General features: G+C 40.3%; 2 protein-coding genes across 2 annotated transcripts; one reads left to right on the top strand and one right to left on the bottom strand.

The window, feature by feature from the left end:
• Positions 1–60861: 60861 nt before the first annotated feature.
• Positions 60862–62824, bottom strand: LOC124171590. Its single transcript, XM_046550767.1, has 2 exons — positions 62354–62824; positions 60862–61842 (listed from the first exon to the last, which is right to left on the bottom strand). The coding sequence occupies exons 1-2, from the start codon at positions 62579–62581 to the stop codon at positions 61321–61323; spliced, it is 750 nt and encodes a 249-aa protein (XP_046406723.1). The 5' UTR covers positions 62582–62824; the 3' UTR covers positions 60862–61320.
• A 3076-nt stretch (positions 62825–65900) lies between these two features.
• Positions 65901–115468, top strand: LOC124171360 (proteasome assembly chaperone 2). Its single transcript, XM_046550524.1, has 8 exons — positions 65901–66024; positions 66134–66269; positions 66369–66531; positions 67224–67282; positions 73660–73838; positions 90000–90119; positions 110215–110323; positions 115341–115468. Exons 2-8 carry the CDS (start codon positions 66210–66212, stop codon positions 115413–115415), a joined length of 765 nt encoding a protein of 254 aa, XP_046406480.1. The 5' UTR covers positions 65901–66024; positions 66134–66209; the 3' UTR covers positions 115416–115468.
• The last annotated feature ends 28711 nt before the right edge of the window (positions 115469–144179 follow it).

The raw sequence follows: 144179 nt of genomic DNA on the forward strand, positions 1-144179 counted from the left end.
TTAACCTAACCCTGATGGCACAAAATAAGAAATTGATCTGTTTCCTAAGGTTTAATAAGGATTAATTTGCTCAGAATAACAGCACTTCCACGATAACACAATACTCAAACCAAAGAAAAGCCTCGCGGTTCATTCAAATGAAAACCCACTTTTAATGCGTTTTATTTAATAACATAGAACAACAAAACGAGTGAAACAACACTCAGGTTGTGTGCCAAGCATCTTAATAACAATTAAACTCATTGGGATCAAATATACAACATAATAATGATCTAAAGCGGTAGTAAAATCACGAGTCTGTCTCTCGTCATTTCTTTCGCTAAGCCGCTAGAGCGATTACATTGTCGTCACAAGCGATATTCGCAATTCGCGAATGTTTTCGTTTACTATATGCTCGCCAGTCAGAACGTGAATAACATTTTCGTCGCCAGGAACACGAAACGAAGCATTTCTGGCGAAATAGGTAGCGAATGAAAATGAGAATACGAATGCATACAGCGTTCGCCAATCTTTTCGACTAATCGCGTTGGCTATAGACAGAAAGAACCAGAATCAGGCCCCTGGACTGTGGGAATGACCGTGTGATTTGGAAAATAGTGGGTCAATGAGCGATCACTGCTTTAGTCCCTGTAAAGCTATCGCTGGAGCAATCACTCCGCGGGACGAAAATATTGAAAATTAGAATATGAATGCAGTTCACCATCTTTTTGACAAATCGCGCTAGCTAAAGCCAGAAAGAACCGAATCAGGCCCCTGGAAGAGCAAGGGAGCACGAGGTTGAGTCCAGTTTTATGCGGACACATATTAGGCGTGGTGGAGGGCGGCAAAACAGTTCCCTGAATATTTGACAACGCCTCTCTTTTGAACAAAGAAGGCCGCTACTACCCGAGAATAATCAGTGAGGCAATTGAAATCGCCAAAACAACAAAGAACTTCAACCGTGAAGACAGCTACAATCTCGCCAGCGCGTGGAAAAGGGTCTTCAAAGATCCTGACCAATCAGGGCACACCTCCACAAAAAAGGCGGCAAACGGGTATATAAGATGAATAACTTTCTGCATCAACACTTCAGTGGAGCTGAGGAAGCCAACTGGAACGTTGGCGAAATATTGTCCTACAAAATGGATAAACGCGGAAGAATACCCGGAAAAATCACTAAATATCAGTTCCCTGAAGAGCTGGGAAGCTGAATTTGTCCCGGAATACTGTTTATTACTGGGTAAGGCGTTTCAAGGAAGGCAACGAGCCGCTAATACACAGGCGGAGGAGCGGCAGAGCCACCCTCGAGTCACCCACAATTTCGAGAACATCAAGATTCACCATTTGATCAAGGATAATCCTCTGTGTCAGGAAAGTAGTTGCCTTATCCGGGGAGGCGCAATTTGGATGCAATTACGCAACAGTTATAAGGGGCATGATGGAACATATTATTCAAATCCACCAACCTGCCCTCATTCCATTCTTGACAGACCGATAAAAATATTCGAGGCTGTTATTCAGCGGGAACAATTTAGTTAGCGAATAGGCTTTTTGAGACTACAACATTTTCGCTGATGAGAAAACTTTTCGCGGCATATAACAAGGAAGAAAAGAACTGTGGAGGACGAGGAATACACTGTGTGAAACAAATTCATTCAAGTCAAGAATAATATTTTATATTTTTGAGTATCAAATTAGGTTATTATATTTCCTGTTAAGCTATTACTCGTTGGACTTCATTTACAAGTCACAGCTAAATAAAAAATAGTATAAGCTTTATTTTTAAGTTACACAGAACATAGTGTGGTTGATAATGAAAGGAAAAGAGTTGCTCTTTCACGCCGGACTTTCACGAATACATTAAAGCCGAAGCCAAGTTATCATCCTATCATTACCACCGGCTAGCCCTCTGTGCTCATTACAAAAAATCTTAAAAACCAACAGCGATCGAAACCAATTGATAAATTTGCAATCATCAACTGATATTCATGACCCTCTGCAGCCAGTCTTAAACAATTATGTTAAAACCGACGCTGGGTTTTTATGCGCCCTTCACCGCTGGGTTACGGTTACCCTCTTTTGAAAATGCACAACCGTCAAAATATACCAGCCATTCATAGAAATTATACGTATAATCCTACCCAATTCCTAATTTCTATAATACATATTATCGTTAATAAAGTATATAAAGCTGTTGCAGCGATTTTAAAATGTATAAAGAAATACAACAACAGTGAACGCCTTCAAAAATAATATAACTAATTTTTTCCACGCCGAGGACTCGATCTCACAGTCACCATCACTTCAGTCAGCAAACGAAATATTGTCCGCGAGTGTCCAAGGAAAACAAAAAGAGTAAGGGAAACTTAAATTTCTTGAGAAGCAGAAGTGGCGCCAACTTTGTTCTAAAACTTTTGAAAGTGACTGTAGATCTTCAAACTAGGTACCAAAAATTTTTTGGATAGGGAAACCCTACAAAATGACTATGAATGCGATCCCAAATGTCGTCAGGAAAAGTAAGAGATAGCGGAAGCCTCATGGAAATCTTGATAAGAAGACAAAATAACCTTGTAGGCCAAATCCTGAGGCATGATTGCCATGAAGACAATCGTCGATGGACAAGTAGATGGCAAGAAAGGAAAAAGAAAAACTATAAATTTATAAATTCACCTTTGATCGGCTACATCATGGGATACGATGGTTTGATGAAAACTGACGTTGTAGGAGCAACGGCAGAGGAAAAACTCAGATGATACGCATAGAGCAGGTGCATAGGATCTAAAGCAGAAGAATTATGTGGGTGTCTCAAGATTAGTTGAGAGTAGAATTTATTGGAGAGCTGTGTCGGTATTAAACCTAAAGGATCAAAATGCATTCAACAAGTTGTGGTTATATCTATCTATATATGTTTACATAAAAGAGGATATCTGTCTGTCCGTCCGCTATGTGGTTCCATACGGCTGCACGGATTAGGACCAAAGTTTGAATGTAGGTGCATCTCATGCTGCAAAACCCAGTAGTGCTACTTTCAGTTGCGTATGACGAGTCCTTTGCGTCATTTTTTCATTACAGTTTATTACGTCACGCCATACAACTTCTGCGAACATCCTGAAGGGTAGGCACAACTCTTGACGCGATCAAAGAGAAAACAAAAATCCTATATGATCATGATATGTGATTTTCCCACTTCCCTGGCTACTATCCTTTCCGAGAAACGCCGGGAGGCCCGCTAGTTCATAATATTTTTGAAAAGTATGCATAAATTCGTGTTGCATTGAGTGAAGCTTTTCAGCTATCTTTTCTTTTCCATTACCATAACTTGATATGAAGAATTCTAGAAAACTTCTTAGAATTCTGCTTTCATAAAATTTAAGATTCGTGTCACCTCTAGTATTTACTTCATGAAGATGTGGTCGACTCACTAAGAAGGTTTCGTCCAAACTGTGCGATTCAAAATTCATTTTTCTAACTCTAGTAGTTTTTAGTAAACTGGAATTAACATAGTAAAAATGGAAAAGAATAATTTCTTTTTCTAACAGAAAAACGAACATTAAACATACCAAGAAAAAATAACGCAACATTAAAAAAGGACATTTAGCTTAACAAATGAAACAAGAACTAAATTTCTACTTCTCTGACTGACACTTTCAATAATACGTGGACCCCCTCGTGCACCGTCTTACTAATGGTGCCGTGTCGGTGAAAACTTGGAAGATTGGCACATGAGTCAAGCTGGTTCCCTCGCCCTTACGCCACCAAGAGCCGACGAGGACGGACGTGAATGCAACCGAGCCAGCGAAGCGAGAGTCAGGCTCCAGAGACAAAAGCCCTAGCGATGGAATGCACTGAGGAAACTCACGCCCAAGCGCACGTTGGGCCGTCGGAGTGTATTCTTTCGGGCTCCCTGGTGAGGTCTCTTCTCTCTTTATATTCATATTTGAACTCATCGTTTACGTCTCACGAAGACGTCGGTTGTGGGTTGATTCCATGCGGTGAAGTATTAGGAGAGTTCGAATGCGAAACAGTTATTTTTTATTTTGTGAAAGATGCATTCTTAACATCACGCAATCGATACAGCTGACTCAAAAAAATTTAATATTGAAATTTATTTAAGGAACTAAGTTTATTAAAATGATGGCTATATCCACGTTAGCATATTTATTTCCAAGCAGATTCATTCACTGAGAGGAAATAAAGTGGTAGTGGCTTTACCTTTGTGTCCTTACGGCTAATTAATGTAAATTCACCGTCGAGTAAAATTCTTATTCATAGTAAGTTTTCACCGACCTGGCACCATCAATAAATTGGAGCACGTGGATGTCTGCATACAATTGAAAACGATGGAACATTTGAAGATTGCAGCTTCAAATGCATATTTTCATTGCATTTACCGGGAAGAGAGGTAAACAGCAGCTCGGGGGAAAATTCGTATGGCAGCGGCGACCCAGACGAAAACCCCGCTGACCTAGTCGCAGCAATTTGAGTGAGTCAATGATGCGAGGCGTCTCTGCAGGGTTCCATTGGCGAGAGCGCGGGAAAAGGCGAGCCACTGATCGGGGAGTTCACATCCGCGACACGGGATGGCTGACGATGGCGTAAGAAATCCTGGCGCGCGTGACTGCGCTGGGTTTCCTCTCCACGATGCAGCACACGAATTCCTACATCCGCTCCAGAAACTACCACCGATTATTTCTTTTCCGAATCGACTCTAGTAAGCTATCTGAACAAGTTCCGAGCCCTATTCAGTTAAAATTAATCTTCTATATTATTTCTACTGTATAGATACCTTTTTCTCAACGTATACGAAACCAAACTCTACCAATGAGGTGCAAAAATGCACAGAATTTATCAGAGAACATGCGACGACATATCTTACTTCCTAAATATTGCTATTGTTTCCTAAAATTGGTTTTTAAATAATAAAAAAAACAAAATAAAAAAACAAAGAAACGGTAAATGTTCCTGACGTTAACGGCGCACAAACTGATACATTTGTTCAATTGCAGCAATATCTCGCATTCTTTAAATAACTTTTATCAAAATGCGGCTGATTCCACATTCAAGTCTCCTGTTGATACGTAAGTATGAGTCATCATATGCGTTTAACAGAGGATAGTGTAATTACTTCCAATGCTGTGTTTAAAGAGGTACTCTGACCTCAATTTGTGTATGAACATTCCAATTAAATTTGTACATAAGACCCTGCCTTTTTTTCTACATCTTAAAATTAGAAACTTGCTTATCCCTCTATGGACCTGCATTGAAAAGAGCGGGGGAAGTCCGCTGGGAGCGGGCGCATCACGCTCGTCGCATTCATAATCCTCTGTGCTGTAGTTGGGAAAAAAATTTAGGCGGTACTCCTCAAAATTTGCCAACTGCTGAACATGTTTTATACATCCGGCCGCGATTGAAATCTCGAACAACAACTCTTTTATTAGTTCCGAGTCGTGCCACGAGATAACTTTGAACAATTAAATAATCATTTCCGATTTTTCTTTCTGAAATCCGTTGGACAATTTACAGTAGGGCTATTTTTTACAGATTTAAAAAGGTAGTTTAACCGGTACGCTTATAACGAGTTTGGATTTCCGGGCGGTACGCCGTACCGGCTCGTACCGGCCCAACAACAGCACTGATAATCCTGTAGGATAATCGGAATGGGAAAAATATGCTTATGGTATAATTTTCACCAACCTGACCAAAGTAGCGCTTGGGTAGCCTCAGATATATTGACCATGTAAGGCTTTCGGATTGACGCAGAGGGTTTCATTCACACCCACAACCTAAATCTAGGTATATGTAGATGGAAAAATGTCGGTAAAAATCGATTTTTCGAGCAATCGATTTTTAATTGAACCGAAAAGGTCAACTTTTCAACAAAAATCGAAATTTGAACCGAAAGATCGATTAATCGAAAAAATCGACTGTTCTTTGAAAAATACAAGTTTATTATACATTCGGAAAACACTCAAATATACATTTGAGATGCGGAAAAATCCCAAAATCTACTTGGGATACAGCGGTGAATTATTTGTAGAAAAAATATAAAAATGTACTAACTTTAAAGTTTTGGGATCACTGCTGGAAATCATTCGGCTTCACAAAATTTTTAAAAAAGATCAACTGATTGCGATGTTTTCTTGATGATGGATGGTGTGCTTTCAAATATTCCGGGCTTAGATAATAGCCTTTCACTCTAGACGGTTGATGTCATGATAGGCCGGTAGAAATGCTGCTGATATCAAACGAAATGCTCAAGATCGAAGTTGAATAATCGAGTTAGGATCGAAACTAAAAGTTCAAGGCTCAATTTCGATTTCCTCGATCTTCGGCATTTAAAACTCGATTTTCGATTATAATCGAAATCGATTTTTCCATCACTTAATCCATTTTTGATCGTAATAATTTCGATTTGTGGTCTTAACGAGTGAATTATCTCGTGCGAATGATATCGCGATCGGACATTGATGAATTAGAAAATTTTCATTTCGACATCGAGATGATCCCTCACTTGATTTTCCGTAGGGAATATTTTCATCGTTCATTTATACTCACCCTCTTTAAGGATGAATATCCAGGATATCGTTTTTCCATGTTTAAACCAAAATTCTCTGATTATATAATCACTATAACTGACTCTTCCCACCTCCTATGACCTATACCCCTGGCCAGCACTTATCTTAGTCCTTTTCTCATATCTACTTGTAATCTCTGGAATTCCCCCCCCCCCTCCCCCCGTCACCTATAAAAGATTCTTTTTCTCTATCCTTTTTTAAATAAAACCTTTAAAATTACTGCCTCAGCGAAAATTTACGTTGATAAATTATGTTTATTTTTTACGGCGTGCTATCATAAGTTATCTGGAATTATTTCTTCTAATATTACTTCTCTTCCTCTTCCTCGTTTCTGTATGCTCTCATTGTTTGCTAGGGGTAATTTTTGCTTCTGTGAATTCCTTTTTTGCTCTTTGTAGCAAAAAACAATTATTCCAGGTTTATTTTTATTTTTGTTATTTGAACCGAAGTTGTTGCATGTGTTTGAATTTTCTCTTACGGTGAAACCCAGAACATTAATCAACTTTCATTCCTCCATTCATATTTCGTCAAAGTCGACTAAATGAAAATTTTGAAAACTAACGTGATGCCGATAGAGTTCCCATCTGCTCCGAATAAACCACTAGTAGTGACAACCAGAAACCAATGGAAGAGAGAAACTGGATCAATTGAACGACTTCACCTATCTAGGGAGTAACATTACGCGAGATGGAAGGAATACGGTGAATGTGAGAAGCAGGATCGTGCAAGCAAAAGCGGCAAGCGATGAAATGAATCAAATTTTAACATCCAGGAGTAACAACCTTGAAATTCGGTAAGAATTCTAAAAAGCTTAGGTATGGAGTGTGGTATTAAATGGCGGTGAAGCGTGGATTCTAGGTCAAGATGATAAGAAGAGACTAAGTTCATTCGAACTAAGGAAAGACAAAAGCTACAAAATTAAGTGGACAGACGAAATCAAATGTAGAAATATTGAATACATTGAGATAGGAAAGAAGTTCATTCGAACTAAGGAACTAAGGAAAGACGAAAGCTAAAAGTTAAGTGGACAGACGAAATCAAATGAAGAAATATTGAATACATTGAGATAGAAAAGAAGTTCATTCGAACTAAGGAACTAAGGAAAGACGAAAGCTAAAAATTAAGTGGACAGACGAAATTAAATGAAGAAATATTGAATACATTGAGATAGAAAAGAAATGTATTGAAAATGGTCATAAAGAGAGGATTTCAACTTATTGAGCATATAATGTGGCATTGGACGTTCCAATTGACAATCCTAGAGGAATATGTTGATGGAAAAAGGCTCAGAGGAAAACCAATGCTCTAGTTTATTCACTAAATAATGAAGGATGTTGGATGCAAAAGCTACGAGGAAATAAGGAGGAAGATGAGTAGAATGAAGAGTGCCAACCATTCTAGCTCCAGCCAACTAACCTTAGGATTGAATACGAGAGGAGGAGGAATGACAACCAATCGAAATAATTCCAACAGTGCACAACTCCCAGGGGTCTCCAGGTGGGTGGCTGGTGCGCGGCACGCCATGGAACTATAGTGGGGATGTAAAACTTGAGTTTGGATGTTAAAAAGTAAGATATTGGGTGAAAAATAAGATTAATTACAAAAAATATCAATAAAATGAAAGGAGAGAGGCATCCGCTACCAGTAGCCAATGGAAATAAGCATAACATGTTTTGGGAGGGGGGTGAGTCACCTGTTTCTGCCGTCAGGTTTGGGATAGGGTCCGTCGAGCTATGGGTGTGGGCAGTGCTCAATGAGCACCCCTTGCTCGTTACAATTATGATCCATACACAGGGCGGAGAAAAATTATGTCACGAAATTTTAACCCAACAGGAACCAAATTTACCCATGATGTTCATGTCAAAAACGCACCATTTTCACCTACAGACAGTTTGAGCTAAGCCCTCCGATTGGCTGCCAGTTTACCCTGTTCCACCTTGGATACATCGCGATCTCCGGCAGCCAAAATATTCGAAGTCATGACTTTTCAGAGCTCGGTTTTCCGATAAATCGATTTTTAATCAAAATGAAAAGCTCGACTTTTCAGCAAAATTCGAAACTTGAACTGAAAGGTCGTTTAATCGAAATAATTGACGGTTCTTTTTTGATGTAATACAGTTTGTTCGGTAACATGTTTCTTAAGCATCCGAAAACACTCAAAATACACATTTTAAGCGGTTTAAAAATCCCACCAATTCTACGTAGAATACTTGCTTGAATTATCACTCTTAAAAATTTACAAATGCACCCACATTTAAGTTCTAGGATCACCGCTTGCAACGAGTCGAAAAATCGAGTTTTCATCGAAACTTGAAGATCAAGACTTGATCTTGATTTTCGCAATGATTGACATCTCGATTTTCGATTTTAATCTGAATCGATTTTTCCATCACTACTTCCGGAATATAATGTAGAAGATACCATTATTTTCGGAGGCAATTTTCCTGTATTATATATTCAGGGAAAGGAGAGAAAGACCTCCTTCGTTTCTTGAGTCCAAGCCTAGACGCACCCTGCTCACCTATTTATTCTAGGTATGAATCAAAACTTAAAACAGGGAGAGCATGGTAACCTATTTGGTAGAGCGGTTGGCTGACAATTGAAAGGCCCCAGATTAAAATTCCAGATGAAGCCTTCCGACAACTACAAATAAAATTATCGAATTGCAAGGAGTTCCAGGATAAGGAACTGGTCCCCCTACCCTTAATGTATCAGGATCTAACTAAAGGGCATAACACCAAGCTTCAACGCCTATTAAATGTATGCGTTAGGTTAATTTTAAACACATCGAGGAACAACATATCGAATAATAAAAAAAGATATCGTATTTCCCACCAATGTTTTTACAAGAGCTTACCACACGTGTTTCCATTGTTACACAATCATCTGTACTGCACCTGATGATGATTGTGTAAAAATAGGTAGTAAGCTGTTATGATCCAATATTTGGGCAATGCGATGTCTTTTTTTATCATTCAATAAATAAGGTTGATCATATTTCCCCTATTTTACTCGTCTTGCATGGTTTGAGGCAACAACCTAGAGAAAATACTTCCTTGGTACATAACTCTACTGTCTTCTCAAAAATGAACAAGCAGCAAGTTTGAAGCAAGTTTTTTCTTTCAGAAGTAATAAGCCCAATATTTGGATTGGAATGGCTCCTGATTTCCTCATGAGCCTCTGACATAGAACGACCGCATATGAAAAATCTTTCTCCGTTGTTGGAGCAGGGATATGGAACAGTGTTCCAAAAGATGTGAAGGATTCTGTTTGTTTGTCTGTTTTTAAGAAAAGATTTTTTTGCCATACACAAATCCTCGAAAGAGTATGACTTCTGTTGTTACCCTTAATGTGCGATATTTACATGCCATTGGCTAAACCTGAGGATAGCTCTGCCCTCACCTATCCAAACCAGCCTTCGGTTTGAATCACTGAGTGAGCGAGTAAAACGCTATTGCACATTTAGGAAATACTTCATACCTACCCACAAAATTTTAAATATCGATTTAAACGTTACGATATGCACGTAAGATAAAAATGCACGTAAAATAAATCTTCCCAATCAACTTGTTTAATGCGCTCAAAATTACTGAGTTGCCTTTTTTTTATGCAAAAATGTTGATGCAATGGAATAAAATGGGCAATATAGCATTGAAACGTCAAGAAGTTTTGTTAGCAATTCTCAGATGCGGAATCAGCGCCCCAAAAAACATTGAGAGAGAAAGAAGTTCAAAAATGCCCGATAAATTTCCCTGGCAAAGCTCCATTTTCACCGGACAATTATGCCAGTTTGAAAAATGGGGAAGGTATTTATAGAAAAAAGAGGTAGAAAGAGATGGAGCAGAGAAAACCGGGGGCGTTATAAGTAAAAATTAAATGACCTTAAGAAAAGCAAGTGAATTAGAGTTACGCATCAGGAAGTGGATTTCATTGGCCTGGTAATGCGATTTGTAACGGACGGAATCGGACTTCAAACGGTGTAAAAGACTATATCACTTATATTCTGACTTCCAATTTGTTATAACACTTACTGTTCTTCCCATTCATTTAGGTCTGCATAAAGAGCCTCCAGCAGGTAATTTCTGAATTTACCACGTAGATTTTGAGGAATAGTCGCCTGAGTTTCATTTAATGACCACTAATCAACTAGATGATAAGCTAATATTTTCCAACAAGGAATTTTGCAATTTATTAACTAAAACTGTCAAAAAAGCAAAATCGAAAGAAAAAATTATCCCGAGTAGCTGAGATGAGAATAAAAGTAATTCGCCTTTATGTGAACCGCTGCGGACAGAGGATAAGACGTACGAGGCATAGCCGTCAATCAGCTAAATTTCACTCGTGACAAAAGTGTTGCTGGAGAAATCAATAAATAACGCAAAAACCCTTACGAGGTATTCAAAAGAGTCTCACAACTTTCTTGGCTGCACAAACTGTAGAACAGAAATTCGATCTGGCCATACGTGTAATTTATTAGCGTAAACCATACAAATTCTTGCATTCATTTTCGTGGCCTGATAAAAGTACTTGTACCCACCTTCAAAAATATTCGGCTGGCCACGGTGAATAGGTTAGTGGCACACTGCTTTGATCTTTGGAATATCGGTGATTAGAGCTTTGCTTCAATCTTGAAATAGGACATCTCGGTATTCCTTGTCCATGGAATAAACGTCCGTAATTTCCACTAAAAATCAAAAATATTACCTTTGAATTATTCCTGATGTAACGTTCAAAAATTACAAAGTCCATCAGAAAATACTCGAAAATTGACAAAAAATATCATATGATTCAATTTATGTGTTTCACACGAGATGTAATCTTGAATAAATATGAATTTTTCAGATACTTATGAATGTAACAGTTCTTTCAAAGTTTTAAATTCCACATGCTAAGTACAGTGGATAACGTGATATTTCATTTTGTAAGTATTTATATAATTAATCAGAGCAATAAAGGGTAAAAATATGTATTTAATATGGACATATACAACCAATGACTCCAAGAACAGGTCAGAGTAAGTATTCCGCATCAGCCCTGTAACATTAATGCCAAATGTAGTTATGTAAACGGAATGAAAAAATTAATGAGTTTTTACCACGTAATATTACTTTGACACACGCAGATAAGTTATTTCATTCAGTTTAGAAAACGATAGTGTAGTTTTCACCTTTTCAAACAAAGTGTTCCTGTTGATAAAAATCAAATTAGAAGATTTTTCATTCAAATAATGATTATGTTTTCTGCTCATTATAATTATCATGACTGCTACATATTTGACCATTTAATTTTACAGCAGAAAATAACTCGGCATGGAGTCAATACGTCAGTTGGCCTGGTGGTAAAGAAGAAGACCAAGAATATATTTTTCAGTCACTTAGTATGGTAGTGGCATATTTTTCTCATCCACTTTAACGCATATTAACTAAATTAAACACAGCTGTCGTTATAGAATTTTGAATGGCGAAAATGTATTTTTTGTTTTCCGCGGCTATCATTATTTTGGCGTTTCATTACGAGCTTTCCTAAATCATGCAAGGGAACGAACCAGTCTTCTAGTGTCACTAAATCAAACTGAATTTTAACACGCAGTGGCATTATTTGCTTATTAGTAGGGCCTTCTTCGCATTATTTAAAGGGGCCCTCTTCGCTCCTATAGCGTTGAGGTGTTTTCCCCGTCCCGTTCCTTCCGCTCCTATCCCTTCCCAGAGGCGTCGGCGGGCTCCTATCGCGGCGGCGCCTCTATTCCTTTTCCTTCCTCTCCAGCCCCTCCCCGGGTGATCGGGCGTATAAGCCACGGGCTTGGTTCTCGGCCCCGGTGTGTTGTATCCTCGAAGGGCTCCCCTGAGCCCTCATTGGTTGGCATTATTTGCTGTGATATTGCGGCGGATAGCGGAAAAGCGTCAGCGTTAATTGTAGGAAAATATACTTCGACGGATCGGCCAATTTACGAGAGAAAGTAAATTGACGTTATGGAGGTGGATTTATTATCTAGCATGAACTGGATAATTTATGTGGCATTAAACATTTCACATGTCCCGCATACATTTCCCCTAACACTTTCCGCGCGGATGACTTCTTATACAGTCGTGCTGCCTCCCAGCCCATGGTGAATGACTGCTTATACCGTCATGGGGTATATGACGGTTCCTTCGATTCCCCACCCTGTCGCCACTGGTTACGGTTCTATTTTCGGTAGATCGTCACCAATTGAATCCCTAGCGTCGCTAAGGAAGCAGTCGTTCTTGTATCCATTGCTTTTTTTGTTACTTTTGTTGAAGGAGGAATTGGAAGTGTTCCTTGGTTCCTTGTTTGTAAGTATTTATATAATAAACCAGTGCAATAAAGGGTAAAAATATGTATTAAATATGGACATATAAAACCAATGACTCCAAGAACAGGTCAGAGTAAGTATTTCACATCAGCCCTGTTACATTAATGCCGAATGTAGTCATGTAAACTGAATGAAGAGACTGTACAAATGGACCATATGGAGACTGTACAAATCAGTCGTTTGAATGATTATTGGAGGATAGGCAATCTTTTTGACATAAAATTCATTCCTGCATCCATGACCCGTGATCATTTCCAGGGTATTTTGCAAGCAAGCCTGCTTTTGAAGACCTTATTCATAAAATAAGGCCACTTTTGATATTTTCCATTTAAAAAAATGGCCGACATCTACTCTCCCAACATAGATCTAAGCACGGATGGGCCAATGGTTTCAAGGAGGGGTCGCCCAGTCTTCCGCCAATATATGCCTGGAAAAGTATGGCATAAAATTTATATGCTAACAGAACCATCTGTGTTAGTGTTTAGGATGATTGGGAAATAAAGAGGTTGGTGGTATAGGGCACGTGAACTAAGTAGTTCACAAATTGCTAGAAAGCTTCAAGGGAACTGGATATTCCATGCATATTGATAACTTCTATGCAAATGTAAAACTCCTACATGATAAAGTATATTGTACCGGAACTCTAAGAGTCGACAGAAAAGGTAACCCTACAGTTGTTCCACCTAAAAAGTTGAGGATACACTCTCATGGAACGAGAATGGGGTTTGCATGCTGAAATGATTTTTACATGGTTAGCACCGAGTTCGGCAGCTGACTTCTTGACGTGCAGAACCGTCGCGGGGTAATGAGATCAAAACAGGAGGCAGTCGTAAAATATAACTGCTTCATGGGGAGTATTGATCATTTTGCTCAATGGATGACCTACTGATTTTGCAAAGGTATAACTATGAAATGGAAAAAAACTTTATATCCACATATTTCAGTTGCTGTTCATCAAAAAATTATATTTTTCACTTCAAATAATATCCCTTTATGAATACCCACCGGAAATAATCAAGTAATTCTTGCCAGAAACTCCTCTCCATGGTTCGCCACCCTCAACCCCTAGATATTAGAGTCCATAGTGATTAGAGTTGGCTTAAAAACTCTACAGGTCGCTCTCAAATACTTTTCTGTGATCAAAATCAGTATTATTTTGCGGAAAATAACTCTCTAGTTAGACAGTGGAAGGAAAAACCTATTTGTGTTGCGGGTTGCCTAAGTAGTCATACAATCTATACCGAATGACCGCTTAAGAAGTCGAGAAGTATTTTCGCAGTAATATGATTATATGATTAAAACAGATTTAAAACTTATTTACAATCTTCTAAATTCACACATTGATTATCCTGATTTGCTTTCATCTATTAATTTTTTGCCGATCCACTGGTACACATTCCTTACTCCATACGCCGATCCCTAGACTATCCCTCGTTAAGCGCTCACTCCAACACCGCCTTTGCTCCCTGCTCAATTCATTACCAGATAATATTGATTCGTTTTTTCTACCCTTAAACTCATTTGTCAAACTCGCCATGTCCCATTCCTCGGCTAATAAATAAACCTCCCTCTCCACCTCCCTTTCCTCGTGCCTTCTACTTGTTCTTTACTATCTTATGCCTGTACTCACTGTTCAGATTTTTTATGTTAAAATTTCATGTTTGTTACTGCGTCACTGTAAATTGGCAGAAATGCTGTATGTGAGCAACTCCTTAAATAAATAAATTGTACGTTAATCGGTCATTTAAACATGAAATTAGCGAAATAATAGATTCATCATTGAATATGAACTCAAAAATTTACACCCACACTGTAAAAGTTAAATGATATTGCAATAAAAATATTACGGGAGGTGGGAATCTTGTTCAAATTTCCATCCTACAGGCACAATATAACATACAGACTCTGAATTCCCAAACTGCGGCTTCAATCGTCGCTATACTATTGAATCCTACTGTACATGTGGGTCTGTGTATGTGAGTGAATGACATCTCAACTGAAGCAACCTTAGCTAGGCAACCCTTCAACCCTCGCAGTTTCCTTTGATTTGAGTGAGTGCTTGTAAAGGGTTTCCGGTTGAGAGGCTGGGGTTGGTTAATGATGCGTATCTTCCCGTTCCAGCAACCCAGCAAAGTATATTGTTTTGTTGTATTGTACATCCGACGTGATCCCAACGTTATGACCATTGGAGACGATCTGTGTCACGATGGAGATTGTAGAGCTCACCTTATCTGTTCTACTGTAATTTTGACATGTGTATAATTTCTGTTAGAGGAATAAAATTCCACGAGTAAATATAATATTTTTTTCTTTTTTCTCCTACATTTAATAAGAAAAATAATTACTAATACCACCTTTATTTACAATACTTAAAAAATATCTAAGAATTAGTTACTGCACACAGAATGCATCTTTTCTCAATGCGCAAAGGGAAAAATCTCGGCTTAAAAAACTAACATGTCAAAATTCTTTGAAGTAGCTCCCTTAGTAATTCGATTTGCAATCAAAACGTACAAAGAATGTATTTAAGATTAGCCAGACGAACAGAACCTTACGAAGCTCTAACTTTGAAACCGTCCATGCAATCCAAAGCAGACTAGAGAGAAATAAGTGCGTAAGTTTCCGCGGCGTCGTTCACGATGACTGCTAATTTCCGGGTTCTCCAGCCGCGTCTGTCGTTTATAGTTGACTACAGTTTCGGAAGCCATCCTGCTTCCGTCTTCAGGTCGAAGGTGAGAAGTGTTCATTTTTTGCCGTCTTATATAGCACTGGCCGATCTCCTCCTGTGCGCTGATTGGTCAGAACTCTCTTCCAAACGTTGCTGATTGGGTAGCCGTTGTCCCTGTTAATATTTTGCCTTTTGTGGATTTCAATCGCTTCCCTAATTTGCCTTGGGTAGTAGCGACTCTCTTTTGCCACTATCTTCGCTTTTTCAAATTCAATGTTATGGCCGGCCTCACTCCAAACATGCTCTGCAATGGCTGACAAGTGCAGTTGTTTTTTATTGGTAGCCCTTACATGCTCCTTCATCCTTGTCGCCATTCCTCGGCATGTTTCGCCAACATATGATTTTCCGCAGGAGCATGGCACTGTGTACACGCCTTCGCATAGTGCCTGCGGGATACGATCTTTTGGTCCAGGTACAATGTTTTGTATCTTGGTCACGCAATTGAACCTTGTGACCACGTCATGCTTCCTTAGTATCCTAGCAATACACTCTGACACTCCTGCTATGAATGGAATTGTAAGCCGTGCTGCAGGTTTGGTCAATTCCTCCTCCTCTGTGGCCTGGCGTTCCTCAGATGGTCGTGAGTGCATCTTTTTGACCTTAGCGGCCCTTTTGAGGACCATTTTCCGGTCGTAGCCATTCCTGATTAGTGCTTTGGTCAGGTGCTTCTTCTCTGATTCTAATGATTCGGCGTCGGAAATGGTGAAGGCTCGGTGGAGTAGAGATGTTACCACCGAGGCCTTCTGGGCGGGATGGTGGTGTGATGCTGCGTTCAGGTATCGGTCCGTGTGCGTTTCCTTTCTATACACCGCATGTCCAAGACTGCCATCGTCTTTCCTCTTAATCATTACGTCCAAGAAGGGCAACTTGCCCTCGCATTCCTTTTCCATTGTGAAGCGGATCCTTCGGTGTTGTTTGTTGAGATATATCAAAAATTTGTCCAATTCCTCTGCACCGTGTGGCCATACGATGAACGTGTCATCAACATACCGAAGCCAAAGCTTTGGTTGCTTGTGGTAGGTATTCACGGCCTCCTCCTCAAACTTTTCCATAAAGAGGTTGGCCAACACAGGGGAAAGGGGCGAACCCATCGCTGCTCCGTCTGATTGTTCATAATAATTGTCATTCCACAGGAAGAAGTTGTTCCTCAGGCAATGCTCCACAAGCTTGGGGAAGTCCTTGGGAATTCCTGAGCTTGTCAGGTTTTTCACAATTTCCACTGATTCTTCAATGGGCACGTTCGTAAACAGCGACACTACGTCGAAGCTCACCATGATGTCTTCTCTCTCGATGGTAATGCCTTTTATCATATTCACGAAATGGGCTGAGTTCTTCACATATGAAGAGGTGTTTCCCACGCAATCCTTTAGAGTTTGGGCTAGGTATTTGGCGAGTCGATAGGTTGGAGCGTCAATTTGGCTCACAATGGGCCTCAGTGGTACGCCCTCCTTGTGTAACTTCGGTAAGCCGTATAGCCTCGGTGGTTTAGGTGCGGACGTAATTAGCCATCTCTGTTCTTCAGTCGGAATAGAGGACCTCTTGATCATGGCTCTTGTCTCCCGCTCTGCTTTGGCCATGGGGTTCTTTTGCAGTTTGTTGTAAATGGTGTCGGACAGAAGTTCTTCTACCTTTGAGTTGTATTTCTCCTTCTCCAAGAGAACGGTGGCATTTCCTTTGTCCGCAGGCAGGATCACGATGTTTTTGTTTTCACGAAGGGCATTGAGAGCGGCCCTTTCTTTCAACGTAATATTCGGCTTCGGTGGTTTAGCTCTGCGCAAAACTCGCGCTACGTCCTCCCTGATTTCGTCGGCCACAGGTTTTGGTAGTTTCCGGATACCAGACTCCACTTCGGTGATGAATCTTTCCCTTGGTATGTCTCGTGGCGTTATGGCAAAGTTTAGTCCTTTGGCTAGCACTGCAGTAGTGGCGTCGTCGAATTTGATGTTGGTAAGGTTGACGATGCAACGGTCCTTTTCAGGGCCTTTGTCGAAAATTGGGTGCTGACGAGCGTGAAATTTCTCGTACTTCTTAATCTGCATTTCTCTGTGAGCCGTTTCCAAGGCACGTGATGACTCGTATGATAGTTTTTCAATTGTCTCCCAATCATTGGCAGTAAGAGTAGCTGCAAGTTCCAAGTGAATCCTGTAGAGTTCCTCGGATAATCGGTGAAGGTCCAGCCTCTTTTGGTGAATTCGTTCCCTCAAGAGTGCTTCGCTAGTGCGGCGAAGTATTTTCTTAGCTGCGTAGGTGTTCAGATGGTGTTTCACTTCCACACATGATGGTAATGTGTTGGTGTCACGGCAGCGTAGGAGGAAGGCGAGAGAGGAGAGTAACTTCCCCTTCTTCTTCCTTAACTTCTCAAATCTCTTGGACTTCCTGAGAATCTCCTCCCCGTAGAGGATAGTGAAATTAGTGCGTAAGTTTCCGCGGCGTCGTTCACGATGACTGCTAATTTCCGGGTTCTCCAGCCGCGTCTGTCGTTTATAGTTGACTACAGTTTCGGAAGCCATCCTGCTTCCGTCTTCAGGTCGAAGGTGAGAAGTGTTCATTTTTTGCCGTCTTATATAGCACTGGCCGATCTCCTCCTGTGCGCTGATTGGTCAGAACTCTCTTCCAAACGTTGCTGATTGGGTAGCCGTTGTCCCTGTTAATATTTTGCCTTTTGTGGATTTCAATCGCTTCCCTAATTTGCCTTGGGTAGTAGCGACTCTCTTTTGCCACTATCTTCGCTTTTTCAAATTCAATGTTATGGCCGGCCTCACTCCAAACATGCTCTGCAATGGCTGACAAGTGCAGTTGTTTTTTATTGGTAGCCCTTACATGCTCCTTCATCCTTGTCGCCATTCCTCGGCATGTTTCGCCAACATATGATTTTCCGCAGGAGCATGGCACTGTGTACACGCCTTCGCATAGTGCCTGCGGGATACGATCTTTTGGTCCAGGTACAATGTTTTGTATCTTGGTCACGCAATTGAACCTTGTGACCACGTCATGCTTCCTTAGTATCCTAGCAATACACTCTGACACTCCTGCTATGAATGGAATTGTAAGCCGTGCTGCAGGTTTGGTCAATTCCTCCTCCTCTGTGGCCTGGCGTTCCTCAGATGGTCGTGAGTGCATCTTTTTGACCTTAGCGGCCCTTTTGAGGACCATTTTCCGGTCGTAGCCATTCCTGATTAGTGCTTTGGTCAGGTGCTTCTTCTCTGATTCTAATGATTCGGCGTCGGAAATGGTGAAGGCTCGGTGGAGTAGAGATGTTACCACCGAGGCCTTCTGGGCGGGATGGTGGTGTGATGCTGCGTTCAGGTATCGGTCCGTGTGCGTTTCCTTTCTATACACCGCATGTCCAAGACTGCCATCGTCTTTCCTCTTAATCATTACGTCCAAGAAGGGCAACTTGCCCTCGCATTCCTTTTCCATTGTGAAGCGGATCCTTCGGTGTTGTTTGTTGAGATATATCAAAAATTTGTCCAATTCCTCTGCACCGTGTGGCCATACGATGAACGTGTCATCAACATACCGAAGCCAAAGCTTTGGTTGCTTGTGGTAGGTATTCACGGCCTCCTCCTCAAACTTTTCCATAAAGAGGTTGGCCAACACAGGGGAAAGGGGCGAACCCATCGCTGCTCCGTCTGATTGTTCATAATAATTGTCATTCCACAGGAAGAAGTTGTTCCTCAGGCAATGCTCCACAAGCTTGGGGAAGTCCTTGGGAATTCCTGAGCTTGTCAGGTTTTTCACAATTTCCACTGATTCTTCAATGGGCACGTTCGTAAACAGCGACACTACGTCGAAGCTCACCATGATGTCTTCTCTCTCGATGGTAATGCCTTTTATCATATTCACGAAATGGGCTGAGTTCTTCACATATGAAGAGGTGTTTCCCACGCAATCCTTTAGAGTTTGGGCTAGGTATTTGGCGAGTCGATAGGTTGGAGCGTCAATTTGGCTCACAATGGGCCTCAGTGGTACGCCCTCCTTGTGTAACTTCGGTAAGCCGTATAGCCTCGGTGGTTTAGGTGCGGACGTAATTAGCCATCTCTGTTCTTCAGTCGGAATAGAGGACCTCTTGATCATGGCTCTTGTCTCCCGCTCTGCTTTGGCCATGGGGTTCTTTTGCAGTTTGTTGTAAATGGTGTCGGACAGAAGTTCTTCTACCTTTGAGTTGTATTTCTCCTTCTCCAAGAGAACGGTGGCATTTCCTTTGTCCGCAGGCAGGATCACGATGTTTTTGTTTTCACGAAGGGCATTGAGAGCGGCCCTTTCTTTCAACGTAATATTCGGCTTCGGTGGTTTAGCTCTGCGCAAAACTCGCGCTACGTCCTCCCTGATTTCGTCGGCCACAGGTTTTGGTAGTTTCCGGATACCAGACTCCACTTCGGTGATGAATCTTTCCCTTGGTATGTCTCGTGGCGTTATGGCAAAGTTTAGTCCTTTGGCTAGCACTGCAGTAGTGGCGTCGTCGAATTTGATGTTGGTAAGGTTGACGATGCAACGGTCCTTTTCAGGGCCTTTGTCGAAAATTGGGTGCTGACGAGCGTGAAATTTCTCGTACTTCTTAATCTGCATTTCTCTGTGAGCCGTTTCCAAGGCACGTGATGACTCGTATGATAGTTTTTCAATTGTCTCCCAATCATTGGCAGTAAGAGTAGCTGCAAGTTCCAAGTGAATCCTGTAGAGTTCCTCGGATAATCGGTGAAGGTCCAGCCTCTTTTGGTGAATTCGTTCCCTCAAGAGTGCTTCGCTAGTGCGGCGAAGTATTTTCTTAGCTGCGTAGGTGTTCAGATGGTGTTTCACTTCCACACATGATGGTAATGTGTTGGTGTCACGGCAGCGTAGGAGGAAGGCGAGAGAGGAGAGTAACTTCCCCTTCTTCTTCCTTAACTTCTCAAATCTCTTGGACTTCCTGAGAATCTCCTCCCCGTAGAGGATAGTGAAATTAGTGCGTAAGTTTCCGCGGCGTCGTTCACGATGACTGCTAATTTCCGGGTTCTCCAGCCGCGTCTGTCGTTTATAGTTGACTACAGTTTCGGAAGCCATCCTGCTTCCGTCTTCAGGTCGAAGGTGAGAAGTGTTCATTTTTTGCCGTCTTATATAGCACTGGCCGATCTCCTCCTGTGCGCTGATTGGTCAGAACTCTCTTCCAAACGTTGCTGATTGGGTAGCCGTTGTCCCTGTTAATATTTTGCCTTTTGTGGATTTCAATCGCTTCCCTAATTTGCCTTGGGTAGTAGCGACTCTCTTTTGCCACTATCTTCGCTTTTTCAAATTCAATGTTATGGCCGGCCTCACTCCAAACATGCTCTGCAATGGCTGACAAGTGCAGTTGTTTTTTATTGGTAGCCCTTACATGCTCCTTCATCCTTGTCGCCATTCCTCGGCATGTTTCGCCAACATATGATTTTCCGCAGGAGCATGGCACTGTGTACACGCCTTCGCATAGTGCCTGCGGGATACGATCTTTTGGTCCAGGTACAATGTTTTGTATCTTGGTCACGCAATTGAACCTTGTGACCACGTCATGCTTCCTTAGTATCCTAGCAATACACTCTGACACTCCTGCTATGAATGGAATTGTAAGCCGTGCTGCAGGTTTGGTCAATTCCTCCTCCTCTGTGGCCTGGCGTTCCTCAGATGGTCGTGAGTGCATCTTTTTGACCTTAGCGGCCCTTTTGAGGACCATTTTCCGGTCGTAGCCATTCCTGATTAGTGCTTTGGTCAGGTGCTTCTTCTCTGATTCTAATGATTCGGCGTCGGAAATGGTGAAGGCTCGGTGGAGTAGAGATGTTACCACCGAGGCCTTCTGGGCGGGATGGTGGTGTGATGCTGCGTTCAGGTATCGGTCCGTGTGCGTTTCCTTTCTATACACCGCATGTCCAAGACTGCCATCGTCTTTCCTCTTAATCATTACGTCCAAGAAGGGCAACTTGCCCTCGCATTCCTTTTCCATTGTGAAGCGGATCCTTCGGTGTTGTTTGTTGAGATATATCAAAAATTTGTCCAATTCCTCTGCACCGTGTGGCCATACGATGAACGTGTCATCAACATACCGAAGCCAAAGCTTTGGTTGCTTGTGGTAGGTATTCACGGCCTCCTCCTCAAACTTTTCCATAAAGAGGTTGGCCAACACAGGGGAAAGGGGCGAACCCATCGCTGCTCCGTCTGATTGTTCATAATAATTGTCATTCCACAGGAAGAAGTTGTTCCTCAGGCAATGCTCCACAAGCTTGGGGAAGTCCTTGGGAATTCCTGAGCTTGTCAGGTTTTTCACAATTTCCACTGATTCTTCAATGGGCACGTTCGTAAACAGCGACACTACGTCGAAGCTCACCATGATGTCTTCTCTCTCGATGGTAATGCCTTTTATCATATTCACGAAATGGGCTGAGTTCTTCACATATGAAGAGGTGTTTCCCACGCAATCCTTTAGAGTTTGGGCTAGGTATTTGGCGAGTCGATAGGTTGGAGCGTCAATTTGGCTCACAATGGGCCTCAGTGGTACGCCCTCCTTGTGTAACTTCGGTAAGCCGTATAGCCTCGGTGGTTTAGGTGCGGACGTAATTAGCCATCTCTGTTCTTCAGTCGGAATAGAGGACCTCTTGATCATGGCTCTTGTCTCCCGCTCTGCTTTGGCCATGGGGTTCTTTTGCAGTTTGTTGTAAATGGTGTCGGACAGAAGTTCTTCTACCTTTGAGTTGTATTTCTCCTTCTCCAAGAGAACGGTGGCATTTCCTTTGTCCGCAGGCAGGATCACGATGTTTTTGTTTTCACGAAGGGCATTGAGAGCGGCCCTTTCTTTCAACGTAATATTCGGCTTCGGTGGTTTAGCTCTGCGCAAAACTCGCGCTACGTCCTCCCTGATTTCGTCGGCCACAGGTTTTGGTAGTTTCCGGATACCAGACTCCACTTCGGTGATGAATCTTTCCCTTGGTATGTCTCGTGGCGTTATGGCAAAGTTTAGTCCTTTGGCTAGCACTGCAGTAGTGGCGTCGTCGAATTTGATGTTGGTAAGGTTGACGATGCAACGGTCCTTTTCAGGGCCTTTGTCGAAAATTGGGTGCTGACGAGCGTGAAATTTCTCGTACTTCTTAATCTGCATTTCTCTGTGAGCCGTTTCCAAGGCACGTGATGACTCGTATGATAGTTTTTCAATTGTCTCCCAATCATTGGCAGTAAGAGTAGCTGCAAGTTCCAAGTGAATCCTGTAGAGTTCCTCGGATAATCGGTGAAGGTCCAGCCTCTTTTGGTGAATTCGTTCCCTCAAGAGTGCTTCGCTAGTGCGGCGAAGTATTTTCTTAGCTGCGTAGGTGTTCAGATGGTGTTTCACTTCCACACATGATGGTAATGTGTTGGTGTCACGGCAGCGTAGGAGGAAGGCGAGAGAGGAGAGTAACTTCCCCTTCTTCTTCCTTAACTTCTCAAATCTCTTGGACTTCCTGAGAATCTCCTCCCCGTAGAGGATAGTGAAATTAGTGCGTAAGTTTCCGCGGCGTCGTTCACGATGACTGCTAATTTCCGGGTTCTCCAGCCGCGTCTGTCGTTTATAGTTGACTACAGTTTCGGAAGCCATCCTGCTTCCGTCTTCAGGTCGAAGGTGAGAAGTGTTCATTTTTTGCCGTCTTATATAGCACTGGCCGATCTCCTCCTGTGCGCTGATTGGTCAGAACTCTCTTCCAAACGTTGCTGATTGGGTAGCCGTTGTCCCTGTTAATATTTTGCCTTTTGTGGATTTCAATCGCTTCCCTAATTTGCCTTGGGTAGTAGCGACTCTCTTTTGCCACTATCTTCGCTTTTTCAAATTCAATGTTATGGCCGGCCTCACTCCAAACATGCTCTGCAATGGCTGACAAGTGCAGTTGTTTTTTATTGGTAGCCCTTACATGCTCCTTCATCCTTGTCGCCATTCCTCGGCATGTTTCGCCAACATATGATTTTCCGCAGGAGCATGGCACTGTGTACACGCCTTCGCATAGTGCCTGCGGGATACGATCTTTTGGTCCAGGTACAATGTTTTGTATCTTGGTCACGCAATTGAACCTTGTGACCACGTCATGCTTCCTTAGTATCCTAGCAATACACTCTGACACTCCTGCTATGAATGGAATTGTAAGCCGTGCTGCAGGTTTGGTCAATTCCTCCTCCTCTGTGGCCTGGCGTTCCTCAGATGGTCGTGAGTGCATCTTTTTGACCTTAGCGGCCCTTTTGAGGACCATTTTCCGGTCGTAGCCATTCCTGATTAGTGCTTTGGTCAGGTGCTTCTTCTCTGATTCTAATGATTCGGCGTCGGAAATGGTGAAGGCTCGGTGGAGTAGAGATGTTACCACCGAGGCCTTCTGGGCGGGATGGTGGTGTGATGCTGCGTTCAGGTATCGGTCCGTGTGCGTTTCCTTTCTATACACCGCATGTCCAAGACTGCCATCGTCTTTCCTCTTAATCATTACGTCCAAGAAGGGCAACTTGCCCTCGCATTCCTTTTCCATTGTGAAGCGGATCCTTCGGTGTTGTTTGTTGAGATATATCAAAAATTTGTCCAATTCCTCTGCACCGTGTGGCCATACGATGAACGTGTCATCAACATACCGAAGCCAAAGCTTTGGTTGCTTGTGGTAGGTATTCACGGCCTCCTCCTCAAACTTTTCCATAAAGAGGTTGGCCAACACAGGGGAAAGGGGCGAACCCATCGCTGCTCCGTCTGATTGTTCATAATAATTGTCATTCCACAGGAAGAAGTTGTTCCTCAGGCAATGCTCCACAAGCTTGGGGAAGTCCTTGGGAATTCCTGAGCTTGTCAGGTTTTTCACAATTTCCACTGATTCTTCAATGGGCACGTTCGTAAACAGCGACACTACGTCGAAGCTCACCATGATGTCTTCTCTCTCGATGGTAATGCCTTTTATCATATTCACGAAATGGGCTGAGTTCTTCACATATGAAGAGGTGTTTCCCACGCAATCCTTTAGAGTTTGGGCTAGGTATTTGGCGAGTCGATAGGTTGGAGCGTCAATTTGGCTCACAATGGGCCTCAGTGGTACGCCCTCCTTGTGTAACTTCGGTAAGCCGTATAGCCTCGGTGGTTTAGGTGCGGACGTAATTAGCCATCTCTGTTCTTCAGTCGGAATAGAGGACCTCTTGATCATGGCTCTTGTCTCCCGCTCTGCTTTGGCCATGGGGTTCTTTTGCAGTTTGTTGTAAATGGTGTCGGACAGAAGTTCTTCTACCTTTGAGTTGTATTTCTCCTTCTCCAAGAGAACGGTGGCATTTCCTTTGTCCGCAGGCAGGATCACGATGTTTTTGTTTTCACGAAGGGCATTGAGAGCGGCCCTTTCTTTCAACGTAATATTCGGCTTCGGTGGTTTAGCTCTGCGCAAAACTCGCGCTACGTCCTCCCTGATTTCGTCGGCCACAGGTTTTGGTAGTTTCCGGATACCAGACTCCACTTCGGTGATGAATCTTTCCCTTGGTATGTCTCGTGGCGTTATGGCAAAGTTTAGTCCTTTGGCTAGCACTGCAGTAGTGGCGTCGTCGAATTTGATGTTGGTAAGGTTGACGATGCAACGGTCCTTTTCAGGGCCTTTGTCGAAAATTGGGTGCTGACGAGCGTGAAATTTCTCGTACTTCTTAATCTGCATTTCTCTGTGAGCCGTTTCCAAGGCACGTGATGACTCGTATGATAGTTTTTCAATTGTCTCCCAATCATTGGCAGTAAGAGTAGCTGCAAGTTCCAAGTGAATCCTGTAGAGTTCCTCGGATAATCGGTGAAGGTCCAGCCTCTTTTGGTGAATTCGTTCCCTCAAGAGTGCTTCGCTAGTGCGGCGAAGTATTTTCTTAGCTGCGTAGGTGTTCAGATGGTGTTTCACTTCCACACATGATGGTAATGTGTTGGTGTCACGGCAGCGTAGGAGGAAGGCGAGAGAGGAGAGTAACTTCCCCTTCTTCTTCCTTAACTTCTCAAATCTCTTGGACTTCCTGAGAATCTCCTCCCCGTAGAGGATAGTGAAATTAGTGCGTAAGTTTCCGCGGCGTCGTTCACGATGACTGTTAATTTCCGGGTTCTCCAGCCGCGTCTGTCGTTTATAGTTGACTACAGTTTCGGAAGCCATCCTGCTTCCGTCTTCAGGTCGAAGGTGAGAAGTGTTCATTTTTTGCCGTCTTATATAGCACTGGCCGATCTCCTCCTGTGCGCTGATTGGTCAGAACTCTCTTCCAAACGTTGCTGATTGGGTAGCCGTTGTCCCTGTTAATATTTTGCCTTTTGTGGATTTCAATCGCTTCCCTAATTTGCCTTGGGTAGTAGCGACTCTCTTTTGCCACTATCTTCGCTTTTTCAAATTCAATGTTATGGCCGGCCTCACTCCAAACATGCTCTGCAATGGCTGACAAGTGCAGTTGTTTTTTATTGGTAGCCCTTACATGCTCCTTCATCCTTGTCGCCATTCCTCGGCATGTTTCGCCAACATATGATTTTCCGCAGGAGCATGGCACTGTGTACACGCCTTCGCATAGTGCCTGCGGGATACGATCTTTTGGTCCAGGTACAATGTTTTGTATCTTGGTCACGCAATTGAACCACGCAAAAGATCGTATCCCGCAGGCACTATGCGAAGGCGTGTACACAGTGCCATGCTCCTGCGGAAAATCATATGTTGGCGAAACATGCCGAGGAATGGCGACAAGGATGAAGGAGCATGTAAGGGCTACCAATAAAAAACAACTGCACTTGTCAGCCATTGCAGAGCATGTTTGGAGTGAGGCCGGCCATAACATTGAATTTGAAAAAGCGAAGATAGTGGCAAAAGAGAGTCGCTACTACCCAAGGCAAATTAGGGAAGCGATTGAAATCCACAAAAGGCAAAATATTAACAGGGACAACGGCTACCCAATCAGCAACGTTTGGAAGAGAGTTCTGACCAATCAGCGCACAGGAGGAGATCGGCCAGTGCTATATAAGACGGCAAAAAATGAACACTTCTCACCTTCGACCTGAAGACGGAAGCAGGATGGCTTCCGAAACTGTAGTCAACTATAAACGACAGACGCGGCTGGAGAACCCGGAAATTAACAGTCATCGTGAACGACGCCGCGGAAACTTACGCACTAATTTCACTATCCTCTACGGGGAGGAGATTCTCAGGAAGTCCAAGAGATTTGAGAAGTTAAGGAAGAAGAAGGGGAAGTTACTCTCCTCTCTCGCCTTCCTCCTACGCTGCCGTGACACCAACACATTACCATCATGTGTGGAAGTGAAACACCATCTGAACACCTACGCAGCTAAGAAAATACTTCGCCGCACTAGCGAAGCACTCTTGAGGGAACGAATTCACCAAAAGAGGCTGGACCTTCACCGATTATCCGAGGAACTCTACAGGATTCACTTGGAACTTGCAGCTACTCTTACTGCCAATGATTGGGAGACAATTGAAAAACTATCATACGAGTCATCACGTGCCTTGGAAACGGCTCACAGAGAAATGCAGATTAAGAAGTACGAGAAATTTCACGCTCGTCAGCACCCAATTTTCGACAAAGGCCCTGAAAAGGACCGTTGCATCGTCAACCTTACCAACATCAAATTCGACGACGCCACTACTGCAGTGCTAGCCAAAGGACTAAACTTTGCCATAACGCCACGAGACATACCAAGGGAAAGATTCATCACCGAAGTGGAGTCTGGTATCCGGAAACTACCAAAACCTGTGGCCGACGAAATCAGGGAGGACGTAGCGCGAGTTTTGCGCAGAGCTAAACCACCGAAGCCGAATATTACGTTGAAAGAAAGGGCCGCTCTCAATGCCCTTCGTGAAAACAAAAACATCGTGATCCTGCCTGCGGACAAAGGAAATGCCACCGTTCTCTTGGAGAAGGAGAAATACAACTCAAAGGTAGAAGAACTTCTGTCCGACACCATTTACAACAAACTGCAAAAGAACCCCATGGCCAAAGCAGAGCGGGAGACAAGAGCCATGATCAAGAGGTCCTCTATTCCGACTGAAGAACAGAGATGGCTAATTACGTCCGCACCTAAACCACCGAGGCTATACGGCTTACCGAAGTTACACAAGGAGGGCGTACCACTGAGGCCCATTGTGAGCCAAATTGACGCTCCAACCTATCGACTCGCCAAATACCTAGCCCAAACTCTAAAGGATTGCGTGGGAAACACCTCTTCATATGTGAAGAACTCAGCCCATTTCGTGAATATGATAAAAGGCATTACCATCGAGAGAGAAGACATCATGGTGAGCTTCGACGTAGTGTCGCTGTTTACGAACGTGCCCATTGAAGAATCAGTGGAAATTGTGAAAAACCTGACAAGCTCAGGAATTCCCAAGGACTTCCCCAAGCTTGTGGAGCATTGCCTGAGGAACAACTTCTTCCTGTGGAATGACAATTATTATGAACAATCAGACGGAGCAGCGATGGGTTCGCCCCTTTCCCCTGTGTTGGCCAACCTCTTTATGGAAAAGTTTGAGGAGGAGGCCGTGAATACCTACCACAAGCAACCAAAGCTTTGGCTTCGGTATGTTGATGACACGTTCATCGTATGGCCACACGGTGCAGAGGAATTGGACAAATTTTTGATATATCTCAACAAACAACACCGAAGGATCCGCTTCACAATGGAAAAGGAATGCGAGGGCAAGTTGCCCTTCTTGGACGTAATGATTAAGAGGAAAGACGATGGCAGTCTTGGACATGCGGTGTATAGAAAGGAAACGCACACGGACCGATACCTGAACGCAGCATCACACCACCATCCCGCCCAGAAGGCCTCGGTGGTAACATCTCTACTCCACCGAGCCTTCACCATTTCCGACGCCGAATCATTAGAATCAGAGAAGAAGCACCTGACCAAAGCACTAATCAGGAATGGCTACGACCGGAAAATGGTCCTCAAAAGGGCCGCTAAGGTCAAAAAGATGCACTCACGACCATCTGAGGAACGCCAGGCCACAGAGGAGGAGGAATTGACCAAACCTGCAGCACGGCTTACAATTCCATTCATAGCAGGAGTGTCAGAGTGTATTGCTAGGATACTAAGGAAGCATGACGTGGTCACAAGGTTCAATTGCGTGACCAAGATACAAAACATTGTACCTGGACCAAAAGATCGTATCCCGCAGGCACTATGCGAAGGCGTGTACACAGTGCCATGCTCCTGCGGAAAATCATATGTTGGCGAAACATGCCGAGGAATGGCGACAAAGATGAAGGAGCATGTAAGGGCTACCAATAAAAAACAACTGCACTTGTCAGCCATTGCAGAGCATGTTTGGAGTGAGGCCGGCCATAACATTGAATTTGAAAAAGCGAAGATAGTGGCAAAAGAGAGTCGCTACTACCCAAGGCAAATTAGGGAAGCGATTGAAATCCACAAAAGGCAAAATATTAACAGGGACAACGGCTACCCAATCAGCAACGTTTGGAAGAGAGTTCTGACCAATCAGCGCACAGGAGGAGATCGGCCAGTGCTATATAAGACGGCAAAAAATGAACACTTCTCACCTTCGACCTGAAGACGGAAGCAGGATGGCTTCCGAAACTGTAGTCAACTATAAACGACAGACGCGGCTGGAGAACCCGGAAATTAGCAGTCATCGTGAACGACGCCGCGGAAACTTACGCACTAATTTCACTATCCTCTACGGGGAGGAGATTCTCAGGAAGTCCAAGAGATTTGAGAAGTTAAGGAAGAAGAAGGGGAAGTTACTCTCCTCTCTCGCCTTCCTCCTACGCTGCCGTGACACCAACACATTACCATCATGTGTGGAAGTGAAACACCATCTGAACACCTACGCAGCTAAGAAAATACTTCGCCGCACTAGCGAAGCACTCTTGAGGGAACGAATTCACCAAAAGAGGCTGGACCTTCACCGATTATCCGAGGAACTCTACAGGATTCACTTGGAACTTGCAGCTACTCTTACTGCCAATGATTGGGAGACAATTGAAAAACTATCATACGAGTCATCACGTGCCTTGGAAACGGCTCACAGAGAAATGCAGATTAAGAAGTACGAGAAATTTCACGCTCGTCAGCACCCAATTTTCGACAAAGGCCCTGAAAAGGACCGTTGCATCGTCAACCTTACCAACATCAAATTCGACGACGCCACTACTGCAGTGCTAGCCAAAGGACTAAACTTTGCCATAACGCCACGAGACATACCAAGGGAAAGATTCATCACCGAAGTGGAGTCTGGTATCCGGAAACTACCAAAACCTGTGGCCGACGAAATCAGGGAGGACGTAGCGCGAGTTTTGCGCAGAGCTAAACCACCGAAGCCGAATATTACGTTGAAAGAAAGGGCCGCTCTCAATGCCCTTCGTGAAAACAAAAACATCGTGATCCTGCCTGCGGACAAAGGAAATGCCACCGTTCTCTTGGAGAAGGAGAAATACAACTCAAAGGTAGAAGAACTTCTGTCCGACACCATTTACAACAAACTGCAAAAGAACCCCATGGCCAAAGCAGAGCGGGAGACAAGAGCCATGATCAAGAGGTCCTCTATTCCGACTGAAGAACAGAGATGGCTAATTACGTCCGCACCTAAACCACCGAGGCTATACGGCTTACCGAAGTTACACAAGGAGGGCGTACCACTGAGGCCCATTGTGAGCCAAATTGACGCTCCAACCTATCGACTCGCCAAATACCTAGCCCAAACTCTAAAGGATTGCGTGGGAAACACCTCTTCATATGTGAAGAACTCAGCCCATTTCGTGAATATGATAAAAGGCATTACCATCGAGAGAGAAGACATCATGGTGAGCTTCGACGTAGTGTCGCTGTTTACGAACGTGCCCATTGAAGAATCAGTGGAAATTGTGAAAAACCTGACAAGCTCAGGAATTCCCAAGGACTTCCCCAAGCTTGTGGAGCATTGCCTGAGGAACAACTTCTTCCTGTGGAATGACAATTATTATGAACAATCAGACGGAGCAGCGATGGGTTCGCCCCTTTCCCCTGTGTTGGCCAACCTCTTTATGGAAAAGTTTGAGGAGGAGGCCGTGAATACCTACCACAAGCAACCAAAGCTTTGGCTTCGGTATGTTGATGACACGTTCATCGTATGGCCACACGGTGCAGAGGAATTGGACAAATTTTTGATATATCTCAACAAACAACACCGAAGGATCCGCTTCACAATGGAAAAGGAATGCGAGGGCAAGTTGCCCTTCTTGGACGTAATGATTAAGAGGAAAGACGATGGCAGTCTTGGACATGCGGTGTATAGAAAGGAAACGCACACGGACCGATACCTGAACGCAGCATCACACCACCATCCCGCCCAGAAGGCCTCGGTGGTAACATCTCTACTCCACCGAGCCTTCACCATTTCCGACGCCGAATCATTAGAATCAGAGAAGAAGCACCTGACCAAAGCACTAATCAGGAATGGCTACGACCGGAAAATGGTCCTCAAAAGGGCCGCTAAGGTCAAAAAGATGCACTCACGACCATCTGAGGAACGCCAGGCCACAGAGGAGGAGGAATTGACCAAACCTGCAGCACGGCTTACAATTCCATTCATAGCAGGAGTGTCAGAGTGTATTGCTAGGATACTAAGGAAGCATGACGTGGTCACAAGGTTCAATTGCGTGACCAAGATACAAAACATTGTACCTGGACCAAAAGATCGTATCCCGCAGGCACTATGCGAAGGCGTGTACACAGTGCCATGCTCCTGCGGAAAATCATATGTTGGCGAAACATGCCGAGGAATGGCGACAAGGATGAAGGAGCATGTAAGGGCTACCAATAAAAAACAACTGCACTTGTCAGCCATTGCAGAGCATGTTTGGAGTGAGGCCGGCCATAACATTGAATTTGAAAAAGCGAAGATAGTGGCAAAAGAGAGTCGCTACTACCCAAGGCAAATTAGGGAAGCGATTGAAATCCACAAAAGGCAAAATATTAACAGGGACAACGGCTACCCAATCAGCAACGTTTGGAAGAGAGTTCTGACCAATCAGCGCACAGGAGGAGATCGGCCAGTGCTATATAAGACGGCAAAAAATGAACACTTCTCACCTTCGACCTGAAGACGGAAGCAGGATGGCTTCCGAAACTGTAGTCAACTATAAACGACAGACGCGGCTGGAGAACCCGGAAATTAGCAGTCATAGAGAGAAATAAATTTAACACGGTAATTCCGTCAAAGCATAATTCGATGCATTACGTATTTACAACGAAAAGTAATGTTTTAACTCGACTCTGCGTGGCATCAATTCGCAAGTACCCTTACGAATTGATTGAAAACTTTCATGTAGGGGCGGTCTGGGGTGCTGGGCGGCCCTCGGCTAGGGCTCACGATTGGGCCCTCCTTACTGGGGGATTCAGGGGTCCTCCCCAGGAAAATGTTAGGAAATTTCATGCTCCGAAATGGATTTTGACACTATTCTGGCTATTAAAAACTAGATTAAGGTTAATAAAAAAGAGCAATTTCATGAGCCAAAAAAGGACTATGAAAAGAGAGAATTTTATTGCTTAAAAAGCTAAATAATGTATAATGGTTTCTATTTTAAACTTAGTAATTTCATTTCTTGAAGCTACGCTGAAATCTAGAAAACCTATAAAATAACCTTTCCGAATAATCCTTTCAAAAACATTAGGTTCTCTTTTATCTTTTGAAACCTTCATTTCATTTATTTTTTATATAATCTTTTGACACTGAGTATGTTGTAAATTAAGCATACCTATAATGAAAACGTAGAATTTTTAAATTGCCAATAAAATTTGGTTCAAGTAATCTGAGTCTTTTTATTGCACTTTTCAAATACGCTTCACGATAGACAAGAGCGTTGCGGGAGCCCCTAAGATCGGGACCCTCAGCGATCGCCGACCAACCGACTTGGTCAAACCGTCCCTGCCTTCATGAATTAGTAAAAATTCTCCGACTATCTTAAGACCCGGTCTCACCGAGCTCACGATGGAATCAATTTGTCTTTTTCTCAGGTGGAAACAAAATATATGAAGTTGCGAGAGAACAACAGCTTACTCTAAAGAAAGATTAATGCTTTCCCGGCGAATAGGGTGGTTTCCTAATATTTTTTATTGCCTAAATCGAAAGATTTTTACTCCTGGAGTACGTGTTTCACGCTTTTAGATTTTTAAATGACGATATCTAATTTTCGCGATTAAATGAAAAGTGAACATTTTCAAGCGCGCGACAACGCGACGGCTAAGTATGAATGCTAGGAAAACACCGTGTGACGTCATTCTGGTTCCCGCTGTCGCCGTGTGAGGTGACCATGGGGCGAGGCTTTGAGCGCTGATATGATGCAGGCTGCAAGCAGGTAGCAGAGTACCCTGCTAGCAGGTAGCGCTTGGCTTAAATAAGGATTATTTATACCCTATCAAACGAAGAAAACTTGCCGAGCTTAGGTTGTTTTAATAGTTGATTATTAAGACATGTTTCCCTGAGCTCTGTGCCTCATGCATGCATTGGTAGTCTCAGATGATGTAAAACTCCTATCTACTCGTATAGAAACTAGGTCCCTGTGACGTCACGTGGAGTGGCATCACAAGGGCGCCAAACTGGACTTTTTCAAATGCGGTTAAAATTGACCATTGCCATTCGTCTAAACTGGGTTTTCTAAAACCAAATAATTTGTACATTATGAATACACTAATGGTGGGTAACGAATCGCAGTCAATGCCTTTCGTTTTCTTGGATGAAGGAAACTACCCTATTGGCACCGTGAAGAGTTTTCGGAATCGCCACCAGGTCAGGAACTGCATTACTGCCAACGTTTCGATACCCGGCTCGGCCATCATCCTCAGGACTATGAGTGTCGAGTGATAATTTTTCCTTGCTCCCACCTGACCACCGGAGTGACTGTGTTTGATCAAGGAAAAATTCTCACTCGACACTCAATAGCCCTGAAGACGATGGCCGAGTCGGACATCGAAGCGTCGGCAAAAATGCATTTCCTGACCCGGAGGAGATCTCGAGAACTCTTCTCGCAAAAGTTCACTCTGCTCGCGAGAGAATACTCGAAATGGTGGATGTTAGCTAGTAATGGGTAAAAATAATTGATTTTCGTGATTATCGATTATTGTGGTCCGATGGTTTAGATTATGTAATCAATTATGGGGTGTCGATGTAATCGTTGAATCGATTATTAAACCTCGATCTTCACTTGAAAAAATCGGCGGCACTAGTTGTTGTATTAATATATCTCTTATCGCGTGATAATCAAGTACCGGTGGCTACATTTTTATATAGCAATTTTATCGCAGTATATTTGAATTGCTAGTGATAGGGAAAATTCGTAGCGAAAAATTGTATGATATCCTCGCGATTATCCAACATAGAATCGGTATAATCGTATGATTTGTTGCCTGCACATAATCGATAGAATCATATGATTCGTTGCCTTCACATAAGCGGTCGAATTATATGATTCGTTGCCTTCTCATAAGCGGTCGAATTATATGATTCGATGCCTACTAAAAATCATTTGATTCTACCGATTTTCAAAATAATCGATTATGCCTTCCCGATTTTTACACCGAATCGCTGCGTGGGCACCGATGATCATTTGATACGATTAATCGATTATGGCGGAATTTCGCCCATCTCTAATGTTAGATCCTGCCTGCAACCCGCTCAGCGCACCTGTATAACCTGCCTGTGGAGGCAACCTCGCAGGAAATCATTGCTGACCTGTGCGCGCCGCCTCGCTACCCAAACAAGCCTACCGACTGATTCAGTATTTTCTCAAGAGAACATAATGAAACAGGTGATTCAAAATTCTAAAATTTACGCCAATTAAAACAAACCTGTAATTTAACCTTTGTATAATTCATGTAGAAGGTATAAAATTCCCCGATTGAATGTCGTAGTTTCTCTTTTTCCTCCAACATTTGAAAGAAAAAAAGTGCTAACGCCACCTATACTTAAAATATGCAAAAATTCAATAGAGAAAAAAATCGCCTTGACCGGGATTCGATTTCTGGTCAAGTGCTCGAGCCAGTTAAGCTAGGGAAAATGGTGGAAAATGCCAGACAAGATGGTCTGGAGTGCTGAGCATATTATCCGACTAGCAGTCTTAGTCGTGCGCACTGCTCCACAGCCGGAGAGCAAACTTTGAACACTTACAGGTGTTCACTATGGAGCCTATGAACCAACTTTCAGGTCTATTGCTGCAGTGGCGCAGCGAGGGGGGGGTTTTGGGGGTTAAACCCTCCCCCCCCTCCCAGAGCTCAGAGAAATTTTTAAATTTAATCCATTTTACTTAATGGATTAGTATTACTTATATAAAAGCCTTAGGATTAATCAAATATCCCTCAGAAAGCCGTAAAACTCGCCATTTGGAACCATTACTCTAAAAAGTTTTCTGGAGGGGGGCCCCCCAAACTCCCACTTACCCTGGCGGGTATGCAATACCCCATTACCCCAAAGTATTAGTTGCGCCTAATACCCCCCTAGCCTTAATTTTTGGCTGCGCCCATGCATTGTTGTGCTGCTATATGACTGGGCCAAGGGTATGAGGGGGTGAGAAGCCAAGGGGTACAAGTGATTTTTTTTATAAACAGAGTTAGGCACAGACATTTATAGAAGAAATGTACAATAACTTGATGGCCAAGGGATACGAGTGAAACTCTGTTCTGTGCTAACATCGATTGTAAAATGTACTTCTAAATATCTAGTATATCTAGTCCCGCTGTCGCCGTGTGACGTGACCTTGGGGCGAGGCTTTGAGCGCTGATACGATGCAGGATGCTCGCAGGTAGCCGAGTACCATGCTAGCTGGGAGCGCTTGGCTAAAATAAGGATTATTAATACCTTATCAAACGAAGGAAACTTTCCGACCAAAGGCAGTTTTAATAGGTTATTATTAAGAGATGTTTCCCTGAGCTCTGTGCCTCATGCATGCATTGGTAATCTCAGACGATGTATAACTCCTATCTACTCGTATAGACACTAGGTCCCTGTGACGTCACGTGGAGTGGCGTCACATGGGCGCCAATCTGGACTTTTTGTCTTTCGCCTAAAAAATGGAAGCATACAACCAAGCAGATAGACTCAGTAAAAATCAGAGGCCATGAATGCGAAATATTGAGTTATAACGGTGATTAAATATAGGTAAACTCCCAATTCTCCGTAGCAGATGTATCCTTCCTCTATGATAATCTTTTTCTCTGAATATAGCCGATACGGTATACCATTAACCAATGTTCCAGTATTGAGAGAGCAATCCCCGTTACTTTCTTATCCTCGGTATATTTACAGTTCCAGAATCATGCTAAAAGAATCCTTTACCGGAAGATTTTTCTGCCGTGATCCGCTCCTGTTATGCAAAGAGTCATCTCGTCTAGGCTGGAGGTTATGCCAAATATACCTCGTGTCTGATGGAGAAATTCAATTTAATGTACAGGAAATACATTTAACAAGAACCCTAGAGGATTATCAACACGTTCACATCTCCATTTTCACAGTGGATGGCCTACGATAAGATGTACCATCATTCTAAATATCCGACAGTAAACAGATTATGTTAGTTAAGGACACAGAAGAATATTATTACTATTCTTTCCATTTTAATACTTTTTTATAAATGTTCCCAAAGGCAAAGAAATTTAAAGTTAATTCTCATAAACTAAAAGTTTGAAAAAAAAAGGTAAGTTAAGAATTTTGAGACTTTAACAGAGACAACACGAAACAAGTAATTAATTTATTTTGAAATTGGTAAAAAATACAACATTTGGGACTGCTCAAATGTGATATTCAAAGTAAACGGATGAAAACTTTATAAAACTCTTTTTCCATCAATTTCACGAAGTGTTTCATTTCTACAGCTTTTTATCTGTCTGAGTGAAATACCAATTCCAAATTTTAAATTCGCACCTTTCCGGACGAAGGAGGCTCTTATGGTGATAACTTGCGACTCAGTTAAGACTTCTTGTTTTTAGGTCCACTTTATTTATCCTATTGGTAAATGTAACATACCCAAATCTTATTTTATATAATTTCAGTAGTATTCACATGAAGGACATTTGTCAACGAACTCCTTTGAACATTACTTCCAAATACCTTAAAATATTGTGTTCACGTTTACACTTTACATCCGTGATAATGTATTTCTGCGTGCCAGAGACATATAAACTTCGATGATATTATCTTATACATAAACTGCGATAAATGATATTCTTTCAAATTCTTCCTTCCAATTTTTCCCACGTTCCATCCTTTCTCCGTAACTGCTTCCAACGCCTTTAACTTCCGGAGCTCAATTAGCCCCCACCTTATTCAGGACAACAACTGCCGCTATCAATTTCCCTGCGATAGTCTCAATAATAATAGCGGTGCTTCCCACTTTTACACCGGAAATCTCTGGATCAGGGCCCCAGAATTTTAATAAGCTCCGATAAATTTGTCCATTGTTTATCAGAGGCTTTCGGTAATCCAATCCGGTAAATCAATGAAACACTAATTGGGATAAAAGAGTAAAGAGTATCTTGCCTGCTATCTCTCATGCAGATCTCCGAAGTTTTCTCTTTGATAAAGAAAATATTGATTTCAACATATGCTTCATTCTTTCATTGATTGTTCGCATCTCTATGCTACAATCCAACGCTACGTGTCTCTTTTGAACTCTAATAAATGACTCATTAAAAATGACAAGACCTAATAAAGCTTTTCTTCTTCGCATGAAGAATACCTTACATTTTGGAAAATATCAATATTAAAACAAGAACATAGCTTTTGGTATAGAAAATGAAAGAATAAACTTTGTAAGGTACACTAATATATTTGAAAAATCACGACCAGGGTTCCATAACATGGTTACATCGTCAGGTATGTACCAGCAACTATGTTCTGTATATCAGTAACTATGCAATGAAACCCGGGTCGTGCTTCTTCAAATATATCAGTGTACCTAACAAAGTTTATTCTTTCATTTTCTATAATGGAAAGGTTTCACAAGTTAAGCATGAAATAATCAGTTACAGAACTTTAAGTTTTACACCGATTTATATACGTAATAATTGACCAATTTTTCTTCGTTTATCGATCATTCTCATTGCAAAATCACATCTAGTACTCTCGTAGCGCCTTAAACATATAAGTTTCTGGAAATCCTCCATTCAAGTGTCTGCACTATTTTTCGCTCCCGATGAGGACCCTAGACTTTTGATTAGCTCCAATAAATTGTCTGCGATCAATCAATTGCCTGCCCTTGTTTTTATGAGGCTATCGGTAATCCAATTCAATCCCTTCCGGTAAATCAATAAAAGGGTAAGAATGTTTATTCCATTTCCGTCCACCGTAGCCATAATGCTAAATCCTACCATTCTGAGCATAGGAGACTCTTGAAGAAATCCCGCGCTCAATTTTGCCATAATATTATCACAAATATGTTGTTCAAGCGTCCAATAGCTTAATCCATTTAGTAATAGTTAATTTTTGAAGCCGGTTGAAATTAACCCTAAAAGTGGTCCACTTCTTCCCCACCAAACGCTGCTGTGAATGACCGAAACGACTCCTCAAAACATTATACCCCTAAAGCAAGGCCGTAGCCAGGGGGGATCAAGGGGGATTGATCCCCCCCCCCCCCCCCGAAATAAAAAAAATTAAATAGATACTTTATGCTCACTTGGGGCTCACACGACGATATTACATGGCGGCGCAGGGAGATCTAGTAGTCCAATGCGACTTAAGTCAATAATTATCTAAGCGAATTTGTAGGTGCAGTGTGTGTAGTTGTAGTGCAGTGTGTGAAATAATAGTGCTGTGGATTAGTAGAGAGGTGAGTGACTTATGAGCCTCCTGAGTGACCGCAGAATCGACATCGACACCGAGGAGTTAATTCATTTGGTCGCTTCAAAAAAAAGCTAAAGGCTAAATTCAGTTTTATAATAATATTTTTATATTTTCCTTTAAGGGTTTATAATAAATATGTATATTTAACGTATGCGCTATTTTATTTATCTTATTTAAATAAATTTATGTTTGTCTACTATTCCATAAACCCCCCCGAAAATATTCTGGCTACGGCCTTGCCCTTAAGTATATGTCATGACGAGAGCGGATAATTTATACCAAATTGAGAGAACATAAAAATTCTCGATCGGATCAAAAAAGAACGATTTAACGACGTTAAAGTGCATTTTTCTATTCTATTTCCCGGAGCTACATTTCCTTCTCGGCATATGCTTTATGGCCGATCGTGAAGTCAAGGCTTCAGTCTACCCACTAATACAGCAACAAATTTCGCGTGCAAGATAAACAAAGACTTCACTCGGAACATTTCTCACGCTACATGACAAAACCGAGAAATTCTGGCAATCCTTGGCACCAAAATTAACCCAAAAAGTAGCCCACTCCTTCCCCACCAAGCGCTGCTGTGAACGAGCGAGACGAGGGACCACTCAAAACATTAGACCCCTAAAGCATAAGTCATGACAAGAGCGGAGAATTTATGCCAAATTGAGAGAACATAAAAATTATGGACCGGATCAAAAAAAAACGATATCCGCATTTCCCATAAGCATACACGGCTCGCTCACGAAATAATTGATAAGAGAAACGGAAAGCGAGAACCGAGGACGAGCTGACTGGGACCCATCCCGCGCCTAACATGTTTGTTTTTTGTGCACCTTCAATCAATTTTTTTAGGTGGCCCTTTGCACCCCTCCTTCCGCCCGAGCTGCCACCCCGGCCACCACTTCATCCACTATCCCCACCACCCCCTACTCCTCCCCAGTCAGCGAGCAACAGGATACGACCATCAAGCGACATGATGTCATCGCGCGGCGCGGGGAAAATACGTCAGCGCATTGCCGGCCCAGAAAGCAGCGGAAAGCTGTCACTGCCGCCTTGCCCTCACCAATGGGAATGGAGGAAGACCCCCCCTGGGGGGGGGGGGCGTGCGAAACCTCCGAGCGGCCGCTCGCCACGGAAGGACGTGACCACGTGGTGAGGCGAGGAAGGGAGCCCCTCGCCCTTATGACGCGGCCACGCTATTCAAAATAAATACTTAACCCGTTAACGCCTAGCGGTACCAAATGGTACCAGCTGATAGTGCAATGTTAAACGTAACTTTTTATTATTTATCTTCATTTATTAGGGTTTTTGAGAGCTTTAAATTGCTGAGAATATTTTTAATGACATTTTCCGAAAAGTTTGGTATTTTAAAGCTGTATTTAACGCATTTAGAGCCGTTTGAAATTTGAGAATTATCAACTACCCCAAAAAAAACGGAATTTTTTGGAGCAAGAATTTCGATTTTCTTTACTTACGTCCCATGTATTGTTAATGTAAAGGTTTTATTATGAAATTATAGTTTTTGCAGCATGTATATCTTATATAAAGTATGGTTATTTGATGTGAGCGTAATATTTGGGATGTTAGGATGCAAAACATTTTGGTGGTACCATATGGTACCGCTATGGTACCGCTATACCATAGCGGTACCATATGGTACCGCTATGGTATAGCGGTACCATAAGGAGTAACTATTAGTGGTAAAAGAATAAATTTTGCACCTAATGACTTAGAATTTCATTGACATTTAGATACATGATTGCCACAAAAATCGTAGAAACTTTTTTGGCGTTACCGGGTTAACACTAGGAGCCCGGGATGGGACATTTTGACCCATATTCCATGTTCAAAATGATACTTAACACTTTTTCGCGCAATGGGTGTAATATTAAGGCCTGTTTACACGATTCATTAACACTTATAAGATTATGTCTTTTTGCATTAACGATTTTAATGGACCGGAACGGAGCATTTACGAATGAATGAACCGAATCAGAACAGGTTCTATTTTCTGTGCAAGCAATTGCACAGGTTGGATTGTTATATGGAGAATTTTCGTGTTCATTCACGCGTCCATACATTTATAAATTGACTCCTAATGTTTAATGTACAGTGTAAACAGGTTTTACGCCACGTGAAATCCTTCGATTTTTGCGACGGACGTAATATTATGCCATCCTTCTTTAAAAAATCCTAGTTTGACATTTCTAACAAAGTGATGCTATCCTCTAAATAAACAAATTAAAAAAAATAATTCATTTTTTATTATAAAAAGCACCTCTCGCATCAAAGTATCGTTGTTAAGAAATTACACTTAAGTATTGAAAATGGCCAGCAGCGGGGTACAGATCTCAGTGCGTCAGCACGGTAAGTGTTAACTCTCATTTCCACCCAATTTCACCTCTAAAATTGCAAAACTTTGAGCATAATTACGGACACTATGGTAATATAAATTAATATTTCGTAATTACTCGTAGGAGTTCTTATAATGGATGCTATACCTATAAGGATGCCTATGGGTCATCTTGACCCATAACTGGTCCTCCCCCATTTCCTCTCATTGAGACCCGGTTAGTCCTCTATTTCTATCTGCACATGCGGGGTATTTATTTAAGGATCAACTAAAACGTCATAATACATAAAAAAAACAATATTTAAAACCTTTTCATTCCATTCCAATGTTATTCTCCGATAACATGGATTATATTGCGATGCGGGTTGCCTCTGAATGACAAAAATTACCCCGTAACTCTGCTTCGAATAGAAATGTATTTCTGCAAGGAATTTTCTTGATAGCAACTTGTTTACCCTCCATCATATCCTAAATTCACTCTACATCACGAATACAGGGTGGATAAAAATTGGGTCTCGAAATTTTAACCTTGCATAGCTGATGCCAGAAGGAACCAAAATTGCTAACGATGTTTAGGTCGAAAAGGCACCATTTTTAAACTACAGAAATTTTGAGCCTTGGATGCATCTCGATCTCCGGCAGGAAAAGCATTCGAAGTCATGAGTTGTCAAGAGCATCCGGCAACAGAGCAAACTCGCGGCCAATTGGAGCGCTTGGCTCTAAGTTTCCGTAGTTTAAAAACTGTACGTTTTCGACCTAAACATCATTAGTAATTTGGTTCCTACTGACATACCAGGTTTAAAATTTCGTGACAAATTTTTTCTCCACTCTATATATGCCAATAATTTGAACACAATAACGACAGAAATGTGTGCGAAACTAGAAAACTTAACGGGTCAAATTAACCATTGACCATCTTAGCACAAGGAGGACGGTCAATGGTTAATTTGACCCGTTAAGTTTTCTAGTTTCGCACACATTTCTGTCGTTATTGTGTTCAAATTATTGCAGTCTGCAGTAGACCCTTCAAACTATGCCAAATGTAACTGGGTTAGGGTAACCTTACAAAACGACAATGAATGCGATCCCAAATGTCGTCAAGAAGATCGTGTTTGAGAGAACAATCCCTGCAATCACAAGCATCGCATTAAATGCAATGAGGCAAGTAGAGAGGCTGGATTCAGGGATCGATGTCGGAGGAAGGAAAAGCTATTTAAGCGGGAATCGAAACGACAACCTCCGCATTAACGGACGAGGGCGTTTACCCCAGGAACTCAGGCGAAAGGGAAACGGCGAGTAACTCAGCACGCACTTGAGTGGCAGTAATAGTGGTAAAAGATCAAATCATTATTTAACGATTCTAAATCTTCCATTATGCGATCCGTCATATCGACCGCTTCTAGCCGTAAAGTAGTATCTTTAAAAAAAAAGCATTCAATTCAGGCGTATCTTGAATTTCTAGACCACAAATTCGTACGTGTAAAATATGATTCATATAATCGAATCTGAAATTTCGTCCATAAAATTGTATGCCAAAATTCCAGTTCACAAATGCGTATCTCTTGTCCATCGGCTACGGCTGGCAATCTAAGAAATTGTAAAATAATTGTTTTCGTAAAAAAGAGAGAAATTGCAGAAACGGAAAAAATAATGCAATGTGAAAAAACAAATTAAAGTTCATTAAAAATTTAACGATTTTTATAAAAATAACGTATTAAAAATTTACAAGTAAGCAAAGAAAAAAAATCAAGTAAAAAAAGGAAAATTGTATTTTCTAATTGTAATTGTTCAGTCGGACTATTTCCCTGGTGTCAATTATCGGTTAGTATTAGTTCTTAGAAGATTTATTGTGCATTGCACGCGGTCAATAGCATGTCTTTCAACTTCTCCTTCACTTAAAATAGAAATTTAATATTGGTCCCTTAAACTTGTTGTGTCATTTTTCCCCTTTGTGAGCATTAAACGCACAATCAAAACCGCTGAAGAGGTGGCACTCATCGGCATCTGGACCATTACCCAGTATATATTGGGGCAATATTTGCGGACAAATGAGAAAACGAATTAAGGTGTATGTCGGAAAATCAGAATAGCCGTGCCTAGAGCAGTAATTTAGTTTTCGTTTAGGTATTTCTATTTCCATTATTTTTTTTAATTCATAAATATAAAAGAGGATGTCTGTTTGTCTGTCCGCAATACGTTTCCATACGGCTACCCGGATTGCGGCCACAGTTAGTACATAGATGCATCACATGCCCCTAAAGCCCGTAGTGCTACTTTCGGTTGCGTCTTTACATTGTTTTTTCATTACCGAAACCTGCAAGTGCGCTCAGAGTCACCTAGCAGCCATTCCCCACCATCTACTTCCTTTTTCGCCTTCCGATAACATTCACATCCACTCTGCTGTCTTTGTGCGCGCTGTGTGCGAGATTAAGGCCGATTAGGCGAACTCCAGTTCCAATATTGCTTTTTTCCCGCAACTTCACCGTTCACAGATAAATGGCCCACGAATAACCTTACGGTCCTTTTAACCGTGCATTCCGGCAAGTCATGTTTCTTCTAACCTTCTTTCATATTTTCCCTTTGAGAGGTCAACATGACAAGATACTCCAAGTTCTAAGTTTCACTTCTCTGGGTACCATCCTTCTTGAGTAACGCCAGGTGGCCGGCTAGTTACATGTATTTTATGAAAAAGCAACATTTTCGTGTCTTAACTCCAACAACCCATTTTCTCCGTTTTATAAGATATTTTCACAAAAAGGAGGAGAAAATTTCATTTGCGAAACTTATTTTCAGTAAATTGTTGGATTATTGAGATAAAACACGACAATATTTTTTCATAAAATATTTATCATTTTAAAAAATGAAGGAAAATCGAGTTGGCAAAACGAAAATTGAATTATTGGCCGAGATGTGGCTTTGTAGTCTGGTATTCTGGCATACGATTTTATGGTCGAAATTTCACATACGATTATACAACTCAAATTTTACACAGACGATTTTGTGGACGGAGAGATTAATATCTGAAAGTTGAATACCTGACAGACAATACTCTGTCTTCTAGAGCACTATCTATATGAACAAAATCAGCAATTGCTATTCTTTCCGTTTCGTTCCTTTAATTTACATCACTAAAAAACGAAGTGGATTTTCACTTTTTTCAATCAAAGTCCTGAATATTATCAACATGTCCGTAATAAACTAAAATCAAGTTATTCAATCGTCACGATCTACCTTTTTAAATTATATTTTTAGTACCATCAATAAAACCCAGGGAAACATAAATTTTGAAATCGCTATTACATGGATCAAACTTCAACCACCAAGATAATTTACGGGTTATTTTCAATAGAAATTTCAATACGGGGCCAATGAAGAATTAAAGCCAACGGTGAAATTATCACGCGGCTGTATTTAAAGCCACCGAGTCCGTCCACCGGGTTGCGGAGAGTGGGTCAACCTCTAACTATAGATCTGCGATATTAAGCGAGTTTATTCGTCAAATAAGCCGTAGCGGACAAAAAGTATCGGCATTCCGAAGTGGTGTGGATCTATCCCTGAGATAGATAGACCATATAAATGATACATTAAGCCAATGAAGATATCGCACAGTGGGCTGAAATCGAAGAAAGCTGGCCAAAAATGATTTTTTCACTTTTAACTAAGAAAAAACGATTATATTTTCTAATTATAGTATAATAAGTGAACGCATTGCTGGGATAATTTTTTCCAAGTCATTTTTTTTTAACATGAGACATCTGTTAAGTTCATATAAAAAGATTTTCTCAAATTTCTTTCTGTATTTTTGAGAAAATTGGCTGAAGTATTTTGCTACAGTTGCGTTTTTGTTAAATGCCTAATTTAAAAGCAAGCAATGATAAAAATGGACATTTTAAGAATCCGATGTAGTGAAATTTTTAATTGAATTCATATTTTTAACTACTCTTTATTAAACCACTAAAATATCCTAGTTTTCACGAGTTTTTAACATAGTGTAGAGGAAAACTCAGTGTTTTCCACTTTCCTGCGCACAGTATTTTCCTCCACATTATGAAGCAAACGGTCACTTTTATTATCATAAGAAAAATCCTGCAATCCCACCGCTCCTTTCAAATTATGTGCGTACCTGTCCAACCATCCGTCGCGAATTATTTGCGAAATATTTCAATTTTTGTTCCCCAAGCAATGGAATATAGTTCATCATTCGTAAATTTTAAGGAAACTTACTGATATTACTATAATTCTTTTTGTTAATTACTTTTCTTCAGTTATTTTAGTATAGCAAATTTTGTTATAGTCAATCAAACTTTATGATTTACTTAAAATATCACCGTTTTCACTACTTTTAACCTAATATTAGGATAAAAGTAGTTACCACCGCTTGCCGCTACTGAGATATTTACACCAGGAGCTAGAAAGAAGTCTAAATTTTAAGAGGGAAAAGAAAATTCTTGCTCCCACTCGCCTCACTCCGATTTTTTCGTGGTAAATCAAAATGCATCGGGCGCGCCCGGGCGGTTCTCCTGCCCCGTGACCCGCAATACACTGGGTAGGGACTCGGGAACTTAGCGTGATATGCGTAGCAGTCCGCTTAAGAGAGTGGCTTCTCCCCAAATCTTGATTGCATTGAACTCAATTACCTATTATTCGCGGTGCTTTCATGGCATGTGCAAATATTTCCATTCTAAAAATTCGGTTTTCCCAAAATATGCCGTCTACGTGATCGGCTCGCTCATTTCCAGCCGAATGCCCATCATCAGTCTCCCTTCAGTATTCCTTGTCGAAGTCGTGCCAAAGGACATTCACAGTGTAGGTACCAAGCGATGGATGCAACGAAAGTGACTCGCCAATATTTACATGGTATGGTGTAGGCAAATCTAGAGCGGGCTCCATGAAGCAGATAAAATAATTCGCATTAGAGTTTTTACACAAACACGTTTATTGGAAGGACGCGAGAAATTTAAAAAAAAAAATTGCTCGCGGCCTTGATTCGAAAAGTGTTTCAAAATCAATATTTTTGAAAGTGGGAAGAGTTCTCCTGAGTAATTAGTAGATTTATGAATTTGAATACAATTTGGTTAAAAAAAAGTCATTAACACTTCCTGCCACAGTGTTAAAATATCTCCCAAATATCTTCGGGTAAGTACAATTATTAATCGGCAAATCCTAATAGAGTGCGGTGATATATCCTTTTATAGGCATTTCGGACGACCTAATAATCCGCTTCTCGGTTATATCGGGAGGACTTCAAGTAAATGATACGGTTTTCTCAGCTTTTTGTCTTAAAACAGCTAAACTGTACGAAAAACTTTATCCATGGCATCTCATGCCACCAACTATTCGCTAAGTTTTAATGCATGGAAGGAGAATTGTGAAACATGCCATTCTTCCTCTTGGACAGCAGTCCGAAGAGGCGTCGGAAGCCCGGCTCAAGTATACAGGAAGATATCGTGAAAAACATACCAGAATAGTGTCTAGGATTGCTACAAATCATGACCTTTTCAATGGGCTTCTGCTTACATCAGATACGTTCATTTCTTATTCTGGGTGGGTTCCCTTTAAAATTTAAAAAAATAGCAGAGGAGGTGAAAAATCTTCTGGTGTAAGAAGAAAATATTTTAGAATATCAGAAGTCTTCACCTTCTGACTCAGATAGGAATATAAGTGGTAGGCCTCAGTTTTGGAGCAATAAGCAATAAAAATATTTGTAAATGGGAATTTATTTTATATTGTTACGCTTCAATGACCAAAATTTCAATTTTAAAGACCTAATACCAATTTCTAATCATGATTTACTTTACGTGCAGCTATTTAATGGCTTTATCGTCGTAAAAAAAATTGATGAAATTCTATCTTTCCCTAAATGTTCCCGCATCAAAATATCGACAGGCCCCTGGAAACTATGCCTCCCGCATCACTTTTCCATTCTGATCTCCGGGTATTACCTACCTGAGAGCCAGTGGCGCCGACTCCAAGGGGCCTGAGGGGGCCCGAGCCCCCTCGAAAATTCCTAATGTGTGTGAAGAAAAAATGTGTCAGGCTTGTCGATTTTCCCCGGAGTGTCCCGATATCGGGATTTGAGTTATCAGGGTTCTAATGTTGATCATATGACCCATCTAAAATGCTTAAAAAACTTAAAACTCACTAATTATAAAATTTACCGGGGCAAGGTCCCCGGTTTGGGCCCCCCAATATTTTTTGTAAGTCGGCACCCCTGCTGAGAGCGTACATTAGTACACTGTGATAAAGTTATGAGGATAGGAACTTGCGATCACTTAGAACCCACAGTAAGAAAAAAAACCTTAAGGTGGCAATGCAAATATTGAGTCTCAACGTGCTAGGAATCAGCAAAATGAAGTGGTCAGAATAAGGAGACTTTTGCATTAGAATGTATAGGATTATACTCACAGGATCTCTAAACGGCAATGCTGGTGTAGGGATAAAGCTCAGATAGAGCCCTGGAATGCATGTAAAAAGCTCCCTACACTACAATGAAAGGAAAGATATGGTAATGCCAGAGGCTAAGCTGGTAGAAACAGTTGTGGTACAGGTTTACATACATACAACGACTACGAGGATGAAGAAGCTGAAGACGTCTAAGAAGATATTATGGAGTTAATAAAACAGGTAAGGGGTGAAGGAAACCTAATTATTTCAGGTGATTGAAACGCTGTCATCAACAAAGGTTAAGATGGAAGAATAACTGGAAAATAAGAATTAGGATATCAAAAAGAAAGAGGAGAAAGGCTCCTGGAATTTTGCACAGAGCACAAATTTGTGGATACCAACACACTATTTAAGAATCACATGCAAAGAAGACATGCATAGAAAATGAAGGAGACAAAAGAAGATTTCAACTTGACTATATTTTAGTGAAGCAGAGGTTTAGGAACCAGAGAAAGGACTGCAAAAGCCACCCGGGGGCATATATAAACAGTGATCTACGGATAAAATGCCATCTGAAATTCCAGAAATTAAAGAAATCAGCGAAGAACTCATGGTAATTAAAGAAACTAAAGGAGCCAAAAAATCAACAGGCCTTTCAAGAAGAAGTGGCGAGCAAGATAGGATTAGATCAGACTGAAAAATTAGTAGGGAATAGCTTGAAAAATATCAAAAGTTGGCTTCAGAAGGCCACTGAAAAAGTTTTATGGGGAAGAAAAAGTGTTGAGTAAAAGCCATGGATCACAGGTGAAGTACTAGACTTCATTGAAGAACAGAGAAAGTACAAGAATATGAATACTGAGGGAGGACAGGCTTGCTACAGGAGAATAAGGTACGAGATTTTTCGCAATACAAGGAAAGCTAAGAAGCATGGATGATGAACATATGCGAGGATGTGCAAAATAACCTTGTAAAACTGAAAGTGGAAGCAGCCTGTAGAATAGTGAGGAACCATTTCAAGGACCAGAGTATAAGATGTAATACCATAAGGGACAGGTATAGAAATATTTTGCTGGACATACCACCACAAAAAAGCTTGACCTTTGAAATATAATTTTTATGAATAACCCTTTTTGAAAAGCAAAAACCAAGAATCCTACACAAAAGAACAGGCATTCTTTCTGGGGCACGGTGGGTTCAATTCAAGATTTTACTTCAAGCCAATTTATGAATACTGACATAAAAATAGTAAATGACTGCATTAATTTTATTAAAGAAACTATAAAAGTCTTGAGATGCAATGGTATCCCATACACTTTCTGTGAAGGTTTATGTAAAATTCATGAAAGAATCAAATAGTATGTATGTAGCAAGTTATAATGAGAACATTCAATAGTTTGGGTTTATCATAAATAGCTTCTTGCTTGACCAAAATTTTGGAGGCCATATCAGTACATTTCCATCTCAGCCACAAAAATTTAGTTCACTTAATCCTTTCATCATCTAACCCTCATAAATGATATTGGAAGCCATTATTGGTACCAGTTATCATCAAGGCTTGGCACCAATCCTGGAACTAGGGTGGGGCAGAGGGGGCATATGCCCAGGGAGGCGGATTTCAAGAGGCAGCAAAATTTGAAAAGTTTGCTAAAAAGTTATTTACTTTTTCTAATTGATTATTTAACATGGGGAGCAAGGGGTGATCAGGTTAGGGGAGCGTCAAACTGATCTTGGCCCCCACAGACAAAACTCTTAGTTCCAGCTGTAACGACCGCCCCGGTCTCTCTCGTGAGATGGGGGTCGAACTCGGCTCTGCCGTGTGAGTTCTTGCCTTTGGGTGCAGGAAGCAATGAAGTGGTTCAAACTCTTCTTTGTGAAGAAAGTGGAAAAGGCACTTTACCTTCGGATCCCCTCGAGAAGCGTTACGCAGGCGACAATCGTGGAGGCGGATTTGAAGACTGGCTTTCGGCAGGGCTGCGACTCTCAGACTGAGTGTGAGTTCTCGCCCTTCCTTAGGAGGATTGCCACTTGGGCAAAAGGTACTTCTGCCGACAGAGTTTCGAAATACGGCACGGAGATTACGGGAGATTTCTGCTTGTCCAACGGACCACCGCTCGCTGTACACACCCCGGCTGTCACTCCCCAACACCAACTGACTTCCTTCAGATTTTGAGGGTTTATACCCAAAATATTGGCCTCCCAGGTCTTATCCCCCCCCCCAAGTTGACCTATGGGAGTAACCTAGGAAGTGGAGTGTTTGTTGCAACAACTCCATGTTGTTGAGGTGTCCCTCTTCCCGTATCCTCTAAGTGTGTTTTTGTTGCCGTATTTCACTTTTGCTTTCTTCGCCTTAAGTCATCCTCCACCTCCGCCTCCCTCACGCGTTAGAGTGGGTGTAAATGCTTCCTAGTAATGAATCCTTACCCAAATGTAGAACTATTGAGAGTTGTCACTGGTTAATTGGGACAGAAAGCTTTTTGAATAAGCCAAATATTGATGTCATTTGCCTAATAGGTAGATATATGTGCACATCAAGATATGAAATATTCTGCACACTAGAATCTGATTTTGTGCCTCCTTCCTTCCAATGTGACCTTCTTTTAACACTTTTCTCACTGCATTTCTTAAGTCATAAAAACATATGCAAGAATGCTACAACCTCACCTTTTTCATCGTTCAGCCAACCAGAAGCCAACTTATATTTTGTGTCCATGAAAATTCACATAGCCTTCAATTAATTCTTTAACACATTGACTGCCATTGTATTTTAGTACATATTTCTTGTGATGTCATCGATTATGTTTTATCATCAGCATATAATTGGGTTATGACTTATGACACACAAAATTATCAAAGCAAATGAATTGAGCTCAGTTTTGAAATTCAAAGTGCACAATGAGCACTTTGGTCCCAAACCATGCCTAAACAATCCATCCTGGTCACCTTTTAGTGTCAAAAATCTGCTGGGATTCAGTCGCTACGTGGCCACTCACTGGCTTATTGCCACTGACTGGCTTTATGACTGGCTTGGCAGTCAACATGGAAATACATAACATCTACTGTGGAGGCAGAGGTTACACTTTTGCAACATTGAGAAAGAAGATAACTAGAAAAATATGATTTGCATTGTTATATATACCGCAAATATATTGGGAACTGACAAAAAGAAATCTAAGGTAAATGGCTGAAAAAGTTATTTTCCTGAATAGAGTAAGAGGAAAAAAAAATCAGCCTCTAGGGCTACCCATGCCAGATAAGTCGAAGGTTAGGAGCCAGATTCAAAGTCTACTTGATGGATTAACGTAAAAAACACTGTTGGAATGGAAGTGGGAAACCCTACAAACTATCTCTTCCCTGAAAATATGGAGTTTGAGCCAATGAGCCTTGGATGGAATCACGGAACCAGACCCGTAACCTATTACAACCCAATGTTGCTTCTAAGTAGCATCAAAAATGCATAATTTGCAGCTCTAGTCATGAGAGATTTAAACAACGTTTTTTTTGTGCTGTAAAGTTTAATGGTGAAATAGGTAGATGCCACAATAATTATGATTGAGTAGAAAATATTTGCTTTATTAAAGTGAGAAGTCTTGAAACTTAATTTTTCTCAGGAGCAGCTCTAGGTAAGAAAGGGTTAAGGGCAGGTACCGTAGGCGGCAGCTAGATAAGAAAGGTCCTCGAGGTCTTAATCATGTGAAGTCCTCGCAAAGAATTAACATCAGCAACATTTTCCGCAGCAGAGGCATCCAAGGATGAGAAAAAAGACCAAGAAAATGGAGAAGAAGAAGGCAACACCGAATGTACGGATGTGGAATGAGAGAACAATGATGAGGGAAGGTAAGCTAGAAAATATAAGAAGGGAAATGGAGAAAGGAAGGATAGATATCTTTGGTCTATCGGAAGTGAGGTGGAAGTATAATGGGGACTACTGGAGTATGGGTACAGGCATAGGCAGATGTAGGGGGGGGCACGTGCCCCCCAAGACCCTTGAAAAATATGCAAGATTTTTAATACAGTCCCATTATCATTGCGCTCATTTTGTATTACGAGGTATCCTTGTGCTCCCCCCCCCCCCCCCAGAACAAAATCCTAGATACGGCCTTGCTTGTCCCCCCCCCCCCCCCCCCCCCCCCAGAAGGAAATCCTGGATCCGCCCCTTGGTACAGGGTTATATGAATAAAGTGGTGGAGAGGACAACAAACAAGGGGTAGCTTCAGTATTAAATGGTAAATCCATAAGAGAGTGGTAGGTATAGATCAGGTAAGCGATAGGATTCTGGTGGCAGAAATTGAGCTGCAACCCACCAACCTTGCAGTGGTTCAAGTTTACATGCCCACTAGCAATCATAGGGAGGAATAAGTAGATGAGATGTATGATCAGCTCGAGGAAATAATTAGAGAAACACCAGGCAAGAAAAATCTAGTAGTGATGAGGGACTGGAACGCTCCAATCAGGAAAGGGGGGAATTGGAAACAAAGTAGGTGAATTTGGATTAGGAACGTAGAACGACAGGGGAAAGAAAGCCGCAAAATTTTGCAGGAGAAACAAGTTATTCATTACAAACACTTGGTTTAATCATCATAAAGGGCAAAGGTATGGAAAAGTCCGTGGGATTAGAGGAGACAGCAGATGAGACTACATCATGGTAAGACAGAGGTTTAGGAATAGTGTGAAAAACTTGCACTGCTTCCCTGCAGCAGATGCGGATTCAGTCCACAACCTAGTGCTTATGAAATGAAAAAAAAATTCAAAAGACTAATTAAAATTAGAAAGGCACGCAAGTAGAATGTAGAAACTCTGAAGAGGAGTAAAAGGAGAGAATACCAGGAACTAGTGGAAAATAGTATCTGGGAGATTGGAAATTCACAGAAAGTAAAGGCAGGATGGGATAAGATTGAAACAGGAATAATAAAAGCAGCCGAGAAGTCCATTGGCTACGTTGACAGTAGAAGGGTAAAAAAAAGCCCTGGACAATGGATGAAATGATAAAGGAAATGGAGGAGAGAAGGAAGTGGAAGAAGATGGCCACAGAGCTGAGCAAAAGGATATACAGGCATATGAATAATCAATTACAGCGTGAAACTAAGAGGGTGGAGAGGCATGGTGGAGAAGATAATGTGAGGAAATAGAAAAGTTTCATAATGAAGGAGAGGAAGGCACGTTGTACGTGTTGAAAATATAAAGTAATAACAAGTAATAACAATGAAGCAGTTTGATTCACAAATAATAAAGAAATGACACATAAACAAGGATTGAAATTTAAAAACACATGTATCATGTAGCCTGTATTTTATGTAGGAGTTTCTTTTTGCTCTCCATTGAGCAAAGCCATATATCATTAATATTTAAATGCATGGCTGGAGCCCTTCTGTTTTAGATCTTCAGGGAGAGAATCCCAAAATTTAGATGCCAATGCCGATGAAGGCTAGGAAAGTGTTAGGCATGGACAATATTCCGTGTGAGCTTCTGAAAAATGTAGGAAGGGACGGTAAGAAGTTTTTTGAACTAGTACACAGAATCTATGAGGAGGGATGTTGGCCAGAGGATTTTGTGAAAATGATTCTAAATCCATGGCCAAAAAAGAGGAAAGCTCTAAACATATTCCAAAGGGTATAAGCAAGAAATTGCAAGACAGGGGTCAAGAATGCATTTCTGATAGGTATGATGATGAACAAAATGGATTTCGGAAGATAGGGCATATTAGGTCACATCATCATCATCATTAGTCAACAATCCTAAGATTGGTTTGACGCAGCTCTCCATTTCTCTCTCCTTTTTAGGCCACACTAGGTGATAATAGAGGGAAATGCTGTCTTTGAGGAGAATATTTTTCCTGGCTTAGAACAAAAAGGAACTACGTACATATTTAATCAAATACTCAGTCACATACCTGATGTCACACAAATCCTGATTCAAACCCTGAAGTAGTCACAAATGGTGTGGGTAAGGAGAATGAGAGCACAAATGGTAATAATTTAGGACCATTAGAAGGTAGAGAGATCTTTCTTGATGCAGATGACACTGGGTTTAAGGGATTACAACAACGTAAATATCCTGTGAGAGAGTAAGCAATCCCAGAGAGTTTCCAGATATTGTCACCTGTAAAACATGAATTGAGAATGTAAATGAACCCAATACAACAAGTCAAGCATTAGTTAGGATTGGTGAGCAACTATGGGGAAAGACAATGGGAGACGAAATTTTCCCATTGAGAGTCCCCATGTGCTCAGCACTTTCAATACCAATATCATTCTGTGAGCGAGCTCTTTATTGACGAGGCCAACTTGCCAATGCCAGAAAACGCCATACACCTTCCAACCCACCACATTTGATCCAGTTGTGAAAAAGTGGGATGACACCTTGGTGCAGAGAAGATTACTACAGATGGCAAAGCCTCATTGTACCTTTTCCCCAATCACCATTTCCAAAACTTCCAGGAGTGTTAGGGAATACATGATTTGTCAGCTTGGACAAGGTTTTATAGGTGCCCTAAATTCTCTCTGAAAGAGGCAGCCAAGGCTTTGGAGTGTGTTCCAAAAGGTGCGACAATATGTTAGCTAGACTTGACAAATGCATTTTGGCAGATATCAATAAATATGTACTCGCGGCTAAGCTTAAAGCCACCAAGTGCATCCACCAGGTTTCAGATGGTGGGTCAACCTCTAGATAGAGAGGTTAGCTGTGACATAAGCGAGTTCTCTCATCGAATAAGCAGTCATAGACAAAAAGCGACGGTGTTCTGAGGGGTTATTGGTCTATCCTTGGGAAAGGTAGGCCATTTAAATGATACCAAAACTGGTGAAGATGCTGTGACTTGGCAACTGGGGGCCGCCAACAATTATGCCTCTCATCACTCGCAGGAGAGGGCAGCAGCTCTTCTTTGTGCCTACGAAGTTGGAGACCACATAAGTCAGTACAGCAACACACATTTCACAATGGGTGTAATAACATTTACTTTAACGGCAGCAGTACTGCGATGTGGAAGGCAAGGAGAAACCACCACATTATAATCCCGAAGAGTCACAGCTACAACACTCACTTTATATCATGACATGATGAAATTCTGTAAAGTAAAATATTCCAGAGGTAAACCAGCCCCCCATTCAGATCTCCTGGAAGGGACTATTTGAGAGTGAACATCGGTCACATCGGAACAAGTTGATAGAATGTTAAGGATAGGAACATAGGAACGTTAGATCGCTTTGTACCTGCAGTAGGATAGAGAACTTGAAAGTGCAAAGAATGGACCTCGATGTATTAGGCATCAGCGAAATGAAGTGGCCCCAAGGAGGAGACCGAAGTGGAAGCTTAAGAATTATACACACAGGATTGCTAAATGGAGATGCTGGAGTAGGGATAATGCATAGAAAGTGCCGGAATGTGTGCTAAAAGCTACCTGCAGTTTAATGAAAGGATAGTAATGGTAAGGATAGATACTAAACCCATAGCTACTGTAGTAGAGCAGGTTTATATGCCTGTATCAGATTATGAAGCTGAAGAAGTAGAAATGTCTACCAAGATATAAGGGAAGTTATCAATCTGGTAAGAAGGGAAGAAAATCTAATTATTTTAGGTGACTGGAATGCCGTCGGCGGCGAAGGTCAACAAGGAATGATAGCCAGGAAACATGGATTACAAAATCAAAGTGAAAGAGAAGGAAGACTACTTCAATTCTGCACTGAACAAAGGGTAGTGATTGCCAATACTTAATGCAAAAATCCTCTACAAAGAAGATACACATGGAAGATGCCAGGAGACCTTAGAAGATACCAAATCGGCTACATTCTCGTGAAACAAAGATTCAGGAACTAGGTGAAGGGCTGCAAAAGCTACCCAGGAGCAGATATCGACTGTGACCATACATTAGTTATGATGAAATGCCACCTAAAGTTCAAAAAACTGAAGAAATCCATGAAAAGCTTATGGCAGGTTGAGAAATTGAAGGAGGGTCAGCATCGATTGGTCTAAAGGCAGCAGCTGAGGAAGCTCGTGGTAAAAGAAAAGTCATCATGAAATAAACATGGATCACACAGGAAGTATTGGATCTCAATGAAGAAAGAAGAAAATACAAGGCTGTGAAAATAGAGAAAGGGAAGAATTGATACAAGAGAATAAGGAACGACATATGTCGTAAAGCGAGGAAGGCTAGAGAAGCCTGGATGAAAAATATTTCTGAAGACGTACAAAACAACCTTGCTCATGGAAAAGTAGAGACCGCCTATAGAATAGTGAAGAGCCACCTTAAGGAAAGGAGCGTAAAATATAATACCCTGAGGGACAAAAACGGAGACCTAATGATCGAAAATGAACATAACAGGAAGAGATGGAAGGAATATCTGGAAGATTGGTTTACAGGAAGTAGCCTAAGAATGAATGTTATTAAAAACGAGAAGAAAGTGGATAAGGATAATATGGGAGCCCCATTTTTAAGATCAGAATTTGATGCGGCTATAAGAGACCTTTGGATACATAAAGCATCAGGAATTGATCATATTCCTGCTGAGATTGTTAAAATACAGTGGAAAAGATGTTGAACCAGCTTTACTAGATCATTTGTGAAATGCATTCAACAGGTGAGATACCAAAGGAATTCGAAAGGAACATAATAATTCCAATTACTAAGAGGAAAAGAGTGGAAAACTGCGAAGACTTTAGGACCATAAGCCTGACTACCAACGCATCGCAGATACTGACAGGGATCACCTATAGAAGAATAGAACCAAGAGCAGAAGAGTATCTGGATTACGACCAATTTCGATTCAGAAAAATCAGATGAACAAGAGAAGCAATAATGGCTATTAGGCTGCTCATAGAGAATAGAATGGAAAAGAACAAACCAACATTCGTTGCGTTCGTGGACTTAAGGCATTTGACAATGAGGATTGGAACACAATGCTTGGAATCCTAAAAGAAATTGGAGTTCTCTACAATGACAGTAGAATGATCCATAGTTTATACAAAAACCAAGTAGTGACGATAAATTCAGGGCCCAGTTGTGAAGAAGCAAGAAGTAGGAAAGGAGTAAGACAAGGCTGTGCATTGTCACCCATAATTTTCTGAGTCTTCATCAAGCAAGCAAATAATGAAATCAAAAAAAAGGCTTCAGGAGTGAATATCCATGGAGAAAAAATTAGCATGCTAAGATTTGCCCATGACATAGCCATCATAGCAGAAATGGAGAAGGATCTGAAAAATATTCTGATTAATATGGGTAGGGTAATGGGTAAATATCAACTGAAAATAAACACAAAGAAAAAGATACTAGAATGCAGCAGAAGAGAAGAAGTCAACACTAACATTAAAATAGGGAATCAAACACTGGTGGAGGTGCAAGAATTCTGTTATTGGGAAGCAGGATCACTGGAGGCGAGAGAAGCAACAAAGAAATATCAGCAGAATAGCCCAAGCGATGAGAGCATTCCACCAGCCCTGCCCACTACTATCCCACCAGAGACGTGCTTACAGCGAGAAACTTAACTATGGAAGTAGGGAAACACTTTTTTAAAAACTACATCTTGAGTATGCTCCTAAATGGAAGTGAGGTATGGCCAATGACAGCAGCAGAGAAAGCAATGATAGAGGCCTTTGCATTGTGGTGCTACAGAAGAATGATGAGAATTACATGGATCGACCAAGTTAGTAATGAGGAAGTCTTAAGAAGAGTAGGAGAAAAGAAAAGCCTCATGAAAACCTTAATAAAAGACAGAACAACCTTATAGGCACATCATGAGACATGAAGGCCTGATTAAGACAATCGTTGAGGGACGAGTGGATGGCAAGAACGGAAAAGAAAGACCTCAAACAAAATATATGGAACAGTTAAAGAAAGGTGTGAAAGAGAAGAAATACGTCAGTGTGAAAAGATTAGCTGATAGAACTGAGTGGAGAGCTGCGTCTAACCAATCCTAGGATTGTCAAACAGTGATGATGATGAATAATGATAGTTCTAGCGATAGGTTTTCAAGGACCAAAAGAATAATCGCTCGTCTCATCATTTTCGGAACCACACGGTCATTCCCATTGTCCCTTTTTCCATCCCTTTTCCCGTCATTTTCCGTATTTACAACTGTCATTCAATAAAATGCCAAGCATGGCATTACAATCGCTGTTAGTGGCCGTGTGATATGATTGGGCGAAGGATAGTGCCAGCGATGATTTCAGCGACGGGAATAGGGGCGTGCCGAGTGATGAAAAAAGGAATGGCAATTCCATCCCTCGAACCATCGTGGAAAATAATCGCGTGAAATGGTCATTTTTTCCGCCATTATTGGAGCGATCGCTGGAGTTGTCCCTTGGAAAGGATGAAAAAATGATCGTGGATTCAGGCTTAACTTATCAATGTGAATTGCTTACGATTCATATTTGCTCCTTGTTCAAAGCTCATTGCGTTCGCGATCCCCATTCATTGGCTTCAATAGCTGCATCAAACCAATCACAGGACTGTTGGCCAGTGATGATAATGACCAATAAATAAGCTGCATTAAAAATTCGACAAAGTATACTTTGAGAAAGAATATACATATTAGTTATCCCATGGGCCACACATTGGCCCCAGCAATCTTGCATCATTAGTCAAGTTTGGTAGCATATGAAGTGTTTATTAGATTCTTAAACTATTGTTTATTGGATATTTAAAACTATAGTCTAGTTTTGAAATTCAATAACTGCATCTGCTTAAAGTTTAATTTTTAGTACCAAAATGAAGTAAAATGTATACCCAGGCATGTCATGTTTCAAAAATTATCCCCTACTCCTTACCGCCCCCTGGCCATCCTATCCCCAAGCATATTCCTAGTTACGTCACTGGCTATTTAATTCTGTGAGTGTGTCCCAATATGATGGTATTCTTCTATTCATTGATAGTGATCTTGGTATTATGCTCAATCATATAAAAATTGTTCCAATTTCTCCATTTTTCCGGTGCAACCGCGTAGGTTTGTAGGTGATGACAACAGTTTCGCTGGCACTGCTGCCAGCATCTTCAGGTCGAAGATGACCTCTTCTTCGACCTCTTCTCCATCATCTTCGACCTGAAGACGGTGGCAGCAGTGCCAGCAAAACTGTTGTCATCACCAACAAACCTACGCGGCTGCACCTGAAAAATGGAGAAATTGGAACCTGAACACCGCGGAAACCTACGTAGTCACACATAAAAATTGTTCTTGTCCCAACCACCAAGTTGAAGTGTACATTAAGTACCTGGGAATACATATTGATACAGAAGGAATGCAGCTACGTTTTACCCCTAATTCCCTTCAAAGAGTGCATTATATTGAATATTTTGTGGGGAGGCTACACAGTCAATTTTTGAAGTGGAGGCATGGGCAGCCCTTATGGCTGGTATCAATGCCATTCCTGTACAGCCCTAATTCTCTAATGTGTGTGTACACTGCGATTACCAATCAGTTATTGCCTCCCTGTGGAAAGGAAAGGGAATCCTATGCTATGTAACAGAAATTGTAACATTGTTTTTGAAAATAATAAAGGACCGGACCTAGCGGTGTTTGACCTAGCGGTGTTTGACCTAGCGGTATATCCCCAGTATGGACACAGGGGGGGGTGTTTATCGGCAGGATATTGCCTGGTCGGGACAATTGGTCACATGTTAGCATGGGGATGTACTAGTCTCTCCTATAAGGAACTAAGGACTGGTCCCTCAGTTTCAGAGCTCTGAAAGTTAGCATAGTTGTTCAGACTCATATTGGAGAAATGACCTTATAAATAAAAAATTTTACACACCTGTATACCTTGTGTGGTCCACTATATGCCTCATTCACATTACGATTGTTCCAGCCATTGTCGGAACTATCGTGCATTCACACGACGATTGTTACAACCTGTGCTGCCCTCTAGTGCTGACATCTAAAGTGAAGGGGAAATTGACGGTTAGCAAAGCTGTTGAAGTATGCATGGACAAGATATTACTGTGTTCAAAGTGTATTTAGCAAATAATTTTTCTTCCGCCCATATTCTTCCTACCTAGGACAAATCCATGAAAAAAATAGTGCTTCACGAGCTATTCATCTTTCTCTTGTCACTTCCGTTTCTGGTCTCCCAGCGCCTAACCATGGTAAAGTGGCAACGTTCAGAACTACGTCAACTATTGTCAGGACAAGCATTCACACGGCTAGTTCGGCCAACTATCGTTAGGATGATCGCTCCGACAATCGTAATGTGAACGAGGCAATAGTGTCATGGAGAACAAAGAAACAACCTCGTGTTGCTCAATCTAGTACAGAGTCAAAATATATCGCTTTAACAGAAGCGGGAAATGAGGCTATTTATTTTCAAATTTTGGCAATTTGTACACATTCAATGTAACTTTGTATTGCGCTAAGGTGATGTTTTACTTTCTCGTTATTCACCACTCCAGAAAAGAAGTACACGTATTGGCATTGGTCTTCACAGTGGCAGGGGCTTGGTCAGCAAAGAGAAAGTTGTTATAAAATAGGTTACAACTGAAAAAATGCTGTAAGATATCCTCACAAAGCTCTTGAATTGAAAAGAGGGCCTTGTTTGGTTGGTATGAACCCAGTGAGAAATGGGTGGTGGAGTCCACGTGGAACCCACGTGGAATCCACGTTGAGTGGTGGATATTTGGTGGTGGTGGATATTGAGTGGTTGGACCCACGTGGAATCCACGTTGATTTCAAGTGGATTTGTGGTGATTAGCATAAAATGGTAAACAGAATTTCTAATTTGTGGAACTTAACTCTCTGGTGTGACATTGCGTCATTTATCATCCTGAAACCACGCTAAGTAGTTATGTGAAAATGTATCGCACATTCTATTTTTATATAATTCGTGGAAAGGCAGCCATGAGAGCACATGAAAAATCGTAGACACATATATAGAAGGTTTAGATATAGAGTGGTTGAGGTTTTAATGGTTTTAGGACAGCACCAACTGCTGTTTTAATTTTTCCACCAAATTTCCACGTGGGTTCCACGTTGATTCCACGACCAAAAACACGTGGTATCCACGTTAATTCTCCACGTGGGTTCCACGTGGATTCCACCACCCATTTCTCACTGGGAATGGTCCATTTTTTCACAATAAATAAGCATTTTATTCACAGACAGGGATTTATATCCAAAGAGATATGCAACTCTCAGTTCTCTCGCAGACATTTATTTTTCTTGCTTTCAACCATTAAATAAGAATACTTTGAAAAAAATTCATGATGCATTTAAACTTTGCCATTACAATGGGAAAATGGGCTATAAGATAGGAAGAAAATTTTTAATGAGCCCTGCCATATCATAATCTTTAAATTTAAATAATTATAACAAAGATTAATGCACCATTTATTCCACAGGCCCTTGCTGATACACCATTAGCGAAATAATTTCGTTCTATCCAAAGGCCTTAAATTTAAAGGAACTTTGTTAGATTTTAACACATGTTCATGGTATTTCAAAGTCAAAATTGGAATAGAGGGCCATCCTTGGTAATGCTGAAGTCATTAAAAACCAATTTTTGATTTCTGAAAGAGCAGAATCACATTTTGAAGTTCCTAAATTAATCAAATAAGCTCAAATACTTATCTTTGGTGGATCAAAAATGAGAAAATAATTCCAATTGATACATGAAGAAAGCCATGAAATAATGAGAATGGAATGAAAAAGTGAATAAGACAGGTGTTCACGCATGAAATATGGGATCCCCTCACTGACAAGTTGCAAACCATACATTCACACAGACGTACATCAATATCAAATCAATAGGAAATAGAAATGTATGTAATCACAAATAATTTTAATAAATAATATACAATTTAAGTCTATAAATATGAAAGTAGATGAAGACTTCATTATAATAGATGTCTTCCCAAGAGAATCAATAATTGAAATGAGAGTAACAATACAATGCCAAAATCAATCAATCAAACCCAAAAGAATGACTGAGAGAAACAACTGCGGGAGTAAAAATTGAAACAAAGAACATTAATGACAATTAAGAGATAATGATACATACTTCTCAACCCATGTAGCCACAATATTAAGTGCCAACAAATATAACCTTAGTAATCAGAATACTTAAAAATGGAAGTTCTTTGGCCCTTCAAATCTTCCTCCCATCACTTACAAGGACAAGTGCATCAGCTAACTTTTCCATAGTTCAAGAAATTGGAGGAAATATGAAGAGAGTATTCATTTAATAATTACCTGAATGGAATATATTCAATCCAGAAATGGTCAAAAACTTTTAGGATAAGAATTTGGTTTTCCACTGAGTTTCCATGCAAGACTTCTTTCACAGAGGGAAAAGCCTTCAAAATGTGTTTTCAACTGAGGAGGTGCCAAACCATAATTTTCATGCATAAGTCTGACTTTTTCAGAGCATGGATCCAAATTACGATTTTCAAAATCCATTTCTTCATTTGTAGAGTATTTCTCACTTTCACCATCAGCTACATCACCACATTCCTTAGAATGCTTTCCTTCGCGCTCAGTATTGGCTAAGTTATAGCAGCTACTCTCTCGCTCCCAACCTTTCACATCAAGGTTCTTGCCCAGAAGATCACAGAAGAGGAACTCCTTCTTAGTTGGCCGAAAGTAGCTGAACAGATCAGGCTCTACGTCACATTTCTTCAACCGCCTCTGCTTTCCATCATGACCAATGAATTCATCACATTTAATTTTTCTTCCAATATCATTCAGAGAAATCAAGTCCTGATAAACTACTTCATCAAATGGGATGTTTAGTCTTCTACAGGCCTGTAAATTTAAAAAAAGAAAACCATATTACGAAAGTTATCAAATGGCTGCGGGCAACGTTCTCAACAATACTTGAAATCGTGAATGAAATATATTTCTAAGAAAATGTATAGGGCTAAATTTTTATATCGCAACACCAAGACATTTATTAAGGCATTGATGCAGGTGCAGTGATGAACCGTGAGATCCTTTCTTTCTCCCAAATGGATATTCAATGCACGTAATTCCAAGAAATTTTTCTCATTTTACACTGCACAAAGTACTGTATTGTAATTGCACACTTTGGAGGATGCTATAAAAGTGGTATATACGGCCAGTTTTTTTGTAGACAGGAAGCAATACAGTGAATAAAGCATATCCAGCATGAACGCTTCACTATTAAAACGAACTCCGTCAGGGAAGACTGCAATTTCTAAACCTTCGCCGTGTAGTGTATTTCTACTTAGTCCAAATATTTCATGTCATTTCCATTTATAACACATTAATTTCACCTTATTATAGTATTACTAACCTCATTAACGCCATATTCTTGAGCTGAAACTCCAGTCTTGACTGACTCCGATCTTCCCGTCGTCCCACTACTAACACTGAACAAGGCATTCTCTCTTTGAGAGGTCACATGTGCAATAACTTCAGCCTTCTCCTCTTGTTCTGGCACAGACCGTGGAAAACTTCTAGCACGAGAATTGATTCTTGCTCCATCAGGATATCGAACTAGAGTTTTATGACTTTCCGACATTCTTACAGGACACTTCCGACTGCCTCAATATACCTTGCAACAATCAATCGCCATTCCACTTTTAAACGCCATAAAACAATGAAATTGGATTGACAAGTAATTTAAATGCCCCTGAGGTATAACTCACAAACACACAATGAACAACAACCAGTTTTGACAAGGTTATCCAAAAGTGCGAAAAGGAATGAACAGGTATGGAACAGATTTTCGAATTTGAGGTTGTTTACAGTTGAAATTACACGGCGCTCAGTGAACGATACATGAACTAACTCCACTAGCACCCGCGTAAATTTAAACTCAGTAAAACAGCATTTGGTTTAGACAGACATATTACCTAATATAAAAACAAACATGACTAAAATTTCAATATATCCATTCAGCAGTTACTCATTTTCAAGAAATTATCGCGGATTTGACTTTTTTCTAGGCGTAGTATGAGTGCGACCACTTTCATTCAGGTGAAAGCGCTTGCTATTGAGTAAATCGTAGCCTACGTTATTCATATATATGAATAACGTAGGCTACGGAGTAAATAATGGCGATAGAAGTACCATATTCGGCCGCTAGATTATCACGCAGAAAAATTAATTCGCCGTCTAAAACTGTTTTAGAACTTAAACTGACTTGTTCATACTGTGCTTGAATATAGGAAGGCCAAATTCAGTCAAACATGTGACCATGAATGAAGAAATTTAATCAGAAAAATTATATAAAAATTGTATTAGCACAAGTACAAATTTACCTCGATAGCTTTCATTACAGCCTAATCAACTGTAATCATAGGTGGATCCAGGGGGGGGGGGTGGGAAGGGCACGGGCGGATCCAGGATTTCTTTCTGGGAGGGGCACAAGCAAGGCCGTATCCAGGATTTTGTTCAGGGGGGGGCACAAGGATACTTCGTCATACAAAACGAACGAACTGATAATGGGACCGTATTAAAAATCTAGCATATTTTTACGGGTCTGGGGGGGGCACGTGCCCCCGTGCCCCCCCCCTGGATCCGCCTATGGGCAAGGGGACACGTGCCCCCTCCCCAGACCCGCAAAAATATGCAAGATTTTTAATACGGTCCCATTATCATTGCGTTCGTTTTGCATTACGAGATATCCTTGTGCCCCCCCCCCCCTCCCCAGGACAAAATCCTGGATATTGCCTTCCCTATTGGAAATTTCTTATAAGTATTAACAGAAATTCTTATAAAATCCTATGAGAATTCTGTAAGACATAATTCTTATAAGAAATGTTCTTGTATAAATTTCTTATATAATTTTCTTATAAGAATTATGTTCAATTTCTTATAAGTTTTCTTATAAAAATTTTCCAATAGGGTTGCCAAGTATTTCCTGTTTGTTTGTGTATTTATTTGTTTCAGTTCCTCCAATCAATCGATAACAGGGAAAACATTACGACTCCCCCATATGAAAAAATTTGCCCACATTCATTCAATTTCTTCAGAACATCGGGTGCTTTTCATCTTGTGCAGGTTAGCCCACATCGCTATACTGATTGAAACACAATAGCACACTCTCCCTTTCCCTTGGGCTACAACCTTGTCGCGGTGGAAAGGCTTGTGCGTCCCTACGACCCCGAGAGCTGCACTGGCGGGATTAATGCTAAATTATTCCCGGAAGGGCCACCCCTGCCAGATAGGTCGAAGGGTAGGAGCCAGATGAAAGGTGAAAACGGAGTACAACCAAATGAGCCTCGGAATCTCATCGACCGGGACCCTTCCGCAAAGGGCGGGTGTCGGGCACGGCAGCGAGGTCGGTAAGGTCCTCGGGGTCGCCAACATGCGAAATCCTTGCAGAGACTTATCATCATCACCAATGGTGATGATGATAAGTCCATGCCATCAGAGTATGAGTGCAGAGAGCCGCTGCTGCCGCTGTGTAGACCCTCAAAAATATGCAAGATATTTAATACGGTCCCATTATCATTGCGTTCGTTTTGTATTACGAGGTATCCTTGTGCCCCACCCAGAACAAAATCCTGGATACGGCCTTGCTTGTGCCCCTCCCAGAAAAAAATCCTGGATCCGCCCCTGCTTGTATGTGTTAATGTATCGTGTAGCCAGGCCTTAAAGTGAGTTCATGGCTACAAGTCCCAAACGTGAGAAAATAGTTTGAGTTGTATTTGTCATAAAGCATAGCACCCCCAACGGTAAAATCTCTCCTTTCTCTTGGGGAGTATTTCATACTCCCAGGACTGAGGCTATGGACCCTCTCCTCCAAATATAATGATGCTGAATCCACCCCTGCATTACACTGCCATAGTTTTATTTTACCAAGTGGCTGTACCTGATAATGATTTCAGAATCAATTAATTCCATAACCTTAAGGAACATGGCATATTGTATCAAAACAGCTTATTAAGTTATGAGAAAATATTCAAGAACTCATGGGCAGACTGAAAGTTTGAATGAGCTTTCAAGCTGACTAACAGCATGGGGATTCTGAAGCAGGACTCTGGCTCTGGGAAAAGCTCTGGTGATACTCACTTTCAGTACATACCTCCATGCCCTCGTAGCTACAAAAGCTTTTGATGCTCTAATGGGTCCATATTGGTCAGGGGATTCTGCACCATTCTCCTCCACTCTCAATGAGTATGTTTGCTGAAGAGAGTGCTGGGTAATTGAAGAAGGGGTACAAAAAAACAATTTAATTTCATGATCAAGTGAATAGATGTAATGTTATGGCCGGATAGAAGATGAAAATATAATAAGGGGATGAAGGCCTACAAATGTATGCAGATTTTAAAAAGGATATAAAATTTATTTCCAGTTATCGATCATAACATCAATCAAAGATTAGGTGTATGCATTTAAGTCACTGATTATCTCCCAAAGAATGACCAATATCAAGTTTTATTGACCGCTTTAGGTACAGAGCTTTTTATATGTCTAAAATGTATATGTTTAAAAAATAAATTCCTGTATATATTTTTTCAAACATGAAGATGTGAGATATGTTATCTCCTTCAAGATAAAAATACATGCAAATTTTATGATGGCTATCATAAAATTTCATTTTCTTATTTTTATCTTGATATTATCTGCAAATTGAAAGTTTTTAAACATATTTTAGCATTTATTCAGCGAAATTAGGAAACTACGGAGACACTCGGCAATACATACAACCAAAAAGTATCTTATTTGAAATAAGCGCGCTTATATGACGTATTACGTTTCGTAGAGATGCTGCGTAAAACATATATTTATCATCACAAATAAAATTAAAAATTTAAATAGTAAATCGCATTAATTTTATATTTTATGACTGCGATAACTGAACTGTATTCGTTTTTATAATTTTATTAAATTATTTCGATTGTAAATACATTCGTCATTTGTTATATTGCTTTCGTGCTTTGGTCAACAATCAGTGTCAAAGAAAAATTGTTAACAATTAAAGAGTCTGTTGTTTTATCGTCGCCCTGAGTTGTGGTACTATTATTAATATACTTGTATTCCCTCTTATGGAATGTTTTCATAAATGCCGAAAATGTAGGCTCACTTGAAATGAACTTTCAACGATGTTGTCTTTTCCGCACAGTGTAGCCCAAATTGAAGTTATTCTCTTCCGGAATGAGTCAAGTGTTGAAATAAAGTAAAAATACAGATTCTTCAAAATGTTTTACCCAGTGTATGAGAATTCATCAGTGAATTACGATGGATGCACAGTTATAGTGGTAAGTTTAGGTTGTGCTGTTCCCTGAGGTTACAAAGAAAGTGAAGTTGATACTTTTTTCCTATATTGACGTCGATGTATGTTTTTATTCATATTTCAGCCTTCTATATCCATTGGGAATGTCCCACAGCTTGCCGTTGACTTATTAGTCAGCTCACTTAAGCCTGCATTAATCGGATACATCCACCATGAGAATTTGATCCCAGTCGTCGGTGCAAATGCTTATGACGAAAAGTCAAGGGAAATATCTACATCATGCGAAGGTAAATATCGCGAACCCTAGGCGTTGAAAAGTAAACGTTTTCAAATGATGAATTTTCTGCGTTGGCATGTAATAGAAACCACAAACCTTACATTGGAGAGCTTTCCAAGTTATTGATGTGTACAAATTAATTGTATTCAAATCGACCCAATTTATTGTTTGTCGAAAACTGTTATGTTAGTGCTCAATCATGATGGACTGGATGTCATAGGCGAGGGCACACAATTTCCCATTTTTAGGGAAATGTTCATCGATGAAATTATTAGGGAGTTATTTAATGATAAAGGATTCTATTGCAACATATTTTCAGGGCTATAATTCATGACCCAAGTCATCTATTCAGTCCATTTAATTTTGTGATGCATTTCTAACAACTTTGAAGCAGAATGCGTTTTATCCTTGTGAAATAATTGATCGTTAAACAATAACATAATGGGATATGATATTTGATATTTTAATGGAGCCCTTGTTTTAATTTGGTAATGCTGTTGCTCTGTTTCCTGTTATTCTAATTTGGAGCCGTTCCATGAAGGTTTGATTGTCTCAACAGTTTTAATGCTCTTATGATTAGGATAATACTCTACCAAACTTAGGCGTATAATATACTGTTAAGCTAATACTAGCAGTCTACCTTGTCCAATCCTTCAGTTGTATTAGTTAACAATTTTTTAATGGAGTGATATTTCCTTGCAGTGTACTACCTAAAGAATTACAAAATTGTTTTACTTCAAGTGAGAGGAGCAGTTGTTCCTGTAAGTATAAACATTATCCACTTGTTTTTCTTTCAGCCACCTGTGTAGATAGTTAATGATGTATCATGCTCAACAGGTTTTGCCCAGGCCCCGCTCACTAGGCAGATGCTAACGAATGCCTGAAGATGTCAGGGCAGTCGCCACGAGCAGCGCCTCTGGCGGCTCGGCACTGATTGAAACGCGAATTCGAAAATCCACGGGGGAAATCCTTGTACTTAGTTAATGTCTTTATTGGCTGAGATTTTCCTCTTGCTATAATGCCGCAACATTGTAGCAAGAGACATTTACGTTCATGTTGTTCACCGGCTGGGAAACGAAGGTAGCCAAGATGCCTCTATGATTTAAATAAGACTACCGGGTGACTTCGTTGACCTACAACACTCTTTTTCTCGACGTACACTGTCAGGGCCGGCTCAAGGCAAAATACTTACCACGGAAAACTACTGTTTTGTCGCCCACCTACTGGGGGTTTAGGCGTGAGATATCCCCGAATTACAAGGGGTTTGGTATGGAATAACCCCCAATCAAATTTGGTCGCCCCCCTAGATAGTCACCCGGCCCTGTCCACTGTTGAGACTAAGTAAGCAGTTAACTAGAATACCATGCCTTTACATTAAGAATAGCCAAGTTATATTTTAATCATAAACTGCATTACTAAATTAATATGCATAAATAGTATTTAGAGTACACAATATGAGGAAAATCTCAGTAAATGGTATTGTATGCAATGAAACCAATAATATGAAAAGAATCAATTCCAAAAAAAAGGAAATAGACTACTACTATGGAAGGAGGAGGAGAGGAAGCGCAATCCTCCTCCTCCTTCCAGGTTACTAACATGATATTACAAAAGATAAAGAATAAGACAGCAATCGTTTTTTAGGAATTTATTTGCTGGATACCTTACATTAATCATGGATTTTTTTGGTTCATCCAATTTCATTGCTTCACTATGTTAGTGTCCACTAATTTGAGAAAGAGAATGATTTACATTGCTATAGAGCATTTCACATTTAGTTGACAGTACGGGCCTTATGGAAAACAGTGTTGCCAAGCTTCCGCTCTGCCGGCAGGCATCCTGACAGCGCATGCAACCACACATAATAGAGCACCAAAATGGTTTAGTTCAAAAAGGAGTTAGGGATCGCACGAAAGACTGCGTAAATTAAGGAGTTTTTTTAGCATAAATTACAATACCTTTGCTGCAATATAAAAGGAAAAGTCTTTTGTTATTTTATTTATGTACTTATTCATTGCACAAGCTGAACAATGAATAATCTGTAATGTAAAAAATAACAATAAATTGAAGGACAATAAAAATTATCGCCACTCCTGAATGAGAAAAAATTTCTATTCCTTTATTCCTCCATATCTTCTCGTTTAGGAGTCCGACAGACTTTCCGCTCCCTCCATGTAGCGGGATGTGCTCGGCTGTGGCCCTGGCTCCTCGGTTGAAGAGGATGTCATACGAACAATCGACTCCTCTATATCATCCAGCAATTTGTCTGCATGCCACATGTCTTTTGATTTGATTTATGTTCCACTCTCTTTACGTGCTCAACATAGTTTTTCCAGTTCTTCGAAGCAATAGTATCAAAGCTTTCTGCTCTCAGTTTTCCACTTCAGTCTTCTTGAACGTTGAATTCTTCATGCCGACGTAATGTTTCACTTGGGTCCAAACAATCTCAATTGGATTTTATTCGCAATTATATGGTGGTATTCTTAGAACTGTACAGCCGTATTCCTTTGCTAATTCATCAATCTTTAATTTTTCAAAAATTTCCCGTACTTGGTTTATTGCAAATAAAATATCTCTTTTCAAGCTGACATCTTCAAAGTTAATTTCTTTACCAGCCAACCATTACATAATGTTCCCTTTCCTTCTGCTTGTAGTAGGCAAGGATTCCGATTTCCTTGAGTGATAAGAGGCATTATCTACCACTATTCGGGTAGGTTTGCAAGAAGTGAGTGCTCAAACCATCTTTCGTAACACTTGCCATCCACTTCTTGATTCTCATCCATTGAGTTCTTTTTGTACAGAAACACATGCGATGCTCCTTTAATGAATCCTTTTTCCGTTCTTGCATGTATAATTGCAAATCGTCCACCTCGGGAAGTGGGGGCCAAGCCCAGTACTTATTCCAGCAAGGAAAGCTTGACGCGGATTTTCTATTCGTTTGTTTCGGAAAGTCATGTTCACTATTTGTCCAACATCAACCCAACTTTCGTATGTGAATACACTCGTCCTGTGTTCGCGACGATATTTTTTTAGTTGCCTTAAATAAATAATTGTGCCGCCAACGAATAATATCATCCCTTTCAATAAGGATGTTTCCTTCCCCCCTGCGTTCGTACACGAAGCCTATGTTCAAAATATGACGATATAGTGTTGTCCTTTTGTAATCTGGGAGAATACTATCCATATTCACCGAGTTTAAGATGGATTTTTAAGTCGAAGGAATATTTTTCACAAAGGATTCATGTACCTTCCTTCTAATTCCCGATCTCACAAAATTGTCGAAAATCACTGCTCTCGAATTTTTGTAAGGCTGTCTAATTTCTTTAGCTTTTGAAGGAGTTACCAATGGACCACGGGAGCTTTCCTTTCTGACTCTGTAAACTGTGGACTCCGAGCACCCAGTAGCCTTCAAAGCTTCTCTGCAGGCCTCACCAATGGTGAGAGATTTCCTTAAGTACGAGAAGACTTTGAGCACCAACTGTCTTTCGCGGCTTATGAGCTTCTCACCTTTTCTCCTCTTCTTTGTATCGGACATGTTGATTGGGCGCGTTACAGCAGAGATAAGTGTAAAACACATTTCACAATTCTGAAATTCAGCAGACCACACAACACTTGTTCACTCCAAAAAATACATAGACAAACTGAACGCCTTCTTAAATTCTTCCCACGGCCCCTTCGGCTAGGATCGCTTCTGGTGCAGATGTTTGATGGTACCCTATGAAAGGAACTTCAGGAAAAACCCAAGCCCCCTTTTGTAAAAGGCGTGCACTGGATGGGGTAGTGTTTCGCACAGATTATGAGATATTCTCTTTCTTGGTTTCCATGGTGTGACCGAAACACCCAAGGCGAAAGCGTCTTATTTCCAAGTCGATTACTTACTTTCGTGTATCAATGAATTGAAATAAAAATACTGCTGTTACGACGTATAAGTATTCTCTGTTTAGGATATCAAACGAATAGATACATACATTTCATAGTATGCATTGACAAAAAACTCCTTTTCCGCCCGAGAATTTTCCCTCTGCACGCAAGAAAAAGCTAGAAGCCCGGCCCAGCGGCGCCGTAATATTTTTTCTTAAAATCAAAACCTTGTAACTCCCTTCAGAATTGATGTAAGTTAATGATTTTTTCACCAAAAACAACTTTGTAGTATTCTTCCCATTTGATACGCAGAATATAGGGACCTACGACGCAAGAAACGTAAGTTAGTAGGTGACTACTTATTACCTTGCAAAAATCAAAATTTTCTTGTCCTAAAGGGTGTTACGTTGGCATAACAACATTTTAACTCAATCATTGTACAATTGGTGAAGACCTTCAAAGAGAAAATAGTGTGAAGAATTTTGTGCAGAAGATTCAATTCAATACAGACAACGATCAGGCAGCAATTGCGAGAAAAAGATAAAGTAAATTAATACACGTTTCTAATGGAAATTTAAGGAAATGTTTTTTATAGCTTTTGTTATAACTTTTATCGAAAAACCATTAGAACCAATGAATGCAGCATCTCTTTCTACATAGAAATGCAATTTTTAATCAGTGTGTATCGCAACATTAATTTTCGTGCTGTTATTGACAACACCGCGCTCCCGGCCTTATGGAGATTACCATGGGAAACGATTCTCCATAAGAGCCCATACTGTCAACTAAATGTGGAACGCTCTATACAACATTGTTAATGGCGTTACTCACTGAACATGCGAAAGTCACAGCATCATTTAACGAGCCAACCTAATCAAATTTGGATTTCTTGAAGAAGTCACTATTTCCTCTTTTTTCCTTCATCACGATATGAACTGATGGGATTCGCAGGCACAAAACTTCAACTTCACAAGTCCGAGGTATAATCGCCAGATACATCTCTTTCAAAGTCCGCAATTCATATTGTGAAAGCTCGTCACCACTCCCAACGAGCAAGAAAACACTCCGGAGTACAGGTACACGCACACAAAAACAAGCAATAATTAAATAGCAGAGCGTAATGGAATCAAAATAAGGATACACACTGATACACATGCATCACCGTTTCCAAAACAAACAATGGAATTCATCCGGGTAACGACAATTCGATCCTAATCGGTGACCATCTCTATCAATAGTGTGAACCCTTATCGATTGTGAGAGCCACAATCGATCGTGAGACCTTCTATCGATAGCTGCCAAATAAGTCCGAGCCAGATGCCTCCACCGTCGAAAGAGAGATAGAGAGAGGGCCAAAAGCTATACTGTAGGGCCTTATGGGAGTGAGCGAGGCCTGGTTTTGCCTACTTATAAAGGATCTGTTTCCCTCGGCGACAGTGGCGGCTGGTGGTAATTTATCTAGGGTGTGCATTAGAGCAGATATAGGATGATTTAATTATACTATGTTAATACTAATCCATGAGCATCATATTTCGTCGTAATAGAATACATAGCAAGCAAAACATATCACTGGTATATTCTACCCTTAAAATTGCATGAACAGAAATAATATTAGTATGCATGAAAATAATTATTCTCAACACACCTTTACAAGTGACGGGAGGTGAAATTCATTCTCCTTTCCTTACACCCTATGAGGAAGTAGTGTAGAAAACGGCCATACAGATGACTCTGTAGATGGACTAGGATCCTGGGTGCAGGTAGTGTAGGTGGCGGCTATACCACTACACTACCTGCGAGTCACTCACCAAAAATATGCGCGTGCGCACTCGCATCGTTTTGAGTCTGCTCCCATCACCCATTTGAACAGCACATACCCCCCCGCTTCCTTCGTCCCGCCAGAGCACCCTCAAGCGAATGCATAGACCGAAAATGCGCCCGGCACGATGCCACGGGATCGCACACTTGTAGAGCGGTGAATTCGAAAAGGAGATAGCTGTAGCGTTCGGAGCTTCATGTTTCTTGCATATGGAGACAGGATTTTTATCCTTCTCGTTGCAAAGGAATAGGGAATAGTTTTCTTTTATAATTCATTCATCTTTGGGTGTGCACTTGTTAACATGCGTATACGCACGCGCCGCCACTGCTCAGTGACAAATTACTCTTCAAATTTCCTTTGATATATATATATCAATATTGTTGGTTAAAAACCATTATTATCTGTCTTCTATCCTTTCAAGAATGGATTTTGGCCCTATTAAGCTGAAAAAATCAAAAAAATATATGCACTCTTATAATAACCTATTTTCAATGGAATCATTAATTTTCAAATAGAGAATAGTGCATTACCTTCCATCTCCATTGATATTAACCAATAGCATTACAATCACAAATATGCCTTACAAATAAAAGAACATGAAAGATTTATACCTTGGTTTGTAATATATTCATAATGAAGTATTATTTATAGTTCTCTTGTTTTTTTTGTTTGCATAGTATTCTAATTTAATTACTTTTTTGTCTTTTAAACAATGAATATTATGATGGTAGAAGGCAATGGTTCTTAACCATCGCTATTAGATTACTGTATCCCATATAAATTTGTTTCTGTAATCATTATTGAGAGCATATATGAAGTTTGACTGATAGTTATTCTAATGGCTGTGTAACAAATTTCCAATATTATATTCTGGCTTTTTCGAGAATTTTTGTTGTAATTTAATACATTGAGCATATTTTCATAATTTTCTTTGGTAATGCATTGTTTCAAGATCTAATTGTTTTTAATGAGGGAAATAAATCAATGCTATGAAATGATTTAAGATAATTTTATGAGAGTTATTCAATGGGAAAGTGAATGAGAAAGTTTTACTGAATGGTTGTACCACATTTGAATATATTAGGTCCCCTCTTAACGACGGGGTCAGGGACCAGAAAGTCCGTTGTTAAGCAATTTTGTCATTAATCAGGATCCTAGATTTTGGCTAGGTGGTGATGGCAGGCAACCTTGATGGTACATATTTCTTTTTCACTTTCTTGTACTTACCTATTGTGTTTGCATGTGCAGTATTATTCATGTTACAGTGCACTGCAGTAATTTGGTATGCATTTTATTTATAAGTTAATACTTAAATATGTACAGTAGTACATAACTTTTTTTTTTGCTGAATGAAGTCCGTCGTAACTTCGAGTTGTTGTTAAACAGGTTGTCATTAACTGAGGACTTACTGTAGTGAATAATTTTTATGTGGATCTAACTCTTAATTTTCTATTTAAGGGATGCGAAAAGAAGTTTTGCCAGGATTTAACTGACTGGATAAAAAGCATAAATGCCAAAAAAGTTGCTGTATTAATGTCTATATCTGCTGAAATACGGAGAGATAAAGATTTGTCTGGGTGTCAAATACGATATGCCTTGCCTTCTGCATTGAAAGCAGAATTAGAGAATAAATTAATGTGAGTACTAAATATTTTATGTTTCAAATTTAACTTATCACGTATAGCCTATCAACTGCCTTTTTGTGACAGGCACAAGATGTTTTTCCCTCTAAGTGATGTTCTTCTTCAGCTATAAGTAATCTTTATTTTAATATTAATCAAAGATCGGCCGGGGGGTTGAAGATTTGGTCAAATCTTATTCAATTCAATGATTTTATGGTCTATCAAATCTTTGGACAATAAATGTGAATTGCAGTTGCAGAGGTTACAATTTTGGGCTGTGATGAGTTTTTAATTTATTTTTGGATGAAAAAAAAACTGTTATTAATTATTTGACTGCTGTGAACGCACCAGGTACATTCCCACGGCAGACTGCTGTGAACGTACCTCTTTTTCCTCCTTGCCATGCACTCAGCGCTTTTGCCGCATGAGGGGTAGGTTTTCAGAGGTTGACCAACAGCGAAAGGGTTAATAAAAATTCTGTGGAAAAACCAAGTCTTCGATGCTTGGTGTCATCTTCTTGGCCAGAAGTTGACACAAAGCCTCAAAACCATGATAGTGTGTTAATAAAAGTTATTTGGGAAAACAAAGTTTAATTTTTTTTCATCCAAAATTACAGCAAATTCCACTAAGTAACGCCATAAACCACCAACTTTATAATTTCTTCTTTTGACTATTCCAATTCTATTAACCTCGTTATGCCTTAGAGGAAAAATTCTTGGAATGAAGTTGTTAAATAATTATTTAATATACTTAAGTCTCTTAGTAATAAGGTCCAAATATTACTCATATTACAGTTTAAATATATGAGGGAACTTATGATAAAATTACATTGTTCGAAAGAGTCTCCAATGGCTGCAAAAATTTGACTCCATTCATCAGCACAAGATACTAACAATAGCTGTATTTATTTGTGGGAATGAGGACTCCTTAGTCAACCACAGCCTCTCCATTAGAATGCCCTTCTGAGATGGTTTATGGGAATGCTACTTCCTTGCCAGGGACCACCACATACTCACACACAAACCTAGTGGAATTTATTGCAAGGCTGATGGGACCCAGCTAAGGAAACATGGTTTACAACCTGCGATCCTTTACAGAGCTGAAGGAATCCTACTGAGGATGCTGAGTTATGAGCAACTATGCTTGCTAGCTCACAAAACATTCACTCATAAATCTACAGAAGGGCCGAATTTCTGGTAGAACCACACAGAAAGACCATGGTCAAAACCAAATGCTATAGGAAATTTTGGTTGACGTTGTTGATAGAATGGCTGCATATGGAAGATTTTTTTTTCTTTGTATCTGATCATTCTCTTCCATATCAACGTAGCAAGTAGCAATTTTGGGTCTGATGAAGAATATTCTTGAAGTGTCCCCCTCTGATTTCATTGGAATTGGGCGAGGTGGTAGTGTACTGTGAACAAGTGCAAAATTTCCCTTACCCTCATAGGCGAGTAATTAGCTTCCAAAGTTCAATGCCCACAACCCATTTTAGGTTAAGGGGGGCCCCTCTCTTACCAGACTGCAGTGAGGCATCTCTGGAGGCAAGCTGTGGGGGCCAGGGGCACAGCTAGGAATTAAGTCTGGGGGGTTTAGGTGCAACTAATATCAGTGTGTGTGGGGGCATGGAATACCCACCAGGATAAGCGGTATGTGCGAGATTAATAAATGCGGGACATGCAAAAGTCGCAAATGCGATAACGCGAATTTTAATGTGAATTCTGGGGTTTTCCCGCGAAAACGTGAATTTCATGTTAATCGCGATTTTCTGCGATTCAAGGACGATTTTCACAAACTCCGATGTGATTTTCATCATTTTTTTTTCTTCTGCTCATGCTTCTCCCATTAAAATGGTTTTTCGAGGCGTATATTTAAGGTATATTATTCTGATAAACCCAAGACTTTGATAGCTTTCTCAGCTAATTTTCAACAATATGTTGTAGAATAACGGTACTGCGCAATGGAAATTGATGATTGTAAATGAGTCATCATCGAGAAATCACGGAGTAATGTTTTAACCTTTAGTATAAAATTTTAAGCGGCTCTAATTCAGTACATTAAAAATATTCCCAGAGAGGATGAAGCATTAATAACGAAATAAAACTAGTAACTGATCTCATATATTCATAACAAACTTAAATAAACTCATACGAAAACAATACGCATAAGAGAGTTTTTGAAAAATGCCTTTCTTGTCGAAAGATGACAACGAAGGTCGCTTTAAGACATCCAGAGAGATGTCTCATTTGAAAGCGGCCTGAATTTCACGGCGCCGTGCCATGAATGGCGGCCGGCGAGAAATCGTCGCGTCTGAAAGTAGCCTCAAGGTAGCACTGTATGTATTTCACGCCATAGACGGTGCATCGGCGGGCCGGTTTGAAATGGGCGCCTTGGTGACCGTTGACAACGCCGTGCCGTCAACTGCGCAATTCGACTTGTTTTTGAAGACATACATTGAGACCAATGGTTGTTTGAATGCAAAGCCGGCTCGTCTGAAAACGGCAAAAGCAGTGGTGCGCCGTCTATGCCGTGAAATATACATGGTGCTACATTAAGGCAGCTTTCAGCCGAAACGACTTTTCGCCGGCTGCCGTCTCCGGCACGGCAACGTGAAATTCAGGCCGCTTTCCGACGAGACGACTCACTGGATTTCATGGCACTGTGCTGTGAACGGCGGCCCGTGGAAATCGTCGCGTCGGAAAGTGGCCCATGCAGCGAAAAAATTCATGATTTCCACAAAGAAACAATTCGAGGAAATAAGGCAACTTGTTTGTCAGGAGGATGTCCGCGTTCACACGATGTCTACAATGTAGCCAAAATGCCATGGGAATCTGCTGATTGACTCAATAAAATTACTGCATCCACTTGAATTCCATGAAGACTCAAAATCGTTGATATAATTTTTAATAAAAATTCCAAAGGTACCAAAATCTTGCAATTTTGGTAGAAAAGTACTTGCCCACTCACACAAGTTTATAGCATCCCTATCTTCCAAATGTTAAAACGCTCTCATATAGCGCAAATTCGTACAGCGCAAAGACCCCAAGGAACGCATCACTTGTCTAAGCGAGGCATGGGTGTACCAAGCTTTTTTTAATGCCTATTTTTTATGGCATTCAGAATGCCTAATGCTTTTTGCAATAGGCTGTGGTTTCATTGAATAGACCTTAGTTTGGCTGTAGTTAATTATATCTCATGCGGTATGTCTAACATACCATACATTATTTTTAAATAGCTGCCCCCTCTTAACAAAGTGTGTTGGGGCAGTGGTTAGCATCGGTACCTCTCACCGTGAAGACCGGCGTTTGCGGCTCTGACATAGCAATGTATTTTTTTTGTTTTTAATTTGATCATTCATGTCCAGTATCGCTTTAATGTCAATTGCAGCAAGCTTAGGAAGGAAGACAATTTTTTTATTTTTGTAATGGCTTTAAGGTATTTAAGCAGTCTTATTGTGACTGCCATAAAAAATACTACGTTGAAATAGGGGTAGCAAGGTACGTGGTCTCCCTTTGAGAGTGAAGGACCCTATTATTAACTGAGGAATCTTTCAGAATGATCACCTACCCCCTTACCTAGTTTTCCATTGATATCCACTTCTACTCATTGTCTCTGATCCTTACCACTACATTACATGTACAGTCGGATTCAAAAGTATGGCAACAAATGAAGTGGTGCCACTTTCGCCGCAGTTTGGAAATTAGGTTTTGGTATTTTCTATTTTACCAGTTGGGGGGAAATTTGAACAACATTCCTACCTCCGGCCATATTTTTATTACTACATCATTATAGGGAAATGTATGCGGGATATGTGCAATGTTTAATACCACGTAAATTGTGCAGCTCATGCTAGATATTAAATCCACTTCGAAAATTTCAATTTACTTTCTCTTCTAAATTGACTGATCCATTGAAGTATATTTTCTTACAATTAATGCTGAAGTTTTTTGACGAGAGATACCGAACATAACTTATATATGAAATATCCGTCACAATATCACAGGAGATAATGCCACTGCATTTCCAAATTCAGTTTGATTTAGTGACACTTGAAGACTGGTTCGTTCCCTTGCATGGCTTAGGAAAGGTCATAATGAAACATCATTGGAATCAGTGATTTGGCCTAGTGGTCAAGTAGAGAATATTTCACGGTAGCTGAATGAATTCTGTGGTCCTCTCTGAATTTTTTTAATCAGGCACATACATAGTATGGCAGTAACATATTTTTCTTATACACTTTAATGCATATTAACCACTGCTGTCATAAAATTTTCCTTGGCAAAAATTCATTTTTTGTTTTCCACGGATATCATTCTTTTTTTATTGAAATCTCAAAGCAAGAATAATATGGAAAATATTTCAGTCAGGTACATATTCCACTCTATCAAGTCCATAGTTTTTTCTAAATGTTTTATCATTTTCAATAATATGTAGGCACAAGACCCAATTAACTGATGGGTCTGGGTAGAGAAAACTTATAAGGTTGGCACATGCAGCAACCTGCATTGTTTGCCTTCACGGCACCAAGAGCCGACGAGGATGGATGCGGACACGACTGAGCTACCAAACTTGGAGTCCTCCAGGAGCAAATTCCCTATCAAAATTAAGATCAGCGGGTGAAATGCACTGAGGATGAGTCAGTTCTTAAATTTTTTCGGTTCTTGGTAACTCAGTTCTCAGGATGAACTCTTATTATCTGAATTAATGGCAAATTTAAATAAGCAACCACTAGAAACGAATGAAAATAATTTCACTAAAGATGTAAATTTGCAGGAAAGCTCTGGAAAAAAAACTTAAGATTGCCTCCATAATTTTATTTGCCTAGCAAAAAAGTTAAAATAACAAGTTGTTAAAGAATGCATGATCAACCAATATGTCACATTACAACAAGGAAAGGATAGAAACTTCTGCAAGGAATACATAATATACATCTTGTGGGCTGGGTCACATTTGAGTTTCTGAGGCCCAGAAATTGATTCCACTTTATGTTTTTATGAAAAGGATATTAAAAGTGTTTTCCATCTCCATTTCAATAGTGATTGTCCATGTGACACCATCTTGTGGACTTCCTTTCCTCTGTCTCAATCCTTTAACTTTTCTGACATGGGTCACTTCTTACCAGTCATAATTCAAGTTGGCCCTTCTCTTCTAAATCTAGAATTCATTGGAAGGCCCAAGGTTTTCCACTTAAGCAAGGCTGTAGGTTGAAGTTGGCCTTATAAATTCATTTATGAGAATTGAAATAAAATTCCCTGAAGTTATCCATTATTTCTACTTTTTTGTTATATGGGAATGACATTTAGCATGCTTTGCTGCTGCACAGAAAAGTGAAGGTGGTGCTAATATCTTCTCGAAAAACGTCTTTAAACACATGTGTTTCTTATTCATGTCATACATTTTGTTCATTTCCTTGTCCTACATCAATGAAGTGATGGTGGTTTTTATGTCTTTTTTTTTTAGTCCATTTACGCACCTTCCATTCTAGAATAAACCCATTCTAGAATAATACGCTTCTTTATTATACCACCTCCTTTACATTAACCCATAACTTTCTCAGTCTTTTCTTCTAATTCAATTGTTAACTTATTCAATATTTCGGTGATGATATTCTCTGTTATTTGGTTTCCATGATCACATTGAGTTCTCTTCTTTCTGGGAATATCCTGTAATCTACATTATTTTGTGATTCAGACGAGTCACCCAGGGATACATCCTTGAGAGACTTGTGCCAACAGTCTATATGTGGCCTTATCTGGTGGCTTGTGACCCTCCTTAGTGTGGAACCTGTATTGGGAAGAAAGGGATTTTGGTGAGTGAGTTTTCCTATATCCCACTAAGTTTTTAAATGTCTTTCAAGGGCAATGTTGGCCAAGGGAGACAATTATCAGCACTCGGTGGTGAAACTTCAGGGAATTTAAGTCGAGCATACATAAAGGGAAAAATTCCAAGGAGGAAAAACAGTTCACAAATCGGGTTGGTGTGGTGGCTAGTGTGTTGGCTTCTCACCCTGTGGTCTCGGTTTCAAATCTTGGTGGTGGCAAAGAATTTTCGGAGACTGCCTGATCCCTGCTTTAATGTTGTGTGGAGGAAATTTGAAGTGCAACACTCGGCCCGTCAAATGGGATGTTTAGCTGGGGTTCCCTTGGTTCCTGTCATTAAGTGCAGGCTAATGCTGGTGCTGGGTTTCTCTCCATATCCTTCCCTCATAGCACCAATTACCTCAGATGTCAGTCACCTCCTCCAAATACCACACCAAAAACTTCCTCTTCAACTGGACTCACAGAAGAATCTCTGATTTTGTGATTAGTGCTGTAGCCATGAATGAATTTTCCTCTCTGGAGTTTTTTTTCCTTTGAGTGGTCTTAGGGGTGATTTAAGTTTTGTTAAGTATTTTCTGTTGTTTCCCAAATAAGAGAGTGAACGCCCTAAGTAATCAGCCTAAAGGCCTGTTTATGGGAAAAAATAAGCAAAAAATGAAATTTAGCAAAAAATTTGTGTCTTGACTCTGGGATGTTCATAAAATATTGATGCATACTCAATGCCAATATCATTCTTCCGCAGAACTGACAGCAAACTGCCATAATTGGAAGAAGACTGTCTATGAATGAAAAATAACATGGATACAGTGGAGGATCCAGAGAGGAGGTAGAGGGGGCTATAGCCTCCCCTGGGAGTCTTTAATTTACATTAGATAGAATGATATTTTTGTTCAGACCCCCACTACTGATGGTAGCCCTCCAACTCCATCACCTAGCCCTATCCTGGATCTGCCACTGAATGGATATGATATGGAATTGAGAATTTTATCTCGGAAAAGACATCCATGGTGCTAAGAAATAACTCAATTTCAATACCTTCTACTGTGGCAGTTTGCTGTTCGTTCCACAGAAGAATGATACATGGCATTGAGTACATGTTGATTTTTTTCCATAAGTACACCAAAGCCTTATACAGTGAAACCTCGTTAAAGCGAGTACGGGATATAGCGACACCCCCGCTATTACGAGAGATAGCCGATGCACCGTCAATTGACCCTAAAATAAGCATGTTAAAAAATTCGTTTTTACGATGTCCTTTTATTGTCGGCTCTCGCTATAGCGAGGGTTTCACCGCCGGAAAAACTTACATCAAGGCTTCTTAATTTCTGTAATTGCTAGCGATCTGTTAGAAATGAAGTTAATGGAGTGCTCAGTCTCAAATTTATCTGGTAAACTGTCGTTCGATAAATAAGTAGTTAATTTTGGTGAAAATATTGTGGCATTAGCATTTGCGAAAGCTTGATCTTCTTTTGTTCCTCGGGCGGCAGAAAGTTGTCGTCAGCATAACCGCACGTCCATGAGTTGCATGAATAGAAAGCATTTGATGGCAGACCCCATGGCCAAAAAAACACCAAACACGTCTAAGCAAGAAAATAAAAATGATAGAGTAATATGAGAGTGTTGAAATTAATGTATCTTCCTATTCGCTCTTCACAATTAAAAAAAACAAAAGCGCCCAAGGAATGCAGACTATGTACAGTTATGAGGAGCTTTGTTCGGGCGGTTTTGCCCACTCCAATCTACGGGAACTTCTGAGAAAGGGGCTACACCTAAGCCTAAAGCGGAGTATTTCAGGGATAGATTGCGAATCGAGAATTTCAAGAGTGCGGAAGGTTGATTATACTAATACAAAGCACCAAAGCGTTATCTCCCCTCATAATTGTTGGTGACGCCTGTGGTGTAAACCCGAAGTCGTGGAAGAAAGGACTCTGATCTTAAGTATCTTAAGAAGTATTCCCTGCGTGATATAACATAGATGAAACGGAACTTTTTTACATCCTACTCCCTGACAAAATCCTTGCAGTATGAGGTATTTCTTGCAATGGTGCCTCCAAAGGTATGTAGTGCGCCTTAGTGATGGTGTAGGATGTACGATGCAATGATACTGAGCATGAATTGTCCGGATGGACGTAGCGGATTCACAAGGGTGAACTATTAATGTCAGTGGTCGGAGTCGTACTGGCGCTCTCTTCCGTCACGTGGGTAGCCGAGCATCCCCTGGTGGCCGTTGGAAGAACTCACAGAACAACTGACTGTCGTTTGCAGTGCCGTGGTAAACTCTGTGTATTATTTCAAATACGTCGCGAGCGTAACACTCAAAAAGGGACTTTTTTTTAACAACGGCAATTTTAATCACCTCATTTTTCAAGCTTAGTAAACTTTTTGCCGTAGATAATGAAGATATTACATTATCTAATTGAAAAAGTCTTCCAAGGTAGGAACGTTATACAACCTTCCACCGTTTTCGACTGCAGAAACAAATGCAATACATTATTTCACTTCACTGCCGCTTAATGTAGAGGAACAATAAACACAATGGAAACATTCGAGGCATTAAATAACCGCGATTCAATTTTATTAGTTAATTTTTGAATTTTCAGAGGAAAATACCAAAATAATAGAATGATTACCTAAATGCACTAATTAAGAGCATAGAAAAATGGCTTCATCGGTTCTGCATTGGCATAATGATTGATAAAAACAATGCTTTGCATGTTTTTTATTCAGTGCGGTGCTTATAAATTGTTTGAATAGTAAGTTGTTGTTTGAGTAAGGAAATTTAGTAATGCAAAAAACAGGTACAGTAAACTCTTGATTTTACGAAGCAGGATTTTACGAAGTTTTCGATTATACGAAGTGATAGTGCGGTCCCGGTGAAAAGCCTATGCTAAATACATGGCGCTATTCGATTATACGAAGTTTCGATTATACGAAATTTTTTGAATTTACGAACCTCGGCTCGGTCCCTAGGAGCAAATGGCATTCGTTTATACGAACTACGGCGAAAAAATTGTCAACAAAACTAGTTACGCCGGCGTAAGTAGCTAAAAAATCAGCGCTTCCAACTGTGGTCCATCAAAAGTGCGAAATCGTAAATGATAATGCAACTTTGGAGAGAAATGGGTCGCCAAAAACCTCACTGTGGGAATTTAGGGGGAGTAGGAGTTCAGTTAAAATATCGCGGCTGACATTATGCCCCTATTTACGTGCCTGTTCGTAAACATAGCATCGACAATAATTCGTAGTTAAACATGTCAGGAAGGTCGCGCGGAGTATTTCGTACACCCCTAATTAACCCTTTGCACTGCTGTGAACGTACTTCGAAGACTACTTGACTACTTTTCGCCGAAGCACTTCGAAGGGTCCCTAATCCGGGACCCTTTTCTCGACGAGCTCACCCTCGCTGGCCCCTGAAACTGGGCTATTTTTTAATGCATTACCTGACGCAACCCTGGGTTTCAAAGGGCAAAGGTGCCACGGGGGGAAAAAGAGTAAAGTGCGTGTTACTGTGGGGCTGTGCGTCAACCAAACGGGCACGGACAAAATAAGCCTGTTGTCATTGGGAAATTTGAAAGGCCACGGTGCTTAAAACATGTAAAATTGGAAGCCCTCCCCGTTTTTTACCATGCAAATAAAAACAGCTGGATGACCCGAGAAATTTTCCAGCAAACGGTTATACGTCTACAAAGAAAAATTGCTGGAGAGAAGAGCAAAATTGTTTTAATAATGGATAATGCCACCGTTCATAAATACGTGGAAGATCTAAAATTGGCTAATGTTCGAGTGTTCTTTTTTTTCCCCGAACTCGACTAGCAAGTCCCAGCCCTTGGACCAAGGCATTATCCAGGATTTTAAAGTCCTATACCGGAATAAGCTTGAGCGGTATTACTTGCGATGGATCTGTATATATACATTCATCTATTTTGCTCATGTGCGTTTGGATATCGATTTAGATATTTTTATTCATGATTATCATTCTTTCAAATCTATTTGCTACTTTTATAAATGGGAACAGAAATTAATAACATCCCGAAATGGACGTTGATACATGCAATCCGCGCCATAATATCTTTTCGTGTATATATTGGCCTTTGTGAATGAACAACTTAAATATCTTAAGTACTGGGCTCTATTTACCGCCAATTTATATTTCAGGCTTCTCGTAATGAAGACGCACTTCCAAGTCTAACCATGAACTTTCTTCTCACGCGCTTCCCCGTTCTCCCATGCTGGGGTTCTGTCTTTCCAAAGCCGTCCCTTCCCTCCTGCCGCCTTTGGCTGATCTTGCTGACACCCACCTTAAGCATCCCAAACCCCTCCTTCCCCAGCATTTCCCATTCACTCCCTCCCTAAGGAGACTGAGCTTGTGTGCGTCGCAAAAAAATACGGCCCCCAAAAGTAGACTGAGGCAGAGCTGAAGGCCATTTCCCCACCCTTCTTTGTCCTGCCCCCTTCACAAGTCCTTGTGCTGACCACACTTCTTCCCTCAGGCAATCCCCATCCCACTCTTATTCACCCCACTCACTGGGAACGTTCCCCGATTGTGGAGAAGGGCATGGTTCATCTTTACTCGCAACGGGGGGAAGTTATTAACCGGAAAGAGGCGGAAGAAGTATCTTCCACTATCGGGAAAATGGTGCCGCGCTTATAATTGTCTCTCTTCTTCTCAGCTGACTTTTCAATTGAAATTAATTTCTTTGCTCTTTCCACACTATATTTATATACGATTATGGCGCGACTATTTTTTAGTGCTAAAACTAAGAAAATCTTTTCTCTATGTCAATGATCCTTTGCCTAACTTTCAATACGGCGGAGAAAGGAACACGAAAACTAAATGAGGTGACGGTACAGGTTTTTGCGTGTTATTTTTTGGGAATTCACGCTAGCGAACCAATACTTAACCACGTTGAGAAATGATAAAACGTCTCTTGTAGGAAAACAATCAATGTGGATAATAACGTTTCTATCTGTATTTCTCCGATACTGTAAGATGTTTCTCCTGTCGTTTTCCGGTTGGAACCTTGTTCCTGTCGGCATAAAAGGAGAGAAACATACTATATGAACAGGTCACCTCAAACCCGGTAAGAAGAATACAGTCCTGATGAAGAATTAAGTCTTTTATGGCAACGTCTGCGAAGATGATGGAACACAGTAGTCGGACGGAGACCTCAAACAGAACTTACTTCAAATATTCGCCAGGAGATAATCACATCCTACGTTATTTATGATCGTAATTGAATCTCAGTGAAAATAGAGCACATTCTGCTGAAAATACGAAGTAACTCGAAATATTAACTTATGAAGGTTATTTTGGAAACGGGCTAAGACCCTTGTTTTTCTTTTTTTCTCGTCACTGAGCGATAGAGGGCGACATAAATGGCGGTTAGGCCGGCTGCCGCTAAAATTCCGTGGGTGTCAGAAACAAATATCTATCTTTTGCATACTTAATAGTAGCTATTGGCTCCTAACCACAAATTTATTACTGTTAATTCTTATAATAAACATTGCAATTCATTATTTGATTACGTTTTCTAAACTGGTCGGGAATTTCTTTAGCGATCGTTGATGTTGAAGTATGAACAAGAAATGGGAATTTTATGGTGGTATAATTATTTAACGATTTTTCACATCATAAATCGATAGCAAAAAGCCTTTTCTATGAATTATACCGAGAATAACCACCGAAAACATTTAAATAAGACCACTAAAGACAAAAAACGGCGGAAGAAACAAAAGCGAACATTTTTTTCGTGACTTATGAAAAAGGTTTGAATTTACGAAACTCGATTTTACGAAGTGCCAATTTTCCGGTCCCACTGACTTCGTAAAATCAAGAGTTTACTGTATATTGGCTATTATTTGCTCCACCTCCGGTAAAGCGACAATTCGCTATAGCGAGTGTTTATTGGTGCACCGTGGGGTGTCGTTATATCGAGGTTGCACTGTAGTTATTTTTTTGTGAAGTTCTTTTAAAGTATGAATTGAGTTCCACATGCATGGGATTAAAACTATGGCAACATCAACAACTTTTTGAAACCAGTCACAATAGCACACAAACTGATTAGCATTTAGCCATAGATGCGCTGGAGATGATCCATGGTTTTTTTGAGTTTTCAGGTACTGATGAATGTATTTTTGATAAGATTCATGAGATCAAAAAACATTAATAATACCACAAGAGAATCTCTAAGATATTAGCAGATTTATTTAAAGAAATATTGTAAATAATTCAAATTTTGTTGATGATTACTTACAGAATAAGGTGATGATTGTGGGTTTCATGCACTCTTCCCCCCTGCTACTTCCTTATTTGTACCTCTATTAGTGTGAGAGGCCTTGAGGCCAGAACCTTTGTAAGTGAGAAACCTCTATAAGCAGGAAAAAAATGCCGGTCCTTTAAACTCTCACCTATCAAGGTTTAACTGTAGTTAATATTGATAGCTATCCACGTTTTTGGGTTTTTGACGGTGTGGGTCAACTTAAAACTGACAAGTTGGGCCAACTTTCTTACTCAGTTTGAAGGTGTTGAGTTGAATTTTAGGCCACATTGATGTAGTGCATCTGTGGTGACCTTTTGAAACTGGTCACATGACTTCTCCATCATCTCGCATCATATCCTGGCTCTCCTCCACTCATCTTCCCTCCGCTGGGGCTTGTGGCATGACAATTTCTAGAAGCTGCGATGCATTTAAATGCCATTACAGCTCCACCCCTTAGGGATTTCTGCTCTTTGTGCAGCCTATATCTACCCCTGTCACAAATCCTCTCTCCTTTACTTTGAAAAAAGTATTTTCTTTCCTGGCACTGCATGAAACAAGTGAATAGGGTGGTTTCCTATTATTTTTTTATTGCCTAAATTGAAAGATTATTACTCCTGGAGTACGTATTTCATGCTTGTAGATTTTTAAATGGCAATATCTATTTTTTGCGATTAGGTAAATGTAAAGTGAAAATTATCAAGTGTGAAAAGGCTACGGCTAAGTATGAATGCTGGGAAAACCCCGTGTGATGTCTTTCTGGCTCCCGCTGTCGCCGTTTGAGGTGACCTTTGGGCAAGTCTTTGAGCGCTGATATGATGCTGGCTGCTAGCAGGTAGCGCTTGGCTTAAATAGGGATTAGTAATACGCTATCAAACGAAGGAAACTTTCTGACCTTAGGCAATTTTAATAGGTGATTATTAAGAGATGTTTCCCTGGAATCTGTGCCTCATGCATGCATTGGTAATCTCGGATGATGTAAAACTCCTATCTACTCATATAGAAACTAGGTCCCTGTGACGTCACGTGGAGTGGCATCGCATGGGCACCAATCTGGCCTTTTTCAAATGTGGTTAAAATTGGCCATTGCCATTCCTCTGAACTGGGATTTCTAAAACCAAATTATTTTTATGTTATGAATACACTAATGGTGGGTAACGAATCGCAATCAATGCCTTTTGTTTTCTTTGATGAAGGAAACTACCCTATTGTATGTAGTCATGTACAGTGGTTTCCAAAAGTTTCTTCACGAATTGAGCAGCGCCACTTTCGCCGCAGTTTAGAAATTGAGTTTCGGTATTTTCTATGGTATGAGTAGGATGGAAATTTGAACAACATTCCCATCTCCTGCAATATTGTTATTACTACATTATCAAAGGGCAATGTATGCAGTATATGTGCAATTTTTAATGCCACATGAGTTGTGCAGCTCATGCTTGAAAATAAATACGCCTCGAAAACTTCAATTCATTTTCTCTTGTAAATTGATCGATATAAGGAAGTATATTTTCATGCAATTAGCGCAGTAGCATTATGATGATAGTTAATGAACATTAAATATATGAAAGATCTGCCGCTATGCCACTGCAAATAATGCACACAAATCTAGTGTCACTAAATCAAAATTCAGTTTGATTTGGTGACACTAGAAGACTGGTTTGTTCCCATGCATGACTTAGGAAAACACATAAAATTACACTGTAAAAATCAATGAGCGAGTTGGCATAGCAGGAAAGCAGTGGATTTTCACTGTGAGTGAAAAAAGGGAGAATGAATGAATGTGGAGGTTCGAACCTGTTCAAGGGAATATTAAAAAAAAAACTCCACTGCTGTCATTATAAAATTTTTATAGCAAAAATTCATTTTGTTATCCTCAGAATTTGTTAATTATTTGTCTCGAAATCTCATTTCACAAAGAAAAGGGATAACATTTCGGGCAGGATATATTTTGTTTCAAGTCCTCTTTCATATTACCCAAGGCCTTTACAGCGATTGTTACTTTGCTTGTAAATCGACTTTTTTTTCTATTATCTGAATTGCAGAAAGTGTGCCAAAACCATCTAACCTGAGTTTGCAGTGCATTGAATCAAAACTGTCCTTATAGACACCCAAAGTCTATAAATATTGAGGTTCGTCATGATATGGTATGATATTTGGAGTAGGTCATTTTATCTACCAACCTTCCAAGTTTTCAAATACTACTGAAAACGATAGTACAGACAACTGCAGCAAAGGAGGATTTAGGGAAGAGGTTTCGGGTAATACAAAGGAGGACTTGATGCAGAAGAATACCTGCCTGAAATGTTTTCCCTTTTCTTCGTGAAATGAGATTTCGAGACAAATAATTAACAATTTCCGTGGATACCAAATTGAATTTTTGCTATAAAAATTTTATAGCGACAGCAGTGAAGCTTACACATTAAAGTGAATAAGGGAAATATCTTACTGCCGTTTTGTGTCATTAAAAAATATTCCCTCGGACAGGTTTGAATCTCCACATTCATTCATTCTCTGCAGTGAAAATCCACTGCTTTACTGTTATGCCAACTCACTCATTGATTTTTACAGTGTAACGTTATGTGTTTTCTTAAGCCACGCATGGGAACAAACCAGTCTTCTAGTATCACCAAATCGAACTGAATTTTGATTTAGTGACGCTAGATTTGTGTGCATTATTTGCAGTGGCATAGTGGCAGATCTTTTATATATTTAATGTTCATTAACTATCATCATAATGCTAATGTATTATTTGTATGATAGTATACTTCGATGAATCGGTCAATTTACGAGAGAGTTTTAAGTTTTGGAGGTGTATTTATTTTCAAGAATGAGCTGCGCAACTCGTGTGGCATTAAAAATTGCACATATACCGCATAAATTACCCTTTGATTATGTAGTAATAACAATTGCAGGAGATGGGAATGTCCTTCAAATTTCCCTCCTACTCGTACCATAGAAAATACAGACACTCAATTTCCAAACTGCTGTGAAAGTGGCGCTGCTCAATTTGTGAAGAAACTTTTGTTAACCACTGTACATTGGTGCAATTTGTATGCACTAAAGAAGTTCGCCATGAAAAAATATTTGGCTCAGCCAGTATTCAAACCCAAATCTCTCAGTTGCTGGTTAGGGGTGCTAGCCAATCACACCAGAAAGCCATCCTGAAGTTCGCTGTGAGAAAAGGGGGCTTGGTGTTGTAATTGACTATCATGCCTGACTGACAATTAGGAGATCCACGTTCAAATCCTGGCTAAGCCAAATATTTTTTCACGGCGAACTTCATCCTTGGTGCACATAAATTTCCTTCCCCAGTCAGTCATTCAGTGAAATTGAATTATTTTAATATTATTTTTTTATCTATTAGTGATTGGGGGTTATAAACACAATGCAGAAATACAACCTCTTTTTATCCACCTCATGAGCAGGTTCTTGGATATTGGCTGCCTCTCCTTCATGCCACTAGCTCAAATCGCAGACCATAAGGTTTGTTTAGATATGAGGTTTGTTTTAGAAGTGGGGGTAGAGCCCTTGCTTATCATAACAAAACTACTTCACCCCATACTAAGTGGGGCATGGCAAATTTGTGACTCGCACACATTCAGAATGAGGGTCTAGTTCCATTCCTTGAGCCATGTTTCACTTTGAGGATTTTTATTGAGGATTTCCATAGCCTTCACCTAGGTTTTGAACCTAAAACCCATCAATATTATTTATTTTTATTTTTATTATTCTTATATTAATTTATTTTAATTGTGGTTGTATTGAGAGTATATTTACATGCAATTGTATTTTGAAGTGTTGTTTGTATTTCGTCTGTGGAAATTTCTGTTGTTTTTGACTTTTTTTTGGATTTTCACCCTTTAATTCAAAGATTAACATTTATAAGCTTAAAGCTCTACCTGCTAGCCAACTCTACTTTCTCATGCATATGAATAATTGTATTTACATTTTCTTCAGGGTGATACTAATGTATTTATGGTATTCTCATCACATATATGTATACATACTGACATTTTGGACTTTTGTGATTGCCTTGTTTGAATGGTCTTTGTGTAAAACTTCTATATCCTAAGTAATTCCTTCATTTTATTCTTTTTCAGAGGCCATGGATTGTCAGAATATGATGGGCCTGGGAAAAATGAGTCACCAAGTTCCAGGGATGTAGATAAGCGGATGTATGTTCCAAGTGGAGGCTTTGGCCAACACTTATATGACATTGGGTAAGGAGTAATAAGCAGTTATTTTGAATACTGCTTTGGTTATGATTTTGATGTGGTAATGGAGTGGAACTTCAATTATCTGTCAAAATGGGGGGGGGGGGGGGAAAGCCCAAACAGATAATAAAAAAGACTTAAACAGAGTCTATTCATGATAAATCTTTTTATAAAGTTTAACTTTGGGTTCTGTGGTATGCTTTTGCAGCATACGTTTTGATCATTTTATTGAAATATCATGTGTTTTTTGTTTGGGTAGGTTAGGAAAGGCACAGGAAGAGTGCTTTCCCAGTCAACATAGAAAATAACCATGATTTGACTGAACTCTGGTTCACGTGTAAAGTTATGACTATGGATTAAAATGTAAAGACCTTATAATGGCCTCGTTATGGTTAAACACATCTCAACCTAGGCCAGCCTAACTACTGCTGAACTGGGGTGACACTAGTGTATTATAAAGATGGCCATAATGAACATGTGCATAATGAGCACATGTGTTATGACCACAGATTAGGGATGGTTGGATTGGATATTGTATGGGGTTATGCAACAGAATTTCTGCCGTGGAAAATTCTAAGGCAAAATACCACAGGCACTTGGTGTGACTCTTCCCAAGAGATTGAACAACCATCGCACAGTGGGTGGAAGTCAGAAAAAAATGAGAAAAATTATATCTCCGTTATTATTTAATGTAGATCCACGATTTAATCCATTTTTAATGATTATTATCTCCTAAATCCAAATCTAATGTTATTTTTGCTGTAGGCCAATCAGGGGCTCTCTAAAACAAAATGGCGGAAACTGTAAAATACCCTTCTTTAATCGTTAAAAGTGCTGAATGTAAGACAGCTATAATTAAGTATTACAGTGGAACCTCGTTAAAGCCAGTACGGGCTATAGCGACACCCCCGCTATAACGAGAGATAGCCGATGCACCGTCAATTGACCCTATAATAAGCGTGTTAAAAAATTCGTTTTTACGAGACCCTTTCGGCGTTGGCTCTTGCCATAGCGAGGGTTTCACCGCCGGAAGACTTTCATCAAGACTCCTTAACCTCTGTAACTGCTAGCGATCTGTTAGAAATGAAGTTAATGGAGTGCTCAGTCTCAAATTTATGTGGTAAACTGTCGTTCGATAAATATAATGATGACGAAACAATGCTTTGCATGATTTTTATTCAGTGCGGCGCTTATTAATTGTTTGAATAGTTAGTCGTTATTTGAGTAAGGAAATTTAGTGATGCAAATAAACATCGCCTTTCGTCTGGATTTATGCTTACGTTTATCGGATAGATGTTTATCTGTTGCCACACGACTCCTGATCCTGTATATCTGTTCGCAACAGGTATATTGGCTATTATTTGCTCCACCTCCGGTAAAGCGAAAATTCGCTATAGCGAGTGTTTATTAGTGCACCGTTGGGTGTCGTTTTATCGAGGTTTTACTGTATATTCCTACAAGTAATATCAGAGAGTTAAAAACTTGGACACAACCTTGAAAAACTTTTCCGAGATATATCGATATGCGGTATCGATGAAATATCCCATGTAGTAAGGTTAGCAATTTTATCAATGTATTTCACTGAAATGATATAAGTAGTTTATATTGTTTTCATTATTAATTAACCCTTTGCGGTCCAACGTCGAGACTGGCTCGTAGCTCTAGGCTTGTCATAGCATCAGGTCTAACTTGGAGTTGATGGCAAATCAAGTAATCTCTTGAAACATTGCCCTTGTATAAATCGCTTCGCCTTGATGTCGAGCTCAACTCGAAGTAAGACCTGATGCTATGACAAGCCTTGTGCTTACAGGCACTAAAGCAGGCACAACTATAGCACTAAAGTTGTCGAGCCAGCCTCGACGTTGGATCGCAAAGGGTTAAAACATATTTCTGTATCTGAAATGAATTACTAATTACATTTAAATAACATATATATGAATAAATAGAGGTCATCATCATCTGATTCAATATCAACGCTGCTTGTGTTCTCCTCAATCAGGAGGAGATTCCTGGCTTCTTTGGGTACTTTCACTTTTCCCTGGTTTGAATCTGTAGACTATGATATATCGGGCTCAAAGATAGAAAGTCTTCGAAAAATATCCTCGAATGACACCATTCTTGAATATTTTCTAGAATGTTACTTCGAAAACCTCTGAATATCCTTGTGTCTCAATTCAAGGACCTCCTCCGCCAATTGTCCAATACGTAGCATTGCTGCTTTTTCAATAGACATACCAAATATAAGAATCTTATGTACAGTTGGGACATAAAATACCATGAATAGTACTCTACATGAAGGACAGCAGTGAAAGTGAAGAAAAATCATACATCAATCGGAAGGCCACTAGATAAGGCTTTCAAAATGGTCGAAAACCTCTCGATAAGCTCCTCATTAATACCTGCATAGAAGAATATGACGACCAGGTGTTATTTCTATGTAACTTTTCTCTATGCACGCTGATTTTTATCAAAGATTATGAAATAAAAATTAATAAGTAATTGGATTTTTGCGAACCAGAAATTTCTGCTGACAGCTTTGGTTAAGAGAAGAAGAAATATTGCGCGGTATTTCTGTAATTTGTTGTTCCACTACCCGTTTACGGAACCACTACTAAAAGTCCCATTCAGTCTTGAAAGGCAATTGCAATTGTCTCTTCGTCCTTTCCACCTCATCTTTACTGCCATCAGCTTTCTTAGCATAAGCATGGAAAAGGAAATTGTCGTATGATAAAATGTTATTGATACTGTCTTTCTTGGTAGTCGATGTCGCATAATGGGATGCAATATAAATTGAAACAAACGTACACTCCATTCCACTTCTTGATGATTAGCTGGGAAGCAATTTGCATTAGACACTAAAAAAAACAAATGTAGCGGTGAAAAGGGGATGACCCGAAAGAATATTTTTTTGTTTATAAGCTTCTCACTCATCCACTCCAACTAGTTCATTTGTGGTATTTTAGGACCACAAACGTAACATTTCATGGAGCTTTGAGTCCGTTTGAGCATTGCATTCTGCATTTATTAAGCAGAAACATGAATAATCATTTATGTTCTAAACGAATGCCAAAAATGCCATGATATCACAAGAGGTGTAACTTCGTAAACAACTAGTAGTGGAAGCAAATTACGGCCCCAAGGGATAATTGTGGTCTATCGGTCGTGCACATTGACTGCGCTTCTTTGAATCTTTTCCCTCTCCTCAAGGTCGGAGGGATTTCTAGTTTGAAAGTAGCTTAATTACGCGAAATTTCCTGTATTCATGCGACAATAAGTATGAATAAGGTAACAAAACACTCTGCAGACATTTGGTAACACATCCTCATTGGGTTCATGGGTGACCTGCGGCGGCGGTGAATTTTCCTCTTTTAATGTGCTACAGGAGAGTGTGAAATCTCTTTTGGACAAAAAATTGCCTTTATTTTTAAATTTAGCATCTCTCCTAACAAATGGGGTAAAAAAATAATGGTAGAAACATTATTTGCTCTAAATTGGAGCAACAACCAAATCAGGAAATTCCGCGGCCGTGGCTACCTTGGCTTCTTATACATATCCCACCTTTAACCGAAAAGGAGCTAGTTGGAGCAAGATTTTTCTTTTGAAACATATTGTTAAGACTCAGGTCTTTCTTGCCATATATATTTTTTCATCAAATCTCGTCGCCCTCACAAAGATTTTTTCCACTTCATGTCAAAAATAGTTAAAAAAGAATGCACTTTTTGATGTTTAATTATGATATGAAAAATTGATAAAAATAAATAAAATGTTTGGTATAATTATTAGAAATGTCAACTCTGTTAGAAACTATGCTTTAAAATTTATGGAAAACAAGCTTAACGACTCATGAGTGAAAGTAAAAATTCAAATTTTTGCTAAAATTCCGGTTTGAAATCTTTTACTATTTTTTATCATTTTTAACGGCTTCTGATGACTTTATAAATAAACCAAATATTTAAATAGCTGCAGTTCCTTAATCCTCAGACATCATTCTATCAGACTACACCATTTTTGTTTTCCAAAAAAATAGTGATAATTTAGGGTTTTGTCAAGCTTTTTTCGATTTCCGCCCACTGTGCATCAAGATAACTCAGCGCCACAGGGTAATAACCTTGCCATAAGTAACTACATCGCAGATTTCACGAAACCAGCCTCAGCCCTCCATCAGCCTGTGCTGCTGATGTTTTTTTCCTTTCTGAGACCACACAGACCATAAATCATTAGCTTTGAAGGAATATATCAAGTCACTTGAGAGCAATGGAAACATGTTTCATCCTTACCTCATTTCATCAACTGACCTTTTTCATCTTACCTGCTTCGATTCTCCATTTCTGGAGTCCAAATGCTAGTTGAGTGACGTACTGGACCTCAAGATGTCTCAAGAGCTTTCGGCAATTGGATGACATGCACGAGATTCAAAAAAGAATGAGACCAAGCAGGACACATTTCTGACAGTATTTAGGTTTTTTTAAACTTTAATTATTTGATGCAAAGCTTTCTAGTTACTATGAGACTATACCAATGTTCATCATTGTCCAAACAGCACAATTGTCTTAGAAACACGCGTAGCATGAGCATCCTCAAATATGAAGAGACGGACTTCCACACAAACTGTGTGTATCACATAGCTCGTCTGGCGTTGATATGAAGGCAGCAACATCACAAAATAACAATATCGTCCTTGACTCCCTCGTTTGTAGCCTCGTTGCTTGAAAGATGGAGGGAGTGCCCTCCTTACGTTTCAGCTCTCCTTAATGCGCTTCTGCTGCCTACCCTTCCGCTCGCTGAGCGGTTATCTTGTTTTGTTCCCTCACCTCATTGCGCATGATGTCATTGTTCTTCTAAACATTGTCAATCGTGTTGCGGATTGTGCAGTTACTGATAGAAATGTCTTTCATTTTGTGGAAACAGTTTTATTTAGATAAGGAGAACTTAATATATTCCATATGTGGCATGAAACTATCACAAGGAAGTGCAAAATTCATCTCACCGCTACTGAAGCATATGCAAGTGAAACACCTGTCAGTATGCAATGAGAAAGTGACAAAGTTTGGGGAAACATGTGTGAAGAAAATTTTAATCCGGTTTATACTTTATCTGAAGATTGGAACCTATGTTCGTTTCCAAACGCAAGCATAAAAGTTTAGATCCTGTGCCTGTAAAGGTGTAAAGTGTTTTTTAAAAATAACTTGAAAGCATATAAAAATGATTTTTCATCAGTAAAAATATTAAAATATGTATGACAATCGAATTAGCATTCCTTTGATCATATGTACCCATAAGAAACTTGAATCATTACTTCATTTTATAGCAGGCAATTAAAAATGCATTTAAATCCAAAAATATCTGAAGACACCAGAAATCAAGTACAGTGAAACCTCGATTTAACATTCCCCCATTATACATTTTCCCTGATTTTGCACCGTTTTTATCAGTTCCCAAACAATACCGCCATTAAATAATGATACTCTATTTTACAATATCCTCAATTTTGCACTTTTTGTAAGTGGTCCATTCAAAAGTGTAAAAAAGAGGTTTCACTGTATATGATCCTGATCTGGATCTGAAAATATCCTGGATCCTTCCATCCGTAGCACTAATCATACTTGACCCTTTGGCACCGAATGCCAGCTTTAGCTGACGAGCAATTTCATGTGCAAAAGACTGAACGTGGATATGAAAGGGAAAAGAAAACTTCAATCTCACCTGGAGGGTTTTAAATGCTGATAAATACTGTTATAGCCGTAAACCCTTCCCTTATTATTGGAGATATTATTTTACTAGAAGTAAACACTGGGTCAACGTTTCGATAAATGTGTCCTTCCAACGTTTCGATAAGCCACTCGCCCATTGTCCTCAGGTATACAGGAATCCAAGCTATTCCTGAATTGGATTGGTTTCCTGATGATTCTTGAGTTCCTGAAGAATGGGCGAATTGCTTATCAAAATGTTGGAAGGAGACATGGAGGACTTGACCCAGTGCGAAACCCGAGAAATCTGTACCTCTATTGTTTGCTGGGAAAGAACCAAAAGTTATATCATATTATTTTACTAGTTTTGGAATGGCAATGGCCATGCTAAAAAGTTTTAAGCTTGGCCATGTTACCTATGCCAAAGTTTGGCTGAGGGGCCAAAATCATCTTGGCCACATTGCTCAGCCACAGCTTCGCTGCTGTATGGCCATATTTTCTGTGTTAACTATGGAAGGGAATGGATAAGGAAGTGTTACGCGGATCATCCAAAAAATAGTTTATCAGACGATGGATAATGAAGGCTCCAATATGGAAACAAGTCATTCATTTACATTAAAATGTCAGCATTAAAATTTTCATACCTCAAATTTTGCATGGAGGTAATAGTGGGATTATGTAGTATGATTTGTCAATTGGCAGTTAAGGTAGCTGCAATGACTTTTGTTCTTAGCAATTTCGTGGGGTTAATTTATGAAAAAATTGCTGTTTTATGTCATTAAACTCTGGATATGAGAATTATTACAGTAGAACTTGTTTAGTAGGAATGTTTTTGAAGGGACCAGAAAAAATGAACGTGCTAACCAGGGAAGTAAATAATAGAAATCGGGGTTATTGCAATCGGTGGAATAGTCATTGTAATTACAATTACTCTCCAAAGTTCTTGTGGGATTGCCTTCCCGAACTCTTTTCTCATTTAAAATCAAGGAAATTAGCACGAAACTGCCAAAAAAACTACCATGTCAATTAAAATCACAATATTTTCATAGATTGCCCTGAGGATATTACATAAAAACGTCGTAATTCTCCCATGATTTTATGTATATGTTTTAAGAGGACAAGTTAAGCTAAGTCATTTAATCTTTTTTCACAGATTACTCGTAGAAAATGATGATAACCCTGACCTATATCAATTGGTTGTTTTAAATCATCGTAAAAATTGGGCAACATTTCCTTTACCATATATCCCGCCAACAGCTGTACACATTCTTGGAATGAACCCATATCAATGTATATATCAATTGATATATCAATGTTAATATGATGATTAATAAGAAATTTAAAGATTATTATAAGCAGATTTTTATATTCTTTAGTTTAAATTCTCTTTAAACATCTGTGCAATGTTGCCTGCTTTCTATTTCTTGTACCAAGATCAAGTATTTTTGCGTTAAGTTTCGTGTGGAGATCCAAAGCATTGTCTGCTACCGCAACACTTATCAAGTAATGACGTGCGTACTCCTGGCATTGAGAAATGGATTTGGATGCATGATGCTCGTGGAAAGAGATGTGGGATGAATGTAAGAAGGTCAATGGCTGATAATCATAAAATAAATAATGAATTCGGAAGTTTACACACTCAGAATATACTGGGAAACGACTTGCGGGTTGCTTCATGGTAAATAATTGAGCATACTACCTAGGAAAGCACCACTATTTTAAGCGTACTTACCAAATAGTTTTACCTGTATTTTGCTCGGATGATTTTGGGACAGAGAAATCGCCGTATTAAGGAGGAAAACATGCTAAGGAGGAACATACTAACCAATTTCCACTGTAGTTTATAGTTGCAAAACTTTTGGTGTCATATGCTTTACCAGTATTTGACCATTTTTATGAGAAAAGTGCATGATTGAAACATCAATATTTTATGGATTTATAAAATTTAATGCCTGTTTATGAAATTTTCATGTTTTGTAATTCAGGGAATAATTTCAATGATATGGTCCTCCCTAAATGATTCAATGTATTTTTCATTAATCTTTGAAAGAGGATGGTGGGAATGTGTAATGAAAAGAATTTAGAGTCCTAAAAGAACATTTCCTCCCCAAATCCACAATTCATTTGGCAATAGTAAAATTTAATGCATTATGTCTCCAATTCATTCATCCAACCAATAATATTACATGCTGCTATTATTCAGTGGACTGGAGCACTGGTTATTCATTTTCTCTGATAAAAATTTTCCATGTATCTCATGGAATTCATGTGTCCACATACCTAATGGAATTGAATGCATAGTGTGCAATCAGTGAATTGTGCTGACCTTTTTGTATGCTGCTGATTAATGTGTTTAATTATTTTTAATTATTCGCTTTTAAAGTGATAAATTGTTAATACTTCACTGGAAATTATAAAAAAATTAGTTCAATGAATGGAAATTACTGTGGTATAGTGATGTGCCCTATACCAGAGTATATTAGAGTCAGTTTAATCCTTAATTATGCAATATTATTCCTGAGAATTACACAGTCCAGGGATATCAATGCAACGACTGGCACCTTAGGCATATTTGTCAGTGTCAGAACCTCTTCAAGTTGCAATGCATGATAAATTGGCCCTTTTCTCATACTTGGCGCTGTTATTACAGTCACATTAAATGTTATAATTTGGGCCCTAAAAGTTTACATGTGGGCATTTAGCATCGCAAGCAATGTAACTTGCCCTGTTTTACAGCATTGCCGTACATTGCTTTGAGGAATGGCAATGAAAATCTGTAATCAGCAAGTGACTCCCTATATAACTTTATTTTATACCTATTTACAAGAATCATAGTGGATTATTGGTTGCAAAAATATTTCATTGGTGCATAAATGTGATGTGTGCATGTTTTTCAAATATTTAGACACAGTAGAAGAGATGGTTTATTGGTCATGATATTTAGCTAGTAAATGGCCTCACCTTTTGAAATGATTAGTATTCAAATTTCAAAACTGTAAAGTTTTTGTGGAATGTGTCTGGTTCTTATAATTTTCCTGGTTTTCTGAAACCTCATCTTGATTGTTTTTGAATATGAATTTGAGTGTTCTGCCTGAGGAGATATTAATGAGCTGGTTGGTTTTAAAAAGTTGGACAAGCCGTGTTGACTTAGATCAGGGAAGTAAAACATAACGTGCTACCAGTTACATATGTCTTTCAAGATGATGTTGAGCTCCAATAATTGTATCTAGTATGATATTAGGTACGAAGTGGTTGAAGTTCTTAACCCTTTTAAGACGGCGGAGTTTTCGTCTGAGCATGACTGCTGTACTGAGCCCCAAAATACTCTTCTGTCTCGTGGTACGGAGCATTTTTGGAGGACATTTGTAAAGAAGGGTCTCGAGGATAATCACACGCTTTCAGCTCCAACCTTTTTCGACCCCTCCCAGCGAGGCTCTGCATTATCGCGTACTCCGAGGGTAGTTGTGCTCCCTCCTTTCCGGGTTTATGGCCATACCAGTGGTATTGGTTCGCGGTCAACTTATGGATTGCATATTTGTATTTGGCATATGGGTAATTGTTGCTTGCACGTAAACTGCAGACTTTGAATTGAATTCCTCATTTTTTTCTGAGGATTGTCAAATTTTAAACGAAGTTCTAAGGTCAATATTAACGCATTTAATGCAGCATCAATTTCCACGTTGATGTTTATACAGAACTTTAGATATAAGTTAATATTTATCATAAATAAATATTTTTCATAAATAATTTTATTAATTAATAATTAATTTTATTAATTAAATTATTTATCAATTAATAAAATTTATCGTAAATATTTTTGTTTTAAAATTGCAAACGTTGCTCAAAAGAAAAAGAATTCAATTTAGTTTATATTTCTTGAGAAAGAAGCATATATTTATTTCGCAAACTGACTGGATGAACAATTGTATGACCGCTGTCCCTTACCGCTAAGAGGGTTAATAAAATACGAGGGGTCAGGATACCTGCTCCCAAATTCCAAGGGTAAAACCTAAACTCGGCAGCATTGGGTCCCGAAACAAAGACGACGTAAACCTGCGACCGTCATAAAAGGGGGAGAGCTAGAAAACGTATATGTACGGCTTTTGTTCACTTGCGTAGGAAAATCTCAGGCGGAAATATATGGCTTTCGTCTCCCGGGTCAAGAAACGTCCGCACATATATTTATGTCTTTAGTAGGGAAAATGTTAATATTAGTAAAATTGGTCATTTCAATATAATGGAAATATTGAAATGTCCAATTTTACTTATAATCCAATAATTATGTTATTTTTATGGACTATAGAAATTTTGATCTGAGTAGGTTTGTTTCCATGCTAAATATTTTTTACCTTGCATTCAGAGTCCATCTAAATGGAAAAATGCTATTGAAAGAGATGCCTTAATAAAAATGCAAGCCCTTGGTATGCCTGGAAACTTTTAATAGTGTTTTAGTCTGGAAGATTTTTAGTTTTAGTGTAACCTCTCAATTAAACTAAGCAGGATAGTATGAAGTTTTGTTAATTCAAATTTTTATAATATGAAGCAAAATAAACCATCCAGATGAAAAAGCAATGTTAAATGCTTTATGAATTTGAAAATATGAAGATTCAAAAGTACGGATATTTTTGAAATTCTGAATTTTGACCTTGGTCCCCAGGGAGAACTAATATTTGTTTATATGAATGAGGGTGAAAAACTTGATCAGAGAACTAATTTTAACAACATACTTATGATGGGGGTTTGTTTTACTTGTGTATTTTAAAACTATATCTTGCAATGGATAGAAAGACTGGAAGATAGAACTTACATGGAGTGACGGGCAGAAACCTGAGGATAATCATGATGGGATGGGATCAAGGTAGCTCATAACATTAGCCTTTAGTTGCACCCTATGATGATGACTTTACATGGTTACTTGGCACATTTTATTAGTGTTCCTTTGTGTGATGTTATGAAGCACAGATTACCCAATTGGGGAATGGACACCTGATTATCTAAAGTGGTGAACAAGAGACAGAGGAACACTAAATGATGAACAGAAAAACAAGGGAATAGATTCCTCTTACATCTAAAGTGAGATATTTTCAGGTCATTCATGGCTAGAGAAAATTTGTGATCCTATGTTTCTTCCCAAGTCAAAAAAATGCTGTACCTTTCTGTTGAAAATAAGTCATTAGCGACAAAAACCTTGACAACTCTCCTGGTTCCTTTCTTGTGCTGGGTCTTAGTTAGGTGATGGTTGTGCAAGCATTTAAGGCCCCTTGGATGGGGAGCGGCTGTGTTGTCACCTTATTGTCAACTCTGGACTCGAAAAATTTTCATCTCCATCTTTTTTTTTAACTGAACCATTAAAGAGAACCTTTCTTGAACAGATATATTTTTTGCACTTGATCATAGGTTCTGAAGTTTCATTCATTATTTAAAATAGCTAGAGATGTGCGAATAGTATCCGCGAATACTCGAATACCTCAAATACTGGAAAGTATTCGATATTCGAGATCTCGAATAATAATGATAAAGGTACGACCTTGAATACTTTGAATTTCGTGCCATACACTGTTGCACGCACGTTGTTGGTAGTTGACTCAGAAAAATGTAGATAACAAGTCGTTTAGTGCATGCAGTGCCGTTTTAGGCAAGTTGACAAACTACATCAAATTCACGGATTAGAGCGGTGAAAAGAGTTCTACGAGGGGAACCGAAAATGATTGGGTGAAAAAATCCGAAAACCCCCACCAGGAGAACCTCAGTGTCGTGGGATAGTAACTAGTTATCACAATTCTCAAAATCCACTACCCCCTCCATCCATAGGCGGATCCAGGGGGGGGCACGGGGGCACGTGCCCCCCCCCAGACCCTTAAAAATATGCTAGATTTTTAATACGGTCCCATTATCATTTCGTTCGTTTTGTATGACGAAGTATCCTTGTGCCCCCCCCTGAACAAAATCCTGGATATGGCCTTGCTTGTGCCCCTCCCAGAAAGAAATCCTGGATCGGCCCCTGCCTCCATCCATCAGCCCTCGGCTCCTCCTCTGATGCTTTTCTCTTCTCCAAAATCAAACGAAAGGCCCCAGCTTGCGCAGGGTTCGTATTTGGAGGATCCTCTTTCTCCCCCACTGACCTTTTTCTGCCTACCTGCTTCGAAGTCCCCATTTCTGGAGGTCAACTGCTTCATGAGTCATCTATTAGCCCAAAAGATGTATAACAATAACTTTCGGCAATTGATATTACACCTGTATTGGATTGAAATATTAGTAATATGCGCGTAATTTAAAAAAGAATAAGACCAAACACGACGTATTTCTGACTTTGTTTAAGCATTTTATACAGGAATTTAAATGTCAAAATATGGACAGAGACTTAGAATTTTGGCAAAACTCGATATCTTCGCTGTTGAGCTTCTCGGAAGTTGATGCGGTATTTTTTTCCGAAAACATATATCAAGTTACTATTTATTAGTTATGCTATAAATCTCTATTGTCACAGTCACAGATGAAGGTATATTTTCTCAGGATATTTGGTTTCTCCCTGCTAGCAATTCGAATTCGTCTGCTTATCTCGTGAGAACTTCCAAAAGTGGATTGAAAATATTTGAAGAAGAAAATCTGATGGAGAAGTGGGTGTATTTTGCAAAACACCTCGGATTGTCTACTAGCACTTGACAGTAGGACTGGGGGTAAAGCGAGCTACCTGTTGAAAATAAGATGTTGGATGAAGCCGAGTATCAGATGGGCGTGCTGCTGAAATGGAGTTTGGTAGATAAGAATGTATACATCAAACAGAAATCCATTGTAGCAGTGTAAAAGCCGAGATGGCATGCAATCATTTTTTCGCGAGATAGTGTGTCCCCTTAGGATATTTGAAAGAGATGATAGTTGAATCAACTATATGCCCCAATTGTTACCATAAAATAAAATATTCTATTAATCAGCCAAATTCCTGTCAGAATCCTTTAACCCTTTCGAGACGGCGGAGTTTTCATCTTAGCATGACTGCTGTACTGAGCCCCAAGAGACTCTTCTTTCTCGTGGTACGGAGCATTTTTGGAGGGCATTCGTTAACACGTTGCGTACCGGGGTATTTAAATTCCTTTTAACCCTCTGTTCCGGCAGTTTTTTAAACATCACTCACTTAGCAAACCTTCCATTCGAAAAAATGCCATAACTTATTTAAAAATTAAAATTTTTTCATGCAATTTTGAATGAAATACTCACAAATAATTTCAGAATCTTTTTCTGGTGTGATACTCCATGAAACACTTTCCCTTGTGGAGTGGAATGCCGCAAGTTGAGCACACATACCTTGTCTCTTTTCTAATTTTTCTCGTAGCGCACATTTTGCATCTTCTTGTGTGATATTTTTTCGTCCCCTTCCCCACAATAGGAACGAGATGGTGTTTGCTAAGGTCTCTCGATAAGCGCTGTGGGTGATCTCTTGAAGGGGCCCGTCCTGTTGGCTTATCATCGCAGTCATCGTCCGAGAATGATTCACTCGACTCCTGCCTACTCGCTGCCCACTCTTTGGCGGTCTGGAGCAAAAAGCTTTTGAATCGAATGCCATTATTTTTGTTTAGAGTTTTATAAACTCAGAAAGCATTAAAAAGAGCGCAATTTATTAGCCAAAGCACGACTTTCTTCGACCATTTCATTGTTTTTCTCATGATGGAGTAATAGGATAAGTACATATCCGCCCTGTCAACACCTTTCATGCACTCATTGTATTTTAGAATACAAGTGGGTTTTCTGATTGCCTGTCCTGTAACCCAATCTTTTACCTTCGAGTTACCCATGCTGGCGTTATGAACAGTGCTAATCATTCTTACTTCCCTCTTGTCTTTCCAAACCACTAGTAACACCTCACCTTTACGAGAGAACGTGCTCTGTCCCTTTTTCAAAGTTTTTGCCTCGCTCTTCAACGTGGCAGGGAGTCCACGATTTGGTCTTATGGTTCCACACACTCTTACTTTGTTATCTAAGAGCAGTTCTGCAATTTTCACACTATTATAATAGTTGTCTTGATAGACATGATGCCAAAGATTGAGATGTGGCTTCAAAAGAGACAAGATGGTTTGTTCTAATTTTTTCCCCTCGGCTGAATAAATTTCTAAATTACTAATGTAGCCAGAATCACTTTCACAAACCATTCGAACTAGTAAACCATATTTTACAATTTTTGCAGGATTATAGGTCTTGATTTTCAATCTTCCTCTCCATGGAATCATGGCTTCATCAAGTGACAATTCCTGCTTTGGTTTATACACATTTTGAAATTTTTCAACTAAGTATTCCAGGGTGGGTCTTATTTTATATAGTCTATCCGAAGTATCTGAGAATGCTTCGTTATCACTAAAATGCCACACTTTCCATATCTGCTCAAATCTGTTTCTCGTCAGTAGCTCTCTAAATATTTTTGTTTCGATGAAAGGATCTGTACTCCAATACTCCTTTAGTGTATCTTTCCTCACTTGACCCATCAGAATCAAAATAGAAAAGAATTTTTTCATTTCAGCCATGGTTATGTTTGACCACTTCCCTGTTTTTGGCGATTCTTTGTATTTATGCTTATTTTGACAGTAATACAAATTGGATTGATGGCACATCATTTCAAAAAAATCATTACCAAGAAATAGTGAGACTACGTCAAGGATGTTATTGGAATTTTCTGGTAATCGCTTCACTCCAGGTTGGCCCAAAAATTGCTCTAAATGCCTCTCAAAATCTATTTTTTCCCATGAAGTAGAACTTCCTGCCAAAGTATTGTCTTCATTTTCACTCGCATCGGAGTCACTTTCACTGATAACTAGAGGAATACGTTTTCTAGTTTTCATATTCACCACAACATCAGAATCGCTTTCACTTTCGTCGTTATCTTCGTCATACCCTAATGGTACATCTGACAAATCATCAGCACACAAGTCTAACAAAATTTCTTCTTCATCCAAAGTGTTGTCCTTCCGATGTGATGCCATAATATGGAATATTCTTATGAGTGGTTTTTAGAGCACAAATGCGTGCAAACCTTCAAGCGAGAAAAACTTGACACCAAATGTTCTATTCACTTGGACTCAGGGAAACACCAACTGCTCTTGACACATTAGGAGAGGAAACTAACCCAGAGGAAGGAAACAAGTAAGAGAGCATCATCTCCCTCCATGGCATGGACGAAAAGAACTGGGGGCCTCATTGTGAGTCCCCCAGTTCCTTTTGTCGAGAATGTTTATGTTGACGGAGCAGAGCAGTCCACTTGCTGAGAGTGCATCTCGAAGAAGCGGCGATGAAGATAAGGGTCAAACTCGCTAGATAAAACAAGGCCATGTGGATAAACTCTTTGGAAATAATAAGCCAAGTGTGTGGGGTAACTCAAGGAATAAGATAAATAAGAAGCCAACGCTGGTAAGAAGAGGAACGCCGATTCTGGGTGGAGGTGTTGAGAATGGAAATATGTGCCTATTCGGGCGTAATGCCTTTGGTTTAAACATGGTTAAAAAGCTAATGTATAGAATATAACTTTACCCAATCAAACTTAATGATGTATCAATTCATTATTAATAACGAACAACAACTGAAAACGTTCTAACGAATACGGATTGCACGCTTTAAAATTGTTTTGGTTAACGCGCCTAAATGACGAGAATCTTCGTCATCCGTCCGGAACGTTCGGGAAAAAAATGACGAGAATTCTCGCCATCCGTACGCAATGTGTTAAGAAGGGTCTCACTGAACCTTTTTCGACCCCTCCACGCAGGGACTTTGCATTATCTCGGACTCCGAGAGTAGTTGTGCTCCCTCCTTTCCGGGTTTACGACCATACCTGCGGCATTGGTTCGCGGTCAACTTATGTATTGCTTATATGTATTTAGCAAATGGATAATTGTTGCTTGCACGTAAATTACAGACTTTGAATTGAATTCCTCATTTTTATCAGAGCATTGTAAAATTTTAAACTAAGTTCTATGGCCATTATTAACGCATTTAATGCAGCAACAATTTCCATGTTGATGTTTATACATAACTCGAGATATAAGTTAATATTTGTCGTAGAATTTCGTTTAAAAATTGTAAACGCTGCTCAAAAGACAAATAATTCAATTCTAAGTGTATATATCTTGAGAAATGAACAAATATTTATTTCGAAAATTGACTGTATAAACAATTGAATGACTGCTGTCCCGTACCGCTGAGAGGGGTTATAATAGACGAAGGGTCCGGGTACCTGCTCCCGGATTCCGAGGGTTAATCCTAAACCCCGAAGCGTTGGGTCCCGAGACAAAGACATCGTAAACCCACGACCGTCCTAAAAGGGAGGAGCTAGAAAACGTATATATATGGCTTTCGATCTCCTGGCTGGGAAAATCTCACACGAATATATACGCCCGTCGTCTCCCAGGTCAGGAAACGTCCACACATATATATACGTGTACAGTAGGGAAAAGGTTAAAGGAATTCACAATTACTCGCAAAAATCCTGGGTTTCCTGCTACATAGGCAGCTTAGTCAAACATTCCAGCATTCATTGTTTTTTTTCGTCCATCCCCTTGAAAAACGATAGGTTGAGGTTCCACTGTATACGTTTTTGTTTATACATTCATCAAGTGAAATAGAGGAAGAAACGTACGTTTATTATGCTTTGCACAATTCTAGTATTCACAATTCGAATATTCGAGCAATGATTTAATTAGGGATGAGTCGATTCCACTTTTTTTCGATTCCGATTCCAATTTCGATTCCTTCAAATCGATTCCCGATTCTCGATTCCGATTCCATCGATTCTTACTCCTTCTAACAGGTGGGATTTTGATTTATCTGTAGCATTGCTGTCATTAAAATTTAAGAATTGAATGGAATAAAATAACTAGGGATGGACGGATCCAGGATTTTTGGAGCCAGATCTTTCGAATCGTATATTTTCGAATCCAAATGCATTTTCAAATTCCTGCCATTAAACAAAGTCATTATTCAAGTTTATTGTGGGTACATACAATCAATGGAATGCTTTTTAGATTTTCATACACATTTTAATATTTTTATAAATTAAAAATTATTTTATGGGCTTTCAAGTTGTTTTTTAAAAACATCTTTACATACTCAGAGCCTAAACTGGGCTTGGGTTTGGAAATGAAAATAGGAAAAATCTTAGGATGAACCACATGCCCAGTGGCGTAGCGAGAGGACCCCCCAAAATATAAAAACACAATTATTTCCTTCATAAAAGGAAACAAAATATTTAAAAATCATGAATTTAGAAAAATGAAAAAAATGAATCTTTGAAAAATGAAGTTTTTTCTATTATGAAGGGCGTTAAAATTAGTTTGAAACCCTCTCTGTTGTACCCTGTTGTTTAAAAATTTTCCCCCCTGGTTTTGGACCCCCCCTTAACAAAATTCCTGGCTACCCCCCTGCTCGACTGAATTCAAATTTTCCTCACGAACGTGTCCCCCGAATTTTACTTTCTCATCGCATACGGACTTGTGTTTCATCCGAAAATGCTTCAGTACGGTGAGGTGGATTTAGCACATCCTCGCGATAATTTACGCCACAGTGCACACACACGGCATTCATTGGTTCTCCTTATCTCAATGGAAATGTTTATACACAATGAAAGACATTTTTATCGGTGTATCATTAAATTGAATTGCAACTGCGCAATTAGCAACACAATTAACAGTATTTAAAACGGCATTATCGTCACGTGCGACGAGGTGCTCAACCGCTCAGCATGAGGAAGGAGTGGGCAGCAGAAGCTCGTAAAGGAGAGGTGGAGGGGAAGGAGCAGTGGTGTAGCCAGGAATTTCAACGGGGGGGGATCCAAAACCAGGGGGGAAAATTTTTGAAAAAACCGGGCACTAAATAATGGGTTTTATACTAATTTTTACACTTTTTATAATCGAAAAACTTAATTTGTTAAAGAAAAATTTTGTAAATTCCTGATTTTTTAATATTTTGTTTTCTTTTGTGAAGGACAATAACTGTGTTTTTATATTTCGGGGGGGTGGGGTCCGGACCCTCCCCATGGCTACGCCACTGGGAAGGAGCGCGTAAAGGAGAGGTGGAGAGGAAGGAGCACGCTCCCTCCGTATTTCAAACAACAAGGCTACAAATGAGGGAGTCGGACGAAGAAGTCAGATCTTGCTTCAGTGACGTCGTTGCCTTCAAAGCGAAGCCGGGCGCGCTACGTGATATGTGTAGTTGGCGTTTCCAATCCGTCTCTAATTGTTTGAGGGGTTAATGCTGCGCTTGTTTCTTTGAAAATTATGCTGTTTGGACAATGTTGCATATCAGTAAAGTGTAATTGTAGAATTGTAGATAGAAAACTGAGTGGCAATCAATTAGTGCTGAAAAATAAACAGAAATATCGTCAGGAATGCGTCTCGTTTGGTCTAATTCTTTTTTAAATCTCGTGCATGTCATCTAATTGTCGAAGCTATCAAGATATCTTCGGGCCCAGAAAGTCACTCTCCTAGCATTTGTCGTCTAGAAACGGAGAATTGAAGCAGGTAGGCCAAAAAAGGTCAGTTGGTGAGACGAGTTAGGGATGAAACACGCTTCAGTTGTTTTCGTGTGATTTGATATTTTCCTTGGAAGACAATGATTTTTGGTCCGTGTGATTTCGGATACGAAAAAAACAACAGAGGCACGGGCTGATGGACGGCCGAGGGTGGTTTTCTGAAATCTGCAACGTAGTTACTTTTGACGTGGTTATTATCCTACGGCGCCGAGATTCCTCCGATGATTGTTCAATCTCTTGGGAAGAGTCACACTATGTGCCAGTCGTATTTTGCCTTTTTTATTTTCTGGCTGAAAATCCTGGCCATGGCTGAAATTCTACTCGCAACCTCTACAAGAGCTTTCAAACAAAACGGTTCATGAGTAGGACAAGAATCGCATGCGACGACGCATTCGAAGAGAATCGGAACTCTTTCCACCCTGATTGCCCGGGCGTTGCATTCACTGAAGCTATTATTTAAAATTTCGGATCCAGATCCGATGTCTTCCGCGACTTTGGATCCGATGTATCCGATGAAGAACAATATCCGCGGATATTTGGATCCGAGGTATCCGATACGACTATCCCTAAAAATAGCAATAGCCGCGGTGGCTACATTCTCGTTTGGCCGCGGTGGCTAAACAATAATCTAGCGTTCATTGTGTCCATACATACTAGAGCAGCATGGCGGGTGCGCGGTGGCGGCCGAACGCAACCTGTCGAGTCTCCCGGAGGCCGCGGCGGCTTATGCCAAGCAAGTATCAACTTCCTCAAGGGTTGCATTGATGAAACTGGGCTATACAAACGCGAATGTGTCTAATTTTTTTATTATTGACGCAGACGCGTGTTAGTCTAAAAAAGTTACATATAAAAAAAAACCGCTCTCAGCGCGTATTTATAAGAAACTTTTTTCACAGGAAAACTCGCTCTCTGCACGTTTTTATTATCATCAGACTTCAAATATCATTCGAAAATAAAAAAATATATTTCGATCTATTATATTTTAAAATTGGTGGTCCAGATGAATTCTCCGAATGTGATTCATAATCGCAATAATTTGATTTGCCGTGACCAGCGGTTAATAAAAGAACGGAAAACGCATGCATTGCTTCCCGATCCCGAGGTTTCCAATTTTTTTTCTCTGAGAGTTGCTCATGAACACGCGCCATTTCAGGGTTCGTCGGTTTGTCTCTCTTGCCGGCATTTTCATGTTTCCGAGGCCGCTTAGGTATGTTCGTCGCAGCACCCGCGTGCCGGGCGTATCCTCAGTGTGGGCAAGGCTGTCATCGCGGCCGCTTAGGTGTGTGGCAGCATTTATGCCCCAAACTTATAGTCTATGCTCAAAACATTTATCTTCCTGGAATCGATGGAATCGGAATCGGCTTTAGGCCATCGATTCTCGATTCCGATTCCGTGCCCGAGAATCGGTGGAATCGAGAATCGACATTTGGAATCGACTCATCCCTAGATTTAATATTCGAATTTGATATTTGAGTTCGAGAAATCTGCTATTCGACCCATCTCTAAAAATAGCCTTGTGTATGTTTTGTTTGCATTTCAAAATTACAGGGGAATTCTGACGACGTGGAGATGGTAGGTTATCTAATGCAAGGTGGAATGCATATTATACAAAACTTTTTGCCTCAAAAGCACAAATGTTTGTATTATATGTATATATTGTAGAATTCTATCTCAGATAACCTCTTATTATGTTTAAAATGATTCCATAAGGAAAAATGACAGTTGATGAAATGAACTTTTTGTTAAATTTATTAAAAATTCTTGAAAGTAATTAATTTAATGTTACAAAGTGCTGATTTTTAGGTCCTTATGCGATTGTATCATCTTGTTGTGTGTATCATTTATTTAGGATGCTATGAATTTTCCAAAGTGCATCATATAATTTTCAATGTATGCTGTCTTCAATCAGGAACCGCATGGGTGTGCCTAATCTGGGAATGATGATGTTTGCCTACGAGGGTGATAATGAGAGTGAGGCATTCACATTGGCTGAAGCTGTTGCCAATCTTTGTGACCTGGTGAGTGTGTGTGAAATTTTGAATACATTAACTAGGTTACAGTTACGGCACATTTGCTGCTGTTTTCTGAAAATTTACATGAGTGGTCTTATGGTTTTTATTGGTTAGATCTATGGTGAATTAGGTATCATGAACAGTGAATAAGTTTTTAAATGTGTGCATTGCCTCACTTCAGTTTAAAGTTTTGCAGTAACAACAAATCCAACAAATAAATTTTTACATCAACCAATTGTTATATGATTTCTGGCTACTAATGGGTCAAAGGGTAGAGCTCTGTTACAAAAGAAAATGCTGTTGGATTACTATATACGTAATAAGGCAAAGCAGCAAACCATGAATTAGTGTTCCCAGAAACTGAGAATTGGATGGAATTCATTGTTTTCTGGAGTTATCAAATTGGCTCTGGAATATTCTGTGGTGTCAATATATATAACGGTAACAGAAGCTTTGTTCGTTTTTAAATTACTGTTTATCCTGGCCTATGTGACGCACCTTGATTTTCAGGTGAGAATTTACAAAAAAACTCAAATACTTGGACCATGCAGAAAAGAATCAAAGAATTTTAATGATACCATTTTACACAAAAACGGAACTTTAACATTAAAAAAATTGGCAAATATGTCGGAGTTTATTCATCATAGAATCCCAAAAATTCCTCATCACTGCTGCTAAAATCATAAGCGTAGTTATTTCCACGGTATTCGTCACTTTCCTCATACTAAATGTCATCATCACTCACATCCAGATTTTGTACCATAAAAATCAGCAATAGACATATCTACTGCTAATTATCTTGCTTCAAATGAAATCATTTATGTTGAAACAGTGATCCTGTTCTTCCTTTGGTTTATTATCCAGTTCTTAACATGGTCTTCAAGCTTTGGCCATTTCGTAGAACATGAACGTAAAGTTTTCTTACTTTTATCTGCATTCACTAAATCTATTTTCTGCTTCCTCCATTCTCGTATCATCTTCTCAGTTGGAGGTGGGCCAAAACCCCTTGCAGCTGCCTGGTTATCGTGTTCTGAAGGATATTTCACAACTTCAAGTTTAAATGCAATACTGTATGACAATCTTCTCACCATAGATCCCATGAGGTTATTCCAATTTTTACTTTCTATGCAGCACTTGGTTTATGAGCGTAAAAACAGATACGCAGACTAATTTGAAAGAAATGTATTACACACTGAACACCACTCTTAAGCCCTGTTGAGCGGAACTGAAACAGTTACGTGGACCGGAACGGAACCACGGAACATGTATGAATGCATGAACCAAATTAGAACTGGTTCTATTTTCCTTACTACTTGCTCAAAAAAGTGTTATTAACCCATCAATGCCCACGGGTGCCATATGGCACCCAGTGCAGTGCTGAGCCAATACTCCTGCAATGCATTTAATATGTGAATTTTAGTGTACATTTTGGTGCACATACGTAGTAGAAGGTTTCCTCTATTAGGTATTCAGTCAGTTTGAATTGTGTTCATTGTGTTGAGCTCATATGTATCATATTTTTTAAAAGTGAAATATGTGTGAATTTAAAAAAACTTTGGGCGCTGACGGGTTAAGGACATTTGTAATGAATTGAACTATTTTCAGTGTCTCATATGGTAAAATAATACTTAATGGTAAGTATTTATCTCGGCGAATCGGCTTGTTTATTATAGGACAAAGTTATACCGGCATACCATAGGCACATAAGATGCAGGCTGAATTTAGAGAACATTTTGGAGTAAAAAAAAGTGCATCTTATAGGCTGGGAAATACGGTACTTAGTAAAATTGACCTTGTGTTGTTGCATTTTATATTGCCATAAACACTGAAAGTAGGTACAGTGGAAGCTTGGTGTAGCAAATGCTCATAATCCCTTGAAAGTCGCTTGCTTTATTGGGTGCTCGTTATATCTGAAGGTTAAGGATATATGTATCAATATCCCTATTCGTTTTTACTTATTACTTGTTTTGTTTTTATCAGTGCTATTTCACAGAGGAATAAGATGTGCGTTCGCCTTAACGTACATGTTAGTTTGTAATTTTGCTGATGAAATGTCTCAAAATTATTATTGCTGTAATTTCAAAAGACCAGGTACCCATGGCTGCATGTCTCACTATGTGTAGTGATGTGATCCCGGATGTGAAATTATCCAGGATTGGTAAGATGTGTTAAAATGCTGCATGATGGCAGAAACAATATTCCCTGCACTGTGCCAAAGCAATAAGTATTAGAATAGGCAATAATAGCAGGAAGCAGTTCTGTGAGCATATGGAATCATGCCATCCCTAACCCTCAGGACCCTTATGTAGATACCCACGAGCCCCACTTAACTGATGGGGCCAGGGTGGTGAAAACATGGAAGGTTGGCACATGAAGCAACCTGCATCCTTTGCCTTAACAACACCAAGAGCCGACAAGGATGGACGTGGACGCAGCTGAGCTACCGAAACTGTTGTCAAACTCCACAAGCTAAAGGTCTAGCGAATGGAATGCACTGAGGAGACTCACCTCCACGCATTTGTTGGGCCGTCGGTGTGTTTTCCCTTTGGATCCATGGCGAGGTTTTTTCTCTCTTTAGATTCATATTTGGACCCACCATTTATGTCTCCCTAAAACGTGGCTCTGCAGCCTATTAGGTCTCTTTTATGCGCGGTAGATGCGGTGAAGTTCTGGGAGGTTTTGAGTCTGAAGTAATCATAATTTATTAATTTTTTAAAAGAGGAATTCTTAATGTCAACATACTCTACCCAGATGACTCAAGGAAAAGTTAATATAAAATTTTTCTAAACTACTTAAATATTAAAATGCTATGTTATCACATTTATTTCTAAACAGATTCATTCAGGGAGTGGAAAAAAGCAGAAATAAATTGGTAAATGAACTCTCAACACTACTTAATCGGACGACTAGTAATAATTATTCCGTTATGACTGAAATAATGGTCGACTATGTCTGCAAAATTTTTATTCAAGCTCATCCGTGATTTAACTGTGATATTTTTTTGGTTAGAATGGTAGAATTTCCACCTTGCCCGTATAGCTATTAGTGTAACAGACTGTGAAATATTAAAACTAATACGGAAACAGCAGAGAAATAAATCAATGGGTCCTGTTAATGTGTCCATGGATGCATTGAAAATATTGGATGAAGCAATAGTTCCTTACATTAGAAGACTTTTTTTTTCATCACACTAAATAATGGGGACTTGACCTCCATCAGGAAAATGGCTCCCATCATTCCCATTTTCAAGGGAGCTGATAAAACCAAAGTAGATAATTACAGACCAGTAAGCTTAACATCGATAGTGTGTAAATTAATTGAAAAGGTTATCGCTAGGTACTTGAGCAAATTCTGAGATAAAAACATGTGGCTATTCTTTTATCAACATGGTTTCAGGAAGGGCTTTTCTTGCGAGACCCAGTTACTGGGGCTATGGCAAGACATTGCTGAAGTCCTGGATCAATGATGATATTGTGGTTTATTATGGAGAGTTTGAAATTGGGTTATTTGGGTCAATCTTCATTTGTTAGTTGCATGATATTAGAATACATAGAAGGGAACACTCAAAATTAAAAATTGGTTTTTGTCATTTAAAACCGGAAAGGTATGAATGATAAACACACAGGCCAATTTTCGGAGCTCAAATTTAATTTTTAAATGAGATAGGTAGGTTTGAAAGTCCGCTGGGATCTTCGGCTTTGCCCACGACACGAAACGTAATTCTGTTGGCTGACGTAGTGTGACGTCTGAACTTCTTGAATGTCACGTAAGTAATGCTTGGAGAAGCCTTAAATGCTTTGGGTTCATGGAAATAGTGGCCAGAAGTTTATCATCATGGTGAAACAAAATGTTAATTTGGTTCTGGCTAATTCCCGAAATGTACTGACATTATCAACAGAGACTGTACAATTTTTTTGTCTCAAAATGAATCATTTCATTAAAATGATAGTTTTACAAGATGAAATGTTTACAGTTTTGAGTGAGACCGTAATCACAGCAATTATCGTGGATGATTTAATTTGTGAACGTACCATCAAAAAATCCTTTACTTATTACTGCTTTTTAGCTTGTGGATATAAATTAAAAAATTAAAGAACAAATCATCACAATCAATATCCTTCCCCTACTAGCTGTTTTCGTGCCCTCAGAAGGGGAGAAATTTGGGTCTTTTGCCGTTTCTTACAGGATTGGCCTTCAAATTTTGTTGGCATCTTTTTAAAATTAGGAAATAAATGGTGGATAAAATCCAGGCGTTGGTCGATAAAATCCTGGTACTCAGATGATTTTAACTACAAATGAATCTGGTTATTTCATGAGAATTGCAGTTTATATGAGTAGGAATTTTTCTCAACTGAGATTGGACAGTAATTAGCTGAAAGGACACGAATATACAATCTCTGCATCTTCCTCTGCTCCTTTTCTCTCAGTGAATGAATCTGCTTTGAAATAAATGTGCTTACGTAGATAGCCATTATTTTAATAAATTTTGTAGTTTAAAAAATTGGCATTAATTATTTATTGAGTTGACTGTGTCTATTATGTTGATGTTAAGAATGATTCTTTTAGAAAATGAAAAAAATATACTTCGATTCAAACTCTCCCAAAACTTAGCTGCGGAGTCACATCTACCCAATACGTAAACATTGAGTCCAAATAAGAATCTAAAGAGAGGAACAACCTCGCCAAGGAGCCTGAATGAAAACACTCCTACAGCCAAAGCATGAGCGTGAACATTGAGTTTCCTCAGTGCACTCCATCCGCTTGGGCTATTACGTCTGGTGTTTCACTCTTGTCTTACTAGTTCGATTGCCCCTCCATCTGTCCTCATCGGCTCTTGGTGGTTTATGGTTGAGAGATGCAGGTTTCCTCATGTGCCAACCTTCCATGTTTTTACTGACCTGACCACATCAGTTAAGTGGGGCTCATGAGTATCTACTATTGGAAATATTATTATTATATATATTATTGGAAACGATAGTACCTGTGAATTAATAACGTTCAACCTGACCTTGAATATTTTCAGAAGGTGCAAGGATGGAAAAAACCTGTGTCATGGGCGTTGCTGTATGGAAGTGGACCACCACCAGAAATATACTGAGTTTGTTAATGTGGCATTGCTCATAATAAAAAAAGCAACCCTATTTGCTTCAACCTATTTTTTTGATTTCTAAGAAATGAAATTATGGGTTATAATTGAAGGAGGGTACTCTGTAGAATGAATGTTACAATCAAGATTTATGAACAGGAATTGGATGGAACAGGAACAGGATGAAACATTGGTCTAACATATTTATGAGGTAATGACACTGAAGAGTTTTGTTCTGGAACAATTATGAACGACAAAATAAGAATATTTAAATGAGGGATGAATGGATCCAGGACTTTTTTGGAATCAGATCTGGATCGGATACTTGATTTCAGGTATTGGATCTTCAGATGTTTTTGGATCAAAATGCATATACAGTGGAACTTGGTTAGTACGTTTCTGAAGGGACCACGAAAAATGAACGTACTAACCAGGAAAACGTACTAACGAGGAAAGTAAATAATAGCAGTCGGGGTTATTGCAATCAGTGAAAAAGTCGTCATAATTACAATTACTATCGGTAGTTCTCATAGGATCGCCTTCCTGAACTCTTTTCACTTTTAAAATCAAGAAAATGAGCGCTACCATGAAAAACAATACCATGTGAATAAAAATCGCAATTTTTCATGGACATCCCGGAGATTCCATGATTACGGCGTCTATCTCCCGTGATTTATCCTATATATATTTACAGAACGAGGACGAGTGAAGCTCAGACAAGTCATTTTTCTTTCTCACAGCGTACTCGGAGAATATAACAATAACCCGGAGTAAGTCAACTGGTTTTTTAAACATCATAAAAATTGGGCAAAATTATATTGACTTTCAAATTACGGCAACAGCCGTAGACATTCGCTTCTGGAATTATACCATTTCGATTGTAAAATCGATCGATATATCGACTGATGACACGCAAGATTATTAGATTACGACGTAATTACAAGAAAATTTTATATTAAACAGTTGAAATTTACTCTCAAAATTTGTCTAATGTCGTCTGCTTTCGTTCCGAGATCAAGTATTTTTAAGCTAAGCTTCGCGTGGAGATCCAGAGGATCGTCTGCTCCCGCAACAGTAGTCAAGTAAATACGCACGATGTCGAGTTTATGGAGCAGCACTGCTTAAGATAATGTGGGAATTGTCTAATACCGTTAAGACTCATTTCATCATCATGATAACTCGTGCAATAGCAACAATTGCCCACTCACGAACTTGGTGCGCAGCAGTGGGCACTCCTATGGCAACAGAAGGTGAGGAGCTCGGGGTGGGGAAAATTGGGGCTTCTTATTGGCTGTAGTTTTTCATAGTCAGACATTCCCGAAAAATGGCCGCATTTTATTATTCAGCACGTCACAAGAATTCAGAAATGCATTTGGATAAATTACGGTAGAAGAAAGAGATGTGGAATGAATGGAAGAATGTTAATGGCTAATAATAATAAATTAAATCATGAATTCAGACGCTTGCGACCCTTAAGAAGACACTAGAGAACGAATTGCTGGTTGCGTCACGGCAAGCAATTGAGCGTACTAACCAGGAAAGCGCAATTTTTTCAAACGTACTAACCAAATTCTTTTACCTGTATTTTGTTCGGATGGTACCGGGACCGAGGGAAATCGCCGTACTAAAGAGGAAAACGTACTAAGGAGGAACGTACTAACCAAGTTCCACTGTATCTAATTGACACTTTCTCGTAAATATGAGGAAATACTTTATTTGAAGATACTTAACATCCAGGCACTTGAGTTACGTGGCTTCAGATGTGTGGTTAGATTATAAAACCCATCCTTGTAGAGTATGGCATGCCATCAATGCATATCATTTCACCAAGCAGCTTGGTGGTACATTTCAATTATCTGATGAACTAATCTTTTTTGTTATCAACAAATTGCCTTAAAGTCTTTTGGGCACATGAAAAATTCTTTATGCTGCACTGAAAAACTGAGGTTGACGCTGATGAAATTGTTGATGATGAAGACATTGAGCTTGGTGGATACACTACATTTCCCCGATGGTTGTTCAATCTCTAAAGGTTTACCCAATGTGCCTGTAATCTTTTGCATTGAAATTTTCCATGGCTGCAATTCTGCTGCATATCCCCTGCAAGAGCTTTTAAAAGAAATAGTTCATAAGTGGGACAAGCATCACAATGCAGGTACCCGGGCCCCTTGTCCTATAATTCCCCTCTTTGCGATGAGGGGCCATTGTCATACAATTGTTCATTCAATCAGTTTGTGAGATGAATATTTGTTTCTTTCTCAAAAAATATGAACTAAAAATTGAATTATTTGTCTTTTGAGCAGTGTTTACAATTTTTAAACGAAATTCTGCCATATATATTAACTTATATCTCGATTCCAGTGTAAAAATCAACAGGGAATTTTTGAAGCATTAAATCTGTTAGTATTGACAGTAGAACTTCGTTCAAAATTTTTCTGTTCTCAGAAAAAAAAAGAGGAATACAATTTGAAGATTGCAATTCATGAGCAAGTAACAGTTTTCCATTTAGCTAATTCATATGAACAAATCATCAGTTGACGGCGAATCAATGCCGTTGGTAGGGTTATCGACCGCGAAAGGTGGGCCCAACTACCCTGTGAGTCTGAAATAATGCAGAGTTCTCCCCCGCTGGGAAGGGTCGAAAAAGGTTGGTGCTGAGAGTGTGTGATTATCTGCGAGGCCCTTCTTAACTAATGTCCTGCAAAAATGCCCCGTATAGAGGGGACTGAAGAGTCTCTTGGGACTCAGTCGAGCAGTAATACCAAGGAGGGAACTCCTTTCTGCATTTAATATATTCCGTGGGATCATGAGCAATATTATATACATATTTTCAACAAATTTTCTTTCAATAACTGTGGTAAGTTTTTGACCTTGAAAATGAAACAATGTGTTGAAGCCATGGCCATTTGTTGAGTGTTGAATGAAAAAGTGTGGAAATTACCATTTGTGTTTTTCATCATGGATGTAGCAAACTTCCACTAAATCAAGCCTGAAACGATTTTAAACATTTTTTGATGAAGCTGAATGATAATCAGGAGAATTTTTGACTCATTTAAAAGCTTAGCTCTGCATTTTACAGGTTACGCTGTATGACTTGTAAAACATTTGTTGGCTTTATACTGTAAATTGTTTGAATCAGATATTTCTTGGGCATGTGATAGGTTCATCTAAGGGCTGTGTTTGACATTTTGGTCTACCTCATTGACTGTATGTATAAAATATCTGAACAGTCTTTTGAATTATGCAGATTTTCTTATGATCCAAGGTAACAATGGTATATTTTTTTAACTGAAGGTTCTGAGCAGTGTCAATTAGATCCCTGCATAAGCATAAAATTTATCATTTGCATTTGCTTGCCCCAGAAATCAGAATGGGTTTGGCTTGGTAAATCATTATGGTCTATAAATCACTAGACTGCATGGGTGAACCACTAGGGTCTCCCCTTAGTTATCTTTTGTTTATGTACTAACTACTCAGACATATCAAAGCTTGAAGTGGAAATTTATGGTCCTGCAAAGAAAGCACAATATTAACACGTTGCGTACGGATGGCGAGAATTCTCATTATTTTTTTCCCGAACGTTCCGGACGGATGACCAAGATTCTCGTCATTTAGGCGCGTCAACCTAAACAATTTTAAAGCGTACAATACATACATATTCATTAGTACGTTTTCAGTCGTTGTTCGCTATTCATAATGAATTGATACATGATAACATTTGATTGGGTAAAGTTATATTCTAAACATTAGCTTTTTAACCATGTTTAAACCAAAGGCATTACGCCCTAATAGGCACATATTTCCCAGAATCGGCGTTCCCAGGAATTTAAATACCCCGGTACGCAACGTGTTAATAACTAATATTAATTCATTTCCAAAGACTTGCTCTTCCCTATGTCCATAAGTCTTTACTTATAAATTGATGATAGTGAGAAGCCATTCTCAAGCGTCTGGTGCTCAATTGTTATTATTTGATCTCAAGTCACTGTGGCTTTTAATTCATTACAGCCTATCTTAGCCATGTGGCCCCCACACAGCCTGAGTGCACGACAGTGTGAGGATTTAACTACTTACTAAATCACAATCAAATTGTAAATACTTTTTCTTAACACTAAGAGGACGGGAGTTCCATCCTACCTAGAAGGACAGCTACTAGGGCGGATTGGAAAAATCGATTTTTTTTCAAATCCATCTGGCCCAATGAAAAAAAGTTGTGGGACCGGTCAAAAATAAGGTGTGAAAAATTTGAGACCTCTGGTGCACCCCTGACCCTCCCTCAAACGCAATTTAGGGGGGAGGGTAAAATTCCGCGAAGAAAATATTCCAACGCCCACGTAGCGTCGCGGATACAAGAGCGGCAGGCCGATCCCGTCCCCTCCCCGCTCGCTTCTCCCCCTCCCACGCCTCGAATACAGCATAATTCATCCCGCGTGTGCTGCTATGAGGGCATTCATCTTTGATAATATAAATCGGGAGATGGTAGAAGATAAAAAAGTGTGCGTAGTGTGACGACTTGTCCCATATTTGGCGCCTCGTCGACGTTAAACAAATCGATGTTACCAACTTTTAGAGAAGTGATGAAATATTTTTAGATCCGCGAACGCAGGAAAGGAACCTACGGTCTATGAAGAGGCATCTCGAGTGGCTATAAAGTTGTGCGAACTTTGGATGTGCGCTTCTATTCCAGTATTGTCCGACAGCTGTGACTAAATTGGTTTTGGGCGAAGGCCGCTCGCGTCCCCTCCCCGCTCGCCTCTCCCCCGCCCCAAATGCACCAAAATTCACACCCAGTGCGTCTTTCTTCGTAAGTTTAACTAAATATTGATGCTTCAGCATCGTCTGTGGAGAAACAATCACGAAAGAATTACTCGATTATCTGCTCTCCAGTCTGTATTTCTTATGTCAGTGTCATTCCTCGTTTTTCGCTGCTGTCATTTTGAATTTCCACAGCGCTAAGCTCAAATATAACCGGAGGTACAGTGGTCTCTCTCCAATATATCATCAGCGGGTAGTCCTTTACGTCGATATTCAAATCCAGCAATTTAAAAAATCTCGGATTGGTCGCCAAACGCATCCTTGCAACAACGCAAATTGGGTCCCTAGATTGCCCTCCCAATGTTTATGTGGCATACCTAAGTCAACTTAGTGCAATTAGCAAATAAACCGCTGCAAGGGATGAAATATGATTTTATGCTTTCCCGGCGAATGATGTGGGTAAACTCTTCTCGGGTTTCAAAAAAATTTATCCCTGAGGATTAGCCCCGAGTCGGAGCTTGAAACTTTGGCCATTATGGAAAAATTAACACGGTGGGAATATCGAGAAGAGTTAACCCACACGGGATGTTGGAATTATGCTTGTAGCAGAGGGATAATGCCTCCTTTTTGAGCGGTATTCACTTGGTACCATCGCATTAAAATCCTTTTTAATTTTTTGTATCTAGTTTTCACTCAGAAAGGAATCGAGAATCGCAGATTTATAACTTTTGCTAATCCTCCGACGGGGTAGGCAAACCCCCAAAAGTGGGACCCTGATCTTCAACTTACACTACGCATTTTCCCCTCTTAACCCGGATTGATAGTCCTCTTGCCTTTTTTCATCAGACAAAGTATAGTCTTTCATTCCATCAAAATGGAGCGTTTGATACCTCTCTTTTCCTATTCACAGTAATAAGAATCTTTTTCTGTCTATGTAAGTAATTCTTGTACACTAATTGGATGTATCTTACGAAGTTATAATTTTTGCGTCAGCTAAAATTGCGGAACGATCATTGCTGTTGCTTAGTTCTTGCATATACCTCTATCACAGTTGGCAGACGCATTTTCCCCGCAGAAGTTCCAGTTTGAGTTTAGTCCTTAATTTTTATTTCATGAGGAACTTAGGGATACCAATCGGATGATTTCTCGTCAGTTTAATTTTCTTTGGATGAATTGATGAAGACAATTTTTGATACTATTTTGCCATACAAGAATTGACGATGTTGACTCAACGCTCTCCTACGATTCCCCCTTTTTCCTCGGTTGTCGAGTTTCTTCTAGGATTCAATCCAGCAGCCATCATCTTTCGTTTCGTCCGCTCGTCTCTCAAAATACTTCTTCACTAGGGGGAACCTTATGCTCCTTCTTGCGCACACACGCAAAAATATTAAGTTGGTAACATCGATTTGTTTAACTTCGATGAGGCGCCAAATAAGGGACAAGTCGTCACACTACGCATCCTTTTTTACTTTCTACCATCTTCAGATTTATATTATCAAAGATGAACGCTCTCCTAGCAGCACACGCGGGAAGAATTATGCTGTATTCGAGGCGTGGGAGGGCTGAAGCGAGCGTGGAGGGGACGGGATCGGCCTGCCGCTCTTGTATCCGCGACTCTACGTGGGCGTTGGAATATTTTCTTCGCGGACTCAAATTAGGCATTTTGTGGCTAAACAGTGGCAGATACGTCAAAATTCACGAAATTTTTGTCATAGGAGGGTAGTAACTCAGCAAAATCTATAGGGAATGACCATTAAATATTTTATTTTTAGAATTTTAACCCTCTCCTCTTAAATTGCATTGGAGCGAGGGTCAGGGGTTCACCTTGAGGTCTCAAAATTTTCAGGCTTTACTTTTGATCGGTCCCACAACTTTTTTTCATTGGGCCAGATGGATTTGAAAAAAAATCTATTTTTCCGATCCGCCCTAACGGCTACGGGTCATTTGACTCCTAAATATATTTAGGGATAAAACGCCTCATTTTCATCCAATATTCAGTTTTATCGTATTAATTGTTGAATCTGTTCAGTAAAAAACACTATTTGACGATATTAAATATTATTTCTATTGTCAAAAGTTAATAACAATTATTTAAAAAACCATGAATTAAACCATATTTAGTAGTCGATTGCAAATATATTCATGAAAATACATGCACTAAATACAAAATTTGTCTTTTATATTTAAACAGTAGGCACACTGGGTTTACAAAATTTGCATGTAAATTTTTAAAAATTATTACTTTGTGGTAAATCTCAGACAGTATTTTTTCAGCGCTGTTTCCACAAAATAATTTTTTGCGCTGAATGCGTACATCGGATGATTTATTGGTGCAATTCGTTGATATTTGTCACTTTAACCTTTTTGTGCCCGTGGAGATGTGGCTGTTGGATTTGGAGACATGTAAATAAATTGATACATGCTATCCATCATGTCTACTCCCGCTTTGTTTTTATTATGAAAGAGGACGGTATCTGGTTTTCATTTATTCGTTTCGGAAATAGTGTCGTCTGAGATCACGTTTATTATAAGTAAAAGTACACTCTTGTTCTATTTTGCCTGATGCTACGTAAGAGTATGGTATTTTTGAACACTCGCGTGGAATGGAATACAATATTCGTGCGTCACGCCTGTTTTTTCTGATCGTCCCTGCAAGAGAAGTTTTCCATTTTTCTCTAATTTTCTGCTAGCTGGATGGATGGAAAATAATTGTTACAGGTTGCATTTATTCCTGAATTCTTGTATGTTACGGCAACTTTAGCAACAATTTATTTCCCCAACGCTTGATTTAATGCCCAATCTTCATCTTTGCCACAATATGGAAATTCATCTAGGCTGTATTTTCATTTCACATCTGTCAAAACCCAGTACTTGATTCCAAATTTGTCTGGTTTGTTTGGAGTATACCGCATAAAAGGGCAGCTGCATTTCATTGGATAGAGCTGTGCATTTGCTGTTACGCCAAAGTCGCCATCGGATTCACTATCTTGAACTTCGTCGCTTCATCACACGCAGATGATGATGGATCGGTCAGAATGTCCTTGAACTGGTTTCCGATTCATTTCCAGACTGATCTTCTATATTCCCTACAGCTATTTGAATGGCGACGGTTCTCTTCTCTTGATATCTTTCTCGACTTCTTACTTTCTTCCGCAACTCGCTACTGACATGCATGCGAAAAAATCTACCCACGAAAGCGCAATATGGTGTAATCTTCTCCAGTTGCATTGGAGGTATAGAGAGCTGGAGAGCATTAGAAATGCATACAACAGGACAAAAATTTCAGAAAAGTAACGCTAATTGCCGTTTGAAAGGCAGGGACTCAACCGCCAACTGTGTGCTGATTCGTATCTTCCAAGAACTTGCAGTAATGCTTCTTCTCTGTCCTACGTGCGGATTCCAAGGGTAGGATATACAATGGAATTTTACAGTCCACCCAATTCCTCAGCTCTCTAAAAAGGAGACAGGATTTTTGCGCAGCGTGCAGTCCACCCGCCCCGAACTCCGATGGGGTCAGGCGGCACTAAGGCTGCACACACGGCTAAGGAGTAAGGCCGAGTGACAATGACATCAGGCCAGAAAAATGAAACAGTTATTCATAAACCTGATGAGGCGATATGAAAAATAATATCTCTGTGAGCTCTGAATCTTGGCCGACGGAAAACAGTCATGGGATACGTGATGATTTTCCGGTGTGGGTAATACAATACTCATTGAACAATAAAAGAAATACGAAATTGAAATATCATAATTGCATGAATTTCTCGCAAATCAAGGATTGAGAACGTTTTATTTGCCTTTGCTGCCCGTAAAATATCGAAAGATTGTGTACAACTAGTCCCTATGGCTAGGTTTTGAAATACAAGTAGGAGACCATGGGACGAAACTGGCATTAAACCGGGCACTTGGTTCAAAATCAAGCAAATCACCTACCACACTAGCCTTTTGCTGATTATATGACAAACATAGCACAAAAGATCCCACGGACAAGAAAAAAAGTTGAAAAGCGCGAAAACAAGTATTGGGTCAAATGACCCCCACCCGTCCTAGGTATAACATGTCATAAAAATTTAAAACATTATACTAATTTATCAAAATATAGACCAAAATGAATAAAGTGAAAAAGTTTCAAAATTAAAAAAAAAATATTTTAATAAGAGAAAAATTAATTTGAATTCTGAAAATGGGTCAAATGACCCCCACCCGTCCTAGGTATAACATGTCATAAAAATTTATAACATTATACTAATTTATCAAAATATAGACCAAAATGAATAAAGTGAAAAAGTTTCAAAATTAAAAAAAATATATTAATAAGAGAAAAATTCATTTGAATTCTGAAAATGGGTCAAATGATCCCTGCCGTCCTTCTAGTGTTAAGATTGCGCTTGTTTGTACTGCATGTCATTTTCATGCATGTCCTTGGAGGGCAGTCGGTGTGGTAACGTATGAGCTGAAAGAGAGGTGCTTGTGACTGAGGAAGGAAAGAGGCCTGCGGCTGGTGTATATGTATATTGTTTCCTTATTATCCCTAGTTACTTTGTTTACATTGCTTTCTAAGTTCTCTAGGGGCCTCAAGAGTAATGGAAATTGGATGACTTGGTAAAAAAGATGCAGAAGAATCCGAAGGTGGAAGGTCTCTATCTATAGAAAGTGCAAGAGAAAAAAATATCCTAAAAGTAACTAAAAGACATACCATAGCATTCAAATGGGAGAAAAAAGATATTCCAAAACAGATAATCTGTATGTTCTTGGAGCCTCATTACATGGATCTGCCCACTTTATTTCCTGTAAATTGTTTTTGAATGTAGACATATCGATTTTCTGGTAATTACAGAAAGTCCTCACTTAACAACTCGAAGTTTCGACGAACTTTTACAAATAACCATGAGTTTTTATGTACGACCAAATTAAAATATACGACGCACATTAAGTTGGGATAAAAATGCTGGCCAAAAATCGCTGTAATCTTAAGTATCGCCAAATTAATGAAAATTTTTGTGAATTGTATATTTTGAAGATGCAATAAAATTTATTAAGGATGATGTAATCCACAATACTGTTTAGGAGGTCAGTAACAATTAAGAATAGGAAAACGTCATGCGGGAAGCATAGTTGCCAGGAGAAGACGAAATTTTGATACCGGAATATCAAGGGAAAGATAGAATTTCTCCTATTTATAACCGCATTAAACCTATCAAATAGGTGTTTATAAGGTAAAGGATGATAAAAATTGCTATTTGGTCTTCAAATTTGAGATTTTGATCACTGAATCGTGATAATTAGAAAAATTGAAAAATGCCACTAGCAAACACTTTTATCGCTACTTGTTCAAAAACAAAGACGTACCACTTAAACTCCTAGTCTGCATCAGAGAATGAAGACTCCTCATATTCCAGAATATTTTCTCCTCTCACCAGAAGATTGTTCACCTCGTTGGATAATTTTTTAACTTTGCAGGGAACCCCTTGCTGAACAAAAAATAAAAAGGTCTGATGAAAGCAGTAGCCTATTGTAAAAGTAATGGTTTGTGGCAATCCTAGCCACTTCTCTGGCATTTTTTACGATATCTTCTGTACCGCCTCTTCGGAAAGCTATCCAACAGGAAGAATGGCAATGGAGTTAAACAATTCCCGCTCCATGTATTAATAATTCGTGAATAATTTGTGGCATGTACTACCGTGGATACATTTTTACGGATAGTTTAGCCGTTTTAAGATAGTAAGCTGCGATAGCCGTATCAATTACTTGACTTATAGTCGATACGGCTCTAAAATTACTGAGAAGCGGGTAATTAGATCGTCCGCAATTCCTGAAAAGGATTCCCCAAAAATACGACTTCAATTCTTTAACCTATGGATCAGGGGGTCATAGCAGCGTTTTATGCGCATCATTTGCGCATTAATTTTGGTAAGGGGGATCGGGTTGGTATGATGGCTCGAGTGTTGGCTTTCCACCCCTTGTACTCCGGTACATATCCAGGCGGTGGCATATAATTGACAGAAACTGCCCGATTCCTGCTTGATTATTGTGTGGAGGAAATTTCAAGCGTAACACTCCGTCGGTTGGATGGGGTGTTAAGCCGTGGTACCCTTGGCGCCTTTCGTTAAGAGCAGGCTAATGCCGACGCCCTGTTTCTCTCCACCCTTCCTGCTATACCCTTCCCTAATGGCACAAATTACCTCAGAACGCCTCCTCCAAATACCATACCAAAAACAGTTCCACTTCAATTGGACTCGTAGAATAATCTCTGCTTTGGTGCTAAGGGCTGTAGCCTCAACTGTCGGTCGCGTCCTCCAAATACCACACCACTATACCATACTTTTGGTAAGGCGGTAACAGAAACGGACGACGGCACGATGAGTCTTCTCGAATTTTGGAAAGGCTCCACCATTCCTTACTTCATCAAGAATATTTACAGCATGTGGCATGAAGCGACTGAAAAATGTATACTAGGTGATTTGAAGAAATGTTTGAAGAGGTTTGTGAATAAATTTCAAGAATTTGACGAAGGCGAAGCAGTTCTACAGATCAATAGCAAAACCATAAATCTTGCGCATGAATGCATGGTGGCAAGTGAGGATATTTCGTAGACGGTGAATATTGTAGAAGGTGAATTGACGGATCATGACTTGATGCAGTTAGATGAGCAACAACACATCCACAAAATAGAAGAAATAGAGCAATCAGATGTATCACTACCGAAAATGTTCATGAATAAGGGGTTGGCAAAAGTGTTTTAAAAAGTGAGCAAGATAGTGGGTAATTCAAAAGGCAATAGATCCCAACATTGAAAGGTTGAATTTGAAATGCACTTGAATGAAGTGTTTGCCTGCTATAGTGAAATTTATGAAGAGAAGAAAAAAAAACAAACCAAACAGCCGTCCATTTTAGACTTCTTGCACCTAACTCCGACTCCTACCCAGACTTCAACACTTACGCTTTCTCCTACCCGTTTCAGTAACAGCCTTTGTCTCTGCTCTAGCCTCTCCCTTACGAGGCCCCCCGCGGAAATGTTTTTGGCGATTTTAATGGAGATTTCCGTATTTGTGGTTTGTTTTAAGTAAGAGTAACAGTATCGAAATATCCTTTCAAGAAAAGTTTGGAAATATTTTTCCACATGGCAACATTCATGCGGTGTTCTACACCTCGGAAATTAGAATCTAACTTTCGGCCATTAAAAAATCAAAGAAAAGGTGAAATTTAATTTTACAAAGGCATAGGCAATGCGAATATATTCTATCTATAAAAAAACAATAAAATGCACCATCCAACTATTTTGACCTAGGCGAGATGAAGTAGACCGTTTTACCTGATCCCATAGTTTTTCGCATACCTACTCTTCTTCACTCTTTCGACCGTAGAAGATAAACGTCTAAGCTTGCGCAATGTTAAATGATTAATTGATGTAGTCGAATGAACAATTAGTAAAACGATATAGTACACGACCATATGGAGCTTCGGCAAATTTCATGCAAGTTCAGCATTCTACCTTTCTTGCGCCGATAGTAATCCAAATCGAGGGTCCCGATTCACGACGCAATCGCTTATCGACGGGCTATCAGGACCTTAATCCCATCGTTAAGCGGGGACTAAATGTAATGTGAATAAGCATGCAATTTTCAAGAATGATCTATATCTCCACATTACCTCAGGAGGAACGAAGGCTTTCATTGGTATATTACTGCTGTCTGGGTACGTATAGTTTCCATAAAAAAAGAACTTTCGAAGAGGAAGCTCTGGATGCACATAATATCTTTGCCAGCAATGCAATGGGAACAGAAGTATTTTTGAAAATAAGTAGATTAAAGCACTGTGCTTAAAATTCTACTCTCCCCGTCATGAATGGTGTTATGCTCTGGAAAGTTCGGTCACTATTTTAAAAAATCCCGACGATTCTGGGTGAACAACATCCAAAGAGAGATTTTGGACTATGATAAGAGCAAGGGCGGACCCAGCATCAAAATTAGGGGGGGGGGGGACAAGCCGTGATTGTTCAAGTTGTAGGTAAGATTTAAGCATGGAAAAGGTGAATGAATTCAACATTTTAAGGAAACTGTAATAGCCCTTCATTAGATTTTAAAATTATTTGCTTGAATAAATATTTTTTCCCTTGAAGAAATTTGCGATTTTTGCTTCTAGGGGGGGCAGCTGCCCCCTCCTGCCCCTCGCTGGGTACGCCCATGGATAAGAGCATGATAAAATGCTTAGGAAGCCTCAGATGCAACAATTTATTTGTGGAAAACCCATACGCGAGGGACTTGTGACGAGAGATATAAAAAGTTGTATGGGAAATCCAAAGACTCAGATTATTTGAAGCAAAGTTTTCTTGCAATTATATAATTCTACGTTTTCATTTGTTGCTTTATTTACAACATACTCAGGTTAAAACGTTTACGTTCTTAGACCATATTAGCAACTAGACCCGCCGTTTGGCCGGAAAGCTGTGGCCAACATCGCAAGGAAGGTAAGTGAGGGGGTTGAGGGAGCGTGGCGTCACGGTTGGGAATGCTGACAATTTACCGTAAAGATATATTAAATATATTTATTATATATATTTAGAGCGCTAAAGATATTTTAACGCTCATCCGATGCAAATTTGCTGAAAAGTGAAGATATTGGGCACGGAAAATGATTTTAGAAATTAAAAACATAGTTTTGCGAGGACCTAAGGCATCTTATAGCCTTGAATGTGTGCAAAAAGTTACATAAATCAAGATGAAGCGAGAAGCGATCGTATTAAATACATTGATTAAGGATGTCATATGTAAACATGGGCGTGCCCATCGAGGGGCAAAGGGGGGGGGGGGGGGGGAAGCTGCCCACCTATAAGCAAAAGTCGCAAAAATCTTTAAGCATAATCAGTACTGAATCGAAGCGAAAGTATTCAACAAACTTTCTTCAAAACCACGAAAAATGATTTGTATTAGCATAAGATAGGCAACTAAAATAAAACTATTTTTCAAGGAAATAATCTCATAAACTAATAAAGCGTTGTTATAATTTTCTTATAATGTTGTTTTCATTCACCTTTTCCTTCCTAAAATGTCACAACTTGGCTTTCCCCCCTAGACCATGGCTTGCCCCCCCCCCCCTAGTAATGATCCTGGGTACGCCCTTGTATGTAAACACGTAATAGGAGGACAATAAACGTTACGAGATATTTACCTAAGGTGACCAAATTTTAACATTCGTAGAGCGGGACACCATTGACCGAGGGGGAGGTGGTTCTTGATTAAAACGCAAAAATAGTATTTCAAAATCTTTTTAATGTCAACACAATTACAATTTACAAATATGATGCATAAAGAATTAAGTTTAGTATTATTTTTTCTTTGGTATATTTCTAATATTCGAGTTATTTTTTTCTTAATTTCTTTTGCAGAAAGGGTCATGAAATTTTTCATATGAATTTGTTTAGTTATATTTCACACACTGAATTGTCCAAGTCTCAACACTTGTTTATGATTTTTCTGATACTTACACTTAATTTACAGCAGAAAAAACGCGTTTAGTCGTAGCATTAGCTTGTGGTAAGGGCAACGAATATTCCTTAATTTTAGTGTACTATCGTATTGAATATTCTTTGTTTCAAAATTATGATATATTTATAACTATTTGCACTTCACCAAGATTTGTGCTGAAGCCCAAGATGTTACCCTTTTCTAACCAATATATTTTTAAAATAATGATGCCTCATTAAAAAGATCATTTTCGGAAATGTTATTATATGGGAAATTTTGTGTACAATGATGGAATGATTTTCGAACTTCGTTCCAATTGAGCTCATGTTTTAATGTAATCCAATGAAAATGTTCAATATAATTTTAATACAGCGTCCACTCTTCTAAATAATCTATGCACTTAGTGTAGAAATTTTAAAAGTGATTCATGATATCTGTGTCGTGCCGTCCTCGTCGTGAGGGCGTCCGACTCTAACTCGGGTTCGGAACGAGGGGGTTAAATCAGCGGAAAGAGAGACCTCATTCCTTTGAGATAAATTCAAGCTTTTATTCTTACTGTTGTAATTGGGCGCAAGGCAGCTCTCACTGGTTACTCGTCACCCGGCAGATCGTTGACTGTCGTGCTAACGGTCACTCGCGACCGACCAACCCTTCGTCCGACAGCAGCCTCCCCGTCGTCACGAAATTACCTCCCCGCTCCCCAAAAGACTTTCCCTTTTATCTCCCTCCCGGAGGGGTCGTAGTTTAGGGGAAGAAATGGAAAAGGGAAAGGGAGGGGAAGGTTTCTCTCGAATGTTCCAATCGCTCTTTGACCATCACGTTTGCCCGTGCGCCTCGTCACCGGCGTCCGACGGTCAGTATCCGAGGAGGGGGGGGGGAAGGCATGGGAGGAAGGAAGGAAGTATGACGGTCAGAGGACTTCGCCCTCTCACGTGCCGATCGCTCAGCCCCGTGCCGTAAGCCCAAGACCTCACGAAACCACGCGGGAAGGGGAAGGGGAAGAGATAGGAGAGAGGAAAATTTCGGAAGTCGCGGAAAATTTGTGGGCTGCCCTTGTCTTGTTTTTCTTTAGATTCTGAGAAGCGGTTTCTACTAATATTCCGAGAAGCGGTCTTTTCTAATATTCCGAGAAGCGGAATATTACATTGCCGACCCTCGTTGCTGCCTGTAAGAAGACTTTCCAATACCCATAGTTCCTTTATCATCTCTCCCGCCTCCGCATGTAGTAGGCCTCCCTCCTTCCTCAGTATCTGCATTGCCAGGTGTCGGAAGTCCGTGTCCATGTAGGGGTCTCCGCCGTGGTCAGTCGTGACTCCGAGTTGTGACTCCATCGCCAGGACCCTCTGTACTCCCTCCAATGTCGTGTGAACCGCATCCCTATACCGGTCCAGGGTGATTTCTGTGGCGATTTTCCACCTATCCCCAGATAGCAGGAATTGACCCTCCTTCAGGAAGGCGACCCCCTTGTCGAGGACGGGTCCTTTCACCTCTCCGTCTGACGAGTTCGCCCATCCACCGGCCATCGCCAACATCAGCGCAATCCAAACCGTCTGCATGCTACGTGTCTCCTCCCTGTATTAAATCTAGAGAAAATTATATTAGAAAAAATTTTACATTTCCTTCCCTCTCCACACCCAATAACCTCCGAATGAAGTCTCTCCATTCTCTCCATTCCTCCCGACTTTAATTGTTCCTTACGTCAGCACCTCGGCTACGCAGCCAATAAGGGCAGTTTACCTTCACAGGTGGAGGGCGGGCCAATTCAGGGGGGGAGGGTACCAGTTGTGCGTGTGAGGGGACCACCTCCTCCATCCAGGGCTCGTACTGTAATTCTGGGCCAACCCTCCGGGTTTTAGCTTCACTAGAGGCCTGATCAACCTCGGGGGCGCCGCCCTTAAGTTCGCCTTCGGAACGCTTAAGGAGGAGGACTACCGGGGATTGAATGACCGCATTGATGAGTTGAAGGCCAAAAATGCCCAAGTCACCCACCTTCTTGGCGAACAGGCGACGATATTAAACTATACTTACTTCCAAACTAAGTTTCATTCAGATTTAATTGGAAAGGTGGTTAAAGTTACTGACAGTCTGTCTCAGAGTATGCTAGCGCTCCGAGCGGACTTAGACCAATCGGTACGTGCCTTGTCACATAGGATTTCCACAGTGCTAACCTTAGGGTCAGGTTTTAGGATTTTAGAGAATAGTCTGAATCAGGTCCGAGTAGAAATGCGGGCTTTTTACCAGGCCTGGGAAGCAGCCCTCGGAAACCAATTAAGTACATATTTTTTGCCACCCCAAGAACTGCTACATATCTTAACGCAAATAAGTCACCGACTAGCGCCGGGGACTAATTTTATATTTCCCGTCCGACTTGATACCATGCAATCCTTTTACCGCACCGCGAGAGTGACCCCCTTATGTGCCGGAGGAAGCCTAAGGTTGTTAATTGAAGTACCGTTACAAGCCCCAAATAGAGTTTTTTCCTTGTATCGGGCCGTCCCATTACCGGTTTGGGAACCGCGACTTAACTATTCAATCGAATTACGCCCAGAAAGTCCGTATTTGGCCCTGTCAAGCGATCACCTGAACCATATGGTGCTGGGGGAGGAGGACATACGCGCCTGTCAACAAGGGCCCCTTTTGATATGCCCCCCCCGTAGGCAGGTCACTGAATATCCACGTTCATCGTGCTTGTATTCCCTATTCGTAGGGACAGCCAAAGGTGAAGAGGCGGGGTGCGATATCCGTGTCCTTAGAAACCCACGCGCTGTGTACTATCGCGCAAAGGGGAGTGATGCGTGGATATATAGCGTGCCGCGGCCGAGTCGCCTAGTGCAGAGATGCTCCTCCCGTTCGGCAGAGGAAGGGGTAATGGAAACCCAGGTGAAGGGTACAGGGATCTATAAGCTGCCTCCGCGCTGCAGTGCATATATTGAGGGCCATTTATTACTAGGACATTCTAACCAGGTAGAAGACCACCCCCTAGAGGCGCGAGAAATAGTAGTGCCAGCCTTGACCGACCTATTTTCGACGGTAGACATGAAGTTGGAATTGCTAGACCTGCCGGGCAGGCGAGCTCAACTCGAGGAACTATACACGCAGGCTCGAATGACATATCCTCCCCACGAAGGGCTTCCGCTAGACAAAATGCGCAAACTGATGAAGGAGGTGACGCAGATAATACAAGGCGAGGAGATCCCAATACCCCGGGAGAACCTTTCCGTTCCCAACTGGGAGATAATGTTATACGTAATGGCGGGTGTTGTCCTCATTGGATCCATAGCATGCGGAGCAGCGATCATGTTCTTGAAACTACGGAAAATTGCGGTTAAGCCACCTGGGACGGTAAATGCCATTGAAATGAGGACCGTAGAAGACAACAGGGAGCCCCAGGGCGACGACGCTAGGAGTACGACAATCTATTAATACCGGCTGCGTAGCGATAGCAGGCTGTGGAAACATGAAAATTCGGAATAAATCTTATAATGTTTACAGAAAATAAAAATGAATTGGCTCATGTTTAAATCGAAATTTTTGTGTAGTTCAGTAAAGTTCTGGGTGGAGTAAGCTTCAACATAATTATCAAATGATCCTTAACGTAGTTATTAAGTAATTCCTCAAAAGTAAGGAATGATGATATGTTTTTGAATGACGGTTATTTTGATAGGTGTAAGTTTTTGTTCACAAGTAATTACAATTAATTTAATGACGCATAAATATCAGACTCACTATTATTAGGTTTGCAAATTGTCCTACAAATAATAGATAAATGTAATTTTAATAATTTTAGTTGATAGGGGAGGAGAGAAAACAGCGAGAGTGGGTTTACGCATGAAGATAGGGGATGACCGACGCTAGGGCAGGAAGATTTCGGGCACGAGCGGTAGGAGGGTTGAGGAAGCGATTAGGGTATCGGAAGGGGAGAAGGGTGATTCATTCCCTTGGAGCGAAGGTAGTGACAGATAAGTAGGAAATCATCCCCATTAACCCTTTCCTCGAGTGACTGCGGACCGGCCTAGCCACCAGTAGACATCATAACAAGGAAGATGTACGTTCGAGGCACCCTCACCTTAAGCCCCCTGAGTCCCCGAGGCAGGATGGAGAGTGTATCGCGGATGCGAAGGCGGCTACGCGGTATTGGGCCATACCGACTGCAACCCTACGAGAACGGCTACCGACTGCTGATGGCGGCGGCACCCGCCGACGAGGCCGGCGCGAGGTTCCTATGCGCGCTGCGAGCCCTGACGGTGGTGGCACATGTAACGGTGGTGCACGAGGTGTTCCCGGATTGCCCAAGCTCCCCGTTTTCCTCGTTGGCGCATTCCCCCCCTTCCCCTAGTGGACCGGCGGAGGCCGCATAAAAATAAGGCGGGTGGGCGAGAGAGTGAAAAACAAGTGAGCAAGGTGTGAAGGTGGAACAGGAGGACTTTGTGTTAAGTTGGTGTTGTCATAGTGGAAAATCAGTGTGAATTAGTCAAAAAAAAAAAAAGAAAGAAAGAGAGAGGGAGGAAAAACAATGGAACTCTTGTTAATGCAATGTTAAGAATGGAATTACGTAATGGTAAATGTGCATAAGCTGGAATGTATAGTGTGGAAAAAAAGGGAGAATAAATGAAGTGTTAAGCGCCCCGCTGTAGCAAGGTAATTGGGCGTTAATGTTTTCATCAAGTATGGTTTTATATATATATATATATTTGTGCTATGTTATCTTATTACGAGGGCAAGGGAAATTAATATGAATGTAAAAATGAGTGGCGATGAATAAGTAGGGTTTTGTTTGTTCTTTCTTTTTGAAGTTAACTTGGCATTAAGTGTGTATCAATGAATGGGTAATAACTGTGTAATTTTTTTGTTTGTTTAATGATTGGCCACGGGTGATCGGGCAGCTCTCACTGTTGAAAGTTTCTTACATGGGCGACGAAATAATGTTAAAAGTAAAAAGAAAAATGTAGTCAGCCCAGTAGGGCAGACTAATTTTAGTTGGGTGGGAGTATTTTCTTGTCGTTCTGCGCTACGGCGGAGATTCTCCCTCACCTGCTGGAACGCAATGTTCAGTCGTGCACTCAGCTCGGCGGCATAGTTTTCTCCTACACTATAGTCAATCTGCAGCGGGGCCATAATGTCCTCAAATGGCAACTCTATATCGCGCCCATGCAGCAGATAGAACGGGGTCTCACCAGTGGATGTATGAGGGGAGCTACGGTAGGCTAACATCGCGAACGGAAGCCACTCATCCCAGTCTCTCTGATTTTCACTCACGAAGTGCGACAGCACATCCATTAGGGTCCTATGGCTCCTTTCTACCAGCCCATTACACGCCGGGTGATAAGCCGTGGTCTGTAACTTCCTTATCCCCAGTATCCTGCAAACTTCCCGCATTAAAGCTGAGGTAAAGTTCGCACCTCGGTCCGTTAACAACTGTCGGGGGGCTCCATGCCGAACAATCACACCTTCCACAAAAGCACGGGCTACTGTTTCGGTCTTTTGGTCGGGAAGAGGAAACGCTTCGGGATACTTGGAGAAGGCATCCTGAAAAGTTAGGATATAGCGGTTGTTCTTTTCCGACCGAGGGAGAGGACCCACAATATCCATGGAGGTACGTTCAAAGGGCACGGTAACCTCCTGAAAACGCTGCAACGGTGCCCGCTGCTTTCCCTTAGGGTCCTTTCGCTCAGTGCATGAAGTACACTCCTTACAATGCCGCACTACATCCTTTCTAACATCCTTCCACCAGAAGTTCCTCATAACACCTCCTAAAGTCCGTCTTATACCCATGTGTCCCGCCCAGGGTGAGTTATGATACGCCTGAATCACACGACCCTTCATCCCTCGAGGCACTACTAATTGGTCACTCCTCCCTTCTAATTTTCCCTTTCTGTACAGTAACCCTCCGCCATCTATCCTAAAGTCGTCCGAGGTCCCCTGTTTCACTATTTCTAACACCTTCCTGATGTCATCATCCCTCTCCTGTTCTTCCTTAATTAACTGTCGATCCCAGATAGGTTCATAATCGGGTTGGGCACTCCCGATGTACGCACGTGATAGAGCGTCCGCATTCTGATGTGCCTTCCCTGCGCGGTGGTGCACCTCAAATTCAAATTCGCTCAATAAGAGGGACCAGCGTATAAGGCGAGATGTGGGATCTTTCAAGGTCAATAGCCATCGCAACGGACGATGATCCGTTACAACCGTGAACCGTCGACCGTATAAATAACACCGGAAGTACTTCACCGCCCACACCACGGCCAAGCATTCCTTTTCCACGGTACTATAGTTCATCTCTGGCCGACTCAATTTTCGACTCGCATAGGCCACCACTTGTTCACCTGCCGGCCCCCGCTGTGCCAAAACAGCTCCAATTGCGGCCCCTGATGCGTCAGTAAATAACAAAAATGGTTCCCGGAAGTCGGGGAAAATGAGCACCGGGTCTCTACACAACGCTTCTCTCAATCTCTCGAAGCCTCCCCTGGCCTCTTCTGACCATGCCATAGCTACGCCCTTGCGTGTCATCTCCGTTAAAGGCCGAGCAATTCTTGCGAAATCGGGGATAAACCTTCGGTAATATCCCACTAAGCCTAGAAATCCACGTAATGTTTTTATATTATGTGGGAGAGGGTATTCTTTAATAGCGATTATTTTCCGTGGATCGGGTTGCACTCCCTTGTCAGTGATGATATGACCCAGGTATTCTACGGATGATTTCAGAAACTGGCACTTGTGTGGATTAACTTTTAATCCCGCCCCTCTTAATCTTTCTAACACCTCCGTTAACCTTTCAAGATGTTCCTCAATAGTGCAACCGAAAACGATTATATCGTCCAAATATACCATACACCTTTCACCTTTCAAGCCCGCTAGCACCGTATCCATTAGTCTCTGAAAGGTACTAGGAGCATTTGCGAGTCCAAAGGCCATGCGTGTATACTCATAGTGTCCCCCAGGGGTGGAGAAAGCACTTTTTTCTCTATCCTTCGGGTCTAATTCAATTTGCCAGTATCCGCTAGCCAAGTCCAGAGTTGAAAAATATTTCGCTCCACCTAACGAATCTAGCGTATCCTGAATATTTGGGAGCGGGTAGACATCCCTTACGGTGACACTGTTCAAACCCCGAAAATCAGTACAAAACCGAAGTTTTCCACCGCTACCATTGTCCTTTTTAGCTACTAGCACGATGGGCGCACTCCAGGGGGAAATTGATTCCGTAATTACACCTCGAGCCAACATGTCCCTGATTTGTTCGTTTAGGGCAGCCTTTTGGCTCTGCGGCACTCGGTAAGGTGCCCTGCTAATAGGGGCTGCATTTCCCGTCTCAATTCGGTGCATTACTCGATTCGTCCTTCCCAGCTCCTGTCCTTCCTCCTGAAATACGTCACGATAGTTTACAAGCACTTCCTCTAACATTTGCCTAGATTCTCGAGCCAGGGGCTCCAATTGCGACAAAAGTTCTGTTGGCATAGGATTTGTCTGTCCGCTCCCACCCTCAACACTCGGCTCACCTTCCCCAGGCGTTATAGTCACACCCTCTCCTATGTAGCCAACAATAGTACTTGCGGGAACTACAATCTCTTTTAAGGATAGATTAACTAATTTTACTGGGATCCTGCCGTCACTCCGGGATTCACAAAGCACTCGGCTCACCAGCACACCATGGATTGGGACTTCAACTGGTTCCATCACGATGGGGCACTCTTCCACCGTGATGGGTTTGTACATACCATATTCCAGAACCTCGCTGCGGGCGGGCAGGTGCACCTGTTTACAAAGGCGCACGCTGGGCTCGGGGCGGGTCATCAGCTCCGGTTCTCCCACGTCCGATCCGCCGGGTACTCCCGCTTCAGGTGTCCCAGGCCATTTCCGGTCCGAAGACTGGCTCCTTCCCGGGTTCTGTTTCGGTTGCTGGCCCTTACGCCGTCGGCGCCTTCCACCTGCGGCTTCCTCCTCTCCCCTTGGCTTGAGGGCACCGGCTGACTCGTAGACGGTGTTCTGCCGCCCGCCTGGAACCACTTCCGCCTCCCACCGTGCCCTGGGCATCTTCATCCTTGCATTCTGCCCATCACATATCAACGTTCCCCTGCCGAAGTCCATCACGGCCCCTACACTTCGCAGGATGTCCGCCCCCAATATACCGTCCGCGGGGAGGCTGGAGCCGTTCTCTACCACCTGAAATAACTGCATGCTTTCCACCTCTGCTAGCCTAAATGCAACCTCGGCACTTCCAACCAAGGGAATAGAATGCCCCGTGACCCCATGCAACTGTATTGTCACAGGTCCTAGAATTGCCCCGGGAGGCAGCGTTTCCCTTTTTATTAATGACGTAGCTGCTCCCGAATCTACCAAAAGTCTTACCCGCCGAGGCGGGCATGTTCCTACAGTGGCTTCTACTACGTACCCTGCTCCTTCCAGGTCCGTATCACTCCCTATATTGTCATTTTTCCCCCATACCCGACTCACCAACGCGCCGGTCGTCCGTCTCTCTCCGCGGTCGGGGGTCGTGGCGCGGAGGTTGGTCCGTTTGGGTTTCCCGAACTTCTCTCCGTCCCCGGGGTCTGCTGATTCTGGTTTCTGTAAGACAGTCCACCCTCCCTGGGCCTGGGGCGGCCCCTCCCTCGATTGTCTGCGAAGGGCCCCCCATTTCGAAGTTGTGGACAGTCCCTGCGAATGTGTCCGAGCCTTCCGCATTGATAACACTGTAGCGGGAAGGTTGGACAATTCCGACTCACGTGATTCGGCCGTTGACATCGGTAGCATCTCGGGCCCTGGTCTGCGGGACCTGGTGTCGCTCGGGCTACCTGCTTCTCCTTCTCCTCTGCTTCCTTGCTGCTTCCCTCGCTGCTTACCAGCATGCACCTCCTGGGCGTCAAACTCTCGCTCTGCTCTTCCACCAGCGCCATTCGTAGAGCTTCTTGCAAGGTCGGGGGTTCTCGGCTAGCTACAAACCGCCGGACCCCTTCGCGGAGTCCCTTCAAGAACTGGGCAAGTATCGACTCCTCGACTAGCTTCGCCCTAATTCTTGCCTCCGTAGGGTCAGATACAGTCTTAACGGTCTTTTGGCCCAAGACGCGAACCCGCTCAGCGAACTCGCGCACCTCCTCACGCGGTCCCTGCGCACAATCCATGAACCTCCTCATGCTTATCGCGTACGGTTCCTGCTCCTTGAATCGCTCGAGCAATGCGTCAGCCATCGCCCTCCATGTCACCGGAACACTCGCGTCACTCAACGCATTGATGAACTGTCTAGCCCGCCCTCGCGTTCTTAATCTCACCACATTCGTTTTTAAAACATCTGTCCAGTTTCCTAGCTCCGCGGTCATTTCAATGGCCCCCAAAAAATCCTCGATTCTTTCTCCACCTTCACCCGAAAAAATGTCCACTAAATGTATTAATCCACTCACGTTTACGACTCCTGCTCCTCCTATAGCTCCACCCGTATTAGACGACTCCGGCGGCGCCATGGCTAGTTTCTCGTTAAAAGCTCGAAGCTAAAGGTAAGATCTATCTCCTGTGATTTAACCAACCGGCATCCCCTTGAAGCGAAGAGCCATCCCCTCGAACCTAATATAATCTCAAACCGCTGCCACCATTTGTCGTGCCGTCCTCGTCGTGAGGGCGTCCGACTCTAACTCGGGTTCGGAACGAGGGGGTTAAATCAGCGGAAAGAGAGACCTCATTCCTTTGAGATAAATTCAAGCTTTTATTCTTACTGTTGTAATTGGGCGCAAGGCAGCTCTCACTGGTTACTCGTCACCCGGCAGATCGTTGACTGTCGTGCTAACGGTCACTCGCGACCGACCAACCCTTCGTCCGACAGCAGCCTCCCCGTCGTCACGAAATTACCTCCCCGCTCCCCAAAAGACTTTCCCTTTTATCTCCCTCCCGGAGGGGTCGTAGTTTAGGGGAAGAAATGGAAAAGGGAAAGGGAGGGGAAGGTTTCTCTCGAATGTTCCAATCGCTCTTTGACCATCACGTTTGCCCGTGCGCCTCGTCACCGGCGTCCGACGGTCAGTATCCGAGGAGGGGGGGGGGGGGGAGGCAGGGGAGGAAGGAAGGAAGTATGACGGTCAGAGGACTTCGCCCTCTCACGTGCCGATCGCTCAGCCCCGTGCCGTAAGCCCAAGACCTCACGAAACCACGCGGGAAGGGGAAGGGGAAGAGATAGGAGAGAGGAAAATTTCGGAAGTCGCGGAAAATTTGTGGGCTGCCCTTGTCTTGTTTTTCTTTAGATTCTGAGAAGCGGTTTCTACTAATATTCCGAGAAGCGGTCTTTTCTAATATTCCGAGAAGCGGAATATTACATCTGCACGATTTATTGCACCCTGTTCTTCGAGCTCACTTATACTCTTACCGATGGTTAACGGAAGAAGATTACTCTCTAACCGCTTTAGATTCAGATTGATACAGAAATCTTAAATTTTTAACTTCATTCGCTTCTTCGATCACCAAATTTTTATCACCTTCAATAACTTCAATAGTATTTTGAAACAGAGGTGATTGATTGTGTATAAACTAGCTAAATTTGAGGATTCTTTTGCAAAACTCTCTTCTAAAATTCTCGGACATTAAACCTGTAATAGAAAGTAAGATTTCATACGGTGGTATAATTTCAAAATTCTATCTCCAGCTGACGAAAGAGCTAACTAGCGTGTTTTACCATAACCAAGTATTTTCTGATATTCGACTTCCGCAGTTTCACAAAATTCTTTCAGCATTTGAACACGTACAGTGTAATGTAGAAATAAAGATGTATTTTAAAAACAATATTTTCCACATCTGCGGGCAACAAATCAGCAGCTGTTTGAACGGCGCTATGTATCATGTGCGCTGTAAAACCATTTTGATAACTTGCGATGTTCAGGCCTTAGATCTGAAGAAATGATAATGCAAAATAGCATGGAAAGACATTCTTCTAATTCTTTTAATGCTAGTTTCTTTTCTTTGTCTTTATAAGCTGTTTTTACTAAAACTGTCTTTATTTTGGAGGAAGAAGCAGCATTACTTAAATATTTTTTATGTTCTTGCGTCTCCATATGCTTCGAAATATCATTCCTACTGCCTAAAATAGATAATTATCCGTTACATTCAGTGGCGCCAACTCGATGGGATCCGAAGGCGCCCGAGCTCCCTTAAAAATTCGTTATGGGCGTGAGGAAAAAATGTGTCAGGCTTGTCGATTTTCCCCTGAGTGTCCAGATATCGAGATTCGAGTTATCAGGGTTTTAATGTAGATCATATGACTCTTCTAAAATGCTTAAAAAATTAAAACTGACAACTAATAAAATTTCCCTGGGCAAGATCCCCGGTTTGGGCCCCCCGATATATTTCGGCGGTTATTTATATTATACATTTCACACAAATCGCTTCTGGATTCCTTTCAATAAAATGAGATTCACTTCATAGACGATCTTTGAATTCGCATCCTCTTTTCTTACGCGTTATGAAAAAAATATAAAAATTTAAATTATGTTATAAAATGTTTTAAAAAATTAATTGGAAACAGCGTAAGGACACACATACATAATTGCATGAAAATATTTAATAAGTTATTTAATAAATAAAATAAAATTGATTGTTATAAAGCAGATTTATAAAAAAAATTTAATCCAATCCTCTATTTCTTACTAAATTATAAATGTATTAATAGGTATAATTTATTCCCAGAATTTTCTGTAGCGTACGTAAGTCGTAGATGTCACCTGCAAGGCCGGCGTTAGACCTTTTTCCACCACCGCAAAACATAGATAACACGAGTGCTCTCTATTAAATAAAAAAATAATGCATTTATGAAAGAATTAAATCAATTACCTAAATAATCTGAATAGCTGATTTGTTGATATCCCTTTTTTTAATAGCACTAGCGCGCAGTTAAATTTGCATAGCATAAGTGACCGTTAAAAAACTAAATATGTGAAGGCGTTGCCGCTTTACTTCGGGGACGACCGGAACAGTCGTTACACCTTGACCCTTTTCCTCTCTAAAATTCCCCCCGTTTCCATTTTTTTGTAAGATTTAATACTTTTATAACGATGTTCCAAATGATGCTAGATCACTAACGAGACATGTCGCGATAAGAAAAAAATCTGCGGAAGTGTACAAGGGGCTTTCTCCTCATTTTACTGCCACAACATGTTTTCGTGGCTGCAAATGCCGAAAAATGCCACTGTTCATTAATTGTAAGTTCACCAATCCAACCATGGTTGAAAGAATACTTCTCGTACATAACATAATAAATATTAGTACTTTAAGTGAAAAATCGCGAAGAAAATGGTCCAAATACCGCAGTGATTCAATGAATCCCCATTCGTAGCCATGCACTACAACGCTGCGGTTCCCAAGCGTGACGTCACGCCGCCTTAAAAGGGGTGGGAAGAGAAGGGAGCGGAGGGGAGATGCTGGCAACACGGCTAGCCATGGGTAGGGATATAGAATGACGGGTCTAGTTGCTTATGGTCTAAGTTTACATCAGAAAATAAATGAAGGTGTCAAAAGAAACAAAGAGAACCTGATGCTTTCTAGAAAGTGCCATTCGAAAAGGTTATTTTATAGAGTTTTTAAAATAGAATTTAGTGCAGTTTCAAGGAAAAAATTTACTTAATAGATAAAAAAACCATATTGGATTATTAAATATTATAATCTGTGAAATTATCACTTTTGATATTATTTTTTATACGAAATTGCTACTTTTTATTATCTTTTTTTTTAGTATTTAAGAGCCAGAAGAGCGTCAAAATCCATTTTCGAACGTGCAATTTCCTAAACTTTTCATGGGAAGGACCCTCGAATCCCCCACTAAGGAGGGGCCCATCATGAGCCCCAGCCGAGGGCCCCCAATCACCCCACCCTGCCCCTGTGCGCACTACATGGTCAAAAAAAATATTGTGTAAAAGAAATAAAAAGCACACACACATGATACCAGGGTTCGGAGATAAATAACCAAGCGCATGCCATGCCTAGAATTTCAATGCGATGGGACTATAGAAAATGTTACCCAATGAAATGTCCAGCCGTAGGTATTGTGATTCAGCCGTAGGTAAGCAGCCAGTACCAGCCTATAACCTGGAGCGGACAACTCTCAGTAGCTGCCGCGCAGTGGGCAGAAATCGGAAAAAGCTGACCAAAAATCGATGTAACCTTAATTATAGTTATATTAATGAAAATTTTGCATATTGTGTATTTTAGAGATTCAAAGAAACTTATTCAGGATGATTTATTCCACAATATTGTTTGGTAGGGGGATGAATATAAAAAATTTAGGTTATGTGATGCGGGAAGCATATTTTCCAGGGACATGTAGAAATTTTAGATACGGTAATATCAACGGAATAATGTAACTTCTTCCACTAATAACAACTTTAAGCAATAACATGCTCGGCAAAGGATAAGTAATGATTAAAAATTGATAATGTGTGTTTAAAATTGAAATTTTGGTCATTGAAGCGAAATTATATAGAATTACCATAAGAAATATTTTTTGCTAATAGATAAAAGAAATGGCTTAAACTACTATTCTGAGTCAGAGAATGAAAGCTACTCATCTTTAAAAAAATTCTTCTATCACCAGAAGACTTTTCACGCTCTGGTAATTTTTTACTTTACGGTGATCTCTCGCAAAACAATAAATAAAAGGATCTAATGTAAGCAGAAGCCTATGGAAAAGGTCATGATATGTGGAAATCCTACACAATTTTCTGGTATGCTTTTCATGATATCTTCTTATATCCTTGCACCGTACTTCCAATGCATCTTTCCAAGAGAAAGAATAGCATGTTTCACTATTCCCGCTGCAGGTATTAAAAATTTGTAAATAGTTAGTGGCATGTGATGCCATGGACAAAAGTTTACCTAGAGTAAAGCTGTTTTAAGACACTAAGCTGAGAAAATCGTATCATTTACTAGCTGTTAAGCCAATACAATTCTCAAAATTACTGAGAAGCGGGTAATTATGTCGTTTGAAATTCCTAGAAAAAGATGTAACATTGCACTCTATTAGTATTGTCGATTAATAATTTTACCAACTCGAAGATATTTTCATAGAGCGGCAGGAAATGATAATGACTTTTTAACCAAATTTTATTCTAATTCAGAAATCTACTCTTCACTCTGGAGAACCCATTCCAATTTCGAAAACATCGATGGAAAACATTTTTTCAATGAAGGATGTAAGCAAAGTTTTTAATTTATCGTCTTCCAAAAAATGTTTTTTTCTGTGTAAAAACCCGAACTCGAAAGATCTCCTCTGCTTCATGCCCCTCATCTATTTCTCAAGACCATGATATGGAAGTCTTGGCGTGTCGTTTTTGTTGTACCCATACCTGGGCAACTACACTCTGACTGTCCTTCGGCACAAACTTCGGCAAGGAATGCTTAAGGGAGATGTTTAGCACTCGGCTAGAAATGAGCATGCCAATAGCTATGACGGTTTGTTATATGAACACCCCAGTTGGGGTTACCTTTTTGGTATAGGTTGTTACCTTTCCCATAAACTGTTTATTTCTCTCTCTCTCTTTCTCATGCCGACTTAATCTCTTAACAATACTTCAAAATCCGAAGCATACTTCTTAAACGT

Source organism: Ischnura elegans, chromosome X (genome assembly GCF_921293095.1).
Source record: "Ischnura elegans chromosome X, ioIscEleg1.1, whole genome shotgun sequence".
Classification (NCBI taxonomy): domain Eukaryota; kingdom Metazoa; phylum Arthropoda; class Insecta; order Odonata; family Coenagrionidae; genus Ischnura; species Ischnura elegans.

Excerpts from the sequence above, each read along its gene's own strand:
- LOC124171590 (XM_046550767.1), bottom strand. The coding sequence starts at position 62,581 with ATGTCGGAAAGTCATAAAACTCTAGTTCGATATCCTGATGGAGCAAGA. Across the intron at positions 61,843-62,353 it reads AAGAATATGGCGTTAATGAG|GCCTGTAGAAGACTAAACAT; the intron begins GTTAGTAATACT and ends TTAAATTTACAG.
- LOC124171360 (XM_046550524.1), top strand. The coding sequence starts at position 66,210 with ATGTTTTACCCAGTGTATGAGAATTCATCAGTGAATTACGATGGATGC. Across the intron at positions 66,270-66,368 it reads ATGGATGCACAGTTATAGTG|CCTTCTATATCCATTGGGAA; the intron begins GTAAGTTTAGGT and ends TTCATATTTCAG. Across the intron at positions 73,839-89,999 it reads GAATTAGAGAATAAATTAAT|AGGCCATGGATTGTCAGAAT; the intron begins GTGAGTACTAAA and ends ATTCTTTTTCAG.